Genomic DNA, 120,668 nt, shown 5'->3' on the forward strand with positions numbered 1-120,668 from the left:
AAGAGGGCTGGTGGCTGAGGGCGCGGTTGTCATTTTCAATCAGGAGGAAGTCTCAGACTCTGAGCTCCAGATCCAGGCGAGTCTCTAGGGACTCAGACTCAAACGGGAGAAGCGGGATTGTCTAGCATCAGTTGGAACGTGAGGGCAGCTTTCTCTCCGAGGTTTGCAGCTGTTGCCGGAGTTCTGAGAAGCAGAGCCTCTGGGAACGGGACTGAGAGTAGCCATAACTGCTCCCTCCGGCCCCCCGCCCCCCGGCCCTGTTGAGCCCGCCCCGCCCCGCCCAAGCCCTGCGCAGAGCCATTTGCCAGATAGCCTCAGGCAAAGGCTAGATTAGCACCTCCCCAGAGGACAGAAGTTTTCCCACAGCTGATTCCCACAGCCAGTCGGCCTGGTGGTCAAATCCCTCTAGTATTAACTGCAACAATCAAGGCTTAGCAAGAACAAGACTGCGCACAAAGACCACAAGGGGGTGCACCAAGAAAGCATAAAAAATGCGGAGACAAAAAAACATGACAGAAATGGAGGATATAGAGCTAAAAAACGCAATTTTGAGGGCTTGCAATAAACTTGAGGAGAGCCTCACGAAAACTAATGAGACCCTCGATGCTATGATAAAGCTAAAAATTAAGCATACACGGACTGAAATAAAGAATATTATACCCAATAGCAGACCAGAGGAGCGCAAGAATCAAGCCAAAGATTTGAAATGAGAAGAAGCAAAAAACACCCAACCGGAAAAGCAAAATGAAAAAAGAATCCGAAAATACGAAGATAGTGTAAGGAGCCTCTGGGACAGCTTCAAGCGCACTAATATCAGAATTATTGGGGTGCCAGAAGATGAGAGACAGCAAGATATTGAAAACCTACTTGAAGAAATAATGGCAGAAAATTTCCCCCACCTGGTGAAAGAAATGGACTTACAGGTCCAAGAAGTGCAGAGAACCCCAAACAAAAGGAATCCAAAGAGGACCACACCAAGACACATCATCATTAAAATGCCAAGAGCAAAAGACAAAGAGAGAATCTTAAAAGCAGCAAGAGAAAGAGACTCAATTACCTACAAGGGAACACCCATACGACTGTCAGCTGATTCCTCAACAGAAACTTTGCAGGCCAGAAGGGAATGGCAAGAAATATTCAAAGTGATGAATACCAAGAACCTACAACCAAGATTACTTTATCCAGCAAAGCTATCATTCAGAATTGAAGGTCAGATAAAGAGCTTCACAGATAAGGAAAAGCTAAAGGAATTCATCACCACTAAACCAGTATTATACGAAATGCTGAAAGGTATCCTTTAAGAAGAGGAAGAAGAAAAAGGTAAAGATACAAATTGTGAACAACAAACATGCATCTATCAACAAGTGAATCTAAGAATCAAGTGAATAAATAATCTGATGTACAGAATGAACTGGTGATTATAATGAGTCAGGGACATAGAAAGGGAATGGACTGACTATTCTTGGGGGGGGAAGGGGAATGGGAGATGCTGGAAGAGACTGGACAAAAATCGTGCACCTATGGATGAGGACAGTGGGTGGGGAGTGAGGGCGGAGGGTGGGGCAGGAACTGGGAGGAGGGGAGTTATGGGGGGTGGGGGAAGAGGAACAAAGGTAATCTGAACAATAAAGATTTAATTAAAAAAAAATAATTGGGCAACCCAGAAGCTTCCTATTATTAAGTAGACTCCAGATCTGAAGGCCTAAGTAAGTTACCTGAGCATATTGTTCATGTCTTTATATACTTCTCCTCTCCCCTGTTACATATGCTTTCACTTGCCCCATTGCTACTCATCCTCAGCACAAGCCCATGGCTGCATGGGAGAGCGTCCCCTATGATTAGTTAAACCAACGTTAAAATAAATCTCTGGCCAGATTTACAGATGTTCTGTGTAATATGCTGGTGCCACCCAACAGCGGGCTGGCTCATCATTATTCTATTAAAAGCCCATGGAAAGTTTTGTGGGGAGCCAATATAGGATTAAGCCTAGTCTGACCTGTTGGCAAAGTCACAAATAAGTGTCAGCTTAGAGGGCACAGTTCTCTTAAGCATAATTAGGCCTGACCTTATGATGCTCCCTAGATCTTATCTGGGAAGCTAATGGGCTGAGGGAAGTGCAGCAAGAACAAGAACAAAAACAAGTGAAACTCACAAGAACAAAAACAAGTGAAACTCACAAGAACTGTGTAACTATGGAAACCACTACCTTGTTTACCTCTGACTATAAAATAAAGGCTCAGTTTGTCTCGGGATCTTTCTCTGTGGCCTCAGCCAGGCACAGGAAGATCCACGGAGACTAAAGAGAGCTAGAGAGTTCTGAACGCTGTCTCGGTGTAAAACATTCTTCACCGACTCCGTCCACACCTTTGGGAACCGCTGGACCCCGGCAAAATTTCATGTTCAAGATGGTAGCATGAAGGCAGCATTTTCCTTTTACCTTCTTGCAACCATCTAAGAGCAGAGGGGAGAATAAGAAACAAAGATACAAACTCCAATTTCAGCAAAACAATGAACAATAAAGCTTTAAACAATGATTCAAATGGAAGGGCTGCCTAAAGTAACAGAATTCTAGCAAAGGTACATGTTGAAGGAAGGGTAGTAATGTCACTGCTATTGCAGATCTCAAGAGACAGTACAATACATTTCTCAAGGGTGAGGTATACACCACTTCAGGATCTGTCTTAGGGGTTTGAGATGGGGGTACTGAGTAGGCAGAAGCCTCCTAGACCTAGTTTAACTCTGTGAGGTGCGATGAATGACAATCAGACAGGCAAGCCAATGCATGAGAAAGTCTTTCTCTCTGGGGTGGCAATGAAAAACTCTACAAGTAAGTAAGAAGTTGGATGACTTCAATAATATGTTAATAAGGTAGATCTGATATTATCAACATGCCTTAGTTTCAGGTACCCAAAAATCTTCACAAAAGTTGGCTACCTATTAGGTTACAAAGAAAGCCTCATTAAGTTAGAAAAAAATAGAAATATATATACCATTATCTGATCACTATGTAATACAACTAGACATGAACATTAAAACTAAGGGTGAAAATGTCCCTATCACCTGACAATTTTATTGTTCTTTGTTGATGTTGTTGTTAATCCTCACTTGAGGGCAGTTTTTCCATTGCTTTTCAGAGACAGTAGAAGGAAGGCAGGGGGGAGAAATGGAGAGAGAGAGGGGGGAACATTAATGTGAGAGAGACATATCCACTGGCTGTCTCTGGTTGCCTCCCACATGCACCCTGGCAGGGGGCGGGGAGCAAACCCTGAAACCCAGGTACGTGTCCTTGACTGGGAATCGAACCCATGACCCTTTGGTTTGAGGGCCAACACTCTAACCACTGAACAACACTGGCCAGTGCTTTATTGTTCTCTTTTAAAAGAAACTCTTGAGTCAATAAAAAAAAAAAAAGAAAGAAAAATGCAGGATATTTAGAAAATAATAATAAACACCATAACATGTTAGAATCTGTGAGCTATAACTAAAACAGTGTTCATATAAAATGTTTTTGACCCTACTTAATAAAAAATTAAAATAAGTAAGCATCCAACTCAAGAAATTAGAAAAAGAATAACAAAATAAACCTAATAGAAGCAGAAGAAATAAATGGATACAATCAAATTAAGTCATGAAAAAACAATAAACAAAAAAACCAGTAGAACTGAACAATAAAATGGGAATAAATGGATGCTTCTTTAATATAATAAAATATATTTGCTAACCCAATAGTCAGCATCAAGACTTATGGGAAAACAAGGATATACTTTCATTAAGGGAAGGGATATTAAGATCTTTAATTTAAGATGTTAACTGGTGTGTGTCACTTTGGAGCTAGGCCTCACCACTGCCTGCTGGACTGTGTGTGCTTCCTCCGTCACTCTGCAACCTGCAGTCAGTATGCCCCCCACCTCACACGTTCTACCTCAGGCCCACCTGCCAGCTCCCAGCCCTCTCCACAGTACATCAAAGGACTCAGGCATTACTTTGTTAAGATTCCTTTAAAAGCTTTCATGCCTTGCTCCAGTTCATGCTAATCAGAACTCTACTTTAGCAAATGAGAAGTACCCAGGCAGACAGTCACAGTCAGGGAAACTACAGCTTTCTTATAGAGTTTCTTATTATATTTCTTTCCTTATAGAATAAGAAAAGATATCCACTATTAACTAAGTACTTCTAGATATTTAACAACTTAATTAGACAAGAGAAAGTAAGTAGAGATAGAAAAATCAAAAGAAGTTAAAACTGTCATTATTTGCGCCCTAACCGGTTTGGCTCAATGGATAGAGCATCGGCCTGCGGACTCAAGGGTCCCGGGTTCGATTCCGGTCAAGAGCATGTACTTTGGTTGCAGGCACATCCCCAGTGGGGAGTGTGCAGGAGGCAGCTGATTGATGTTTCTCTCTCATCGATGTTTATAACTCTCTATCCCTCTCCCTTCCTCTCTGTAAAAAATCAATTTAAAAAAACCTGTCATTATTTGAAGATAACGTGATCTCTACCTGGAAAATGAAGATAATCAGCTGGAAAAAGGTATTATAAACAGTCAGTGAACCCACTAGGAGACTGGTACAGTCCTGAGGCTGCACTAGAGCACCCAGCTTTGGGGGAACCTGTCAGGAATTTAGTGGCAGGTTCAACTCTCTCAGGTTCCTTCTCTCATAGAGGATGTGGTGATTTAAACACTCTGGGGGAAGAATGTTTATTCTGTATTTAGGTTTTCTTTCCCAGCAGGTCATGCCTCTGACTATTTCACCATCCCTGGAATTATTGACTTTGCATAACACAAATGTGGTCCAGACAAAATGGTTTCCAACCAAGAAACTCACTTCCCAGTGAAAGAAATAAGACAGTTGGCAAGCCATGGGCCATTATCATATTTCCCATCCACTAGAAGCAGCTGGCCTTCAGAACAATGAAATGTTGTTCTGAAAACAGATCTAGCAGTATCCAGGAGACTGCACCATGAGGCTAGGATGCTTTCTTACAGAAAGTGATATGTGATCTCAAACAGTGACTGAAATGCAGCGTCAGTTCTCCCTCAGCCAATATAGAAGTCCAGAAACAAAGAGTTGGGTGGGGATGGAGGGTGGCAGCTCTCACTATTACTTCTCTCTAAAAATGTTTGCTTTCCATCTCCTAAGGATGAGATGTTTTCAGCAGGTAACCCAATAAGGGTTCTACCTCTCCATTTTCAATTCCTCTTACCACTAGGGCAGCGATGGCGAACCTATGACACGCGTGTCAGAGGTGACACGCGAACTCATTTTTTTGGTTGATTTTTTCTTTGTTAAATGGCATTTAAATATATAAAATAAATATCAAAAATATAAGTCTTTGTTTTACTATTGTTGCAAAGATCAAGAAATTTCTATATGTGACAAAGCACCAGAGTTAAGTTAGGGTTTTTCAAAATGCTGACACGCCGAGCTCAAAAGGTTCGCCATCACTGCACTAGGGCAATGCAGAAGCGGATGTTCCTGTGCTAGTGTGCTCCCCCTGATTATGAAGGGTTATTACTCCCTGATAGGGCCTGGGAGAGTTAGAGGTGGCTGCTTCCTTGTACCGCTATACCCAGTGATACAAATTAATAGAAAGCTATCACAATCCATATTAGTTTTCTAATTTTCCTCCCCCACTATTGTATACATCAGGTTTGATGGCAGTTAAGTCTACCAATTTGTTCAGGTTTTAGGATGATAAGAAATAACCCTTGGCTAATGAGAAACCTTAGGAGGAATGGGCAGCACTTGGTAACTGTGAATTCTGAAATTTAGAAGAAATGTTTAAAGTGGTTTGAGATGTCACATCTGCATATCTGGATATGACTTGGTGTTGCCTCTGTTTAGGGACTTAAAGTGCATTTGTAGTTTTGATAAGTGGAAAAATGGAACAAAGTACACATTTTAGCTGTCAGTATCCCCTGATCTGCTCCTGCTACAGTACGCCCTTTTCCAATAAATGGAACCATAAGCTGCCCAGTTGCTCAAAACAAAATGTAGAGCTTCCCTGTCCAATATGGTTGCCATTAACCACATGTGGCTATTTAAACTTAAATTTGATTTAATTAACATTAAGTAAAATAAAATTTTCAGGGTCTCAGTTTTACTAGCCTCATTTCAAGTGCTCAGTAGCTACATGTGGCTAGTAGCTACCATATTAGATAGTCACAAATGGAACATTTCCACCATCAAAGAGAGTTCTATTGGATGGCACTTCTCTAAAGAGGTTGTCATTGATTCCTCTTTCCCTCACCTCCCACATGTAAACAAGTCCTATGGATTTTATATCCAAAACATTCTCTGAATCCATCCATTTCTTTCCAACCCACTCCTATCAGCATGGTTTATGCCACCATTACCTTTCTTGTACTGCTGAACTTACTTCCCAATTGCCCTACTTTCGATCTTACTTACCTATAACCATTTCCCCTATAGTGGACAGAATTATTATTATTACTATTTTAAAAATTTATGTTTTTATTGATTTCAGAGAGAAAGTGAGAGAGAGAGATAGCAGTAGAAACATCAATGAGAGAGAATCATTGATAGGCTGCCTCCTGCACGCCCCCTACTGGGGAGCAAGCCCACAAACCCGGCCATGTACCCTTGACTGGAATCAAACCCAGGACCCTTCACTCCGCAGGCTGATGCTCTAGCCACTGAGCCAAACAGCTAGGGCCAGAATTATTTTTTTTTTAAACTGAAAGTCAGCCCACATCTTGCCCTGGCTACAATCCTTCCAATGGCTTCTGTGGCTGAGATTGTGGTTTTACCCTAATATCCTTTCTCCCTTTCAACATCAGTAACAGAACCTCTGAAGTTTAGGTGAGCACATGGAGGCCCAAAATAAAGAATACATTTTTCAGCCCAGCCGGCATAGCTGAGTGGTTGAGCATTGACCTATGAACTAGGAGGTTCAATTCCTGGTTAGGGTACATGCCTGGGTTGCAGGCTGGATCCTTAGTAGGGGGCATGCAGGAGGCAGCTAATCAATGATTCTCTCTCATTTATGTTTCTATCTCTCTCTCCCTCTCCCTTTCTCTCTGAAATCAATAAAAAATATATATATTTTAAAAGAATACATTTTTCAGTCCCTCTTTGCACTTAGTTGTGTTCATGTGACTGAGTTCTGACCAATGTGGCTGTGTACAGTTTCATGGCATGTCCTTAAATAGAACAGGATCTCCCTGCTGCTGTAACAGACATGATGGCTGAAGCTAGGATAGATCAGGAGGTAAACTTGGGAGTGTAGGTAATGCATTATGGAGCAATAAGGTAGAAGGAGTCTGGGTCTCTGGCACAGTAGAGCAGCCCACTAGCCCTGGAATGCCTACAAGTCCATCTCACGAGAGAGAAATAAACTTCATCTGGCTTAAGCCCAAATTATTTTGGGTTTTCTGTCACAGTGGGACCTAATTCTAATGAATCCAGTCAGCTTCCCATCACACATAGAAGAAAATCCAAACTTCTAACTGAAGTCTGGAAGGTTCTGCATAATCTGGTTCCACTCCCACTTTTAATCCCTCCAGTATAATCCCTCCCACTTTTCACTCATTTCACCATGCTTCACCCAATCTGGCTTTCTTTTTTGCTGCTCCAATACACAAAAGTTCTTCATGCTTTAGGGCCTTTATACTTCCTTTTGCCTGGCTTGCTCCTCCTCAGGACTCCTCATGGCTGACTCCTTTTTGTTAATCAGGTTTCAGCTTAAATATTACTGCATTAGAGATAGTTTTACTGAACAGTCTAAGATACCCAACAAGTCATTTTTTTAAAAAAAAGTTTTTATTGATTTCAGAGAGAGGAAGGGAGAGAGAGAGAAAGAAAGAGAGAGAGAGAGAGAGAGAGAGACATCAACGATGAGAGAGAATCACTGATGGGCTGCCCACTGTACCCCTAGAGCCCAAAACCTGGTCATGTTCCCTGATGGGGATTCCATGACCTCCTGGTTCATGGGTCCACGCTCAACCACTGAGCAAGACGGGCTGGGCAAGTCACTCTCATTTACAATAGCTTATTTTAATTCTCTGCATAGAATGTATCATTAATTAATGATTCTGTAACTATTCATTGTGTGCCTTTCCCTACTAGAATGTAAGCTCCATGAAGCTAGGAATTTGATTGGTTGTCTAGAACAGTGCCTGAAACCTAGTAGGTAGTCAGTAAGCGTTTGTCAAATGAATGGTCAAATACTATTCCATGGATTGTGTGGTGATTAAAAGCAGGGTTTCTAAAGTAAGACGACCCAGACTTGCCCACTGGAGTGGCTCCTTGCTTGGGCATCAACCCAGGAACCAGTTGATTTCTGCTCAGGGCACGTGCCTGGGTTGCAGTCTCCACCCCCAGTAGGGGGCATGCAGGAGGCAGCCGATGGATGATTCTTTTCATTGATGTGTCTATCTCTCCTTCTCCCTTCCTCTCTCTGAAATAAAAACATATATATATATATATATATATATATATATATATATGACTCATATCAGAATTCTGGCTGGGCCACGTACCAGTTGTGTGACCTACTGTAAATTGTATAATCTAATACTATAAAATGAAATTTCCTGTGGCATCGGGTAGGATTAAATAAAATAGCATGTATAAAGCACTCTCTCTCCTCTCTCCCTCCCTCTGAGAGCTCTCTTCCCCTCTCCCCTCGGTCTCCTTATGGCCACGTCTCTTCTGCTTTGCGTGTTTCTCTGCACAGTCTAGCTAAGACTAGGACTTTGAAATTTGGCGGGAATTAATGTCATCAGTCGGGAGAACCAGAGCTGCGCATGCGCGGGACACCTACACTTCTGCGTGCTACCTTTGCAACCTTGACAGCCAATCAGAATAGGCGTCGGAGCCCAAGTTCCGAGAATGCACCCTTCTCGTCCGGGAGGCGGGCGCTTTGCAGGCTGTGGCGAGATGGGGAGGGAACGAGAAGGGGGCACGCACAGTCTTCGCGGCCAGGATCTCTGCGGGCCAATGGCAGAGGCCTAACGTCTCCAGGCAGTAGGGTGTGGCATTGGCGGCTACCGCAAGTAGAGGCCGTCTAATGTCGGGCCAATCAGAGTGAGGAGGTGGGAGGAGACTAGCCAATCAGTGTGCAGGATAGGCGAGGCTTGGGGCTGAGGAGTCTCGCGCGGTCGCCGCGGGCTCCCCAGCTTCTGTCAGGGGAGTCTGGAGTGCGGAGGCGACTGAGGAGGCGGGAAGGCGGTAGTGGTTGAAAGGGAAGGGGCGATCGCTGATTTGCTGGGAGGAAGTCCGAGGGAGTGGGCAGTCATGGTGATGGCGGCGAAGAAGGGCCCGGGGCCGGGCGGCGGGGTCGGCGGGGGAAAGACGGAGGCGGAGGCGGCTTCGGAGGTGTGGTGTCGCCGGGTGCGGGAGCTGGGCGGCTGCAGCCAGGCCGGGAACCGCCACTGCTTCGAGTGCGCCCAGCGCGGCGTCACCTACGTGGACATCACCGTGGGCAGCTTCGTCTGCACCACCTGCTCCGGCCTCCTGTGAGTGGACTGGCGCGGGGGGAAGGGGTGGCCGCGAAGGAGTGGCGGGGAGTCGGCGTGAAGGCCGGCGAAGGGACGGAGCCGAGGTGGGGGGGGTGGCGGGGAGGCATGGGGACGCGGCGGATGTGGTGAGAGAGCCCTCTGTGCAGAGGTGTCGTGGGGAAAGGGAAGGGGCAGCCGAGGCCAGACCCACGATTGGAGTCGCGGTGCGGGGGGAAGGAAGGACGCAGGCGAGGAAGGGAGACACTCCCTACGGGAGGCAAGGAGAACCGAAAGTGGGGATGGATGGTTGAAGAGAACTGAGGGGAGGCGGCTCCAGATGTAAAAGGCTGGAGAATGACATAACCCTTGAAAGGGAACTTCTTGTACCCGGAGGACAAAAAGGAAAGAGTAGGGCAAACTGGGCTCAAGATGAAGGAGCACCTGTCTTCCTTCTGGCTTGTGGCCGTCCTGGAGTGGGAGATGGAGAAACCGAGTTAAAGTAGGCTATTAACCCAGGGTGAGAGCACAGGGATAGTGGCAGGTAAGGGTCCAGTTCAAGTGTCCAGGTGCAGATCCTCATCTTGCAGGGCTTTGAAATGCCACCCAGAAGTAGGTATCTTACAGATCTAAGTGATGATGAGAGCTGATGGGTTGCCCTGTTAGAGAGCTCAGCTTTTCCAACTTTTCCAAAGGCTTGTAGATCTGGATGAGCCATCCTTATGTGTAATAATTTATGTCTTTAAGCTCCTTGTTGCCATGGCTTGATCCTAGTAGTAACATCTTGCACCTCTTTCTAGACCGAGGGAGAGAGGAGAATGGTTGTATAATCTGATTCGCTATCCTTGGCACTAGCACTGTATTTGGCCATGCCTGAGCTAATTTAGAACCACAGTTCTAGCCCAGATTTCTGGTTATATAGTAAGTTTCTCTCCACCCCCTCCCCCGCTTAGGGAATTGTTTGGTTAGATTAACATTTGATACCAAGACTGTATCTCTATTTTTTATCTAGGCATTTATTATTACTGTTTTTTAGTATTGTTTTAATACATTAGTTTGTTTGGTTATTGGTTTCATTTTTAACAAGGAGTGCTTTCCTTGTTTCTTCTTAACACCTTTAGGAGCCAAGGAGAGAGCAGTATTGTTCTTGCTTGACAGATGGGAAAACTGAAGCAAAGAGAGGCTTAGTAATTTATCCAATGCCGTGCGGGGCTTGCTGTTTTCAGCATTTGTTGTTTGATATTAGTTATGATCATGGCAGATCAGAAATAAGGATCCAGGTCTTCTAAGATACAGTTTAGGATAACTTCTATATTCAGTTTTTACCTCCTTTGCCAAACTGCTATGTTCTGATCAATCTCACTTGGGTGTTGTGAGAAAGGACTTGACTTTGGTCTAAGTAAAAGCCACTGTGGCTCTTAGGATAATGATTTAGAATCCAAATGGAAATGTGTCAAAAGCTGTGGTCGAAATGAAAGTGAAGCAAATGATAGAAACTAGAGATTAGGACAAGTACTCTGACGAGAGAAGGAGCAAAATTTAGAAATATTTATAGCATAAAGTAGAAAGAGAGCAGATTCCTGAAGACCTTGTTATGAAAAGGAAAATCTGATTATAGAGTCCGGAAAAAAGTAAAGAAAAGCAGAAGGTTAAAATTGTTGATATTAGGTCCTAGGAAGAAAATGCTAAGAAACGGTGTTAATTCATTCCCATGGTTAGCTGTGATGGAATGAAAGATAAAACCCTGGAAGTGCTGACATCGTTATCATAATTTTATAGATCTTGGTTTAAAGTGTCCCACAGACAACATTTCCCTTTTATAATGAATATCCTTCAATCAGGACAGAAGGAGGGGCAAGGGATCTGGGACACATTAAAAACCTGGTTTCTTTTGCTGGAAAAGTTAACTCCCTAAATATCAGTGCGAAATTTGCAAAACTTGACCACTTTCTCCAGTGGTCATTATTGTTGATCCCATTAATGAAAAGTCAAATGACTGATCTGGAGAGACACTGGGTGGAGGTGAGTATGGCATAAGGGTTGATTAATAGAAAAGTACCCCAAGAGGCCTGGCTCTGTCTAAGGCAGGGGTGGGGACTGTCCAGCCCTCAGGCCATATATAAGGCCCATGAAATAATTGGGTCTGATCCTGCCAAGGCATTAGAGGTTAGTTAATTAAATGTTTGACCAAATATAGCAGGCTAATTTTTAAGCTGATAATTTTGTATGGCCCTCGAATGATGTTATAAATATCCAAATGGCCCTTGGCAGAAAAAGGGTTCCCCACCCCCTTGGTCTAAGGTGTATATTCCTCAGACTAGGGCTTATCTATCTATCTATCTATCATCTTTTTTTTTTTTTTTTTTTTTTTTGAGGTCAGTCTCTATGTGGACTCCACTTTCCATCCTTGGTTATCAGGGTTCTCTCCCGCTACTCTTCAGTTGACTCTTCAGGATGGTTTTTCTGTATTTTAGTTGTAACTCCCATTTGGTCCTGGGAACATGTCAGTTAGCTTCCACTTATTCTGGCCCCATTTTGGAATCTCTAGGGCTTAGTTTTTTAGGAACTTAAGTTCCAATGGGAACAAATGGTAGGAATCTACTAGCTCTTTTTTTTTTTTTTTTTTAGGGTTTTTTTTTTTTTTTTTTTTTAGTTTTAAAATATTCTAGAAAGGACATTTTTGCCAAGTATTTTGGTAAAGCATTATGAGAATCACTCCGAGTGATTCTTGAAGTGGTAGACTTTAGGGAACATAAGCTAGGCCAACCCTATGTTAGCAGGAAGTCACAGTAGAGTGAAGGGTCAAAAAGGGGCTGGGTCACTAAATGAAACTGAACTGAAGACATGTTGAGGTTATAAAGAAAGATATATCAGATGAAATTCTATAAGAAAGCTTTAGTTTCCTTGACTGTGATTATCTGCCTGGGTTCCAGTGGTACTTCTCATTTGCTAATTGGAGTTCTAATTAGCATGGACTAGAGCAAGGCATATAAACCTTTTAAAGGTGTCTTAACAGACTACTACCTGTGCCCTCTGATGTGGGAAGGGCTGGGAGCTGGTGGTGGCCAGAGGCAGAATGTGTGAGATGGAGCATACTTATTGCATTCTGCAGAGTGAGGGATGGAGCACACACAATCCAGCAGGCAATGGAGAGGCATGGCTCCACAGTGACACATACACAAGTTAACACCATAAATCCACATGGTTGATTGCCCATAGATTAGGATTTTTGTGGTAGTGAAAATTGTGGACTGTAAATACATAATTAAATATATAATTGCAGGTAGTGATAAATGTTATGGAGTTAAATAAAGCTCAGCATGGGCCAGAGAGTGGTGGGAACTCATATTGACGTATGATGATAAAAAGAGATGAAATATTCTTTGTTAAAATGAAGAGGAACCCTGGCCAGTGTCACTCAGTGGTTAGAGTGTTGGTCCACGCAATGAAGTGTCGAGGATTTGATTCCCAATCCAGGGTACATATCTGGGTTGCAGCTTTGATCCCCACCCTGGTCTCAGGGCAGTTGGGGAAGCAACCAATCAATGTGTCCCTTTCACATCGATGTTTCTCTCTCTCCCTCTTCTTCCCTTCCACTCTCTCTAAAAAGCAGTGGAAAAAATATCCTCCGGTGAGGATTAACAACAACAAAAAATGAAGAGGATATTGAGGGCGAAATTGAAGTACCATACTCAACACCATCTCCAGAGAAAGGAGACAGCAGAATTGGCTTGGTATTTTGAAAGACAGTTTTCTGTTGAGGGTGTTACAAATATGTTTACCTCTTAGAGCAGCGGTTCTCAACCTGTGGGTCGAGACCCTTTTGGGGGTCGAACGACCCTTTCACAGGGGTTGCCTAAGACCATTGGAAAACATATATAATTACATATGGTTTTTGTGATTCATCACTATGCTTTAATTATGTTCAATTTGTAACAATGAAATTGGGGGTCACCACAACATGAGGAACTGTATTAAAGGGTCGTGGCATTAGGAAGGTTGAGAACCACTGTCTTAGAGGGATGGAGTATTCTGGGGGCAGTAAGAAGAATAACCAGTTACAAGCTGGCTGAATTGGCTGATGTAGCAAGGTTGACTGTTCCAGCCAAAGTTGAATTTCCCAAGATCTGAAGAAAAATTCAGATTTTAGTATTGGTGGGTGGGTGATGACTAAGCATTCATCTCTGCACATGTGAGCTCATTCTCACTATCTCTTGTTAATGAGAAATACTTTCTCAGCTGTAGCAAAAACCCACAGTGTTGGTGTGAGGGCCTGAGAGAGAGAGGCTGTTTCTGCTGTTTCTAAATTTACATACATACTACCACAATTGTAGGTCCCAAATTTGACCTAGTTTTTATTCATTGGTTTTATTCATTGGTTTTCTTCCAATACCTAATTTCCTTAACTTGGTATAGATCTTTTTAATTTGCCCATGTTTGTATGGAAATAATATAATAATTAATAAAAATACAAAAATAAGCTGTATTCTAAATCTACTTTTGCCCCACCCTGTACAGGTACATGTGTTAGTTTGTTTATTTTTCTGACTCTTCTACCAAAGGATGAACCTGCTATTTGAAGCTAGGTTGGGGTAAAAATCGCTGTTAAAAAGGATTTCTAAAGCAGAGCCTTCGATGTTCTTCCTTGTTCTGGTTTGCTTGCTTGCCTCGATGAATAAACCCCTTTTCTGTAAAAAGAAAGCATGGTGAGGCCTAAAATGTCATTGACATCAGGGATGGGCACTACCTTTGATACCCAGTTTTTCCAGCAAAGTATGTGACATGCTTCCCTGACATGACTGTTTGGGTCCATCGTTTAAGCCAGGGGTCCTCAAACTACGGCCCGCGGGCCACATGCAAATACAAATATTGTATTTGTTCCCATTTTGTTTTTTTACTTCAAAATAAGATATGTGCAGTGTGCATAGGAGTTTGTTCGTAGTTTTTTTTTAAACTATAGTCCGGCCCTTCAACGGTCTGAGGGACAGTGAACTGGCCCCCTGTTTAAAAAGTTTGAGGACCGCTGGTTTAAGCCATTGTCCTTCAAGTCTCAGTGGATACTTGTCTTTTCTACTTCTGCACAACTTTACTCTGATGATGGGATTGAGTCAGGATTAAGGTGGACAGAGCTCTGGGCTGGGTGTCAAGAGATGTGCTTGATAGCTCTTTATTTGTGACAAGTTTTACCCTCTGTCACGTATTTTCCCTGTCTGGTTTGTTAGTGGTGGCTCCTAGTTGAAGCACTTTTTATCTCCACGAAGGGAAAGGTGTTTGTTAATAATTCAATACGTTTCCATCGGTCCGGGTTGGAGAGATAGACACGCACCTTGCCCTTATTTTAGTCCCATTCCTCCATCCCCTCCCACCTCACCTTTCATATTCTCCTCTGCTGGGCGGAGGTGGACAGAGTTTCACTAAATTACAGACTTAAGCACTTTATCATATGAGGCCCTTGGACAACTTAAAAAACCCCTAAGAAAATAAGTTACCAAAAAAAGAGAAGAAAGGAAAAAATTGTAAAAGGATTAGCATTGAGCCTGAAGAGGAAGGCAGCTGATAATATCAGGATTCTAGTGACTACAAGAGAGGACAGCTGTTATCATTGTCACTGAGGAACAACAACAGGAAATGGCTTGAAGCAGGGGAATTTAGATTAGGAAGAAGTTTCCTAAAATTAGTGAATTTGACCCTGGAACAGTATAATAGGGATACTCCCTATTAGGGACTCTTCTTGATGATGTTTGGGTTCAAGGTAAGGATTAAACTGGTGCGCTAACCCCTGCTTAGGCTAAGAAATACAAACTGGGGTGTACAAATTTGAACACAAATATTCAGAGGTAAGGAATTCCCAAGTTCAGATTTGGCACAAATGAAAGCACTTGGGTGCTGGGTGTAACTGTTTTTTTCCATTGTTGACCTGGCAGAACCTTCTCATCTGAGCAGCTGAGCAGGTTTGAGGCTTTTATGAAGCAAGCTAGAAGCAAAATATGGGCCAGTTTGAGGGTGATGACCACAGAGAAACAAAAGGTGTGGTATCTAGAAACATTAGGGTGCTTAATAGAGGGAGGGGAGAGAAAGGCTAAGAGAGAGAATTGGGCAGACTTTAGTATCTCTGCAAATTGCTTCACTTGCAGAGTAATTCAGAGTACTTTAAAGATTGAGTACTTCAAATGTTACTTAGGTTCATTTTGGGGAAAAGGAAACTGAAGTGGAAAAAGACTTTATGATTGGGCTCAAGGCTTGCATCCTAATAATGTACTTGCTTTCAACTGGAAAAACCTGCACTATTCTGGGCAAATAAATTTATCTCTATATTTCTCCCAGCACCTCCTGGTTAGAAATAACAGAAGGGTACTTCCTTCTAGTTCTCACTTCTTTTGGGGAGAACCTGAGAGTTAATTTGGGGAGACTACATCCAAGTTGGAGAGTTGGGTCTGTTTAATTCTAGGTCAGTGACTCACATCTGACCCTCTGGATGACCCTGGTATGTACCCAAGGGAAAGCAATACTCCTAGACAACAGTGTCATCTACTGGGAGGGGAGGGGCTCTTTTTCTAAATTGCTTCTCTCAGCCAGCAATGGCTTCTATGATTCAGAAACAAATTCTGACTCATAGGCCATGGAACTAGTCCTTCTGGGCGGCAGAATGTTGTGTTACCTTATAGAGAACTCTCTCTGCCCCTATACTGTGGCTCTGGTTATAGTACATAAGCCAATGTATAGACATTTAGGTCAAAGCAATGGTTGTTATGCTTTGGAAACATCCTATTCCGTCAGATTCATTTGGCCCAACGAATCTAAATCAGTTTCTCTGCCTTCCCTTTATCCTGTCTCATCCTTCCTCCCCCTCAAAAAAAAAAAAAAAAAAAAACACCTCTAGTTCAAGCTTAGTCATAGAAAGTACTGTTGAGTTGGCATGGCTCAGTGGTTGAGGGTCAACCTATGAACTAGGAGGTCACAGTTAGATTTCCCGGTCAGGGCATGGGGCAGGGCAACATGCCCAAGTTACAGGCTCAATCCCCAATGAGGGTGTGCAAAAGGCAGCTAATCAATGAATCTCTCTCGTCATTGATGTTTCTATCTCTCCATCTTCCTATTTGAAATCAATCAAAAATAATTTTTTTAAAGAAAGTTTTGTTGTTCTAAGCATCTCCTCTAGATTGATACATGGGTCAAGTCCCTTCCCCTCCCCCTACAAGAAAGCACACCTCCCTGTTTATACTTTGCTAACAGTTCCTGATTCTTCTTTCCGGAATTGTCAGGGACCTTTGTGTGATAGGCTTAGAATCTGTTTTTCAAGTGTAAACATAATATATTTTTACTTTTCCCCTGATACCATTTATCTTCCTTCCTCCACTACCGCATCATGGTGCTAATTCTCCCTGATCCAGCTGTGTGCCTAAATTACACCCTACTGTGTTGAGAAGTACTCTTGTCCAGGCTCCTTGGTTCCTTCTTATAAGCCAGCAGTCCAGTGATTGAGGACCGGGGTCTATAATTTTTGTTTCCCTCAAAGTGCCTATCACAATGCCTTGTGTTTTGGCAAAGTAAATATTTGTTAGTGGGAGGTGAAGAAGAGGACCAGGATCACCAGGTCAGAGAGGTCTGCTCTGGCTAGACCTCAGAAAGGTTTGGTATTCTGAGAGGGAAGGGACTAGTTGTTAAGGTGAGAAAGGGCAAGGGAAGGAGTATAGAAGTAAGCTGTCTGAACTTCAAAACGAAACAAAACAAAACCATTAGTAAGAGAGGCTTCAGGAGAGAAAACTGGAATATCTCTGAAATGTGATCAGAAGAGAGACTTCAGGGCAGATCAAGTTTAAGAGCTATTGTTTGACATGTAGTAACAAAGCCTGGCTTCTGGTTCTCCCTGCTATTATCTTTCCTCATTGATATTGCTTGTTTTTTAAAGGAGTATTTTCAGACTCTACTGAAAAGTCTAGCAGCAGAATTACTGAAAGTGCCCTCAGTTGTAGCCTCCAATGTAGCCTCCAATGTCCTGTCCTTTGTTAGAATCCGCAATCAGGAATTGAGCATCCAAAAGGAGCCTACCCTTTACTGTTCATTCTGTACTGTGTCATCTGTCCTCCCTCCCTGCCCCCACCATCTTCACTTACACTAACCCAAACACTGCCGTTCTCCCAGCCTTGGCAGGAGCATCTTTATTCTGTGTGTGCACCTGTAAGCATGAATGTGTTGTCCCCACCTTTTTCTAGGATTTCCATTTGGTAAATTTTGTTACCTCTTCCTTCTCCCTTTGCTTCCCTGAGGGCATCAACCAGGACCCTATTCTAGAGTTACAGTGCTTTTATTTTCACATCTTGATTCACTCACTTTTTCCAGGAGAGTAAAAGTTTGAAGATTTCTCATCATTTAGACTGTCTTTCCTGAATGTGCCTGTGGTCTTTCATTCCTGATCCCAGGGTCTAGTTTATTTGTTTTGGTTTAGCCAGTTATGTTTTATTCTGATGAGGGCAGTAGGTCTAGACCAGAGTCAAGCTTAAGGTCTAAGGAACCTGCTTGGCTTAGCCTCAAGTTTCCCATTAGAACACTGGAGGCAGTTGGGTGTGGGGGGGTAGGGGGGAGGGGGCGGCTCCCAAGGAGTTAACCCAGAGCTTGCACAAAAGCATTCACATGCCAATCTCATATCTCATTGTTGAACCTGATTTCCTCCTGCTTCATTGAAAGATCTAGAAATGAGAAAATCCAGAATATTTCTTTTCCCAGAGATTTCTTCCTGAAAGAGAGGGACCCTCTCTGTTTCTACTACCATGCCAAACTTCTGTGTAGACACGAGGAGCAGCAGCTAGCCTAGGGACTCTGTTTTTTTGTCTTTAAATCTTATCTTTGTTAGTATTAATCAGGAATTATCATGGGCCTTTATTTTAGTCTTCCCTTGTTCTTGAGAAATATGTGGGCTCTGGGACCTTGAGGATGTGCTGTAGGTCTCGAACAACGATAAAACAGGAAATGGGAAGTGGTTGCACATCTGAGTTCCCAGAAGTACCCCCTCAGCTGAACACTGAACTGCTGGGGTCTGAGCCAAGATAGAGGAGGTCTCTGGAGGGGCAGTCTCTGCCTTCCTCACTCTGTCGTCCTTGTCTCTTATTAGAAGCCTCCAAAACATTCTTGCTTCCTTCCTTTCTTTGAATTAGGAAGTAGCTCAGGAAGGAAGTTCTACTTGAGGCTAATTTATGTGTTGTTTTATCCTTTCTCCCTTCCTCCCCTCCCATAAACAGACCTGCAGCGCTAACTGCATTATACTTCGCTTTCTTTCTATTTCTCTAGGAGAGGCCTGAACCCCCCTCATCGAGTCAAATCCATCTCCATGACAACTTTCACTGAGCCTGAAGTAGTATTCCTGCAATCCCGTGGAAACGAGGTAAGCAGTCACTGATGGAGTATTACAGGCTAATAGTTGCCCTATCTGCTGGAGAGCTTTGTCTTAAGATTATAGAAAAACCCTTCAGTTTTTTTCTAGTCGAGTTTTCTTATTTTTTAGAATATAAGATATCTTGCCTTATGTATATTTACAGATCTCAGTTATACAAATTGTGGTTTGTAGGCCCCTTGTTGGAGGAATCAGGGAAAGAAGCAAAATCTCTGCAGAAGGTTGTCCTTGGGCACTTGAGGGGGAAAATGGTTAGAGTTTCACCTTGATGAGCATTTAGAGTTGACTGGGCCTGCCCCTCTCATTAAGATCTCCTGGAGCTGACTTGAGCCTTAGCAACCCAGGTTTAAGTCCATGTCATTTACTTGAAAGTGAGTTAAACCCCTTCCTCAGCTAAATCTGCTGGTAGGAAGATGCCATTCTTGGTGTTAGCAGTACACCTAGCTTACAACTGATTGGCTTACTTGGAGGGTGCAAACAAGGGCCTCTGGAGGGTGTTCTAGAAACCACAGCTCTGAAAATTGCCCCTGACCTCACCCCCATCCAAATTTAGTTCCCATAATTCTCATGGCCCTCTAATCCTCCTAAATAATAAAAGCGTAATATGCAAATCGACTGAACTGCAGAACAACCCGTCGCTATGACGCGCACTGACCACCAGGGGCAGACGCTCAATGCAGGAGCTGCTCCCTGATGGTCAGTGCACTCCCACAGGGGGAGCACCGCTCAGCCAGAAAAGAAGCCAGGCTCACAGGTGGCGAGCGCAGCATCGGAGGTGGGAGTCTCTCCCGCCTCCACTGCAGGCGGATGATAAGGAGTGAGGGGTCCTGGACTGTGAGAGGGCACAGGCCGGGCTGAGGGACCCACCACCCCCAGTGCACAAATCTCATGCACCGGGCCTCTAGTTTCTTTTATAATATTTGTCACAGTATATAATTATAAGTTTATTTATTTATTTTTTATTTAAAGCATGACCTCCCCATTAGATGACAGCTCTGTGAGGACAGGGCATCATGTCTTCACACTGTGTCCATGCTCAGTAGATATTTATTGATGAATAAACTGGAAGTGGAATCATTCCCCTTTCATGCTTTCTGCCCCAACTCCTCTGTCACCTAACTCCATTCCTTTAGGTTTGCAGGAAGATTTGGCTGGGTCTCTTTGATGCTCGGACATCTTTAATACCAGATTCCAGGGATCCTCAGAAAGTGAAGGAGTTTCTCCAGGAAAAATATGAGAAGAAGAGATGGTAAGGAGGAAGAAAGAGATTGAAATGAAGACATGTGTCCAATACATACTTCATCTGATAGTCCAGATTCTAGAGTTGAATTGGGGCTTCTCTCAAAAGCTAGACTTGGGTTGAGTCTGTTTCACTCAGATTTGGTTAGGGCTAAATTCTGCCTTCAAAATAATAAAGCTACATGGAAAGATAACTTGTTCTTAGTCACTAACCTTGCAGCTTTGATGTCCCCTCTTTTGGGAAGATGGTAGACTAACTGGAGGGGGAGCTAGGCCTGTGGGAGTGGGGGTCAGTTTTTATAGCTCACCTGATTTTATATATGTCCTATAAAATTTTTTGCTTTTAGCCCATCATTTCATTCATGGTTTGTATGTTTGTTGTTTTCTGGAAGAGGAAAACAGCGTCTCTGTTCTCCCCTCCCTTTTCTTTCCCGAGGTGTCACTTCTTATTGTTTGATTTTTGGGCATGAGAATGTTGGGAGTAACTATAGGGTTGAGAAGAGAATGCAAGGAGATGGGTGTGGTACATAAAGCAGCACTTTGGATTCCCCCCTGGGGGTGTCCTCACAAGAAAGAAGATTCTTCCAGAATAGAGACCAAACACACTGTAGTGAGAGGGATTTTATAAAAAGTAACAGGACCTGGCAGGAGAGGTTTTGAGCTCTTAGAAGATGAGGTGGCAGAAAGTTTAAGTATGAAACTGAGAATCTGAAGAAATACCCAGAAATAAAAGGAGGGACCTTGAGTAGGAAGCTGGAAAATAGGATCACCTATTCATCAGCGTTATTGCAGATGTTATACTTGAAACCCAGATGGTTTGACGTCAGAAAGAGGAAGGAATAATAGGCATAAGCCAGAGGAAACTGAACGTCCTGCAGAAAAAAAAGAGCATCTGACAGTAAAGGGGAACCTCAAGATAGGCAGAACTTTGCTTTGTTGCTAAATTCCTTTCAGTTCAAAAAAGAAAATTAGGAGAAAATGAAAAAGGATTTTGGCTGCTATAACCTGTGTTTTTCCAAGCATCTAAGGCAGCTGTGGGCAAACTACGGCCTGCGGGCCGGATCCGGCCCGTTTGAAATGAATAAAACTAAAAAAAAAAAAAGACCGTACCCTTTTATGTAATGATGTTTACTTTGAATTTATATTAGTTCACACAAACACTCCATCCATGCTTTTGTTCCGGCCCTCCGGTCCAGTTTAAGAACCCATTGTGGCCCTCGAGTCAAAAAGTTTGCCCACCCCTGACCTAAGGTGAGCGTGGTCAAGGTTTTACCCCTCTCCTTTCAACCTAATATTCTTTCTCGAAGGTATGTCCCCCCAGATCAAGTCAAGGGGCCCACTTACACCAAAGGCAGTGCCTCCACCCCTATCCAGGGCTCCATCCCGGAAGGGAAGCCTCTGCGTACACTTCTGGGGGATCCTGTGTCGTCTCTTTCAGCTGATGCCTCCACCTCTAGCCAGGTAACTCTCAGATCTGCCCTTCACGGTTACTTTGGAATTTGGGAGACAGGAGTATCAGTTTCCTAAATCTCCTGGACTTAGTAGACAACAGTTCAGGAGCTGTGAGTTGGTTCTCAGCCCTGCTGTTACCTATGTCTTGCATCTGTCACCTTGGACTCATATCTTTTGGAAGAAAGAACCAACAGGAAGTGGTATTTAGGGAAGTCAGAGTATGAACTCCAAACCTGACCATTCCTCCAAGGAAACACAGAAGGGGCCGGGACTCAGCTTCAAGCACCTGGGAAAGATGAGGAGGTAACAGCTCCAGGGGCACTGTTGGGCAATATCCCTGTATATCTCAGAGTTACCGTGACTAGTATGCTCTAAAAATGTGTGGTTCTGGGAGCTGGTGTACTGAGAAGACAGAGGAATTAGGTATGAGAGAAGCTAAGGCAGTTTCTGCCCAGGAATCCTCTCAGTTGAGAGCAGTTTCTTGCTGTCCTTTCCCTCCACTTGCGTATCTGGGGGTCACCTGGGGAGCCCTGCAGGGGCTGGCATTTCTGGGATTCCAAGTGCTATATGTAATGTCTTCTCCAAGTCTGTTAGCCAGTCTCAGGCTCGGATATCTCAGCCCCGGAGCGCTCAGCCACCTCCCCACTCCTCGGTCAAGAAAGCCAGTACTGACCTGCTGGCTGACATTGGTGGAGACCCCTTTGCTGCTCCCCAGACAGTACCATCATTTGCTGCATTCCCAGCCTTTGGGGGTAAGTGGAACTTGGGATAAGAACCTTACTACAACATATGTACCCTTAACACAAAAAATTCACTTCCCCGTGGGGACCAGATTTTACTTGGCCCTAGCTGTCTTCAAATGAACAAACGTGATGGTAATTCCGAAGCCTCAAGGCTGGGAGGATTGGGGTCAGAGGGGTACCAGGGATTATGTTTGGGAGTTGGGGCTCCTGGCATGTTCTTTTAGAACACTGGAAATAGATTTTTTATTACTTTCACTCTATTAAAATGGGAGCAGGGGGACTATCGTGTTCCATATACCCTAACGTCTTCCCAAAGATCAGCAATAGCCAATAATAGAGTTGAATAAGGTGGTATCTAGTTCCCCTTTTTGCTTTTCAAGCCCCTTTCTCCCCCAGAAAATAATTTTCCCCACATGATTCTGCTCAAACTAGACCCTGACAAAAATGTTAATGCCTCATGGAGTAAGGATAAAAAGGTGATGGGAGTGAAGTTAGAGCCTCTGAGATCCCCTTTCCCTCACCTGTGTCTAGCTCTCTGCCAAAAGCCCCTGCATCTCCCCCTGAAAAGGATCCTGTGGAAAGGCAGATGCCCCATCGGGTGACCTTTGAAGGCCTTTAGAATTAGTGTATATTATTCTATTATTATTCCATTATTCTAGTTAGTGTATATTACTGTATATTAATATACATTTTATCTATATAACTTTTGTATTCCCTTAACCTATAGGCCAGACACCTTCCCATGGGGGCTTTGCCAACTTCGATGCCTTTGGCAGTAGCCCCAGCTCTTCTGCATTTGGAAGCATTCCTCTGGCTCGCCAAACCCCGTTTCAGGCCCAGCCAACAGCCACAGGTAAACTCGGCCTCACCGGTGGTTTCCTTTCTCCCAGCTGCATCCAGCTGTTCACATCCATACATCACCTTTCATTCACATCTGCACCAGCCTAAAGAATTGTGCAAAGGATATAAAGAGAAGCTCTAGGAAAGGCTGAGAGGATTCTGATGAGATAATTTTTGTGATGAAGAGGGGGCTCTATTGTTCTATTTTTATTTATTTTTTATTCAGAGAGGAAGGAAGAGGGAGAGAGAGAGAAACATCAATGATGAAAATCATTTATCAGCTGCCTCCTGCACACCCCCTACTGGGGATCAAGCCCAAAACCCAGGCATGTGCCCTTGACCGGAATTGAACCCAGGGCCCTTCAGTCCGAAGGCCAACGCTCTATACACTGAGCCAAACCAGCTAGGGTTATTGTTCTTTTTTGTTGTTGTTGTTCTATTTTTTAATGGAAGGGAAATGGCTAAAATTTCAGCAGGAGCTATGCAGGTTGTGCACTAGGAGATTTCTGACTGGGAAGTATGAGAGACCTGAGTCCTAGAAAAATTGAGAAAGGACATGACCTTTCCTCTAGAGTGCTCCATTGTCTGTGTTGCAAAATGCCCAAAGGGATGGGTCAAAGTCCAAGGCAGTCTCCAGAAGTCCTCACCCATCCCTCTTAGAGCAGAAGCCTGTAAACCCTATGTTGTGTAGTTTATGTGATACAATTGAAAGAGAGTCTAAAGATTGCCAGCGGTTCTCAACCTGTGGGTCGCGACCCCTGAAAATACATCCTGCATATCAGATATTTACATTACGATTCATAACAGTAGCAAAATTACAGTTATGAAGTAGCAATGAAAATAATTTTATGGTTGGGGGTCACCACAACATGTGGAACTCATGTATTCAAGGGTCTCGGCATTAGGAAGGTTGAGAACCATTGCAGCATTCAGCTTCTCCCTAAGTGCCCAGGCCTCGAGTCTACAGAGTGGACTCCCTTAGGACATCCTTGGATGCGGGAGGGCAGCTGGAGTGCTGTAAAGAGCAGATGCCTGAGGAAAGCCAGTGACTTACGCTCTTTTTCTTTCTCCCACCTTCCTACCCTTTCCCTCCTAAACCCTCATTGCCAGCCAGTGGGATGCTGACTGGAAGTTACAGCTTTGGTAAGTTACCCTGCCTACCCTATAGGCACCCAAGTTAGGAGCTTACCTCAGGTCCTCTGATCCTAGAGTTTTTAGGTCTGGAAGGAACTCTTCAAATTTAGCCATTCTCCAGATGAGACAGTTCAATAGTTTCCCTATTCGTGCAACCCACAGAATGGCAGGCCTCGACCCTGGGCCCAGGCTTCCTGACTCTTGTTCTGCCCAAAGCCTTCCCACTGTGACACTGAACTGGCCACTTGCTTTTGTTTTTATTTTATTTTCATACTTTTGAATGGGACAAGAAGAGACATTTTTATATTGATAAAAGTTTTAAAAAGTAAGTTTAACTGACAGGGTAACCTTGAAATTCATAAAGCAATAACTATTAAATAATTAAAATTTAATAAACCAACAGAGAGGGAGGCTATAACAGACTCTCACAAATTAATAGATAAAGTAGACAGACAGTTAAGGAAGGAAGCCAACCATTTGAGTAACACTTTAACAAGTTTGACCTAATAAATATAAATAGAATTTTGTAAACAAAAGGCAGAATATATAGTATTTGCAAACATAGAACTATTTTACAATTTGGGAAATTTGTAGGGGGCAACAAAATCTCCATAAATACTAACAAATAGAGATTACACAGGTCACATTCTATATGATAAAAGATGTCCTAAATAAAACTTAAAGGCATGGAACAGGGAGGAGATACTTACAACCTGGAAGATAGACAGAAAGCTAATAGCCATAATGTGTTTTATAAAACACCTATAAATAAGAAAGAATAGGATAATGGACAAAGGATATAAGCAGATAATACCCAGAAAAAATATGAAAATGTCTTTGACCTAACTAATCAGATGCAAATTAGGATAAAATATTCATTTTTGACATTATATTAGCAAAAATTTTAAAGATTGATAATGGCCAATATTTTGTGGGGAAATGGGCCCTTTCTTTAAAAAATTGATTTCAGAAAGAGGAAGGAGAGGGAGAGAGGAATAGAAACTTCAGTAATGAGAGAGAATCATTGATCGGCTGTCTCCTGCACATTCCCTGTTGGGGGTCAAGTTTGTGCCCTGTCCGGGAATCAAACCATGACCTCCTGGTTCATAGGCCGACACTCAACCACTGAGCCACACCAGCCAGGCAAATGGGCCCTTTTGTGAGCTGTTGGTAAGAATGTAAATTGGTACAGGAGTATTCAGGTTAGCAAGAGGAAAGTGTTCTTGGGATTTAGAGCTCTAAAGGAAACAGTCTATACAAGGTTATTATAAATTGGTCTGTTCAGAAATGCATTCCTAGCACAGTTGATTGTTTTAAATATTTTAAAGGAGAAAAAGAAGGTATTAGCCCTGGAACCATTCCTGGCTGAAACAGGAATGAAACTTTTGTTCAGTGTCTGACCATCTCAAAATGCAGAGTCTGCAGCCATATCCAGAGCCAACCAGCATTTATGACGCTCTTGTCATTGCCAGAAGCATCCTCAGATTATCTCCAGGAGGAATGAAAGATTTCCCCATTTTGCAGGAGAGAAAACTGGCTCAACTTGATTAGTGACTTGGCCAAAATTGAATAGCTGATAAGTGGCAGATTCCATTCACTTTGTACCACATCATGATCATGAGGTTGCTTCTGTGAGTGTGATATAAAAGAACTATTGGGCCCAGCTGGTGTGTCTCAGTAGTTGAGTGTCAACCTATGAACCAGGAAGGAGGTCAAGGTTTGATTCCCAGTCAGGGCACGTGTCCCATTCCGGGCTTGATTCCCCAGTAGGGGGCGAGCAAGAAGCAGCCAATCAATGATTCTCTCCCATCATTGATGAATCAGTCTCTTTCTCCATCTCCCTTTCTCTCTGAAATCAATAAAAAAAATATTTTTAAAAGAACTATTGGACCCTAGCTGGTTTGGTTCAGTGGATAGAGCGTTGGCCTGTGAGCTGAAGAGTCCCGGGTTCGATTCTGGTCAAGGGCACATGCCCAGGTTGCAGGCTCGATCCCCATTAGGGGGCATGTAGGAAGCCCCCAACCGATGATTCTCTCTCATCATTGATGTTTCTCTCTCTCTCTCTCTCTCTCTCTCTCTCTCTCTCTCTCTCTGTCTTCCTCTCTGAAATCAATTTAAAAAAAAACCACAACTATTGGGTATGAAGTAGGAAGATGTTGGTGAGAGGTGGGTATTTCTTCTGACAAGCCTTGTTGTATTTTTATATTTCTAAGAGGGAGTATGGAGAGGGGAGGTTTCTAAAACTGCAGTTTTCCCTGAAACTGCTCCAGAAGTGAGGCTCTGGAAGTATATTAGAAGCAAACCCAAGCACAGATACCCTAGCTGTGGCCTCCTTTCTGAGAATGTGCTCTTTTTAAGGTGTTCACTTCAAGTAAGGGCCAGTTCTGCCCTCTGCTGTCCACCAGGAGACACACAACACTGCTTGCAGATGGAACCACAGCCCTTCTCCCAGCCCGGGAGGACAGAGGACCTGGTCCTCACTGAGGGGAGTTCCCTGACATGAAGGCCCAGAGCAGGACTGAAGAGTCTGATCTAAGGGAGCTGTGTTCGCTCAGAAATTCCATGTACCCTGAGTCAATCAGGCAAGGGAAGGACCTGGGGCTGGAAAATCAGAAGGTCCAACACCACCCTGCTGGGTTTCCAGCCTTCTTCATGGCTTATGGAGTGGAGAGGATTGAAGCCCAAGAATGTGCAGTGGCCTTACAGCCTAGCACTTGTTCCTGTAGGAAGTCCGGGGGTTGGGGGAGAAGAGTGGCCAGGAGAGCACTGTCTGTTAAGTGCTGGCACCCTCGAAGCAGCCCGTCTTTGCAGTAGCAGGCACTGGGCACCTGTCTTACCTGCTAGATTCTCAGCTTCTCCAGGTTAGAGCCTGGTCACCATCAGTTAAGCTCATGCCTAGTACAGTGAAGATACCCTTAAACAAGCTTTTGGAGGAATACAGCTAAACCTTTAGAAAAGAAAAAGCATGGAGATTTAAATTACAGTTCTGGGCATTCAGGAAAAAAACAAAACTTGATTGACAAAACAGGATGAGGTTTGAAGGAGCCAGGGAGCAACACAGATTGGAGAACCAGCTTGGCTTTGCCATTTCCTTCCTTGTATCCTTTCTTTATTTTTTCCTTTCCCTTCTTTTTCCTCTCGTCTCTGAGAGGAAAAGTATCTTCCATTGTGAAGGATCCCTCTCACCGTTTCCCACTTTCTGCAGGGCTTTGTCACATCAGCTTTATCTGAATAACACTTCTACTTCATTTCCCTGTGCTGGCCTATTCCCTTTTCCCCACAATATGCTTAAAGTTTCCCATTCTACAGAATGTTTCCACAGCCTTACCCATGCTAGTCTCTTGTCACAACTCCTCTCCACAGCCATATCTCTGGGAAGAGAAGCAGATGGCCTTCATTTACTCATTTTTTACTGTCCTGCTTCTCTCTCTCTTTTTTTTTTTTTTACAGATTTTATGGCATAATATATATACTGTTGTGCACCTTGATTTTTTAAACTTTATTAGATCTTTTTTTATCCATACATTAACAGCTTCCTCATTTTTTATATGTATATATCATAATTTATTTAATCAGCCCCCTGTTGGTGAATATTTAGGATGATTCAGTCTTTTGCTGTTAAACAGTGCTGCAGTTAACCCTGTATGTCATGTTTGTGCGTGCAAGTTATATCTGTAAGAAAATTCCTGGCAGTGGAATTGATTCTAGTAGTATTTTTATTTATTACTATAAATATGTCAAGTGCTCTGAAGGAAAAGAACAAGGTGCTCTGAGGAAAATCAGGATCGAATTCACATTAGTGCATCAGGAAAGGCTAAAGACATGGTTTTGTTAAGCCCAAAGGGTGAGTAGGAGTTCGCAGGCCAAGGTCATGGGAAGGGCCTCTTGTTCAAGGCAGAGGCAGAGCATGTAAAAAGGCTGGAGCTGAGGGTCTAGGGAGGGTCTTCTTCACTTGTGTTCCTGTTCTGAGCCAGCCATTGTATGTTTCCTTTAAGACTCTGTCTTGCTTCTCTGACCCTACAGATCATTTCTTAAATCATATGTTATAATACCTCACATTTGTGTTATATTTTAGATTTTAAAACACTTAGAGGGTCTTTACAGCTACCCTGTGAGATGGTGAGAAAAAAATGGAGAATGAAATAGTTTGCTATAATCACAATGGTAGCAAGTGGTACAGCCACAAGTAGAATCCAGTTCTTCTTACTTTACCTATTCAAATAGTCATTGTTTGTTTGTTTGTTTATTTGAGAGAGAGAGACATCCAGTTGTTGCTTCACCCATCTGCACATTCATTGATTGATTCCTATATGTGCCCTAACATGGGTTTGCCTTAGGGAATCGAACCCATGGTGTTTGGGGACCATGCTCTAACCAATAAACACACTTTGCAGATACTATGCAAAGTGTGTTTCCCTTCAGGAATGAGTCTTCCAGCACTCATAAAAATAAAACTTTTTTCATTTGTAGCCTTTTTATACCCTCACAACAGCCCAGAATGGATGACAGATGATATGTAGACACATAGATAAAGAGGCTTTCAGAAAATGACAGGGCCTTAGACCTCTTCCTGTGAGACGAGATTGCTCGGGATTTCCAGGACTCTTACTCTGCAGGCTGTTTTGTAAAACTCCCACATGGGGCTTGTCCTCTGCTTTTTCTTTTTATTTACTTATTTATTTTTAAATATATTTTATTGATTTTTTACAGAGAGGAAGGGAGAGGAATAGAGAGTTAGAAACATCGATCAGCTGCCTCCTGCACACTCCCCACTGGGGACGTGCCCGCAACCAAGGTACATGCCCTTGACACCGGAATCAAACCTGGGACCCTTAAGTCCGCAGGCTGACGCTCTATCCACTGAGCCAAACCGGTCAGGGCTGCTTTTTCTTTTTAGATGTGAACCCCAGGGAGGGCAGGAGAACCCTGCAGTTGGCTCTGCCCAGTGAGCAGTGTCTCTAAGCCCTAATCTAAGCTCATAGCATCAGGGTGGCTTCCCAAAAAAACAAGTGGCTCCGATGGGAGTGCTGATGGCTGGAGATTTATGCTCATCACCTCCAGTGCCATCTCATGAGATTCTCCCAAGTGTCCTTGGACCTTTCACAGCTCTTCCCCCACCCTCTCTACCTGCCCTTCATATGATTTATCCATAAGTGGAAATGCTGGTTTGAGTAAATTACAGTCTCTTGGGAAAAATGGAAAGTGTAAGTCAAGTCACCATCCCTCCCGCTCTAGGAGAAAGCTGCTTTTCTCTCAGCGGTGGCGGCTTTGAGCACTAGGAAGATTGAGAGCCTAGTATCACATGGCCTGGAATTCTCAGTGGGAGACAAGTCCTCCTGAACTGGGTGATTGTGGGAGGACTGGGCTGGCTCAGAGAACCCAGGTGGTGCCTCTCATGTGATCACTCCACTCCTCCACTGAACCCCATCTTCTCCTGCCCTTTCCATCTTGTCTCCAGCCCAACACTCCCTGTTTTATTTCCTATGACTTACCAGGGAGCAGCCAGGTGACTCCATTTGGTGCCGCCTCTCTTGCACCTGCCAGTCAGCCCAACAGCCTCACAGATATGGGCGGCCTCCTGGGACCTGGGGCATCAGCTGGAGGTATCCCTAGCAGGTAGGCGCAGACATGGGTTTGCCTTAGGGCAGGAGAGTGGGCCAAGAAACCCTGGCCTTGCTTTTCCCAGCCCACTCAACTCCTCCTGTCTGGCAGTACTGGGTGTGCCATCTCCTAGTCCAGCGGTTCTCAACCTGTGGGTCACGACCCCTTTGGCGATCGAACGACCTTTCACAGGGGTCGCCTAAGACCATCCTGCATATCAGATATTTACATTACGATTCATAACAGTAGCAACATTACAGTTAAGAAGTAGCAACGAAAATAATTTTATGGTTGGGTCACAACATGAGGAACTGTACTTAAAGGGCCAGAAGGTTGAGAACCACTGTCCTAGTCCCTTGCCCAACTTATCGCCTTGGTCCTGGAAGCTGTGCATGCTGACCTCTCTCCCCGCATTGCAGCATCTTTGGGATGACCAGCCAGGTCCCCACATTCCAGTCGGCCACCACTGGCGGAGGTGGCAGCACAGGGCTTGCCTTTGGAGGTGAGTCTTGCCGGTGAAGACCCAGGGAGGGGATCCAAGTCCTAGAGGGAATTGGGAACTCTGGACAGGGGTGGGTGGAATGGAGAGAAGAGTTAAAGGAGTGCTAATTGTCACAATATTAAGCAAATGGGGGAAAAAAATAACCATCTTTTTTTCTCATCTCTACTCCATTCCACCCTGAGCAGCCTTCACCAACCCTTTCACAGCATCTGCCGCTCACCCTCAGCTGCCTTCCACAAACCCATTCCAGCCCAATGGCTTGGCCACAGGTAAGCCTTCCAGACTGTCCCCTGTCTCCGTATCTCACAGCACCAATTTCTCTCCCCTCACCCCTCCTCGCACACTGTTAGGAGCAGCAGGCAGCCTCAGCTGGCAGTTGTGGTTTCCCAAACTAGTCCCCCTGACCACCCTGCCCCAGCCCAGGCCAGACCCATTTTAGTGGGCAAAAAGTAGAAGCACCCAGGTTACAGAATCAGAATTTCAGAATTAGAGACATAGACTGCTGTTTACCTGCATCAGTTCTAAGGTTGTTTTAGTGTTGACTGATAATGGCAGTGATTCCTCTTTCTCCAACCCTCTGTGTCCGAAGGTGAGCCACCTGAAATCATGACCCTATTCCCTGCCCTCATCAGCCAGAGTGGTATGGTCTCCTCTCACCCTGCTCCTCCTCAGCCTCTGCTTTCTTTCTTCATGCACTACCATCCCTTTTTTTGTTCTTAAAAACCTTGAGGCACGAAGAGAGAATAATAACAACAGCTTCCAGTGGTGTGGCATGTGGCAGGCCCAGCGCTAAGTGCTTTACATCTGTTATTTCATTTTCACAGTGGCCCCAGGAGATAGGTACTGCCCCATTTTAGAAATGAGATAACTGAGGCACGGAAAGGGCTGATCATTAGCTCTTTATTTATGCAGTTTAATAGGTAGCCTACAGCTGCCCCCAGTTCTGTGTAGTGTTCATGTTCTCCATGCCACAAGCCATGTGGGCAGGACGCAGGCAGGTTTGATATCTTGCATGGAAGCTGAAGAGTTCTCTGGCTCATTCAGGGTACTTCTGCTGGGTACCTCTGGTTAGGGAAAAACTCCATTCTATTTTCCCATCTTGGAAGGATTTAGGAAGAACTGTTCTCCAGCCTATGTTCCAGACATTCACCTGAGCCTCATGTCCCTCACTCCACAGGACCTGGCTTTGGGATGAGCAGTGCTGGACCTGGCTTCTCCCAGACAGTGCCACCCACCGGGGCCTTTGCCACCACCTTCCCACCACCAGTGTTCTCCCTGCAGACCTCGATGCCTCAGCACCAGAATGGTAAAGGATTCAGACCTCACCCTCCTTCCTCACCCCCCATTACCCACCCCCAGCGACTGTGTGTGTGTGTGTGTGTGTGTACGCACGTGCGCAAATGCGTATGCACACGTGTTACACACGCCCACAGGTATATTAGGGAGCCAGACGTGCAAGCTAATTCCATTTGGGACTATAGGGGAGGAATCAGGGCAGCACCAGACCTGCCTGTGTACTCTGACTGCTCCATACGTTTATTCCCGTCTTTAGCAAGGCCCCCTCTCACTGCGCACCTGGGAGATAGCTGTGCCTGCCCTGCAGGGAGGGAGACAGCGCAGGTCAGCACCAGCATGAGGGCCAGGGTTCATGTCTGCTGAGTTTTTGCTCTTGCTTCCCAGGATCTTCCTTCAGTGACTTAGGACCAGCCAAGCTGGAGCAGAGGCCACTCAGCCAGCCAGGGGGCATCTCCACCAATCCCTTCATGGTGAGTGCCCCAGTCCATGGTGTGGGGCATGGCCTCTCACTCTGGGTCTTGGGGACAGAATCCTTCTAGAAGAGGGTGATGTGGGGTGGAACTTAGACCCCTTCCTCATAAAGTTCTGCCTTGTCCAAGCCAGGGATGAGGGGGGTAGTTGATGGGCCTCAGTTCTTCTCTGCCCTGTCATCTCCCCCCAACACCCACCCCCTCCACTTGGCTCTTAGCTCCTTCGAGTTCCCACTCTCCTCAGCGCAGTCATGTTAAGGGAGGAAGGAAGCCTGCCCTGCATTTCTTCTGTGGCCTCCAGCTTTTCTTCTTTAATCTAACAATTTGTTGTTGTTTCTTTCCAGACTGGATCTTCATCAAGCCCATTTGCCTCCAAACCTCCCACCACCAACCCTTTCTTGTAGCACTGTGTCCTGGGAGCGGGGGGGCCTCTTCCCTGCTCTCTGGGGCCCTTCTACTCCCTGCAGCTCTGGTGACCACTTGCCTGTGGCATTTCTGTGGGTCCGGGACCAGAGTGGGCCTTGTTGTGCAGGGTAGGGGTCTTGGAGATGGAGGTGCTAATGCTTTGCTTGGAGCTTGCATATAAAAGGGCAGCTTCCTCCCTTCTTCCGTCCAGCCCCCACCCAGGCAGGAGGCCCAGGAGAGAAGGCAGGGCCTGGCTTAGAGGAGCAATAGTGTTTTATTTCTCAAATGATTAATTACAATGACAGTAACCCCCCTCCTCTCCTGCCCTCAGCATACACAGTGCTCCCTTTGTCCCCAACCCCATGGGCAGAGGAAGCTGTGGGCAAAGGCTGACCAGGTTGCCCTGGGGGAACCCTTCCCCATGTCCAGCTTTCCAACACTGTTCTCGTGGACAGAAGCACAGTGGGAAGAGTACCGGCAAGGTGGGCTGAGGTGCAGTGTTAACGTGGGACAGTGACCAGACAGGCTGAGAGGCGCTGCGGGACCAGAGTGCCCTTGTGCCCTGGCTTGGGCCAGCACACCCTTTTCTCCATGGATTTTGCTTCCCCAGCTCTCTCCCTCATCCTGGACACTCAGAATGACTAGTTTTACCTACATACTTAGACATGTCCAACTCCTGTCAAGCACTTTAGTTAGTTGTGGTGTCATGTTTGGATACCAGTGTTTTATATTTATATAGAGAGAATTTTCTAATATAGCCTATTATATATATACACAGAGAGAAAGAGAGATAGAGATACAAGCAGCCATTCTCCCTCTCCCAGACAGCTCTTGTACATGGGGAATGGGATGTATCCCCATCTGTGCCTCAACCAGCAAAGCCAGAGCCCCAGAGTGTAGGGGGAGGGCAGCCACATGTTCTGAGCACCCCAGAGCCTGGGCTTTTCCAGGGAAAGGCTTTGTGCAATTGGCTACTTTTTTTCCTTTCTTTTTTCCATGTACCTCCCTGGCCCCCAAATCTCTGCACCAAAGCTGTTAATAGGCAATGTTGGAAAAGAACTGCATTTGAAAGAAAAAGAAAATGGCACTCGGTCTTGTTTGGGGCCAGCTTGAGTGCCCTCACATCACTCAACATGACTGCCTGGGTTGGTGTTCATGTCGCCTGCGTTTCTCCGATGCTGCCTGCTGTTGGCCAAGGACAGCTGGCCCAGGACAGGACTCCTTGCCCACAGAGCCAGCTCCTGTCTGATCTGGAGTCCCCTGTTAGCAATGGGAGGGAGCAAGGCAGGAGAAGGGCTGCCTCTACTAGGGACAGGAGAGAGGTGGCTGTCAACCACTCCCAGGTGCATTCCAGCCCCTCCCCAGACTGTTTCCCCCTGAGGGTGTGTGGCAACAGCCTTGGTGTCTGTCTGTGTGGTGACAAGACAGACAGCTTGGGTTAAACACTGACGGAGGCCAGGCACAGCACTCAGCCTTGCCGTCAGAAGAGGCTCCTCCCTTTTCCAGGTTGCCCAGGAACTCTTGGCCCTTTAGCTGTTCGTTCTTGGGATTTCTCTGGGTTTTTCTACCCAGTTACCTTTAACATTGTAACAGCAAGAAGAAACGGGTTGGGTTATCACTTTATTTACTTGGAAGATTTTTATGAAAGTACCTCCAGCTGCTGCCATTTGCCCAGCCAGGATGGCTTCCCAACCTTCCCACCCATCCTGTCTTGTGTCTATTTTCATTCTCCCAGCCTCCCCTCCTTCCATCTCCTGGTGGGATCTCCCAGGGTGGGCCACCATCCTTTCCCCCCTGGATTTATCATCTTCTGTCTGTTTCCTTTTAGTATTTTTCTGTTACCCTTGATTATCTCTCTGCCCTTCCTCCTGTCTCTTTAGCATTCCCTTTGCTTAGAGCCAGGGAAGGGCGCCAGGAGGCTGGTATCTGTTGCCGTGTAGGAGGGAAAGGAGCCTTTCTTACTTTTCCCCAGCTCCCCCACCCCTCCTTTCCTAAGCAAAAATACTGCGGTTTGGAGGTGAGATTTAAAGAACCAGGAGCTGCAGTGATTCTTACTGCATGTTGCAGTCACACGCCTGCTGTTCCCCAGGGATCTCCTTACTGCGTGGCGCCTGGGCCCAGGACCTCCCTGCAGTACCTTCTCCCTGCCTCCCAGTCACTCTGTCCAGTAAGGACTCCAGCCAGCTCACTGGCCAGAGCTGGTTGACCAGTCAGAAGTTATACTGGGTCAGCCTCAGACCCCAGGGCAGAAAAGTCAAGAGTTCCCCAGGCACAAGCCAAGACTAGGACTGCAGCTGCCTCTCTTGGCAGCTTGGCTTCCTCTCTCCAGGTGAGTGGCAAAGAATAGAAAAATCCCTCGCCTGATAGAAAATGTCTAAATGACTGAGCTGTTTGTCCTGCCCTAACCCCTGGGGCAATCCTGCATGGCTCTGCCTAGGTAGTTGCAAATCTGAACCCCAGTGCGCACACACCGTGGGGCTGGAGGGACTCAGAATGTGGCAATCCCATCCCTCCATCCCATGGCTGTCCTGCACCTGGCAGAGGGATGCACAGGTGGACCCCTGTGGTTGGGAGAAGTGTTCTCACCCAGCAGAGCTGAGGTTCTGCCATTTCCTGTCCCCAGGGAGCAACTCAAGTTACCAGGGCAACAGGCTAGAATAAGTCTTGTCTGGGTAAGGACAAGGGCAGTGTTGCTAGGGCAACTGATTAGGCCAGTTTGACTCCAGGCTCTTTCTGTACCCAGCAGGCTAAATCACCTGGCATTGATAACCAACCCATCTACCACCACTACTTGCCCAGAACCCAGGCACTGAGATCCCTGCTGCTTCCTGCTTTATCTTTACCCACCATTTAAGGTGATCTAGAGCTGCTCTCTGACAGCAGCTGTGATTTCCCAGGACCGGGGTGTTGCAGGGTGGCTTGGTTGATGGGGAGTGGAAAGGAGTAGGTATGACGAGACTCTCCTGTGGGTAGTTTCAAGTCAGACCTGTGGGAAAAGGCTCCAGGCCAGGGGCACAGCGGGTAGGCCCCATGGGTGCCCTCCTCTTTAGCAGCACCCAGACTGGGAAAGGGAGGGCCGGAACAAAAGCCATCTCCAAGGACAATTGGATGATCACAGGAGGGGGAGGGGAAGAAGGGAGGGGAGGAGTGTGTTGGAGTCACTGTGCTCTGAAAACTGATAAAGTGTAAATGCTTAATGTTTGACCTTGATTTCGGTGACCTAGGGCAGGGAGAGGCTATGGGTAGACCAAATCCATGACTATGACCCTGGCCCCCATATTCTCTCCGCCCACCCCGAACTTGGGCCTCACTGCGGTGCTGCAGGCACCTCGAGGGAGGTGCCCTATCACAGTGTAACCCATTGTTCCTGCAGATGGCTTTTTTGTCCCTGCCACTTTGCACATTGGCATCTGGCACATAGATGAAGGCCACACTAGGGACTATGGCCTTGAACATACTGTTTTGGTGGCGACTTACAGACCCACATACCTGCCTCTCCCTGTCCCCAGTGCACAGCCTGAGCTGCCAGCACCTCTCCTGCGTATTGATGGGGCTTTGCTGAGGGGGGAGGGGCACTTGGAAGTGGGCCTGGGCACCACCTGCCTGCTGGCTGGATGCCCACCCTCAGGATGCTGCTTGGCTCCCATATCCCACTCCCAGTATCACCCTTAAAAGGTGTTTAGGGTACCAGCTAGCTTCCATGCGTCCTGCACCTTTGGCTCTTCTAGTACTCCAGTCCCTCTTTCCAGGCCGGGGAAATGGAAACGCTCTACTCTCCCTGCTCAGGCTGTCCGGGCCCTTGGACTAGTCAGAAAAAGAATCAGGTTCCCTTGCTCAGTACTCTTGTTACATCTTTTCCTGACTGTGCTCCTCCCCAAACACCATCTTTAATGGAGGCTACACTTGCCCTCTTCCCCCCCCCCTCCCCTCAGCTCCTCGATTTAGGTATCTTACGTTCCATGAGAGTGATATCATGAGGTCTTCTAAGGCCCCCATTGGTGTCAACTGCTGGTTTGTCCTGTAGAGTGTGCACTGACCAGTGCCGTCTTTCCCCAAGATAGCTGGTCCATGGAAGATCAGAAGTGAGTTGTAAAAATGTTTGAATTCCAGTGCTGGCCTGGTAGCTCAGTTGGTTAGCGCATCCTCTGATCCGAAGTTGCGGGTTTGATCCCCAATCAGGGTACATATAAGAATCAACCAATGAATGCATGAATAAGTGGGACAACAAATCGATGTTTTTCTCCCTCTCTCTAAAATCAATTACAAAATTAAATGTCTGAATTCCAACCCCATCTCAAACCTCTCAGGAAACAAAGGGCAAAGGATACCCCCACCAGAGAGTCTGTACTGTGATCAGAGATTTTAGCTGGCCCGTGGTGGCATTTTTGGACTGTGGTGGGGAGAAGGGGCTGAGGTGATGGGGCAGCATGACGGAAATGCCCCTGAGATGGCCTTTTCCTCTATGGAACCTCCTTCCATGGTCTCGACCTGAATTCTGGTGGGTAGGGGCCAATCCACATGTTTATTTATCCCAAGACACCTATCACCCCAAATCCACAGAGAACCTCCAGCTCCTTGAAAGTCAGCACAACCCAGTGCTAGGTGGTCTGGTTCCTAGAATTACCTGAGAAGGAAGCGTACAAAACCAGTCCTGAGGGGAAGGATGTTGGACGGCTAGGACCAGAAGAGGTGCTGCTGTAAGGGTGGCGGGGCTCAGCTGCAGGTGACTCAGGACTGCGGATCGCGCAGCCAGCACAGTCACCGCTGACACAGTTCCATGCCGCATTCACATTCGCCTCACCTGGTCACTTTCTCAGCAGTCAGCGCAAATCAATGGAGATGCCCCCACGCTCCCTACGCCTGCCAGAGCCCAGTCCGAGCGGGTGGGGTGGAGACCGTCCCGACTGGAACTCCACTTCCACCACTGGGCTGGCGTCCAGCTCCCGGGGCGCGCGAGGGTGGGGAGTGATGAGCTGTTGGTGGAGGGAGGGGGAGGAGAGGAGGCGCGGGGAGCCTGCCAGGATCGATCTCCGGAGACCAGGGTGTCCTAGTCATTGGGCAGTAACCCGGCACACGCTGCAGGCAGCGAGGGGCCACTGCCGAACCCCTGCCATAAGCTTCAAGTCGGGAGCTGGAGAGAGACGCTGGGCATCAGGACGGGTAGCAGCCACCTCTACCCACTCCGGCCTTTCCTCAGCCGTCTCACCCCCTCCGCCGGCCACTTTACTGCCTGTGGCCGGCAGGAATCTCGGAGGCGGTCACCCCACGGGGACACCAGAGTCCAAGTCGCTCGCCGTGCATCTGAGTCCACCGCGGCGTCGCAGCCACTTGCGGAAGCAGAAGTCCCAGCACCGCTGTGTCTCCTGCCCCGGGCAGAGCCGCCAAGCCTCGAGCGTTACCAGAACGAGACGTTTGCTGGTGGAGCACCGCCCAAACTCAGCGTGAGCCTGGCGGGTGCCTGCACCAGCAGCCAGCGCGTGGACGCGCACCAGGGCCGCCTGATTATTCTCCACACGTGACCGCAGCCTGGGCGTGGCGGGGACCAGCGAGGCGGAGCAGCAGGTGTGATAGGGCACCTCCCTCGAGGTGCCTGCAGCACCGCAGTGAGGCCCAAGTTCGGGGTGGGCGGAGAGAATATGGGGGCCAGGGTCATAGTCATGGATTTGGTCTACCCATAGCCTCTCCCTGCCCTAGGTCACCGAAATCAAGGTCAAACATTAAGCATTTACACTTTATCAGTTTTCAGAGCACAGTGACTCCAACACACTCCTCCCCTCCCTTCTCCCCCTCCCCCTTCCTGTGATCATCCAATTGTCCTTCCAAGGTCTCAGTTCCCATGAGGACCCCAGGACCTGAATCCTCACTCCATTTCAGGGTGTCTGGCCGGTGACACTGTGGCCCAAGGGGCTGAGGTGGACACAAGGCCTGGGCAAGTGTCTACCACCTGTGCCTGGGTTTGGGGGTACTGAGCCTGCTGCAGAAGCCCAAGGGCAGAGGTTCCAAGGACGCCCTGGCATCATTATCTGGGGCCCCTGCTCCTGTCCCTGCTCAGTGTGTGCTGCTGTGGCCATGCAGACTCCTCCTTCCTGAAACTCAGCCACTTGGGTGCCCACATGGGCGCTGTGGCTACAAACAATAGATGTCATGGCGCCCGAAGCATTCATGAGACTGTCCTGGCCGCCATGAAGCGACTTAGGGACGCTGGTGCCGGTGGTAGGACTGAGCCACTGCCAAGGGATCCTCTGATGAGCGCCTCCAGACACTCTGTCCCCCAACCTCATGAAATCCAAGTCACCTGGGCCCAATCAAGGGGCCTGGGCTATAGCGGGTGCCTGGGTGAGAGGAGCAAGCAAGCCACCCTCCAGACCCTGGGATGCTGGGGCATCAGCCTCATACCCCATACCCGGAGGGTTAGAGAGGGGAGGGAGCCATTACTCAAGGGAGCTGGGAGTGACTATGAGTCAGTGGGAGCCCATGAGGGGTGGGGGTGGCTACTTTATGATAGCACCTCCCCCCTCACCTTCCTTCTGCTGCCAATGCTGCTCCCTACCAGTTGCTCTAGGATTGGGAGGGCACTGAGTTAAGTGCCCATGAGCTGTTTTCCACAGGGTCCTCTTCCCCAAGCTCCCTGCCCCTTTTCCTACAAGCCAGGGCCAGGGAGCTGGGGCACAGGCTCCAAGGCCCCCATCCCAGCATTGGGGAGAGCTGGAGAGCAGCAGGGTATCAGCCCAGTCCAAATAGCCCAGGGGTAGGTGTGCACTGAGTACATGGCCCCAGACTACTTAGAAATGGACACTGCCATACTGGACCCCCTCAGCCAGCCACCTCAGCTAGTTGGCCTGGACCTGGTCCCTCCTCTGGAAGCACGAGGCAATCCCCCCAAGACTATCACACACTGCCCCCACAGCTACCCCAAATCAAGGCCCAGAACCAACTCTGGAAGCAAGGGTAAGAGTCTGCCAGGTCTATCTGACAGATGGAAAGTGAGATGAGGGAGAGAAAATGGCAAAGTTAGAATGTATTCTCATGTGTTCCCACAACTGAGGGGTTCTAAGGCACAGGCACCCCCTAGGATGGGTGACCTACAGAGGCGCTGAGCTACCCCTTCGGGCCCGCTGCCCACTCTGCCCCTTCCAGCAATGGGAAGTCTTCAGGAGGAAGTTCCCCAAGAAGTTGGATTCTTTAAAGGGAGAAAATTCTAGATCACCATCCTCCCTCCAAAAAAATCCTACAAATTTCTGGGCTTTCTCAGCCAAAGCTCTGATCCTCTGTTTCCCTGCAAAGTTATGCAGCATCAGTTCAGAGCAGCCGTGGGCAAACTACGGCCCGCAGGCCAGATCCGGCCCGTTTGAAATGAATAAAACTAAAAAAAAAAAAAAAAAGACCGTACCCTTTTATGTAATGATGTTTACTTTGAATTTATATTAGTTCACACAAACACTCCATCCATGCTTTTGTTCCGGCCCTCCGGTCCAGTTTAAGAACCCATTGTGGCCCTTGAGTCAAAAAGTTTGCCCACCCCTGGTTCAGCGTCACGGGGGAACCGTGGCTGCCACCCTTCCTCTGATGAGGACTCCCACAAGGACTTTCCCTGTCCCCCGCACGCACACACCTGCAGTGCCTGCCTGTGTCTCCAACAAACCAAAAAACTAACCCTCAGCTCCAAGGCTGCACTTCTGGGACCTCAGCGCAAGAAGGATGAAAGCACCAGGTATCTTTCCTTTGGTGTCCCCCAAAAGTGATGTGCCACCCCCTTACTCCCTAGATTGCCTCTCCCAATATCAGCCACATGCTTACACAATCCTCCCTTTCCTGGGCCTGGCAGAGCTGATGGAATCCTTGTTTCTTATATACTCAGCCTGGGGAACTGTACTGTGGGGCCCCTCATTAAAGGTGCCTTTCTTGGTCAGCCTGAAAAGGTCTTAGGCCCATGTATTCCCTCACCCCACTGTAGGGGGTGGCCAATGAGTAACAAGAATTTTAGGGGAGGACAGCCAAAGCTGCCATGGAGGAAGAGACCCCTATCCCTGCCTGAATGCCCATTCTGCTACTTACCACAAGGAGCCTGTTTGCAAACCAACACATTTATTGTCAACAGAACCGCCTAAAAGAGTAGAGGGCCCATGATGCCCCCAGAGGTGCTATGGACAATTGGTTTCTGGGGTCTGTGGGAGAGATGGGTCAGTGCCGTGAGAACCACTGGGGCCTGCGTGATCAGAAACAGGGTCTAGGGGACCAGAAGGGGGGGTGGGAGCTGCCGAGGAACCCGTGGAGCTAGGTCTTGGCTCCCCCTGGCTCATCTGCAGGAGGCCAGTGAGGGCGATCAGCTCAGGCCCACTGAGCCAGGCGGTGCAGCAGCCAGGGGACGGGGTGGGGCAGACCTGGGGGGACATGATAGGGGGTGGGAGCAGCAGCTTCAGAGAGCCCATCACCTGAGGAGAGAAGAGAGGGAAGTGTCTCCTCCCAAGCCCTGCAGGGAGGCTGCGATAAGGCCAGGGCAGGAAAGTACCCACTTGCTGAGGGGCTTCAGGCAGGTTCAAGGGAACACGCTGGCCAGGGGGCAGCAGAGGGTCTGAAAGAAAGACATCTTCACAGCACATCACCGGGAATCCTAGGGAGAAAAGCTGTTAGGGTGACAGGCTGGGTTTCCCATCCCACGGACCTCTGCACGGGTTCCCTAAGGAGCTCACGAAGCATTAGTCCTGAGTCTGAGGGGACCAAGGGGTGTTACCTGCATCCCTGGGTGCCTGCTCGCCACTCTGATGTACTGCTGCAGAAGTCAGGGGTCTGCGGGCCCTGCCTGAGGCTGCCTCGTACAGCGGCCAGAAGGAGGGGTGACACAAAGTCCGGCTTGAGAAAGAGGCACCGGAAGCACAGCTGGGTCCCTGTGGAGGGTCAGCAAAGATCACTGGAGTATCCCTGCCCCACCCCGAGCCCAGAGCCATAGGCACCCCCTACTCACCCACACCAGCTGCGAACCAGCTTTAGCCTCATAGTTGGGGTCCCATGGTGCCAGCAGGGTCATTCTTGAAGGGGCCACCCCCCAGGCCATCTGGGGAAAAAGGGGAACTGGGGGGGAGGGTAACGTGAGATTAAAACAGGCTCAGGAGCGGGTAAAGGGGTACTGAGGAGTAGAGGGGGCAAGGCCCAGCACCTACCTGGGGTTCCCGGGTGCTGCTGGGCTACCAGGCCTGCGCGGGGCGGGGCCCGCCGCTGTCCTCTCCGGGTCCAGGGAGGCCTTGGGGCCGGGAACTGAGGGCTGGAGGTGGGAAGGCACTGAGACGCCCCAGTCCGGGCTTCCCCGCCTTCCCCTCCGAGTCTGAACACTCCACGGCCAGGCCACAGGTGCCCGGTGCGGGAGGCCGAACATAACCACTGTTCGCACGGACCATGAGCGTCTGCACCCGCGGGACCCTCCAGCCCACGCGGACTCCCCGCAAGTGCCTCCAGCGGGCCGCGCCCCTCACCTGTCCTGTGGGGGTGCACCTGGCTCCCCCAGGGCTTTTCCTCCAGAGTTCCACACCTTGCCGGGGTCCCCGAACGGTGCGGGGCCCTGTTCCTCCGGCGCCTGCTCCGCGCCGGCGTCCCACCGTGGAAAGGGCCAGGGCAACATGCCGCGTCTGGGGGAGGGAAGGGCAGGCCCGCACCTCTGTGCCCGGCCCCTCGCTGCCCGGCCTCCCACCCGTCGGCCTCGCCCCTCCGTGGCGCCCACTCGGTCCCAGCCTCCCTCCGTGGTGGGCACCACCCTGTCTGTCCGGGTGAGTCCAGGCTGCCCGCCCACCGCACCCACCGCACCCACCTCACCCGGCCTCGCAGCGACGCCGACACGCAGTGCGTTTCCGGCCACGTGGCACGCGCTCCGCTGGGTCCCGGGGCGACCCCTGTTGGCGGGGGCGGGGGTTGCGCAGCCCGGCCTGCTTCCCAGGGAGCGCTGAGCACAGGTCACTTTAGACCCCCTTTCCCACAATGCATTGCTTTCACCATTTCCTTCGCCGAGACACAGAGACTAGCGGCAACTTAGAGACTTTCCAGCTTCTTTATTGCACTTGACACAACATCCGATGCCCCATCTTCCATCCCAGACCCTCAGTCACACTCAGAGGAACCCAGGCGCCTGGCCGGGCAGGCCGGCTTCCAGCCCAACGGGGTGCCCGAGGAACAGGGCCCGGCGAGGCGCCCTCACCAGCCCTCGCTAGAGCAGAGCCCAGACGTGGCTGTCTTCTGTTCCGGGATCCCAGGCCGGTCGCGGCCCTGTGCCCCTACCTCAACCCCTAAGACTGCTCCAGCAGTGCGTGGACCACAGCAGCGATGTAGGGGAGGCCCCTTCCTGGGGCCCCCTCCTCTTCCAGGATGTGGTGGGGCTGGCACAGGGACTCCTGGGGGGAGGGGCCCAGATGAAATCCCCGTGTATCTTTTCCTCTGGGCTTCCCAGCCCTTGGCAGAGGGCAGGGGGAGACACCCTAAAGGAGCCTGGTCAAAGGAAGCTGACAGGATGGCCCTTAAAAATGTAGGTGAGGTCAGGGGCACCCTGGACATGGTTTGGGACAAATGAGATGCAAAGAAGCTGCCAGCAGATATCAGAAGGGAGATGACACAGGGGCCAAGGCTCATAGGGGAGGAAAGACCTGTCATTTCCAGAGGAAAACGCTGGAGTAGGCAGGCTGGCACATAGAGCCCAACGGGTACTGCCAGGACTGGGCCTGGCCACAGTAGGAGCAGACGCAAACACACACACACACAGGCAGCCACAGTCTGTACAATTTATACATGAGATGGGGACCCAGACTGGGCCTTGCATCTCCTACAAATATAGAGTTCTCTCTACAAAATATAGATAATTTAGCCCCCAATATTGGGGGTGGGAAGTAGGGGGTGGAGAGAGAGTGAAAACAGGAAGGTTAAGATCCACCCCCTCTGGGGGAGCAGAGGGCAGGGCTGGGTGGGAGAAGGTATGAAGGCACCATCAGCACTGAGATGGGAGGGGCCAGAGGCTGGGTGCCCAGGATCTGGGAGTACCAGAGTGGGGCCTCTGAGGTCAGTGTTTGTGAGGGGAGGAGGGTTCACTAGTGTCTTTGGTAGGGGCTGAAGGCACCACTGGTGGGCATGGGGGTTGCACAGGAGTCTTATAAATAGAAATAGGGCAAGGTGGTGGGGGAAGGGGTGACTTCAGGTCCTAGGAACCCAGGAGTTGAGTGTAGACGACATAGAGCAGCAGCATGAGGACCACGTAGAAGAGGATGAAGCCGCCCAGACCAGAGGGGGGCCAGAGCGGTGGGGGGGCCCTGCCCCCCACCCGCTTCACGGCCTCCAGGGTGGTCCACAGCCCCTGGGCGGTGCCCTGGAGGAGATCCGAGGGCGAGCACAGGTCAGCCTGGGAAGGGAGAGGACAGATGGACAAGGACAAAGGGCAGACGTCATCAGCAGCAGCAAGACAATTCTTTCCACCCCCTGCCCTCGCATGCCAGGGCCAGAGCCATGCCAACATGCAGAGTGCAGGGAAGAGGCATGCAGGGAAGGGAGACATGCAGGACAGGGACTTCCTTCTGGGGACCACATACTCCCTGTGAATGGAACCCTGCCATCCATGCAAAGGGTTCAGCTAAGCCCAGAATGCTACCACTCTTTATAGTAGACCAGCCCCAGGATTCTGAGATCAACCCTCCATACCTCAGGCACCCCCATTTTTCGACAGGCTTCTAAGAAACTCTCCACATTCTTCCGAGACTTGAGGGTACTGAGTTTTGGCTGGGGATGTGTGAGAAAGGAAAAAAGATAAGAGATTAAGGGAGGGGCCACAGGAGTCCCCTGTCCCCTTCCCTTCTTCCCACCCTGGGCCCCAACTAACCACAGCAGGTGAGGGCACATGAATGAAGGGCACAGAGCGGGGCCTCAGCTGGTTGGCCAGCTGACAGAGGATGACGCCGTTGGCCAGAGCTTCTGCCAGGTCCTCAGGCAGGGGCCGCTGCAGCCGCGACTCAAGGACCTGAAAGGCAGGGAAAGGAGGTGGATGGGGGATGAGAACGTCAGAGTCAGCGGGGAGCGCCAGCCTGCATCTCCCGTCCTCAGCCAAAGCACCAGGTGGACAAAGAGGACATTGAGGGAGGCCAGGAAACCAGGAGGTGCCATGCTGAGCCCAGGCCCCACTCATGCAGATCCCTCCTCTCTGACCTGGCGCAATTGAGCCATCAGCTCCTTCTCGTCCAGAAGCTGAGGGGATCGCCGAGGTCTCAAGACAGAGTCTGGTGAGGAAGGACCTGGAAAAGGAGGGTGTGGGGCTGTCTCCACTACCACTGTAGACTTTGTAGCTGGATTACAGTGTCTGGCACACACATCTCCTGTCTCTGTGTTTGTGGGATTTTCAACACAAAGAGACAATTGACCAGAGAACTCCCAGGCCAGCGGGTGACTGCAGCCTGGGGGTTAGTGCTGCATTAGCACCGGGTTAGTTCTGGGGAGGGGAGACCCACCTGAGCCACTCTGAGAGGAAGAACGGAAGAGGAAGCTATTTGGTCTCTGGATGGAGCCGAGCGGCCGAGGAGCAGGTGCTGTCACTGGGGAACAGAGGCAGGGGACAGGGGCAGGTGAGAGACATCCCCTCGGTGTCCCACTCTTCCCTCAGGCTACCCTCACATACACAAGCCCCCATCCCCTTCCCAAAGCCCCTGTCACACCTGGTCCACCTATAGGAAGGGACTCCTGAGAGGTGGGGGCTGAGACAGGAGCTCCCTGTCCCCCTGAAGCTCCCAGTTGGGTGGCACTGGACTTGGGCATGCCGCTGAGGAGACAGAATGGGAATTAGAAGGGATGGTGAGGGGGAAGGAGTGCAAGGAGAGGGCTCAGGGAGGTGCAGTCTGGGAGGACACATACTTGTAAGTGGCCTGAGTGGGCAAGGCTGTAGCACCTCCACCAGGAGCCCTGACCCCCAGCTTCAGAAAACTAGAAAGTGAAGGAAGAGATGTGGGGTCAGCAGCGTTAGGCAGGGGGCTGCCAACCCTGAGAGGCAGAGTAGCTCAGGAGGGCTCATTTCCACTCATTTCCAGGGCCCACCACCTGCCAGTAGCTCCTGTGCCCACACCTGTCCTTCCTGAGGGCCCCACACACTCCACTCTGTTGCTGCTGCTGCTGCTGCCTCCGCTCACGCTCCTGCCACAGCTGCAAAGTGTCCGGGCGGCGCCGTTCCTCTCCAGACAGTTCCTCCCGCCTGAAGAGGCAAAGGCGGGATGAGAGGGATAGAGGTCAGGGAAGAGAGATGGTGCGAGGAGACTGAGCAAAGAAAGGAGGTGCCAGCTCAAGTGGCTCTGGTACCTGCTGCTTGGTGCCCTCTCCTTTTCCCCTGCTACAGGGCTTAATACTGGTGGCTGCTGCTCCTGAAGAAAGAACAGCAGAAGGAGGAACTGAGGGAGACCTGATCTCCAAGCCTGCACTGGCCCCTCCCTCCAGCTCTCCTCTCACAGCAGATGGGCAGTGGACAAGGGCTAGCCCCTCACCTTGACAGCACCTCGCTCTTCATCCTCCCCAGGCACGTGGCTGTCAATGAAGTCAATCTGCTCAGGGTCTCCATCAGCTGGAGAGGCAGGACATGTCAGCAAGCAGATGGGGGCCTTCAGGCTTGTCCATTCCCCTCAGTCCCAGGGCCCCCGACACCACCACTCACCACAGCCATCCTCCTTCCGCTCCCTGGGCCCCCGAGGCTCCCGGGCCAGCTCCGATATCCGGAACGACAACTCCGAAAAGTCATCAGTTGACTATAAATGCAGAAACGCAGAGATGGAAGACAGCTGGGGACTCATGGGGTTCAGGGCCTTGGGGTCCGCTGCTAAGCCAGCCATTCCCCAGGATACTTGGGCAAGGGAAGGAAGAAGACAGCTCCAGGCGCCATCTGTCACTCTGAGATTTAGAGGTAAAAGGCAAAGGGTCCTGGCTCAGAGGTTCTCCTCCAGGACTGAGATCACCAATGTCCCTTGGAAAGGAGGCACTTACCTCATTTCCAGACCACCTCTTGCTGCCACTGTCAACACTGTGGAAGCCTGAGTCCAGCCCGCCATCGTACCGACGTCCCGGAAATAAGTCCTCAGCTGGGCTGGGGCCAGCCAGGAAGAGCTGGTCAGTCCTATACTGGGCAGCAACCCCCTGCCCATCCTCCCTCTGGAAACCATGGGGACACTGGTGCCAGGAAGGGGTATTAGGGATCCAGGCTTCCTTCCCCACCCTTATTTACCAGGGGCTGAAACTCGGGGGGCGGGAAGGGGCCAGGTCCCCCAGTGCAGCGCCCCCACGCCGCCCAGCCTCTGTTGACAAGTACTTGAAGATGTGAAGTTTCCCCTTCAGGCAGATCTGAGTGTGAAGATGAGCATGAAAGGAGTTAGGGAAAAGCAGGGGGCATTCCAGATCCTACTTGGCTACCAAAGGGACCCACCCACACTCCCGCCCAATCTCAACCCTGTCTCCAATGTCCGCCCCAGGCCCACCTCTTACCTGGGCAGGTGGGCTTTGCAGGGGGTTGCTGTCCAGAAGAATGACCTGCAGGTGCCTGAGGCGGCAGAAGGAGACCGGGATGCGGGAGATGCGGTTACAGGAAAAATCCAGGCGGACAAGAGGAAGGTCCCCCAGCTCTGAGGGTGGGTGAAGATAGAGTCAGGAGTAGGCCCAAGGGCTCACTTCCTCTACTCTCTGCTGTGGCCTGGCTGGCTGAGGGCACTATCTAAGAACAGTCTCCCTGTTCCTCTTCCTGCTCAAATTTGGCCTACCTTCATGCCTCCCTCCCCCATCAACTACAGCTCATGCCCATCCCAGGTGCTTCCTCCATTTCTCCTCCCTGCCCACTCCCCAGTCCAACCACTCCTTCTTTCTCAAGTGACCGTCACAAGCCCCAAATCAAACCAACGTTGATACCGTGTTGCTCAAATACTTTCCATGACTTGCAGCTGGGGTTGCTGAGAGTAAGTGAGTTGTGCCCCACACAAAGGTACCCGGGCAGGAGGGGCTGCAATCCCACCTGCACTTCACTAGCCAAGCCCTGCCCCCTGGGTGAGACTGTGCTTGCCCACAGGTAGGGGTACCTTTGTCTGATCTGGCTCAGCCCATGTTTCCCATCTCACTGCCCATCTCATACCACATCAGATAACCCTCCAGCTCCTTGACTTCTGGGCCTTTCCACATGCTGTTTTGCTCAACTAGGAGAATGCCACTGTTCTGTCCACACATCTTTCAAGGTTCAGCTCGTCACCTTCTCCATGCAATCTTTCCAACATTAAGTTGGAACTCATTGCTCCTTCCTCTGTGTCCCCAGGACATTTTGCTGGGGTCTCTTTTATGGCCCAGATAGAGTTTATTTGAACCCCTACTGACTTAGAAGAGGGCCAGCACAGCAGTAAGGGGAAGCCCAGAGGAAATGGATGACCACCTGACTCCTGTCTCTTGTTCTTCAAAACCAGGGTTAGCATGGCACAGGTCCTTTCTGCTGAGCACTTTCTAACCGCATCCATGCTGGGCCAGGTTTACTCCCACCCACATGCTTTGCACATGGGGTTCCCTCTGCCGAGGCTGCAGAGGGTGGAGAACTCTCCTTCAATGGTCAATTCCTACTGCGCCTCTGGAGCAAAACCTTCCTCAAGTTCCCCAGTAGAGCCAGTGCCTCCCTGTGTAGCTCCTGTAGCTCTCTAAGTATCCTGTTCTAGAACTTCCTCCTGCTTCTCTCCCATTAAATTAAGATTTAATTAAGCCATTACATTTTAAGAGATGACCCCAGATCTGAGTGACGTCACTCACATTTACCTGGTCCCCACCTAAAGCACAGGGAACACATATACAAAACAATGCTGGCTGAATAAAAGAAGGTGTGGCTGCTTTGGAGCAGAAGCTATCAAATGTTGGGGTGTATCACAATTAGCTCATTAAAATGGAGCTGCTTGGGCTCCAGCATGTGGCCCCCACTGATTCAGACTCTCTGGGGAGGAGGTGCAGAGCATCATCTGACTCAGGTGTGAGAACTCCCGCTGGGGTGAGTGGTGACACAGGATAACCTTAAAGGCCCTCTGACCTTGAGATTCTACAGGTACCGACGCACTCACCTACTCCCCTTGCTGCATCTTTTCCCACATTTGTAAAATAGAGCAAATAACCCATGTCTTGCCAGCTTCAGAGGGATGCTGGTCAAGAACAAATAAAATAATGTAGTTTGTTTGATACAATGCAAAACCCTGGTCAACTAAGCATTATTTTTCTGTGGAAGATTCCCTTTCTCTAACTTTTCTATAACTTCTGTCTGTCTCTCTCTCTTTCTCCACCCCGCACCTCCGATTCTTCATTTTCCTTACCATCAGGCAGGGTGCTGAGCTGGTTCCTCCGAACATTGAGATCCCGCAAGGAAGGGAGGCTGCACAGCTCTGTGGGGAGGGACTGCAACTCATTGCTGCTCACATCCTGGAATGAGGAAAAAACTAGGAAGAAGCCACAAGACCAGGAGCTGTCTCCTGTCTCTGGTCACCTCCTTTAGTCTGGGCCTCACCCCTAGGGCGCATCCTGCCTTTCCTTAATTTCTCCCCCCAAAAGGTCCCTGGTGCCTGGCTCTACAGTCCCTCTTCTCGCCCTGCTCCCCATTCTCACAAGCTGCCGAAGACTTCCCAAGGTGCTGATGTCGGGAGGCAGGGCTCCCAGTTTGTTGTTGCTGACAATGAGGACCCGCAGGGGCAGCTGGCAGATGTAGGACGGCAGCGATGACAGCTGGTTTCGGCTGTGGAAGGAAGAAAGGCAGTGGGTTCGCTCCCCAGGCAGAGCATCCCAGTGTGGCCCTCCTCTAAAGGTCACCAGGAGGGTCACCCAGGGCACGTACACTGGTGCTTGGGGCTGAGAAGGATAAGCTGCACCCTCCCCCGGCCCTGCCCCCTTACCTGAGGTTGAGGTAGGTGAGGGCTGTGAGATTCCCCAAAGCTGGGTTCAGGCATCTCAGGCAATTGTGGTAGAGGCTCAGGCCCTCCAGGGACACCAGCTGGCACGCTGCCTCTGGCACCTCGGGGAACCGGTTCCGGGACAGGTCTAGGGGAAACAAGTGTCGGGAGAGCTGTGGAGAGGCCCAGCCTGGACAGGAGGACCTCGAACTTCTCCAGAGCCAGATGCCCAGCCTTCTACCTTCCCAACAGACCTGAAGAATCAGGCCTATAAACCTGGGCTACCTGGAGAGAGAACAAAGCCTTCTGCAAACTGGAGCGCATTCCAAGAACGGCCAGAATGGCAAAGGGAAGGCAAAGGCCTTAGGGTCACTGGACTGGAGAAACTCAGACTAGGGGTGTGGGGACAAGCCATGGATGCTGTTTTCAAACAAACACATGAAGGGTTATACTGGATTGGTCGCTGGATTCTATAACTCTTGTGGTTTCCTGTTGCTCTGTGATGCCAGGAGAGGTGGAAGGCAAAGATCATAGCAGAGTGCTAGTACTCCAAAGAAAATAGCAATGTGATGAACTGGGAGGCTCAAGATAAGAATATGGACAATCTCTGGGAGAGACCACTGAGAAAGCCCATCCTTTATCAGGGGTCCTAACTCCCAACCTCAACCTGTGTTCAGTCCGGGGAAAAACCAAGGGTCATCAAAGCCTGGCTCTAGAATTAAGGCTCCCGACTCTGGACAACGGTTTCTCACCAGCCCCTGGGAACAGCAAACCAGGTCCAAGGATCTATGAAGTCACAGACTCCCAAGGACCAGGAAGGGCAATCAACCAAGCTGGAGGTGGGAGCTAGAGTCCTCTGGTCCCTCCCAGCCAGACGCACGTTCTTCAGGGCTCGCTCATTCCCACCCTCTTATAGCCCTACCAACCTTCTCCTACTTCCTCTCTTATTGCCCAGACTTCAAGCAAGCACCCCCTTTGCCTGTGTCTTGAACACAGAGACTAGTGTGTCACCTTCTCCATGCAATCTTTCCAACACTAGTCTCACCCAGGGGGCAGGGCTTGGCTAGTGAAGTTCTTTTACTGCCACTTTAACTCAAGAGGTGGCCTGCCAGTGCAATGCAAGGAATCAGGCATTTTGGGTTCCCATCAATATGGAGACACTCACTGCTTAAACCTCTATGCCTGGCCTGTATCGGGAGGGGCCCAGGGCCTGCTGGGGGAAGTCCTGAGCAGCAGTACTTGGGTGAACTTCTTAAATGGCCTTCCCCAGGGACGAGTGAGCAAAAGCTGAGGGGAGGAGAATCTGGGATATAGCCCCCAAGGAAATGGGTCTTGTGACAGGAAATGAATCTGTCCGGTTCTGTCTCTGGTGGGCCTTGTGTTTGCCTGAGCGGACGACAGCCTAATGCCCCAGGAATCCTTCTCTCTCCCTCTCTGCTCCCAACCTCGGTGCACACAGGCCCGTCACAGGAAAAGACAGTTCCAGACAGAGGGGAGGACCAAATGCTGTCCTCCCACTCTCACCCTCCACCTGCCTGCTTTCTCTGCATCCACCAATGTGTGCGCACACACGTATGGATGAAGGGAGAGAACAATTTATGATGGGTAGGCAGGTGGCAGGGCCAAACGCTGGGAGCGGAAGGGAGCCCAGGCAGGAGGAGGGAGGGCACAGCAGGCACAGGATGTGGTCTGTGAGAGAATGAGCTGCACTTCTCCTTTGTGAAAGTGGCCCCTCCTCCCATCTCAGGAGTCATCCTGCTATCAGGCACCAGGAATGAAGTCCAGGGGATATCAGGGGCCTATGCCATAGGTAACATGCATGGAAAGTACTGTTTCAGAAAGAGCTGGGAAAGAGGGGAAGTTCAAACTTACTCCGGCATGAGTGGTGAAGCTTTTAGCCTGGGTTGGAGGGCAAGGAGGTGTGGAGGGCAGGGTATGGGCAATACTATGTTTTTGTCACTTCCCCTTTCCACCCCAAGCGACAGGCACCCTGCTTGAGAAGAGGGGACAGAAAAGAGAGTTCTGAACAAGATAGACCCGCCTGGCCTAGAATCTGGGCCCTGAAAGTTCTGAGAAAACTGCCTGGAGAGCAGGCAGAGAGGGGTTCTCAGGAAGCTGAGATTTCCCCGCTTCACCACACAGGCTCACTCACAAGGGAACTGGCTGCACCCTGAGCCAGAATGCCGGGGGAGGAGACTGGGAGGGGGGAGAGCTAGGAGGATCAGGGAGTTCTTGGTAGTTTTCCCCAGGAGTCCACTCACTGAGACAGAGCCCTAAGGAAGTAAAGAATAACATTTGGTCTTTGTCAAAACACAAGCAAGGGGGAGGGGCAAGAGAACAGACATTGAGTGTCGCACAGCTGCTGAGGTCAATCTGGAGCTTGGGGGTTAGGAGACTCGGGGAGACAGAGAGGACGGCTCCTGGGGCTCACCCATTCCCTGAACTCACTCACTGCAAAGTGGGCAAGTTCGTTTACCCAGCAACCCAAGAAAGGTGGAAAGGTTTAAACTGGTTCTCCCCGGGACAGTGGGAAAGAGAGTATGTCCGTGCCCACTTGAGTGCTTGCAGGTGAGCAGGCACCTGCTAGGGGAGAAATGCAGTCCAAGGGCAGTGTCAACAGGAGGACACTCTCATCCAATCCCAAGTCCCACCCTGGGCTAGGCTGGGGTGTGGCTCCGGGAATGCAGTCCTCCTCCCTCGTTCCAACACACACACACACACACACACACACACACACACACACTCACACAGCTGTCAGCCCAAGGTCGTCTCCAGAGCAGCTGAGGCCTGACTCACCTGTCACAGTGGCGTCCCCCAAACCCCACCATCAATAGACACCAGGGAAACATGATTAGAGGGATCCTGCAATGGGGAGTGGAAGGATAGTCAGACAGTCTCTAGGTTTCCAGCACACCTAGCAAGGAGATAAGAGTTCCTTCCTTTTAGCAAATGCCTCAAGTCTCTCCCCCTGGGGAAAGCAGAAACAGAAATGGGAATTCTAGAGTCCCTGTGAGGTCACGGGCTCCATAGTGACCTCACACACGCAGGAAGGAAAAGGACTCAGGTAAGGGGGTCAGGAATAAGGAGGAAGAATTGGGGAGCAGAGGGGAGACGAAAGATTTGCTTCTTTCCCACAGGCGGGCTGGGTGAAGAGTGGAGAGGGCCTGGGACCTTAGAGGGCGGGACTGCTAGCAAAGCAAGCAGAAACATTGCGTCGTTAGGGACAGATCCATGGGAAGGAGGTCCTAAGTCTGCTCGGATCTCGGTGGCACGGGGACAGAGTTGCAGACGATGTGGAGGAAGAGAAAGGAGTCACTAGAGGGGTTCATGGGGGCTCCTTTATGGAACGATCAGAACTGAAGTTGGGGGAAAAAAACAAAAACAGGCAAATAAGCCAACCAGGTAAGAGGAGGGACCATTCTACAGGTGCGCCAATATGCAAATAAAGAGAAGCGGAGGGGGTGGGGTGGAAAGGGGATCACAACATTCGGCCAGGAACGCTGGGCTTTCCAAGAAAACGAGAAACGCGCTCATGGTCTGGTGGTTCTTAAGGCGGGAGGGGTGATCGCAGACTTATGCCCATCGGCGGGTCGAGAACGCGGACGGCCGAGAGGAGTGCCAGCCTCCTCGGCCCCGGAGCAGCGAGCAGGGGGGCGGGGCAATGCAAATGAGGGTCCCGGCCGGGCGCTCGGCCGGGTGCACTCACCAGCCTGGGTGATGTCTGACAGGTCGTAGCTGCGGGCCGCGCCCCGGGGGAAGTGCTTCAAGCGCCGGTTGGACAGGTTCAGGGTCCCGGTAGCCACGGCCTCCTCGAGGGCCCGCTCTGCACTGCGGCTCCCCGGCAGACCCAGAGACCCTGGAACGGAGGTCGTGGCCGCCGCCTCCTCACCCCCGGCGGCAAATGAGGCCGCGATCGCCGCCGCCATCCGCTCCGGGCGGCTACCGTTGCCTGACTGACGGGACCGGCCGTCCCTTCCCCCCCCTCCCCTCCTTGGAGCCGCCGTAGTTACTTCAAGGGGGAGAAAGTGGGACCAGAGACCCGGTGGACCAATCGCGGTCCCGAGCATCGGAAGTGGCTAATCAGAACCCGCCGGGGGCGTGGAGACTCCGGCGCTGGAGTGAGGCGAGCGAAGGGAGGAGGACTAGAATGCAACTCTTGCCAACGGCTGACGCTTCAGCCGGGCTCACCCCGTTCAGCAGCATCCAATCACACTGCTTAGGCTGGAGGTAAAGCCAATCAGATTCAACCAGGAGGCGGGACGCCGGCGCTCAACTAAAAGGGATAGGGGCCGAGAGACCGCCAACCCCAGTCCTCTTCTAATGAAGACCAATCGTAAGCCAGAAACAGGCGAGTGACTGTCGAGAAGGCCAATTAGATTCTCTGGAGGGACCCTGGTCCCTCCTCTTTTCTGAGGGACGGCTCTACCTACCAGTATCATGGGCGAGAAGGCGGTCCCTTCGCTAAGGAGGCGGGTGAGCTAGAACTTTAGAACGGAGGTAAAAAAATGTGAGCGCTGCGCGCGGGTTGGACGGGGAGCATTTCAGGGGCAGGAGTAGTGCGTGCGAGCTGTAGGTGCTACGGAGCGAGCCGCTATCAGGCCGTGAGGTAGACCGGAGAGTGCTGGGCGCCCCGTGCGCAGACGGTCGTCGCGGCCTGAACGACTGTGAAGGCCATTCCGGCTGGGGCGGCTGAGGCCCTGCGACCGTCTGTGTGGAGCCCGGGGGGCGGCTTCCCAGAGCCTGAACTTGCCCAGCCCAGCTCCTGGAGGGAGGGTTCCAGGAGCCGGGAAAGCCTCGAGAGCTGCCGCCCGGCCTGCCCGCCCAGCCAGAGGAGCGCGCCGGGACAGGAACCGTGATGACAGGACCGGGGGGTTAGGCTGGAAGGGGCCGTCTCTCATCCAGAAGTCCTCCACTTTACAAATGTGGAAACTGAGGCGGAGGGAAGTGGACGAGCTGGCAGGAGCAAACGGCAACGTGCCGGCAGCTTGCACCAGAGCCCCACCTCCCCACCGCGTCAGCTTTGACGGTGGGCTTTTTCTGTCCTCACCCTCCTTGCCGCCTGGGGTGAAGTGGAGTGAATAAAGGGGATCCGGAAATGAGAGCAAGCTGACTGTGCTGCTGTCTGCCGAGAGACCTAACTTCCTTTTAGATGCCTTGGGGGCCGAAGGAGCCCACCTTAGGATGTTAATAGTTGCCTAACCACTCACAAGTCACTTCTCAGACGCTGACATTCCTAAACAATGATTGAATTATTAAAATCTCATCTTAGATAACCCAGACCAGCTGTTTCCTAAGTCACCGTGAGTATGGGAGCTTGATTGGGTGGGTGACAGGCTGTTCGCCCAGTGAACCAAGTCTGTAATCCCGAGCGGCTCAAGGCTGGCCGGCCAGGACTGGGTTCCCGTGAGCCCCTGCGAGAGCCAGCTACTGCTTGGATTTATTGGTGCAGGTCTGTCCCACCTGTGCAGACACAACCCCGATTCCTGTTTCTCATAGATATCACTCCCCACCCCAAGACTAAGTCTTAGAGTCTGGGAAATATCCTAAGCTTTCAGAGTAAATCTCACCCTTTCTTCCGCCGTAATAGGCCGCCCTTCCTACATGCAGTCATGTTACTGACCCGGGAAAGCAGTCTGCTTTTGGATCCGTATTTTTCATGAGACTTTAAAGTCTGTGCTGAATTGCACTGACTTTCATCTGGTGCATGCTTTTGTGAGATAGATGGTCATTAGCAGGGTCACCCTCCCCCTCACCTGGCAAACAGAGTCTCTACTTTTTTTTTGGGGGGGGGGGGGCGGGGAATATACTTTTGAGCTACAAATCCTCTGGAGGCCCTGGCCTGCAGAGATAGGAAGCATTCACCAGTATTTCTCTATAGTAGTTAGTGCTAAAAGGGCCTCAAGTGGAAAAAAGCTCCTACTACTCCCTGAAAGTAAAGGCATCATCTACCAGTAGTTCACACTGTGTTTCTCCTGTAAAATGCATATCCCATGAGCCATTGGGTGGCTAGAGCTGAGCTAGAACTGAGGAGCTAAGACAGAAAATCCCTGCCAAGGTTGGGGAAAACAGGTCACAGTGGCCAGGCAGTGAGGTCACAGAGAGGTTTGTTTGCCCCAGACTCCATGGGGGAGGGGCCTAGGAGGCAGAGGGGCCCTAGAGGTCCCCCAAGCCCAGGCAGGGGACATGGTGTGGGAAAGGCAGCAGGGGCAGGGCCCAAGACGAGTGCCAAGGGGCCTGGAGACATGAGGACAGGAGCAGGGAGAGGGCAGTCAAGATGGTGAGGAGAAGCCAGAGACAGAAGCTGCAAAAATTCACGGGGCTGTGAGGAATAAGAGGAGAGGCTTGGGTGGGGGAAGTGTCAAGAGAAGGGCAAGAAGAGGTCAGCAAGAGATTTGGGGAGGGGTTACTTGGAAAAATTGGAATAAAGAACAAGGACAGGGATCTAGAGAGAAAGATGGGAGGATTTGACAGCACAGAGCTGGAAGATAGAGCTATGAACCCCCAAAATAGTAGTTAATGAAAGACAGGCTGAGGGAAGGAAAAAAAAAAGGCATGATCCTCATGGAACCCCTGTGCTCCCCTTTTTTCTTGGGTAGGTGAAGCGGAGCTGCCCTTCATGTGGCCCAGAGCTTGGGGGTGAAGAGAAGAAAGGAAGAGGGAACCCTATTTCTGTTCAGTTGTTCCCCCCAGAGCTGGTGAGTCCTTGAGGAGGGGGAAGTATTAAGAATAAAGGACTGGGAGGGGCCCCCAATGACCCCTGCTTTCTCCCTCCTGCCCCTCAGGTGGAACATATCATCTCATTTCTCCCAGTCAGAGATGTAGTTGCCCTAGGCCAGACCTGCCACTACTTCCATGAAGTGTGCGATGCTGAGGGCGTGTGGAGACGCATCTGTCGCAAGCTCAGTCCTCGCCTACGAGAGCAGGGTTCTGGAGTCCGTCCCTGGAAGAGAGCTGCCATTCTTAACTGTACACCTACCTTCCCCAGAACCTGTACTTCTCTTTGCCTCTGACCTACCTTATTCTGGGATTTCTCCTGCTCCGTAGAGTTTCCTGATGACCTCAGCATTCCCAGCCAATCTTCCAGGGCCCCTTTCTGTGGAAGAAAAATGTTAGAGTCAAACATGCCATTGAGTACTTCAAGTCTCTAGAACCACCTTCTGATAGATGTCCCACCCAGAGCCCCCATAACTAGTATCCCTACCATGTCTCCTTCCATATTCAAACTCTTCCAAATCTTACCCCAGAGACATCTTCTACTCCCCAAACCGCAAGCTTCCCCTCCTGTAAACCAGGGTTTCTCAACCTTGTCACTACTGAGGTTTTGAACCAAATAATTATTATTTTTTTAAATATGTTTTTATTGATTTTTTAGAAAGAGAGGATGGGAGAGGGAGAGAGGAAAACATTGATGAGAGAGAAATATTGATGGCTGCCTCCTGCACACCCCCACTGTGGATTGAGCCTGCAATCTGGGCATGTGCTCTGACCTGGAATCCAACCGTGACTGAGTGCTTGGGATGACACTCAACCAACCAAGCAACACTGGCCAGGGCCCAAATAATTCTTCCATGTGGGGAACTATCCTGTGCATTAAAGAATGTTTAACAGCGCCCTTGGGCTCTACCCACTAGATGCCAGTAGCACCTCCCTCAGTTGTGATAACCAATGTCCCCTGAGGGATAAATTCTCCCTCAGACTGAGAAACATGCTTTAAACCCCCTTTCCTTTCCAGGGAGTCCCTATCCACTTCATCTCACTTAGTAGAGATTAAGAGAGATCTGGATAGCAGATCCAGAGCTAGGGGTGAGGGAGAGTTACTGGTCTTTCTGAGTCATTCTTTTTCACTCCTATTTCTTCCTCACTCTGATTCTTTTCTGTGTATTTATTATATGTCCCTTGATGTCTCCTGTTTCTCATAAATATCCTCCTCCCACACCAAGACTAAGTCTTAGACTCTGGGAAATATCCTAAGCTTTCAGAGTAAATCTTCTTAATGCTATGCAAGTTTGGATCAAAGAAGTGCTCATTTAGAAGCATGTTTATGGCCCTGGGCTGAGGTGGGCCAGAAAACTAACCTTCAGTCATTGGGTAGAATTAAGGATATCCTCTAAGCTCTGCGTGTGTCCTTTGGAAGGGGTACGTTTCCCAGTCCTGGGGATGGAGAGGAGCTAAATAGCAGGATATCTGAGAAATCTGGTTTGCCCAAGCTCTGATTCACCTCCCTTGTGTCATCCCAACCCCTTGAACCTTCCATATCCTTCCCTTCTCTAGACACGAAAGGCCTGTATTTCCAGGCATTTGGGGGCCGCCGCCGCTGTCTCAGCAAGAGTGTAGCCCCTCTGCTAGCCCATGGCTACCGCCGTTTCTTGCCCACCAAGGATCACATCTTCATTCTTGACTATGCGGGGACCCTCTTCTTCCTCAAAAATGCCCTGGTCTCCTCCACTCTTGGCCAGATCCAGTGGAAGCGAGCCTGCCGCTATGTTGTTTTGTGTCGAGGAGCCAAGGATGTGAGTAGCAGAACTTTGGCAGCTAAGAACCCACCCAACCTCCAGGGACCCAGGGCCCACATCAGAACTGAGGTGTCCTCCTCAGGACAGCTGCCTTCCCATACCAGGAACTGGAAAACAAGTCCCCATTTCCTAGCTCCATACCCAAGTATCTCATCTCCTACCCCAGCCTCATTCCACTTCAAGCTCTAGATCCCAGACACCTGTCTTTTCCTACAGTTTGCCTCTGACCCAAGATGTGACACAGTTTACCGTAAATACCTCTATGTGTTGGCCACTCGGGAGCAGCTGGAAGTGGTAGGCACCACCAGCAGCCGGGCCTGCGACTGTGTTGAGGTCTATCTGCAGTCTAGTGGGCAGCGGGTCTTCAAAATGACTTTCCACCACTCCATGAGCTTCAAACAGATTGTGCTGGTCGGTCAGGAGACTCAGCGGGCTCTACTGCTACTCACAGGTGTGGCTTTGAGCAGTAGTTTACAAATTGTTTTCTGAAGATTCTTCAAGACCTGCTGCAGGGGATGGGGAGGGAGGCCTCTCACACAGGGTTCTGAATGCCATCTCAAACCAAATAGCTCTGCTTTTGTCTGTCTCCTACTCTAAGATTTTGCATATTTCACATATGCAAAGGGCCCTGCTTTAAATTCTAATCTCCCCAACCTCCATACCAGGCACCTCACTTTATACCCTATACTGCCTCCCTATACCTAACCACACTCCAGACTTCTTAATGCTATGTAAGGCCCTAAATCCCCAAACATCATTCCCAACATTCAGACTGTATTCTGCCAAATCTACTAGGTTTTCTCTCCATTCATTTCTCACACTGAAAAGGACTTCCCTGATTTATTTTTGGTGTAAGAGGCTGGAATCTGGGAAACATGAGACCACTCTTTCCTTATTTCATCTCTACCCTTTTTCTTAAACCCCACTCTAAAATAGTCATGTTTCATCCTGTATGGCTTAGGGCAGTGGTTCTCAACCTTCCTAATGCTGCGACCCTTTAATACAGTTCCTCATGTTGTGGTGACCCCCAACCATAAAATTATTTTCGTTGCTACTTCATAACTGTAATTTTGCTACTGTTATGAATCGTAATGTAAATATCTGCTATGCAGGATGTATTTAGGCGACCTCTGTGAAAGGGTCGTTCGACCCCCAAAGGGGTCGCGACCCACAGGTTGAGAACCGCTGGCTTAGGGGGTCTATTGGGAAGTTAATGTGGATATTGGAGGATTCCTTCTCCCACATAATTGTCTGCTTCATCCAATCTCCAGAGGAAGGAAAGATCTACTCTTTGGTAGTGAATGAAACCCAGCTAGACCAGCCACGCTCCTACACAGTTCAGCTGGCCCTGAGGAAGGTGTCCCGTTGCCTGCCTCACCTGCGTGTGGCCTGCATGGCTTCCAACCAGAGCAGTACTCTATACATTACGGGTAAAGAACCACCTCCCTTTTGCTCTAGGACCTAGCCTTGGACAGATCTTCCAGATACCCGCAATCATTATCCCAGCTCCTGTGGTGGACCCCTAGGGCATCCTAGTAAAAAGATGTTGTTTAGATTTCCAGACATCATAGCTGGTGAATTCTAGTGGGTGTGAGACTCCCCAGATCTTGTAGTTTTCACCCCAGGTGGGGCCTTATCCCTAGGAAATGGGTGCCCAAAGCTGCTGAGCTGAGGGCACCCGACCCCCCAGATGAGGGGGGAGTGTATTTTGAGGTGCATACCCCAGGGGTGTATCGTGATCTCTTTGGGACCCTTCAAGCCTTTGACCCCCTGGACCAGCAGATGCCACTTGCTCTCTCACTGCCTGCCAAGGTAGGATCCTGGTGGGATGGGGCAGATCATTACAGGAGGGACTTGAGGGGTTGAAAGGTTCTGAAGGTCTGAAATATGAGCAGGAATCAAATGATTGATCAGGGAGGGACCGGGGACCCAGAGAGATGGGTGACATAGAGGGCAAGACCAAAAGAGAGCCAGGTTAGTGGCTGGGAGGTTTTGGAGTTCAGAGTTCCTCTGGAGGGAACTGAATGCCCACCTCCCCTTTCTGTCTTCCCCCCTAGATCCTATTCTGTGCTCTTGGCTACAATCACCTTGGCTTGGTGGATGAATTTGGCCGAATCTTTATGCAGGGAAATAACAGATATGGGCAGCTGGGAACAGGGGACAAAATGGACCGAGGGGAACCCACACAGGTGAGACTTTCCCAGCAATTCTAATCCTGACCCCGTTCTTTCAATTCCCTGACCTCTCTGGATCTCTCCACTTCTTTAATTTCCATAGAATCCACTTTCTGTGCCCTAGGAGGTTAAGCCAACCAGTGTGTAATGCCCATCATATTTTGCACGTCTTATCCAGGGTTGACACTATGAAGTTTGTTCTGTGCAGCGCATGCTGTAAGTGTAAGAGGAATTTAGTGAAGCAGGGAGACCTGGGTGGGCTGAAGTAACAAGAAAAGGTGAGATGTGAGCAGGGCCTAGTGGGTTAGAAAGGATTCAGGTGGGACTAGGGAAAGGTGCCTGTGTAATAGGGATGAGGACAAAGCTTACACATAACTGGGACAGTGAAAAGGCTGGCCTGACTAAAGGAGGGAGGGTATTTTGTAAACAGTTGGATATGAGGTGGTATATAAGTGGGTGTGAGCTTGGAGAGGTATGGATGTGGGAAAGAGTCATTTCGGGTTCCAGAGCAACCACACGGGTGATTGAGAACAGGTCACCTGGCCAGAGTGCCCAGGAGACTGAGAGTGAGAGGCCCACTGGGAGGCTGTTGAGTGACAGGAGCATTTAAGACAAGGGTCTGGGGCTGGTACACTGAGAATAGAAAGGAGATATTGAGGTATAGGAAATATTTTTTTTAAAAAATGAACAGGCCCTGGGAACTAATTAGATGTAAACAGAAGAGTGTAGGACAAAGGTAGCTCTGGCAATAGTTCCCTTGAAGAAAAATGGTATCAGCAACAAACATGTGAATTGGAAGGGGATGCTGCTTTGAATAAAGAACATAAATTTGGACTTTCTTGCAGTGAGAGTAGGACAGTAAAGTGGAAATATCTCACTGGTAATTTGGTTCCAAATTGGAAAAAAAGTTGAAATGACAAAAGTAAAGATAGAGGAGTAAACCTGGGAAGGAGCCACCAGTATAGGCAGAGGGAATGAAAAAGGGAATGACACAGGAGGCATGCCCTGTTCCAGAAGCCATGGGCACAGGAAGTTTCGAACAGGAAGAAGTGATTAATGTTGACAGTGATGATGTAGGAATATATTTTACTGACATGGAAAGATGGTCATGCCATATTTTTAAGTAAAAAAAAAAATGTGTGAAATGGTTTACATAGTAAGATCCTATTTTTGTTTAAAAAGATAATTTACACGTACAGTTGACCTTTGAAGAACACAGGGTTTAGAGATACCACCCACCATGCAGTCAAAAATCCTCATGTAACTTGTTGGCCCTCCACATATTTAGATTCCCAATTAAAAATACAGTAGACCCTGGATGGTGTTACTCAGTGGTTAAGCATGGACCTATGAACCAGGAGGTCACAGTTAGATTCCCAGTCTACACATGCCCGGGTGGTGGGGCCTGCAGGAGGCAGCCGATTAATGATTCTCATCATTGATGTTTCTATCACTCTATCCCTCTCCCTTCCTCTCTGAAATAAATTTTAAAAAATATTTTAGCCGAAACCGGTTTGGCTCAGTGGATAGAGTGTCGGCCTGCGGACTGAAGGGTCCCGGGTTCGATTCCGGTCAAGGGCACGTACCTGGGTTGCGGGCACATCCCCAGTGGGAGATGTGCAGGAGGCAGCTGATCGATGTTTCTCTCTCATCGATGTTTCTAACTCTCTATCTCTCTCCCTTCCTCTCTGTAAAAAATCAATAAAATATATTTAAAAAATATATATTTTAAAACTTTAAAAAATACAGTAGACCCTCACACAACACAGATTTGATCTGTACAGGCCTATGCATAAGTGGCCTACACTTTAAATCTGGGTAAAAGTGGACCTGTGCAGTTTAAACCTGTGTCGTTCAAGGGCCAACTGCATACATTTGTATAGGGAGCAGTGAAGAAGATCCAGCAAGAGATTAATAGTGGGTTGTGGGATTTCCAGTGATCTTTAAATTAATTTTTGCTTGCCAATATCTTATAGTGTTTCTATAATGACCATAAATTACTTATCCATGCCTTCAAAATAAAAACGCTCACATTGTCAAGAGAAAACATGCAGGAGAGGCCCTGGGATTTGGCAGCCAGCAGGTCAAGTGCATTTGGAAAACATGTCAGTAGCATAGTAGGGAGAAAAGCCAGATCACAAAAAGGTTCAGGAAAGACTAGCTGTAGTGAGAACCTCAGACTGGTCATGTAACCAGTTCTTCTGCCTAAAAATCAGAGATAGGAAGCAGCAGAAATCAGGAGGAAATATTTTTAAATAGCCATTTGAAAAGATAATATGAAAAACTGAAAATATTAGAGGGAGAAGGTAGGACTACAAGGAAGGAAATTCCTTTCTGAGGGCTAACCTAGAATTGCAAAGGAGAGGTTGGGTCTTTAAGCCTTGGAAAGATATTCCTCACCCTGACGCTAGAAAGCTGGATGAGAGGTTGGACTGACTGAGGTATGTGGTGTCAGAATGAGAGAACAGACAGCAGGCCCTGGCCTCAGGCAAATAACCTGTTTTCTGGGAAGCAAAGATGAGGAACCAAGAGAAGTGCCAGAGCCCATTGGTCAGTCTGGGGGCTTTAAGAGAACCAAGGAGGGAGAGATTGCTGCTGGTCTTCATTCAGCAGGAAGACCTCCTGGGGAAGGTGTGCTGGGTCCCATTTCTTCCCTCTCCTAGTGTCCCTAGATTCTGCCCTGAGCCTTCTCTGACCTTGGCCCCCAGTCCCTTGGTGTATCCCCCTTAGGGATCCTGGCCCTGTATCCTCAGGTGTATTATCTGCAACACCCCATTGCCCTGTGGTGTGGCCTCAACCACTCCCTGGTGCTGAGCCAGGGCTTGGACTTCAGCAAGGAGCTGCTGGGCTGTGGCTGTGGGGCTGGAGGCCGCCTCCCTGGCTGGCCTAAGGGGAGCGCCTCCTTCGTCAAACTCCATGTCAAGGTCAGAGCAGGGTCAGGCGAATGGGCAACCAGGGAGGGCAGGTAGCCCACAGGATTCTGGCTGTGGCTACTGTGGGGCCCCAAGGGCCCCGTTTCCCCAATACCACCCACCTCCCTTTTCTGCCGGGCACCATGGCTCCTGGCTCTCTCCCTTAGCAGATCCTGCTGGTGCTCTCTAACCTCACACAACCTTGGGGTTCAGCCAGCCAGCTCATTTGCTGGCTCAGGGCTGGTCTGAGGGGGAGGGACACAACCCCTCAGTAAAGGCCCCACTCAGCCATGCCCCTTCTCTCTGCCAAGGTCCCTTTGTGTGCCTGCTCCCTCTGCTCTACCAGAGAGTGTCTCTACATGCTGTCCAGCCACGACATTGAGCAGCATCCCGCCTACCGAGATCTACCAGCCAGCAAGGTGGTGGGGACCCCTGAACCCAATCCAGGGTCCGGAGTACTCCAGGACCCTGGGGGGACAGCTTGGGCCTGTAAGGAGTACCTCAGCCAGATCTACAGTTGCTCCACGTTGCAGGACCGCATGGAAAAGATGAAGGAGATCGTGGGCTGGATGCCCTTGCTGGCTGCACAGAAGGATTTCTTTTGGGAGGCTCTGGACATGCTACAGAAGGCTGCTGGAGGGGTTGGACAAGGCCCCCCAACACCTGAGAGCTGACCCCCGTCTCCTAGTCTTACCCCTGGAGGGAGAGTCTGGCTCTGGGCCAAAGGCTAAGGAGAGATGGAGTGGTAGCAATGAACACTGTGCCATGGGAAGGGGGACACAGTGGGGTGGGGACTGCTGGACATGCCAGGGTGGGGAGGGAACTGTTTTGTAAAATGTTCGGGGGCTGCCCAGGAGGGGCCTCCAATCTTACTATCATGGACAAGAGATTTGATGGACAAATAGAATAAAAGGCTGAAGTGAGGCCTAGTTTGGGACCCTGGAGCCTGGGAGGACAATGGGGCACGGAATGGGGGACCCGATGCCTAGCTCAGTGGGTAAGGGAGGGCAGGAGCATAGACAGGGGCAGGCAGAGCAGCAGCTGCTCAAGCACCTTCAGCTTGCTTTCCCCTTCCACGCCCAAGACCTGACCCAATCTTCTTGACAGGAAATCCTAGCCCTGCCTTCTGGAACAACGTATGCCAGCGGTCGCCAACCTTTCGGACCTCACAGACCACCAGTGGTCATATGCTATTTGGTGCCCCCCACTGGATCCTCTTATTCCCATTCTGAAGAAGTCATTTCTGACTTGTGACAGTTTTCTATCCCTTTTCCTTCATCGCTGTGAAGTCAACCTCCCTCCTCTCTGCTTTCTGTTTACCTCCAGATCTGATCTTACATGTCCTTTTCCCCTACTTTTTACTCTATCCTCCTCTTCCTGCAGAAGGGAGACCCCTTTATCCACATGCCATGCCTCCCTGCCCCATTCCTGTACCTCCAGATAATTTGGGAGAAAATGGGTGAGCAGAATTCTTTTCTTCTTGGCCTAGTCTGGCCTGGAGATAGAAGATAGTGGAAATTTGAAGCGGAAAGTAAGTTGGAGCAGGTGGTGGTCAGGAAGGGGGTGAATGCTTAAAGGTTGGGAGTCCAGGAAAGGACTTTCTCTGGGTGCTAAGGAAGCAGCAATGGAGAGGATCGTGAGTGGGCTGGAGAGTCCTGGGGAAGGACCAGAGGCTCTGTTCACAAGATGCTTGGGCACTGGACAGAACAGGCTTCCAGATGACATTACTTGATGCCTAGGTTATGGCTGAGGTCCTGATGCTCCCTCAGCCCTTCATTGCTCCTCCCACTACTTAGGTCAATATTTATGTGTCCTCTACCTCGAGAGGCCTCTGGACTCACCACTGTCCCGGTTCCTCTCTCCCTGTCCCGCCTTCCCCACCGCCCTCCCCACTGGCCAGTCCCCACGCCCACACATCCGAGGCTGCCTCATCTGGCACCAATTATCCCTGCTGCCGCTGCCGTTGCTGCTGCTGCTGCTGCTGCTTCTGCTGCTAAACTCGGCTGCTGCCTCTGTCTTGAGGACCCCAGCGCCTCTCCCCTCAGCCATGCAGCCTGCTGCCACAGCCTCCCTCTTGGGGCTCCTCCTCCCTGCCTGGACCCTGCTGCCTTTTGCCCAGGGCCAGACTCCCAACTATACCAGGTAGGTCTCTTGGCACCTTCTAGTTAGCTTAAGTGGGCTTCAAAAGCCAATTCCTGAAGGATTATGCCTGTGGATCTTGTGGATTCTTTTTCTAACACATTACCCCCAAGAGCTCCCAGTTTCTACTCTTCTCTGGTCCCCAAGTCTATCCTCCCTGCTACAAGACCACTGTCTCCTGTAGGTCACCACTGCTCCCCATTTCCTCAACCTCTGTTCTCTTCCTTCTGAGCCTCCCCATTCACTCCATGGGACCTGAGAAAGCCAAGACCTTGAACTTGCTTGATACCTGGACATCTGGATCCCAGGAAGGCAATTAAAAATTATGGGGGAAAGCGGGGCAGCAAGTGGGAGACTTGAGTTCAGATACTCAAGTAGTTTAGCTGCAACAGAAGCAAAGAAAAGGTTGAGAAGTCAGGGAGCCTGGTCTCCAGGTTCAATTTGAGGGCCATCGCTGCTGCTTCTCACTCAACTCCCCGCCCCCTCCCCCGCACAGCCTCGTGGCGTGGCTGTGTCTACATCTGGAAGTAGTTAGGCAGCTGCTGTGGACTGCCTGGCAGTGCAAAGGGGGGAGAGTAAGAAGGGGGGCTGAGGAGGATTCCGGGAATTCCTGTTGTGTTGGGGGTGGGGATTGGGAGTTGGAGGCATAGCTAAGTTGCTGGCCCTACTTTTTCCTGATCCTCTACTATAGTATTTCCCACCTCAATTTCATCTTGGCTGGCTGATGCCATCCCAGATCCCTTAGGCCTTTCTCCCTCATCCTCAGGCTTTCCTATCCTCATTACCCCATCCCAGTCTGTCCACTACTCCCCCACCCATGGCTGACCCCTCTTCTGTCCTCCAGACCTGTGTTCCTGTGTGGAGGGGATGTGACTGGGGAATCAGGTTACGTGGCAAGTGAGAGTTTTCCCAACCTCTACCCGCCGAATAAGGAGTGCATCTGGACAATAACGGTGAGAAGGCCCCTCTGGTCACTACCCCTTGTCAAAGTCTCCAAGGCTTGGGTCCAGGCAGTCAAAGGCCCTCCCCCAGCACTATTACTCCCTAAGGAAGTCCAAGACCCCTCCCCTCTGGTCATGGATCCATCAGTGTTCACAATAATACGTGGCAAGTGTCCTCACTCAGCCCTTAATTCAAAGCCTGCTGCTCCGTTCCTAACTCCATTCCTGCCCCTGTAAATCTCTCCATAGACCTCAAGTCTTGTCCCCTGCATAAGCCACAAGCCTGATGCAGAGCCCAGGCCCTCTGCTCCGCACCCTGTTGGGGTTCCTTCATGTTCAGGCCCAAGTTTCTCTAGGAAATGCTTGGGGAAAGGGAAGTACCCTCTGCCTAGGTTGTGTATGACCTGACTTTGTAGGTCCCCACCCCTGTCTCTGCAATCAGGTCCCTGAAGGCCAGACTGTGTCCCTCTCCTTCCGAGTTTTTGACCTGGAGCTACACCCTGCCTGCCGTTATGATGCTCTGGAGGTCTTTGCTGGGTCTGGAACCTCGGGCCAGCGGCTCGGACGCTTCTGTGGGACCTTCCGGCCAGCACCCATAGTGGCCCCGGGCAACCAGGTGACCCTGAAGATGACAGCGGATGAGGGTACAGGAGGACGAGGCTTCCTGCTCTGGTACAGCGGGCGGGCCACCTCGAGCACTGGTGAGACGTCCCTCACCTTCTCCTTCCCCTTCTCCTGGTCCCACCCTGGCAAGGCCCTGCCCTCAGCCTTAACCTTCACCCCAAGATCCTAGGTCCCCATTGCCTCCCTTTCCCTTTTTCCTCACTAACTGCCCCTCCAGTCCCTCCTCCCCATCTTCTCTCCCCTCTCCCGCTCCCGCCACCCCCCTCTTCCAGGCCCCACCCCAGGCGCGAGGCGGAAATGGGTCACCGACCCGCGGGTGGAATGGGCGGCCTGGGGTTACTGGGACGGTGAGTAACTGCCCGCCCCCGTCCGCAATCGGGCTCCCTCTGACGGGCGTGAGGGGGTCCCCCTGGGAAGGGGGACCAGGTTCCTCCCACCCAGAGCCCCCTACACCCAGCCCGGGGCTCCCGATTGCGGTCCCATCACCTCCTCCTGGCGGCAGAAGTCTCCCCTAAAATATTTAAGGCCTCCCAAAGGGGCTTATGCCCCAATTTGAAGGGACCCTCACAGCGTGGGGACTCTCGAGCCTGCAAAGGGGACTTCTCTGCCGGGTAGAGGAGATGGGATCTAACAGGGGAAGAGGAACGGTGCGGCAGCGGGTCAGGGGGAGGGGCGATAAGGGGCGTGTCCAACCAATTCCTCCTCCCCCTTCCACCACCTGCCTGGGTGCCCGGAGGTCCTGCGCCTTGCTCTTCCTCTGCTAACCTACCCACCGTTTCCTTCCCCTCTTCTCGCCCCTCATCCCGAGACCCCGACATCCGACCTTCCTGCACGAGCCCCCAGCCTAGAGCTTTTCCCAAGCTGACCGAGGGTCTCCACTACTCCCACTCCACTCCTCTCTCCCCTCCCCAGAGCACCAATTTTGTGGGGGGCGACTGGAAAAGGCCCAGGGAACACTGACCACGCCCAACTGGCCCGAGTCTGATTACCCCCCGGGTATCAGCTGTTCCTGGCACATCATCGCGCCCCCAAACCAGGTACCGACCCCCTTTCCAGGGAGCGGGGGGCTGCCCTCCGGACCTGAGCAGTGTCCTCCAGCATGCAGCTAGCAAAGACTTATTGAACATCTACTATGTCCTAAGCACTGCGCTTGCGCTGCTGGGAAGCAAAACAGACCCAACCTGCTTGCATGCAAACAAAAATGTAAAATTATACCTGTGATCAGTGAGGTATCTGATGCTGATAAACTTGGGGTGTGTGTGTGTGGGGGGGGGGTGATGGTGAGGTGGTGGAGATGGGGGAGGTGGTGGGGGAAGTGGAGGAGGTGGGTTTTGGGTCTATTCTTGAGAATGAGCCTGGACTTGACCTTGCCCACCATGGCGGAGGACACCACTTCAGGATTCCTGTGTATGTAATCCTCTGAGCTGTGGTATGAATACATTAAGAGGAGGGTGCAAGGGGACACGGGAGGTGAGAGGAGGCTGCTGTAAACATCCCCAGAGGAAGTGAGAGGTGCCAAGCAGCCTCTGCCCTGTGCCCTGCCATCAGGTGATCTCTCTGACCTTCGGGAAGTTTGACGTGGAGCCGGACACCTACTGCCGCTATGACTCGGTCAGTGTGTTCAATGGAGCCGTGAGTGACGACTCCAAGAGGCTGGGGAAGTTCTGCGGAGACACCGCCCCGGGGTGAGAGGACAGGACCTGGGTGGGTGCAGGTCAGGGTTTCTCCGCCTCCCCAGGAGTCTGACCGCTGGCTGCTGTTGAGATGGGAGGGGCTTAGCTGAAGAGGCGGGATCTGAAACCATGAGCTCCAAACCGGTGGGTGGAGCAAGTAGGGTACTAGTCCCTGCATCAGTCCTGTGGACTTCGGATACAGAGGCGATTGGGGCCTAAGAAGTCGAGAAGCTAATGTAGCCAACTTGGGGGTGGGCGCCTGGGTAAAGGCGGGGTGCAGCCCCTCTTGACACCTCCCACAATGCCCTGCTGCCGCCTGCAGTCCCATCTCCTCCGAAGGAAATGAGCTCCTCGTCCAGTTCGTCTCGGACCTTAGCGTCACTGCCGATGGATTCTCAGCCTCCTACAGGACCTTGCCGCGGGGTGCTGCCAAAGAAGGGCCAGCTCAGAGCCCGGGAGAGGATGCCCGGCCAGGGCCCCCGCTCCTTGGCCCGGGCCCCAAGCCAGGAACCCCGCCCAAAGTCAAGCCGGAACCCCCACCTGCGGAGAAACCAAAAGCCACGCCTGAAGTCCAGGCAACTCCCGTGGGCCCTAGTGAGTCTGAGAAGGGGGAGGAAGAGGATGTAGATTGAGTTCATTCCTGGGCTTGCTCATTCATTCATTCATACAACACTCACTGGTGCCACCTCTGTGCTAATAATGGTTGGCACTGGGTACTGAGACCCAAAGCTGGATAGAACTTTGAACAAGTTCAAATCAATGAGGCTGTTATGGGGAAAATAGTCCTTTCCACCTGCTAGGTAGGTCACCTTCCACAAAAAATGTCCCCCTCCTCCTCCTAGATGCACCCAGTGTCACCTGCCCAAAACAGTGTCGGCGGACAGGCACCTTGCAGAGCAACTTCTGTACCAGCAATCTGGGTAAGAAGCCTCATTCACATGCTCTGCTCTTCCAGATCTTCTAACTTTCCCGCCTATCCCCAAAGTACCCTCCCCCTCTTGGTTCTAGCCTTGCCCTAGCCTCCTGTCTCCGCACCTCTCACCCTCACTCTCCCACAGTGGTGACGGCAACAGTGAAGTCCATGGTTCGGGGCCCAGGAGAGGGCCTTACTGTCACTGTCAGTCTCATTGGTGTTTACAAAACTGGAGGCCTGGACCTGCCCTCTGCACCCACTGATACCTCCTTGAAGTTTTACGTGCCTTGCAAGCAGTGTCCCCCCATGAAGAAAGGTAATAGGGATGTGGGGTAGAGGAGAAGGGTACTTGGCTTCATGGAAATGATAGAGGTAGTAGAATATAAGGGGCTCAGACGAGGAGGCACATCTTTAAGGTATATAACATGAGCTCTCAATCTCTCCCTTCCCTCTCCCAGGAGCCAGTTATCTGCTGATGGGCCAGGTGGAAGAGAACAGAGGTCCTATCCTTCCTCCAGATAGCTTTGTGGTCCTCTACCGGCCCAACCAGGATCAGATCCTCACCAATCTCAGCAAGAGGAGGTGCCCCTCCCAGCCTGTTCGGGCTGCTAGGTCCCAGGCCTGAAATCCAGGACAGCCTTGGCCATTGGCCCTAGGGATTCATTTCTTATCCAAATAAATATTCCTTGACTGAGGAAGGGATCACATATCCATTTTTATGGTTTTGGTGCCCATCTTGGGGATTTCTTTTCATTCATTCAATAAACTCAACAGACATTTATGTTACAGAATCTTTTAAGAAACCAAGTTGGATCTTGTCACCCCTTTGCTAAAAACTCCCCATATTCTCCACACACATACAAACACACACACAATGGTAACCATAGTGTGTCTCCCCTTAAATGTATATACACACTTTGAATAATTATAAAGGCAGTGTTTATTAAAATACATTTCATTTTTAAAACTGAGCTATCAGCTTATAAAGTGTGTATACATTTTTAGGGACACCCTGTCTTTAGAGATGATGGATATATTAATGAGTTTGATTGTGGTAATCTTTTCACAATGTATACAAACCATCAAGTTGTAGACAAATATATACAGTTTTATGTCAAAGATATCTCAAGGCTGTTAAAAAGAACATTTAAATACTCTCCTACAGTTTTCCATCAGTCTCAAAATAAAATCCAAAATCCTACTGTGGACTCAAAGGCTCTGGATGTTCTGCATCCTTCATCCCCCTTACTCTCATCTTCAATTATTGTCTTCCTTAAGATCACTTCCAGTCACACTGGCTCTATGACTATTTCTAGTACATTGGCTTTGCCTGTGTTATTCCCTCTACCTGGAATTCTCAATTAGATCTCAGCTCAAAGTTCATTCTAGTCAGTCATTTGTTCATTCCAAATGGCAGGCATTAGCCTTGGCCGGGTGACAGTTGGTTAGAACGTCCTCCCAGTATGCCAAGGTTGCGGGTTTGATCCCCAGTCAGGGCACATATAAGAATCAACCACTGAATGCATAAATAAGTGTCTATCAAAAAATCGATGTTTCTCTCTCTCAAATCAATAAATAAAAACAAAATAAATGGCAGGCACTGTTTTAGGCACCAACGGTACAACAAAACAAAGTCCCTGCTTTTGTGGAACAGAGATAAATGAGGTAGTAGAATATAAGGGGCTTAAGGACCAGTAGCTCTATGCGTGCTATGAGGAAAACATGATTAAGAGGACAGACGGGGATTCTACATTATATGGAGTGCTCAGGGAAGGCTTTTGGATAAGATCCACTGTTTTTGCTCCACTGCTAACTGGGTGGCCTGGGAAAGACTGTTCACCTTGCTGAGCTTTCCTTGTTTGTAAGAGGTGAATATATGGAATGGTAATGGATGTGGCAATAATAATAATGTAAGTGGCAGGGTTGGTAAATCTTAATTCCTATGTAAATGTGATTTCCGAATCCCGTGCAGAAAGGAGAGAATCAGGAGCGGAACGCAGGGCTGAGACTTGAGTCCAACTGGGAGCAACCTCCAACTGCAGGAAACGGCTGTGGTTGCCGCAGAGGCTTCTGGGAGAGCCTGGGATTGACGTGGAGAAAGAGGGCTTCTTTGTGGGATGGGATTCTAGCGATCTGACGATCTCAGAGTGCGGAGGCAGGAACAAAGGCCGGCCGGGTCTCCCAGAGTAACTGCAGGGCTAGTATTCCAGACAGAGACGTAATTTTCCGTCACCGGGACCTAGTCAATCCCCTCTGTAAGCGCACCAATCGGCGTGTACGTATGGCGGAAACGAACCCGCCCTGGCCAATGACAGAAGCCGTGTGGCGGAAGTACCCAAACGGCCTCGGGGGCAAGTGGCAGCCACGGTCGGCTCACACATTGATTGACAGGTGCTGTGACCAGAAGGTGAGCATCGTAGCGAAGCCCAAAGAAGCGCGGCCCGGTCTCAGGGAGGGGTCGGAGGCACAGGTACCACAGATACAGGTCTCTGCGGGGCAGGCGGGAAGAGCAGCTCCGAAGGAGAACCCGGGGCAGGCGGAATCTGGCCATAGCCGGGGCGGAATCCTGGACGCCCGGAAGGGGCGGGGCCTGGTGGAGCAGGGCTTCGGGAGGTCTGGAGACCCGGCCCGGGCTTGGGAGCCGCAAGGGGCCGGGTTTACCGGGTGGGCGTGACCATCGAGGTGGGGCTTGGAGGCGGGGCCTAGAGGGACCCGGCAGAGCTGGAAAAGCCGAGGGTTCGGAAGCTGGTTCTGGTCTGCGGGGCCCTCATCTCGTCGAGTTCCGAGGCGGGGGTGGCGCTGGCCTCAGTGCAGGCCGGCCCCACAATCTCGTCCGTTCCCTTTTGCCCCTCTCGTTCCCCAGCTCTAGATTCCAGGCCCTGTCCCCCGAGCTCAGCCCTCGGATGTCCCACTGCCTAGAGCCTGCATGCGCCGCGGGGCGCCCCAGGACCAGGAGCTGGTGGGTCCCGGGGCGCCGGGGCGGGGGTCCCGGGGTGCCCCTCCTCCCTCGGGACCTGTCGTCCCGGTCCTCGTCTTTCCCCCTGATTTAGTGTTCAGGGCGGACCAACGGAGCGGACCCAGGCAGCTGCTGACCCTCTATAACCCCACGGGAGCCGCGCTTCGCTTCCGAGGTGAAAGGATGGGCGCCTCCTGCTAGGGGGCTGGGGGCTGGTGGCAGGACATTGGGGGGGGGGGGGGGGGGCGGGTCAAAGTAAGGAACATGCACACCTATAGAGGATTTTTGTGAGTTTATTTGAGCCAAACTGTGGACAATTGCTGGGAAACAACAATCTCAACGGATTGAGATAATGCTCTAGAAAATGGCAGTTTTGCATCTTATTTTATACGTTATAATTTAAAGAGAAGACGCTAGTGGGTTACATGATATCCATTGGTGATAGATTAGGGAGGTGGGAGAAAGCAAATCGGGGAAACCTCTGGGATTGGATGAAAAGTAAAATGATAGATACATAGATATTTTTTTTTTTTCCAGAACTATTTATTTATTTATTTATTTTTGCTAAAAGTATTACAAAGGGTATTACAACACACATAGATCTTTTACATAGGTGGGTACAGGATAGTTAACAGTGAATATTTAACATGTTAAAAATAACAATGAGGATTTATGGTCTCAACCCTGGTATATTGGTTCTGCCCTGAGGGATCTGGAAAAAGGGGAGTTATCCTGATACTCCAAAGGAATGTTATCTTAGATGCAAAAGACAATAGACAAGCTTAGTTAAGGTAAAGATTGACTTTTGTCAGGGAAGATTTTAACCTCACACATGACTTCCTGCCCTAACGGCTTTTAGTTAAAAAGTTTTAACTTCAAACCTAACTTACTTTAGGTTTCTGAATTTGCAAGGCCGCTAAGTAGGCCTTCCCTGATCTTGGCAGGTTAGTTTGTGGCCCCTTTTCATCCACACGGTCAGATGTCCAGCCTTGGTGGACTAGAAGAGTCATGTCTAGTCCTGGGGGTAGAAGGCCAGGGGGACTCTATTGTCCCTTAGTGGGACAGGTTTGTGTAGGGTCTCAGAGGTAAGAGTCAGTTTCTCTGTGCTTGTATCCCCAGTCCTGTGCACAGCACCTGACAAGTACACAGTGTTTGACGCAGAAGGATATGTGAAGCCTCATTCCTGCATTGACATGTAAGTTGGGAGGGTGGAGAAGCCAGAGGTTGCTGCTACCTTTCTCTGAGTAACTGAGCCATGGTCTGAGGCTGGGGTGGGAAGTGTCCAGCCCGAGGGCAGTATAAGAGCTGCAAAATCATTTGGTCTGTCCCTGCCAAGGCAACTACAGGCGGGACTCAAAATTCAATAAATCTAGGAGCTTTTTTCACAGCAACATAAATTTATATTAAGTGAATTATATTAAGCTAATGATGTTGTAAATATCCAAATGGCCCGTAGCAGAAGAATGATTCCCAATCCCTGGTCTGAGGTCTCAGACCTGGTCCTTTTCAACTTTTTTCCCAACCCTCTGCCCGTAACCCAATGGGAAAGTTTCCTGGGAGGGTGGGGCCTGGATCCACTTGCATCATTGCCTGTCACTCACTTCCTCTCAATGAGCCTCTCTTCCATCCTGGGACCAGTGTGATTCGCCACGTGGCCCCCATTGCCAGCCATTATGATGTCCAGGACCGCTTCCGCATTGAGCTGTTTGAGGAGGGAGCTGAGGGCCGAGTGTTGGGGCGCAAGGACATCACCTCGGTTTTGAGGGCCCCAGCCTACCCCCTTGAACTTCAGGGACAGCCTGACTCAACGCCACACCCAGGGCCTCCTTCCTGGACAGCACCACCCACGACAAGACACCTCCCTGAACGTGAGTTGGAGGATGGGAATTTTTGGGTTCTGTAGGGAGGGAAGACCTAGCATTACTCTAGAGATGAGCTTGGTTGGAGTTGCAGAGGTCTTCAGGTTTAGTTTATTGGCTTTTTGTGAAAATGTTCCTAGGAGTTGAGATTTTATATTACACTATAGGCGCGGTGCATGAATTTGTGCACCAGTGGGGTCCCTCAGCCTGATCCCTGCAGGATCGGGCCGAAACTGGCTCTCTGACATTGCCCGAGCGGTCCTGGATTGCAAGAGGGCGCAGGCCAGGCTGAGGGACCCCACCGGTGCACAATTGGGGCCGGGGATCAGGGCCAGGGAGGGACGCGGGAGGTTGGCCAGCTGGGGTGTGACCACAGGAGGGCTCCAGGGCATGTCCTGCCCATCTTGCTCAATCCCAATCCCAATGGACCGGACCCCAGCAGCAAGCTAACCTACAGGTCGGAACGTCTGCCCCCTGGTGGTCAGTGTATATCATAATGAGCAGTTGAGCGGCCTTAGCATATCATTAGCATATTACACTTTGATTGGTTGAAGGGCTGACCAGACACTTAGCATATTAGGCTTTTATTATATAGGATTAGGGAATAAACCTATTTTGCAGTTTACCTGGTTTCTGGCTTCCATACTTAGATGGGAAAATTCTTCCTTAACTTTAACTTCAATACTTTCTATTATATGCCAGCTCAGTTCGGTTCCATAAGAAACCTGTACTGAGCAATTATGCCACACCAAGTTGTATGCTGGGTCTGGGAAAAGGAGTTCCCTGACTAACAGACAGGTACACAGAAACCAGTAATCAGGCAGAGTGAAGAGAGAAGAAGAAAACTGCTGAGGGACCAGAGGAGAGAGGGTTTCTTATGACTGTGGGGACAGAGGCTTTAGGGAGGAGAGGACACTTGCATTGTGTGCTTCTGAAGGGCAATAAAAGTGGATACACCTTCTGTCTTCAGCCTCCTCCCAGGAGGACCTTGGGTTGGGGAGGAGTTGGGTCTGGAGCTTCTGACAAGCCTTGTTTCCCAGAATCCCACCCACAACTGGCCACCAGCTCCTTCCTCCTGTTCTTGCTGACCGGCATAGTCTCGGTGGCCTTCCTGCTGCTCCCACTCCAGGATGAACTTGGTAGCCAGCTGCCCCAAATCCTGCATGTCTCCCTGGGACAAAAGTTGGTGGCAGCCTACATCTTGGGTGAGCACAGTAGTGGTGAGGGGATGTGAGCCCCAGAGAAAGAGGGGTAAGGGTTGGGAAGAGGGCTCCCAGAGCTCCAGGGCTACTCATTATTTCTTGCTCTTTATTTCTCCCCTCTCCAGGCCTCCTTACCATGGTCTTTATCCGGACCTGAGCCCCCTGCTCAACCTCCACCCCCCTTCCTGGGCAAGGATGTGGACATGAGATGGCCACTGTGATGCTCATACCTGGCTTCGACTCCTACTCTCCTCTTCCTGCCACTCCCTCCACCCCTGACAAAAAATACCCAGGGATTTGTATTCATTTTCCAAGTTGAATTTTAAAAATTTGCAAAATTAAACAGAGATGTAGGGAACATGCCCCTTTCTCCGTACTTCTTTTTCTCCAGTGCCTCCTGCTCCCATTCCTAGGGACCCAGGTACCTGGGCCAGTGAAGATGCCCAGTGAGGATTAAGTCCTGCTTTCTGGTTCTGGAGCACTGAAAACACTATGACCTTGAGCAAGTCCTTTCATTTCTGTGAGCTTCAGTTTCTCTCTCCTAAATGAGGACATTGAGAAAGTCGGTTCTTCCCCCCCCCCCCGCCCCCACCCCTGTCCCTTTCTCTATATCTAATGGGTCTATTTTGTTTATTCATTTGTTTTGATTTTTATATTCCACATATGAAATACAGTGTTTGTCTTTGACTTATTCACTTAGCACAATGCCTTCTGTGTCTATCCATGTTGTCACAAATGGAAGGTTTCATTCTGTTATGGTGGAGTAATATCCCATTTTGTATATAGTATATGTCACATCTTTTATCCATTCATCTATTGATGGATACCTAGGTTATTTCCATATCTTGGCTATGGTAAAGAATGCCACAATGAACATAGGGATACATATATCTTTTCAAATTGTTGTTTTCGTTTTCTCCAGATAAATACCCAGAAGTGGTATTGCTGGGCTGTATGGGAGCTCTATTTTTTAGGAATCTTCATACTCTTTGCATAGTGGCTGCACCAAGTTATAATCTGTGGGAAAGTTGATTTTTAAATAAATATTATTTTAGAGAGGAAGGGAGAAGCGGGGGAGAGAGAGAGCAATGAGAGAAACATCAGTCAGCTGCCTCCTGTATGCCCCCTATTGGGCATCAAGCCTGCAACTCTGGCATGTGCCCTGACCAGGAATCAAACCCACAACCTCTTGGTGCATGGGACAATACTCAACTGTGCCAGGCCAGCTCAGCCAAGGGTTCGGTGAGCCGGCGGGGGGAGGGGAGGGGGGTGCGGGGTCGGCAGCAAAGGATGTAGAAAAGACAGACAAAGAGAATAAGCTGGGTCTAGGTTCATCTTCCTCCTGTGCCTGGCTGAGGCCACAGAGAGAGATCCAGACAGCAAGCTGAGCCTTTATTTTACAGCCAGAGGTAAACAAGGTAGTGGTCACCATAGTTATAATGTTCTTGTGAGTTTCACTTGTTTTGACAGCACTTGCTGCACCTCCCACAGCCCATTAGTTACCCAGATAAGATCTAGGGAGTGTCATTAGGTCAAACCTAATTATGCTAAGAGGGCTGTGCCCTCTAAACTGGGACTTGTTTGTGGCTTTGCTAGCAGGTCAGTCCAAGGCTTAACCCTGTAGCCGCTCCCTACACTCAACCAACTGAGCCACACCAGCCCTGGTGAAAGTTGAGTCTTAAGAGCCCCTTTAGTCCTTTAAAATAGGATCCTGTCCCTATGCCAACGTACCTAAGCTAAAAAGAAACAATAAAAAATACCACCTGCTTTAGAGCTCTAGTCTCACTATCTTGAGCCATTGGGGCCTCTTGCCAGGGCTGCCTGTATACTTCCAATCCCCCAAATCATCTGCCTTTTTGTCCCTTTATCTTCTTTTATTTTGTCTCTTCCTTTGATTTCAGCTTCTGTGGGTCAGAAACACTAAGGTTACTGAAGATGTTAGAAATAGCATTGCCTGATATAACCTCAAGTGAGCCACTCAAGAGACATGAAGGCATGGTGAAAAAATAGGATCCTTTAAAGGCAGGCTTTAAGCCCTCCTTAAGATGCATGGTGAGGGGGTGACAGGGAAAGGGGCATCCAGCATCACTGGCAGATTGTTGATTAGGGACAAAAATCAGCAAGATAATGTTGAGACTCAGTCTGTTCTGCTGCTGGAAGATTATCAGTTGTTCTAGCTTTACTTTCAGGGCCTTGGAAGCTGCCCGACTTCCCAGGAAGTCTTGTTCCTCCCATACCCAGAACTGGCTCCAGTAGGGTGTGGCCCCACTAGTGTATAGAGAATGGCTCTATAGCTGTGTCAGGAAGTATGGGAGGGCTCTTGCCATGGCCCAGCAAATCCCTCAACAAATTACCTGTGATAACCATTCATATGGGCTGCCTATCCCAGGTCCCCAAAATGCATTTTAGGTATTACATACTAATGATCCTGCTGGTATGTGATGTGAAAAGGCCTTGTTGCCAGTGGGGTCAGGAAGACTTTCTGGGATACAGCTATGAAGCAGCAGCTGTAGGAATGGGAGGAACTTGGGAAATAGACTTTTTAATTTAAGCAAATTTTTTTTTTAGAAAACAGTACTTGCAGAAGTTGTAGTGTGTGTGCATTAGTTTTCTGTAGCTGCTCTAAGAATTTATCACTAATTTAGTGGCTTAAAACAATGCAAATTGCCCTGGCTGGTGTGGCTCAGTAAGTTGAGCGTCATCCCGTGAACCGAAAGGTCACAGGTTCATTTTCCAGTCAGGGCACATGCCTGGGTTTAGGCAGTCGATCAGTGTTTCTCTCCCTCTCCTTTCCTCTCTCTCTAAAATAAATAAATAATAAGTAACCACATTGAAAAAACAACACAAATTAATTTTACAGTTCTGGGAATCTGAAATCCAAAATGCGTTTTCTGGTGATAAAATCAAGATATCATCAGGGCTGCCTTCCTTCTGGAGGCACCAGAGGAAGATGTCTTCTTGCCTTTTCTAGCTTTTAGAGGCTATCTCCATTCCTTGGCCTGTGGCCCCTTTCTCCATCTTTCAAGCCAGTTATGGAAATAACAAATAATCATTGTTTTAAACCACTTTTTAAAAAAAAAGCCAGGAGTGTAGTATTTTCAACTCTCTCTGACTCTGATCCCTGTCTGTTACATCTCTATCTGTGATCTTTCTGCCTCCTTTTATAAGGACCCTAGTGATTACATTGTTCCCTGCCCCAGTCCAGGATAACCTCCCTGTGTGTTAGTTTGCCAGGGATGCCATAGTCTGGGTGGCTTAAACAACAGAAATTTATTCTTCACAGTTGAGGCTGGAAGCCCAAGATCAAGGGGTTGGCAGGTTTAGTTTCCTCTGAAGCCTCTTTCCTTAACTTTCAGACAACCGCCCTTCTTCCTCCTCCTCCTCCTCCTCCTCTTCCTCCTCCTTCTTCTTTCTCCTCCTCCCCCTCCTCCTTCTTCTTTCTCCTCCTCCCCCTCCTCCTCCTTCCCCTCTTCCTCTTCCTCCTCCTTCTCCTCCTTCTTCTTTCTCCTCCTACTCCTCCCCCTCCTCCTCCCCCCCTTCCTCCTCCTCCTCCTTTTCCTTCGCCTCTTCTCCTCTTCCTCCTCCTCTTTGACATCCGCCTCCTTGCCGTGCCCTCCGACAGTCTTCCCTATGTGTGTCCATCTCTGGTGTCTCTATGTGTGCAGTTCCCTCCTCTTACAAGGACACGGTCCGATTGGAGCGGGCCCGCCTTTTTGGCCTCATTTTAACGTAATCACCTCTTTAAAGGCCCTATTTCCAAATATAAACACAGTCTGAGGCGCTGGGTGTTAGGTTTGGGGGGCACATAATTCAGCCATAACACTCCCCATCTCAAGATCCTCAATTTAATTACATCTGCAAAATCCTCTTTGTTGTGTAAGGTAACATTCATTTAGTTTTGGTGGGTTAGGACATGGACCTCTTTACCCAGACCATTATTCTGTCTACTACTGGGAGCAAATGGACAAGATGAAGAATGGTTGAGAAGCCACTTGAAAGATATTTTTCTGAACTGTGTCAGGGAAGCAAATAGTCAAGGAGGGTTCTGATCCCAGTTCAGTCTCCTGAGATCCCACCAAGTTAGTTCAAGGGGGAAGGGGGGACAGTTTCATCCTGGAGCCCAAGCCATAGACTAAGGCTTTCATGTCCTGCATCCTGAGGAGCCGGGTAAGACCTCTCACGCCATACTGGGAGTAAGAGAGGACTAAGGATCCTGAGAGGTGGCCCCTGGGATTCTGCAGCTGCCCTGAGGGTGAGGACCAGGGCCACAGCCTGCTGAAACCAAGATGAAAGGTAAAGTGGTGCCAGCAAGCCTTGTAATTCCCTACCCTCCTACAGCTTCCAGTTCACAGGACAAAGATTGACCAAAGGGGACCTTGACAGGAGAGAGGTCCCCGGCTGGGCCAACCTAATGGGTGTTTGATGCTGCAGTCTATCATGACCCCCTGAGGGGGTCCTGTGTTTGGGGTTAATGCTCTGTGGTTGTCTTGAAATTCTTAATGATTCTACCTTTGCATTTATGTTTTGGAAGTGCTGGAGTCCTGCCTCCCCTAAATGGGTTCTTGACTGCTAGCTTCCTGCCCCTACCTGGTGATAGCTGCCACCCTCCTTCCCCAGCAGGAACCTGGGTGCAGGCACAGGGAGGGTCTAGGTCAGGGTCAGGTTTGGGTACATTTGTACTAAGTTGTGGGGTAGAACCCAGAGTGCCTATGGGCATCTGCCCCAGGGTATTTCCCTGTCTGAGGGTTCTGGACAGTAAACAGCAAATAACCACCATGACAGATTGACAGTAGAAGAAAGAAAATGGCTTTGTTCTCGTGTTTTGAACAAGAGGTCCTGCATTTTTGTTTTGCACCAGACCTTACAAAATATGTAGCTGTCCCTGGTCCCCAGAGAAGGTACAGAGCCAGCCCCCCACTCCATGGTGGTCTTTGGAGAAGACACCTTATTTCCGTAGGCGGTTTCCTTCTTTACATAATGAGACATCTGAGTTTTCCCCATGGAGACAGCATTCCCAGTTGCATCCTCTCTGTCCCCTTCTTCTCAAGCCTTTCCTAGGTCTTAGATAAGGGATGACTGGGTGGGTGAGAGTGAGGAAGCATAAAGGTGCTTACAAACAACAGATGCCCAGGTGGTTTATTGAAGTTCACACCTCAGCCCCTTCTACCACAGCCACATGTTAGCCATAGGCATGGTCCCAGCCATCTCTCCCATCAAGAAAGCTGGCCAGGTCCCCCAGAAACCTTCCAGAGTGGTCTCTTGGTATGGGACACCTGGCTCTTGAAGGGGAAGGGGCTGTGATTGATGGAACAGATGCTGCTATCTGATTAGCTGACAGCATGACCCTCCCTTTTGGAAGGCACTGCTCACCTAATCCTACACTGTAGGGCCAAGGGCCTATGGGTATTTTACACCGGGCCCCTAAGGAAACAGGAAGGGCTAATGAGAAATCCGTCAGCAATGAGAGGTGTTGCACAGTCACCCAGAAATCGCTCAAGTGAGAAGAGCAGGAGCTCTTGGCTGGGGGCAAGAGCTTGTATCCCCACTCCTCAGAAGTTGTTATCTATGTTCCAGACATCCCCGCTGAGTGCGTTGGCAGCCCCCTGCAGCGTCCAGGTGAGCAGGGCCAGTTGGCGCCGAAATCGGCTTTCCTGGAAGCCCAGGCCAGGCGCCGCCCCGGAGGCGGCAGCCCCTGGGGTCTCAGAACTGCTGGAGCGGAGCAGCCGCACGTGGTTGAGCAGGGCGCCCAGCGTGTGATCTCCACGGCCCAGGAAGATGTGTCGGAATGGGGAGTCAGCCGGCGACACATACTGGGACAGGAAGTAGTACTCCACCTGAACAGAGAGGGGGGCCAGGTCGAGGTTGGGGCTTGCTCCCCGCTTCCCCAACCCCCACTTCCCCAGTACACCCCCACCCGACTCCCAGCGAGCTAAAACCTGAACAATTCCAAACCAAAATTGGGACTAGTACTGGCTTAATAAACACTATTGAGCAGCTTAAGTCCCACCTCCCTTTGGCTACCCAATCAGGAATGGCCACTCTGTGATGTCACCAATAGCCGGGTAGGATGTTCTCCAGTTCTGGGTTGAATTCCTTTCTTTTTATCCCTTGAACCTCCAAGTCTGCATCTAGGTCTCCCCATTCACTTTCCTGCCCAGGGCCCCCGAGAACAGTCTATCATCCTGCTGTTTCTCACTTTCTCATACCCCAGTCATATTGCCTCACCTCTGCCAATGCCCATAGCCCAGAGTCAAAGGTCAAGGGGACAGCCCCCTAATGAAGTGCCTGACTCTGCCTCCTCACCCTCTGGCTCGGATACTGTTGGTCCTTCCTGAGATGGCCTTGCTCCTACCCCAGTTCTCCTCCCACCTCGCTGCTAGCTTCTCTGGTTCCTTCTGCTCCCACCTGTGAGCTGGCCCAAGGTTTGACCTCTACCTTCTGCTCTTCTCTTTACCTACAATCTAGTGTTGTTTTTTCAATCCTGGCTGCATATTCAAATCACTAGGGGAAGATATTTAAATTACCATTACCTGGGCGCCACCCTAGCAAAATCAGAATCTCACACACTCATATCTTTCAAAGGCCTCATTCATTCAAAGAGCTCATCCATGCCCTTAAACTTCAACCAGGACCTGGTGGGGACAGTGGCAATCCTGGCCTCTAGCCTTCTGGGCCTCCTCACTGGGGTAGGGGGCACCTGGACACAGCCTCACACACATGTGGACACCAACTTCTTCCAAAACCTGACCCTTGCACCCATATTCCTTCGTGAGCACCATGGTCTTCCCCAGGTGCCAGGCTCTCAGCCTTGAAGGTGAGTGGGAGTGGGGTGAGCAGACTGCTTGGAGTCAGACTGCTTGGTTTCTAATTTCAGCTCTACCACTTACTGAGATCCTGGATACATTACTTAGCCCATCTGAGCCTGTTTCTGTGTGCGATACTAGCAACCTCACAGATTTGAGGGAGTCCTGAGAAAGTAAAGCTGTAGCATTTGGTAGCCCGCAATAAATGGCAGCTGCTATGATGATTCTCCTACTCAACACTCAGTCTCTCCATTTTACTTCCAAATGTCTCACATCAGTCCAGTCCCCTCACACTTAGGTGGCATGCGTTGCCCTCTGCCACCCTCACCCAGAGCTCAGTCATCATTAATATCATTCTCTTTTCAGGCCATTTACATTCTGGCCAAATCCTTTCTAAAATTCCACTTTGCTCACATCACCTTCCTGCTCAAACACCTTCCTAGTTTCCTTGATGCCCAGACCCTAAACATTCAAAGTTCTTACTTTGGTATTCAAGGTTCCCCATAGTTGGTTCCTAACTCATTGCTTGGTGCTCCTCTCCCCTCAGATTCTCCGTGGAGCCTCTATTCACACTCTGCTGGTCCACACACTGCTCACAAGGAGCGCCAGGCCCCATTTCACTGCCTCATCCTTACCCTGAAACTCCTTTTTGCACCAACTCAAGTTCTGTCTGTTATTCAAGACCCATGTCACAGTCTAAAGCCTGGGGTCAGCAAACTTTTTATGCAAAAAGCAAGATAGTAAACATTTTAGGCTTCTCAGGCCATTCTGTTTCTGCAGCTACTCAACTTTGCTGCTATAGCACAAAAGCAGCTGTAGACCAATGAGCATGGCTGCATTGCAATAAAACTTAATTTATAAAAAGAAAGGCAAGGCCAAATTTGGCCTGTTGGCTGTAGTTTACCAACCCCTGGTCTAGAGCCACAAAGTTCTCTGGGCTTGGCCTAGCCCTGTATTGCAGGTTCTGAAGTCCTTTTCCTCTTCAGCGTGAGTCTGAATCCTTTGATCCCTTACACACAGATGCTTTTAGACCTTGGGAGGAGCCTTTGGGAGTGGGATAAGGGGGGTGTCTTTTTGTGTTCCTGGAGTCTGGCACATCAGGGGTTAAAGCAAGCTCTGCCCAATCTCTTGTCTTATCAAGGGTCACATGTCTAGTGGAGGGGACAAAGGGAAGGGGAGAAGGAGAAATGAGGAAGGGGAAAGGAAGAAGAGGATACTGAGGAGAGAGGAGAATGAGAGAAAGACCAGGAAAAGGAGCAAGTATGAACGAGCAAGAGGGATGAATGTGTGAGCAAAGAAGAAATGAGTGATGCCAAGGGAAACGAGCAGGAACCCAAGCAGGAAAAATGGGGAGAAAAAACACAAACCTGCAAGGGGCAGACATGTTCTCCCAAAACTGCCGGTGAACACTGGGTTCCCTGCTCATCCCACACTCAGTGAGGATAGTCCTGCTTATGATTTTGCCCTATAGACTTTCCCCACTCTCACAGTCTCTACACATCCATTTCCTGAGACAAAGAATTGCCAGGTTGAATTCTTGGGGTGAAGAAATGGAAGGAAGAGGAGGGGTTAGAAATGGGGATGGAGTGTGGGTTGCAAAGTATTAAAGCTACGCAGGAGGGATTGCAGAGGGAATACAATCTAATATAACTTTCACATGACACCTCCTCCAAGCAGCCTTTCTGAGTTTCATGCATCTCATTGCCAGAAGGAAGAGAGCTCTCCATGCTCTGGATTTCTTAAGCTTTTTGTACCTCCAGGGCCAGAACCCTTTGCCTCTTGTATTGTGGACCATTATGGACATGCTTTTCTCTCCGGGGGGGTTGGTGAGATGGGGGGAGGGGAGGTGCTGTGGGTGGTGGGGGTGGTGGAGTGTCCCCGTCCGGCCATGTTGGCCAGGCGATTGTAGCCAAGGGACTGGCCCTCTCTGTCCATTTCAATTCTAAGCGGGGCCTGCCTCAGTGGTCACTCCAGCCTGTCTGTTGGCAATGTGTGTCCAGGACTTGAAGAGTTCTGAGGACAGGGATTGAGGGGAGGTAGAGAGAGGGGTAAGGAGTACATCAGTGGAGGAGCTAAGCAGAGGGAGGAGGGGGCACAGGGCGAGGGAGCAGGCCCTCACCCGCATGATGCGCACGTTGTACATGCGTGTCAGCCTCTCATCGCTCTCCTCAGAACTGTAGATCTCTTTCCGAAGCTTCTCTGCTGCCCGGATGTAGTCCCCTCGCGCAGAGTACACCCACTGGAGGGTCAGCCCGCGCGCCTAAGGGTGGAGGGGCGGGCTGGGGCCGGTAGCAGGAGCCAGGTCCCGGCCTAGGATGGAGGTCAAGGGGCTGGGGGACAGGCCGGGCCTGGCAGGGTTGGGGCGGTATAATAGGGGGACAGGATGCTGAGGCATAAGAAGGGAGAGGGAAGACCTGTGTGGTTGGGGGTGTGTGTGTGTGTGCAAATCCTGGGGGCCTGGGAGGGGCTTAGGTGCCTGGGGCAGGAGTAAAGGGGCCAAGATGGAGGGTGGGGGAAGAAGCGACAAGACTCCCTGGCCTGGTCAGTACTTTAAGGGGATGTAGTGCCCTCCACCCCCAGAAGCCGTGAGAGGGACTGGCATCTTGGACCTTGAGGTCCCCAGAGAACTCGTTGAGGCTGCCGATGTGCCTGAGGACCACGTCCCCGTAGCGGCCGAAGTCCAGGGGCAGCAGGTGATCGTGGCTGAGCCGGATGAGGAGCTGCCCTGCAAACTGGGCCACAGCCTGGGCCACAGCTGGCAGCCGGCCCCGCAGCACCTTGTGCAGGTTCTCATATGTGTCGTCCTTCGTGTGCAGGAACGGGTACACCTGGCCGTCCTGCGGGGACAGGGATTGCTGGCGCAGGCGCATGGTGCAGACAGGCCCAGAGGGCTGCTGCCCCGGGGCGGCCGGGAGTCTCACCTCCACGAAGGAGAACTCGATGGCAGGAACCCCCGCAAAGGCAGTGAAGGAATAGGCACTGCTATCCATGGGCAGTGGCTGGATTCTGGGGTTGGGGGGCAGGTTAGAATGCTCTGTGGGTTCATGCTCCTCCCACACCAACCCCAGCTTTCCTCCCTGCCACCTTGCCCTGACGTACACCTCTGCATCCCAGCTGTGATTGCTGAACGCTACTTGCTCATAAAGGGTCTGCCCGCTGTGGTTAGGAGACTCCACCTGGGGGCAGGGTGGGGACAAGGTCAGGCTCCCCTCCCACCCCCCCGCCCACCCAAGCTCCCCTCCATTCCCTGCTCCCGGCTAGACTCTTGCCTGCTTCAGGATGTTCTCGATGAGGCTAATCAGAAGGGGGCTGGTCTTGGCGTGGAACTTGTCGTCCCCTGCAGAGAAGCAGGCCAAGCTCAGGGCTTGGTCCCAAGGGCAGGGGTGCACCTGAGGGGGTCCAGATGGTGGCATTGCCCCTGCTCACCCAGCACCGCATTGTCCAGGCTCACATAGACCACGGCTTTGAGATGCAGCAGGCTAAGGTAGCCCTGTGGGGGAGGGGGATGGAGTATGAAGCCTCTCCCTACTTGTCCCCACTGCCTGGCTACCTGCCCAGGGCCCCACCTTACCTCCAGCCACTCTGTGGAGCCCACACTCCCGAAGTCACCTCCATCCCAGCTGATGAAGAGAAGACTTCTTCGAGGCTGGAAGCCTGGGACCGAGTGGGGAGGGAGGGTGGGCTCAACTGGGGTCCAAGCAAAGACACCCCCGCCCCTTTGTCTTCCTCTGTCCCCATCCCCTGGGGTCTCTCCTTCCCTCTCATCAAGTCCCCAACCCAGCCCTGGGTCTGCTCTGACTCAACTCTAACAGCGATGGAGAGGGTTTACATATGGAATATCCGCTTTAATCTGCACTCAGACCCTGGACTGCTACTGCTTTTATGTTTAGATGAGGAAATGGAGATGTAGTCACTTGCCCAGGGCCACGCAGGACATGAGTGGTTAGGTTTGGAGCCAGGTCTGAGTGGCCACCCTCCAGCCTGTGCTGCTAATTGCCTCTCTGCCCGTCCTGACTCAGGTCACAGCCCTGGCCGCCCGGCCCAGGCCCAGACCCTGACCTTACCGTTGCTCACCATGGAGGAAAAGGTCCGCACCAGCTCCAGCAAGATGGCAGTCCCCACAGCAGACCTGGCTGCCCCGGGGCCCCACGCATCCCTCTGGGCCCCGATGACAACATAGTGATCTGTGGGAGGAGATGCTTAGAGTCCACCTCCTACCCTGGCCGCACCCAGAGGCTTCTCCCTCCACCTCGGCAAGACAGGTGCTCACAAGGCCTCACCATTTTCCAGGCCCCCAACTAGTCGATCTCGGCCCCTCAGATTTCTGCAACCCCTGCTGTCATTAAGAGAGTGCCCCTCCTCCCCTGGCCCTGGCTGGGTGGCCTGCTCCGTCAGTGAGATGCCTAGGTCATTCCTGACTCCATTACCTCCCAGGTCAGCCACGTCCTGCTGTTCACCAGGTTTTCCCTGTTACTCTCTGCCCCAGTGGTTCTCAACCTTGGCTGCACATTAGAATCACCTGGGAATCTTTTTAAAATCCTGATTTCTGGGCCCCATCCTCCGGAAATTCTGTTTCTTTGTTACTAATGTTGTGGCCTCACCCCATAACAAAGAAACAGAATTTCCAGAGGATGAGGCCCAGAAATCAGGATTTTGAAAAGATTCCCAGGTGATTCTAATGTGCAGCCAAGGTTGAGAACCACTGCTCTGCCCCTTCTCCGCCCACTACAGCATCCTCATCTGAGCCTCATCACAGGCCGCCCTGTGTCACTCCCTCAGTGTTTATAGGTACCAAACTCTTCTTCCCAAGTTGCTCTGGTGACCCCAGTCTTCAGCTCAAGAACCCACTTTGATTCCCCACTGCTCTCCATATCTAGTTATGCTTCCAAGGCTCATCTCCCAGATCTGACCTCCCTTTCATGCTATAACATCACCCAACTGATGCTTGTTCATCGCCAGTGTAAGACAACTCACTACTACACAAGATGGCCCATTCTGTCTATGGGCATGTTGGACCTTGAAGTCTCACTACTACCCTCCACGGTCCCAGTTCAGCTGCAACTTGCCAGACTGCCTCCCTGCACCCTTGCTGCACCCTCCACTTCAGCCAAGGCCGCCTCCCTCCTCTGGACACCAGTCTGGCCCACTCTCCCGTGCCTCCTGCTCCAGCCCCATCTCTGGTCAGGATTTAAAGCAGCTCCCCTCCCAAAGGCTGGGCAAGCAAGCACACCTGGCTCTGATCGGCCCTCGATGCAGCCAAAGATGTTGCTGATGGGGGTGGAAGCCCTGCGGTTGTTGACCCCTAGGTGCAGGCCTGGCCCAGGACCCAGGCGATAAGGGGAGCCGGAGAGCTGCCCCTGCCATTCTTGTGGGGCCTCAGGACCTGCAAGCTTCCTGGAGAGGGGTGGGGCAGAAAGGGTGGGGAGTAGCAGAGAGGCTCAGGCTATAAAAGAGCCTAAATCCTAGTCTTCACTCTTTCTCTCCCTTCCATCTTCTGGCCTCTGCTCTCTGCCTCTGCACCCTGACTGAGCGGGCATCCAGCCAGGGCTGCCTGGGACAGCTGTGCAGGCTGTGTCCTGCTCAAGGGTGCCCCGTGGAGGTGGGTGTGATATCAGCAGGAGCTCCTCTCACCAAACGGTGGGCCCTGGCAAGAGGCAGTGCCCTCCCAGAAGAGCCATCTTTTTCTAGTTCACCCACAGGCACCTATTGGCCAGCGGCAGCCTACCTCTCCCTGCCTCCTCTCCTGGTTCCCGCAGGCCCCTCACCTCAGCAGGAGGGAGGCAACGTCCGCACTGATGGGCTGGGCTGGGATGCTTGGAAGGCCTGAGGACTGCACTGGAGGGAACTGGGTTTGATTGAAGGAAGGGAAGCCAGGCGTGTAGGGGTCCCCAGTCCCCAGGTGCACCTGTGGGGTGAGGGGTGCCCACTCTGAAACTGTGAGCTAGGCTCCCAAAAAGTGTGCCAGCTTCATCCTGGGCAAGAAGGTGCAGCCCTGGAGCCCTAGGAAAGCACTGGTAACTTCCCCCAATACTTACGTGTCCATACACAGCCCGGTTGCTGGACAGGCCTGGCTTGTGTGGGCCCTGGGGGAAGTCGGCTGGGTCGGGATATATGAGTACTCCTCCTGCCCCAAAGTCCTGGGCACTGGCCACCTAGGGAAGAGGGTAGGGGGCACCAAACAAAGCACTTTCTCACAGAGGAAACAGAGTTATAAGCAAGTAAAAGTGAAGTGACACAGCCTTTGATCTGCGATTGTAGACCCACAGAGAGGCTGTGGGCCCCACGTGGCCCTCATCTTTGCGCCCTCCCACCGCGCCTTGGCAGCCTCAGACCCCACAGCACCCCACCTCCTTCCGCGTTTCTGATCCCCATTCCGAACCTCCTGATTTTGTTCCTCTCCGGCATTTTCTTACAACCCACTTGGTTCTTTCTTTTCTCCCTTTAGTAGCCTCCCAGACGCTTCCCATGTGCCGCTACCCGATCCTGGGGTTCCCCAGCCCGCACCCTCCCCGCTGCGCTCCATTCCACCACCACCCGCCCCCATCCGGGGACCCTCACCTTCTGGGCAAAACTGATCACCCCCAAGCGCACCAGCAGGAGGCGCCCCGCCGGCTCCACGCCCCTGGTCCGCAGGTGCTGCAGGTCCTCCGGCCGCCCGTAGTGGGCGTACACCAGTTCTCCCTGGGGAGCGGGGGGGGGGGGGGGGGGAGCGGGGGGGGGCGGGGGGGGGCTGTCAGGCGCGCGCTCACCGCCCCCGCCGCCGCCGGGAGCGAAAGGGGGCAGGGCAGGGCCGCTCACCGTGGCGTTGCCGGTGGCGCTGTAGGGACAGTAGACGTCCGGGTCCTCTAGCGGCAGCTGTTCCCCGAGCCTCCCGGCTGCATCGACCCAGTGCAGGGTGTTGGGGTGAGCCCTGAGGAGTGGGGGTGGTGAGCGTCCCCCATCCCACACCCCCCGCCCCTCACTGCCGCGCGCCCCGACCTCCACGCACTCACCGGTCTGGGTACTGCAGCCCCACGTAGTGCGTGTCTGTCCACACGTGGTCCAGCTTCTGGCGCGAAAGTGCAGCGTGGATGTCCCGAGCAAGGGCGGCCATCCCAGCTGAGCCGGCAACCCTGTCCCTCAGGCTGGTTTGTCTGAGTGGGGAGAGGTGGGGTTGGGGCGCGGGAGGGGAGAAGGGCGCGGACTTCTGGGCGCCTGGAAGCAAGGCGAGGGGTGGCACTCCAGACTGTCCACTTTTTCTAAGCCTGTCATCAGCTCCTGGTTTCCCTTCCCTTCCCCGTCCAACCTAAAGTCACTTCAATGCTTGCTACCCTCTTGCCTCCCTGCCCTTTGATGCCATCCACAGCGTGACACCCCACCCCAAGACCTGGTAAACCATCCATCTACTCAGCCTATACCTCACCTGCCAAGTGTTGCTCAAGAAGATAAAAAAGCCCTGCATGTTGTTGATGCCACAGATTTTTTAAACTATATTTTTATTGATTTCAGAGAGGAAGGGAGAGGGAGAGAGAGAGAAACATCAATTATGAGAGGGAATCATTGATTGGCTGCCTCTTGCACACACCACACTGCGAGATCGAGATCGAGCCCACAACCTGGGCTTGTGCCCTTGACCGAAATCAAATCCGGGACCTTTCAGTCTGCAGGCCGATGCACTCACTATCCACTGAGCCAAACTGGCTAGAGCAGTGGTCGGCAAACTGTGGCTCTCGAGCCACATGCGGCTCTTTGGCCCCTTGAGTGTGGCTCTTCCACAAAATACCACATGCGGGCGTGCATGTACAGTACAATTGAAACTTTGTGGCCCATGCGCAGAAGTCGGTATTTTGTGGAAGAGCCACACTCAAGGGGCCAAAGAGCCGCATGTGGCTCGAGAGCCACAGTTTGCCGACCACTGGGCTAGGGCAATGCCACATATTTAAGGTTTTCAGCAAGGCAGATTCAATGCTATCAAAAGTGATCAAGTTTAGTGTTGCTCTCATGAAGAAAAGGAAATACATTAATACAAATTATCACATAAGCATGATAAGAACAATTAAATGGTCATCTCAGTTTATTCTGAAAAAATATTTGAAAAATTTCCGTCACTGTGTCTCCTTTCTGATCATAAAAAAAAAAAAAAATCCCAGTAAGCTACGAGTAGAAGGAAACTTTCTTAATTTTCTTTTAAAAAGCTTCTCAGAGTCTGCAGCAAAGTTCACATTCAATGACAAAGTATTATAAAAACATTCCTGCCCTGTCTGGGTAGCTCGGTTGGTTGGAGTATTGTCCTGATACACTAAGGTGTGGGTTCAATCCCTGGTCAGGGCACATACAAGAATCAACCAATGAATGTATAAATAAGTGGAACAACAAATAGATATTTCTCTCTCAAATCAATTTTTAAATATTTAAAAAAGAAAAAGAATTATACACACACACACACACACACACACACATTCCTATGAAAGTCAGGAAATAGGTAAGGATATCTACGGTCACCGATACCTCATGTCCTCTCCAATGCAATAAGAAATGAAAGAGAAATAAAAAGTATCAATATTGGTGCCCTAACTGGTTTGGCTCAGTAGATAGAGCGTCAGCCTGAGGACTGAAGGGTCCCAGGTTCGATTCCAGTCAAGGGCACATGCCAGGGTTGTAAGCTTGATCCCCAGTAGGGGACATGCAGGAGGCAGCCAATCAATGATTCTCTCTCATCATTGATGTTTCTATCTTTCCCTTTCCCTTTCTCTCTGAAATCAATAAAGATATACTTATTTTAAAAAGTATCAATATTGGAAAAGAAGCTATAGGTCTTTCACTATGTACAGTTTATATGACTTGGTACTTAGAAAACCCAGGAGAATCCATTGAAAAACAATTCCTGACCTAAAAGAGGGCTCTTGGTGGCCTGACCTCTTCTATGGTCCGACCTGGCAGCTCCTTCCCAGCAGGGAAAGTGACTTCAGCAGGACAAAAAGAACACCGGCCTACTGTGCTGTGCTGCAGGCCTGCACTCTGTGTCCGGGTCGTTTCTGTCATCATGTAGATGGGGGGATGGGCTGCTCCCACAAATGCATTTCCTTTCTTGTTTTTCTGATTCGCTAAAACATCCCTTCTCAGATCCGCCAGAGCTCCTCGGTGTGGCATTCAAGACTTTTTGGAGGTCTGTCCCACCTCATATCTGGACCCTTCTGTTCTTGTTCAGACAGTCAGCTCCAGCATCTCCCAAGTGTGCCACCCTGAGCCCTCCCTCCGCAGGTTCAACTCGGGCACTGCCCGCCCTCCTCTCAGCTCCAATGCCTGCCGTCCTTCCCAGGACCACTGAACAGGGAGGCCAGAGAGGCAGGTGGAAGGACTCAGAAGGGAGGCTGTGACACCAGGGCCCTGGGAGAGGAGGAGAAGAGGAGACTGAGTGGACGAGGGCTTTGAGGGCCAGGATGCTCCTTACCTGATGGTGCTCTCCAGGCTCCCCTCCCCCAGGTGCCGTAGGAACAGGGCCTGGAGGTCACTCCAGTACAATGTGCCTTGGTGGGAGTTCGGGCCCGGCTCATAGTTCACATCCTCGCTGACCACCATCACGTCGTTCCCGCAGGCCTGGCAGGACCCTCGGAAGGCCACATAGCCCAGAAGAAAGGCTGGCAAGTGGCAAGATGGAGATTCTCCTTGTGCTCCCTCTGGACCCCAGAAATTTCCCCCAGCCCAGGCCCTTCACTGCGGGGGCAGAATGATTCTCACCCCCAGTGAAGATCAGCAGGGCTGTCAGGACCAGGTAGGGAGCAGCCCTTCGTCCTGCTGCTGCCCAGAGTCCGAGGTTTTGCCGCCCTGCTGGAGAGCCCAGGGGCTCGGGGCCCCTCAGCTCCATGGGACAGAAGTGGCCTGGTGGCTTGGCCGCCTCCTCCTCTTCTTCCTCTTCCTCCTCTGGGCACCCCTGCTGGGTGCCTTCCACATGCTTGTAGATGGTCTGAGAGGGTCGTGGGGACAACCTTTTCTGTGGGGGTCACGTGGGCATGAGATTGGGAAAGGAAGTGTGGGGGGCAGGGAGGGACCGGCAAAAATAGGGTCAGGGACTTTGGGGTGCCACATGAACACAGGGCAAGGAAGAGAGTCCTGAGAGTCAGGCTGGAGGGGAGAGATTGAAGTGGGAAGGGGAGGGGCTGGCCTTGGGGTTTGAGAGGGGGCTGGGGCCTAGACAGAGGCCTAAGGTGTCCCCGGACCCCAATCAGTCTTACCGCTCCCTGGAGTAGACCCCAAAGCCGCTCCATGCTTGTGCCCCCTCCTGAGTCCTGCAGGCTGATCCCACCCCCAATGATAAACCGTTTGTGGGAGCCCTGTGAGGGCCCCTTATCAGCCCTAGCAGGTGGCCTGAGCTCTGGTATTTCTTGGCGCCCCCCCCTCCCCCAAGGAAGGGGCACAGCCCTGGCCTCAATCCAATCTTCCAGACATGGCCCCCCAGCCCAGGCTAGAGGAGGAGGGGTTGTACCCTCTCCTGCCAAATCCTCCCACAGTCCCTGACTAGTCCTCTTCCTACAAACAACCAATTGTTGACCTTGGGCAGACTTTGGCCTCCCAGTTCCCATCAGGGGTGGGGGAGGGGTACTGATGACTGGGGAGGGCGGAGCTATGGATGCCCCGCCCCCTTCTGCTCCTCCCAGGGTCCTGGGGACCCCTTCCTAGGTCCCCACCTTGAAAATCTCTGCCCTTCCTCATCCGGCTTGCAGGCCCAATGCCCAGCCCTGTATCCTATTAGTTGCCCTCTCTGTCTGATGCCCCAGTGGGGTGACATTGGGGTTTGGTTTGGCTGGGTGGGTGTCTTGTCTCATGGGAATCAGGCTGAAATGCGGGTCTCGGCTCCTACTGGTGCCGGGGAGGGAGGGGCATGAATGGAAGCACATGGTCAGGCAGGACCAGGGAGTGCTCCAGGTTGGGGGTCCCGGAGTCAGGGACCTGTGGGTCAAGGCCCACCAGGCATTGGTGGGAAGAGTCCTGGCCAAAGTGTGGGCAGAGCTAGGTGACCTTTGATAATTCATGGTGCTCTTTGGCACGTCCGCCTGTTTGGTGACTAGAGCACTGGGACCACACAGATTTTTACCTCTTTTGGATCTGGACACCCCAGGAATGCATCAGGGCACAAACCGCTGAGCTTTACCCACCATTTCAGGCAGGGGGCGCAGATCCCCAAGCCGTGCTGAGGACCCCAGGACCAGCTGCTCGGGACCAGTAGGGCTCAGGGACCTCGTGTGGGGATCACCCTTGGGAACCCTCAATCACTACCCAAGTTGGAAGAGAAGTTCTGAGCTGCTGGGGCGCAGCCTGGCTCACCTCGGCCGCAGGTCCGGGGGTGCGTGGGCACAGCCTCCTCCGAGCGCCGACGCCCGGCCCACTCCTGCCCCTCCTCCGCCCGCCCAGCAGGCCCGACCTCTGGCCCTGCCCTGGCCTCGGCCCTGCCCTGGCCGCAGATCTTCTCTCCAGCAGCCCCTTCCTACCCCCGCTCGGCTCTTACTGCGAGGCCTCCGGGGCTCCTGCGGCTCTGCCCGGCCCGGCCCGCATACCTGGCCCCGGTATCCGCCGCGGGGTCGGGAACAGAGGTAGGTGTGCCCCTCCCTCGCCAACCCCCAGACCCCCGCGTCCACTCCCCACCGCCAAGGAGGCCAACATTTATTTTTCTTAAAACATTTTTACTCCTTTAAACCCAGAAACATCACAATCTATGAGGACAAGAGGGGCGGGGACGGAAGGGGGCGACAGGGCGGGGGCGGAGTTGGGGGGTTAGGGGTCTTCTCTGCACTTGGGGAGGCCTCAGGGGCACTTCCGCTCCACGCACTGCTTCCCGCCTTCTTCGTATTCCTGCTTGGAGATCCACATCTGCTGGAAAGTGCCCTGGGTGCGGGGGACGACATCGGCGGTCAGGGGGGCCCTGAAGGAACGGGGGCGGCGGGGAACCTTCCCCACATTCCCCCAGTGCAGGCTCAGCCCCTCGAAACCCTCTTCCTGGCCTCCCCTCCGTCCCACCTCCCTCCGGCAACGGCCTCCCTAACCCCTACCCGCGCCATCATCCCGCCAACCCCTTCATGTTCTGGGGGCGAATACCCTCCTTCATGCCGGTCAACCATAGTGTTGATTCATTCATTCAACAAGTATGAATTTCGCACCGTCTGCCCTGGGCCAGGCGCTGTTTTTGAGCTGGGTGGTGGAACTTACAGCCCCAGGCCAACCAACCAGCACCCAGCACGCCCCCACCTCCCACCCCCACCCCACACACGTTTATGCACACATTCCATCTCCACCAGGCATCCTATCACTCCATCAGGCCTTACAAACTGGTCAAGTCTTCCCTCATTCCCAATAAAAATCTTTCACCCACCATTCCTGCACCTCCTGACTTGAGATGGAATTGTCTCCACTCTGGTGCCCCACCCCTACTGAAACTTGCCCCTCAGGGTCTCCTGCCCTGGGCATTTCAGACTGTCTCTTCTCTTTGATGGTTGCTTTGTCTCTGCCTGAAAGTTGATGCCTGTGTCCATGGTTCTGTCCCTTTTTCTCTCCTTGGCTCACAGAACAAGGCTTCCTGGACCAGCTCATGCACTCCCTTGCTTCTCATGAGCTAAAACCCACCCCTCCCCCAATATTCCATTTCCCTTCCAGATTTCCACGCTGAGTAACAGAGCCAAATGCTTAGCTGTCTTTTGGGTACCTTTTCTTGAGTGTCCCTCAGAACTTCAAACTCAGCGTGTCCACCACTGAGTTTATTATCTTCCCCCAGGTCTGGCCCAAACTTGTTTCTATGGTCTTTCTGGCTTCCTAGCACTGTCCAATAGAGCGGTCACTAGCCACTGTGGCTATTGAGCACTTGAAGTGTGGCTGGACTGAACTGAAATGTGCTCTATGTAAAATACACACCGGATATGGAAGACAAAGTCCAGAAAAAAAAGAATGTAAAATAGCTCAATCATTCTTATATTGATCATGCATTGGAATTATATCTGGATATACTGGGTTAAATAAAATATATATTCTTTAAACTTAATTTCACCTATTCTTTGGACTCTTAAATATGGCTGTTAGAAATGTTTAAATTGCATATGTGACTCACATTACAGTCCTTTTGGGCCTCATCCTAGACCCCCTTCCCTCTTGCTTCTTGTATCGAAATAGTGTCCACATTCTGTCAGTCGGACCTCTGATAAGCTCCCAAATCCACCCCTTAATACCTACTCCTTTCTCAAACTCCAATCATAGTAGAGACCACTGGGCCCAAGTGAGCTTCGTAAATTATAATTCGACTGTCTACTGTGTCTGCTCACTGCCTTTGGCCTTGCCTGCCTCTGTCCATGGTCCAAGCACCCTCTCTCTCTCTTTACCTCATGAGTTCTTACTCAGTCTTCCCATCTCAGTTTGAATGCTCCTTACAGGCCCTTCATGATCCCTGAACGGATCAGGTCCTTCCTTAAAGGAATACCCTCACACTTTGTGAGGACTTCCTGTTTAATGGTCTTGGCCTCTAGACTGTCCCTGCTCATGGAGGCAGGGACTGTGTCAAGCTGTCTGTACACTTCCGGCACACAGGAAGCCCACAATAACGGTGTGGGGCTGACATGCTCAGCCCTGCCTTTCTGACCCTTGTTTCTGTCTCTCCGGGGGCTCCCCCTCCATCGATGTCCCCTCTGTATGGCTGACACTCTCCAGCTCCCTGCTCAGTATCTTGCTTCTGCTCCAGCAGCAGGTCCAAGCTGAACTCATCACCTGCTGCCCCAGACCAACCTGCTTGCCTCCTTCTCTAACTGCCCCTTGTTCTTCACCCCATCCCCAATACAACCCATGACTCCAGGACAATATAGCCTCCTTCCAAGTTTCCCTTGGGTCCAGCTCACACTGGATTCTTAAAGACACAGTCTTCTCCAACATGCCTGTGCCTGTCACCTAAGCTTCCCCCAAACCTTCAGTGTCTCCTGTCTGCTGACTACAGAGGGTGCCTCACCCTGGCACACAAGGCCACAGCAATCTCATCCCAACCAACCACTCTAGCTTCATGGCATCTGCTCCCTGATTTGTGTCCTGTGGAACATTAACCCTTCTGGGACCATGCCTGCCCTTTCTCAAAAGTAAATGTTCGTTGAATGAATAAATGAGGAGGCAGGCAAGACACTGGGCTTGTCCCTTTCCCACAGTCAGAGCCAGGCCAGACCCCTTCCCACTTACGAGTGAGGCCAAGATGGAGCCTCCAATCCAGGGGCTGAATTTGCGCTCCATGGTGCTGTTGCTGGCAATGAGTTTCAGTCGCATGCTCTGGGGGAGAACAAGGGCTTGGGGAAGCGGACGCCTGGGTTCTGGGAAAGGACAGGGCTGGGGTTGGGGAAGACTGGGGAGCCACAGGGGGAAGGGTCTGCTCTGGTGGCCAGAACACTAGAGGTTTGGGAAGGAGGACGGACTTGGTCCTGAAGAACTAAACCAGGACTGGAGTCAAGGCCCTAGTTGGGGGTCGGTTCCTACCGGTGGGGTCTTCTGGGAAAGCTCTCGATTGAGCCTGTCAGTGAAGCCCTGAAGCAGTGTGTTCCCACCAGTGACAATGACACTGCCGTATAGGCCCTGAGAGCAGTGAGGAGGAGTGAGCAGACAGGGAACAGCCCGTCCCTGTCTCCCCACTTCTCCAGGGCCCCTTTGCCCAGCTGAAGGCTTGGGCCTCACCGGGCGAATGTCGATGTCACACATGCCGATGCTGGTGGTCACCACATGGCCCACGCCTAACATGGTGTTCCCCGAGAGGCCCTGCAGAGAAAGGTGACCTGGGCTTTGGGCCTTCTGCCCCTTCTCCCCAGACTCCTGTGACCCTTCCCAGCCTCCCCCACACCGCGGCATCGGGGGACCCCAGCCAGCCCCACCACAGTGCCCTCCAGCCAGCCCAACCTTGACATTGGAGGGATCGAACAGGCCCTCAGGGATGCGGAGCCGCTCAGCACCGTAGTCTGTGTTGTAGCCATTGGGCATCTCATAATGCACAGTGGGCATCTGTGCAGCCACCCTGCCCAGAAAGGAGCAAGACTTTGTTTTCGATCATCGCAAAGGACCCTAGGAGCCCCCTGAGCTCCAGGCCTGCCCTCTTTCCCACCCCCAGCTGTGGGCCCCACTCACTGCTCATCGTAGGGAGAGTCTGAGACCTGCAGCACAGAGGCCTGGAAGTCCTGGATCACCTCCTGAGAACCCAGGGAGGTAGTGAGGGCTGGCCACGCTCCTCATACCTCCACAACCCCATCCCACCTGCAGGGCCCCTGTCCCTTCCTGTCTACGCATGCAGGGGACAAGCAGCTAGGGAAGGGGTGTTTTGGGGGGTCGTCTCCAGGGTCTCACATTGCACATGTAGTTATGCCAAGACTTGGAAACCTGGGGTAGCTTCTCCTTCTTCTTCCAGTTTGGTGGGGCGCCCTCCCGCACGGGCTCCTGTGGGGGTACAGCCTATGAGCACCCTTCCTCATCCCATACTTGCCCAGCCCACCCTGACCACACCTACATTCCCAGCACTCATTGGCTCTGCAGCTAACAGGCACTGGGCTCTCTGCTCTGAGGCCCACAAAAGGTGTTTCCATCCCTGTTAGAGGAGGGATAGTGGGGAGAGCCTGTTCCCACAAATTCCACCCATGCAATTGGTACAGCTGATCTGAAAGACCCGGGTCAGAGAAAGCTGAGGGAATAGGGAATGCAGTGGGAGACCAGAACCTTAAGGAAACAGCCTTTACTGAGCCATGTTCCATGGGGTGGTCCAGGCAGACCCTTGCATGTAGTATGTCCTTTGACACAGCAGCCTTATGTAGTGTTTCACGTTTCAGGGGAAGAAAATGAGGTTCGGGGAACTTCAGTCTCATGCTCTAGGTCACACATGGTAGACACAGACCTTGAAACTGACCCCAGAACTCATCACACTGGCCCTTCACTTCGTGCTATCAGCTGGCTGTGTGACCGAGGCCACGGCCCTCAGCCTGTCTGAATCTCTGATGCTTTGATTGTAAATTGAGAAATTGGACCCAGGGTCCTATGAGGACCCCTGCTGCTCCCCGCTCTTATATCTAATGAGATAATGGGTCGACAGACATAAAGTGAGGGCCCAGGGTGCCACAGAGGCCCCACCTTGGCAGCAATCATATAAGGTGGGATGATGTCAATGGCCATTTCTTGAAAGAGCTCCCGGCACTGCATGGAGATGAAGTCCCCTGCCAGGGGTGACTTGACGATGCCTAGGAAGGGAGAGGTGTCAGAGCCTGGCCTCCCAAGGCACTCCCAACCTCTGCTGAGACCCCACCTTGCTGCAGGACGTAGCCATCATGCACTGGAATGGCCGTGGTGTGGGTGGCCCCACTGTCCAGTACCAGGCCGGTGGAGCGTCCGTTCGCAAAGCTGGCATAGGACAGGCAGGTCAAAGAGATAGCAGCAGCAAATGAGGGGGCAGGGACCCAGGTCTGACCTCTGCTATGCTGAGATACAGCCCATTCCCAGTCTGCAAATTTCTCCTTGTTTGCGACCCATCTGCTGGAGGAAGGCTCCTGAGACCTGTCACTTTTCCCCTCTCTGACTCACAACATCTTCCTCTTGTCCTTCTTTCTGAGCTCCCAGCCTGTCTTTAGTCTTGGTTTTATGTCCTATGGGCTCCTTGAAATTAGGGGCCATATTGCCCCAGTGCATGGCACAGGGTTCCATGCAAGGCAGATCCTTAAAAAAGTAAATGTTGATTAGCTGTTTGGGAAGGAAACGCCTGTGTCTTATACGCCTTCTCTCCAGCCCCAGCCCCTACTTGGCCCAACTTTCTCTCTGCCCAACCTGATCCAGGAAATGGAAGTGGCTGCTGACTGACCACCCCAGGGTCCAAGGCATTAGTCCACTGGGGCCTTCTGTACTAATGGGGTTCATGGGGGTGTCTGCCCCTCCAGGACCTTATCTCCATAGAATCAAGCCTAACCCCTAGCTCAGCAGGCTACACTCCCTCTCTGGCCCTCCACCCAAGCAGAGCAGCTCCGCCCAGAGGATACGCGGTGAGCACAGCTGTCTTGCATAAGAAGAAGGCAGGAATGTTGTACTGTTCAAACATCAGCTCAGTCAGCTTCTCCCGCTTGGCCCGTGTATTCCACTGGGGAGAAAGTGCAGGAGGGGACTCAGGAATGGAGAGGCACAGACCATGCACGTACACACACACACGAGGTCGGCCCTTTAACCCACATTGACCTTTACAATGTGAGAACTATAAAGAAGTGTAAAGACCACTATCCAAACTCAGGTGAAGAAGACAAAACTCAGAGAGAGATAGTGATTTGCCAAAGGTTACATGGTAGAGCTGGGACTCAAGTCATAGTTTCTTGACTCCTGGCCCGTGTTCTTTATTGTACAATATACACACTTCAGGCTCCTCCTAGCCCCCAATACATCTCTCTTCTTCCCCATTCTAATCATTTCAGAGGTAAGAAAGCTGGAGCTATTTCTGGGTAAAATGGTGGATTGAATACAAACATCTAATTTTATTCCCTTCCAGGATCCCAGCAAAACTATAATCAAGGGGCAATTTAAGAAGACATAAACCCACAAAAACCAACAAACACAAGAAAATATACTCAATGCCGATGGCCATTAGGGAAAGGCAGATCAAAAGCACAATAAGATACCACTTCACACCCACTAGGATGGTAATAATAATTTGAAGGAAAAAACCAATAACAGAAAACAACACATGTTGGAAAGGATGTGCAGAAATTGAAACCATTGTAAGTTGCTGGTGGAAAGGTAAAATGGTTCAGCCACTGTGGAAAACAACTGGCAGTTCTTCCAAAAGTTAAACATTAAATTACCATATGACCCAACAGTTCCACTCCTAGTTATAGACCCCAAAGAACTGAAAACAGGTACTCAAACAAATCTTGAACACAACTATTCATAGCAGCACTATCAGCAATAGCCAAAATGGAAACAACCCAAATGTTCATCAGTGAATGAATAGGAAAACCAATTGTGGTATATCCATACAATGGAATATCACTCAGCCACAATAAAAATCAAAGTGCTGATATATACTGCAACATGAATGAATCTCAAAAACATTATGCTATGTGAAAAAATACAGACATAAAATATCACATATTGTATGATTCCATTCTATGAAAAACAAAAAATAGATATATCCATAGACACAAAAATCAGATTGATGGTTGCCAAGGGTTGGGGCAGGAGGAGTGGAGATGGCTTTATGAAAATGGATTATTTTTGGGGGTGATGAAAATGTTTTGGAACTAGATAGAAATGATGGTTGTACAACATTGTGAATGTATTAAATTGTTAACATCAAAAAGGTTAATGTTAGCTGAGAGAGGGAGAGAAAGAGAGAGAGAGATGTCCTCAAAGGTTGGGAAAAATAAGAAAGGAGAAAACAGCACCATATTTTCTAAGATTGGAGATCGGATAGGTGAGTGGTAACTGACTTCACAGATCCAAGAATGCTGACTCAGGAAGTAGTGGAAAAAATCAGAAACAACCTGTGTTAAACTGCAGAATCCTCACAGGGCTCAGGAATGGGTCATTTCAGGTATCTCTGGAAGTGGAAGTGAAGGGAAAGCTAAAATAAGATTGTTTAAAGCTCTTCAAGTAACAGATCCTAAACTCTTTCCCCAATTCCATATTACTGGGCTATTGCTCACCCTAACTCAGGAGAAAAGTGGAAGAATATGGTGAACATCAGTCCTATTCTCTCACTTGGCTCTTAGAATGCTGGTGCCAGGCCTATCTTTAGGATGGAAATCTTTCCTGTGAGTTACATCAAAGATATCAAGATTCCATATATCAGAGGCTGCCTAACAGACATCCCAGTCAGAGCAACCTATAGCAAAGGTCATAGCCCCCACCCCACACAGCTTTCTATCAGCTTCTTTTATTTTTTGGGTCAATCTTCACTGGAGGATATTTTTTCTCTTGATTTTTAGAGAGAGTGGAAGGGAAGGGGAGAGACACAGAGAGAGAGAAACATCAATGTGAAACAGACACAATACTTGGTTGCCTCTGGAAGGGTCCTGACCAGGGCGGGGGATTGAACCTGCAATTGAGGTTCATGCCCTTGATCAGAATGGAATGCTCTATCCACTGAGCCAAACCAGCTAGGGCTCTATCAGCATTTTAGTCACTCATCTTTTCTTTTTCTTTTTTAAAATATAGTTTTATTGATTTCAGAGAGGAAAGGAGAGGAAGAGAGAGAGAAACATCAATGATGAGAGAGAATCATTGATCAGCTGCCTCTTGCACGCCCCTTACTGGGGATCTAGCCCACTACCCAGAAATGTGCCTCGGGACCCTTCAGTCCGCAGTCCTTCGCTCTATTGGCTGAGCCAAACCGGCAAGGGCTTAGTCCACGATCTTAATCATAAGCAGACAAACAAGAATTTGCATAAATCTAAAAAAAAAAAAAAAAAAAAGAGGTCATGGTTCAATTCCCGGTCAGGGCACATGCCTCGGTTGCGGGTCTGGATCCCCAGTGTGGGGCATGCAGGAGGCAGCTGATCAATGATTCTCTCTCATCATTGATGTTTCTATTTCTCTCTCTCTCTCCCTTCCTTTTTGAAATCAATGAAAATATATATATTAAAAACATTAAAAATTAAAAATAAAATAAATTGAGATAGAGAACCCAAAAAAAGGGCAGGCGGGGGGGGGGGGGGGAGGGAAACAGCTTAGGAGAACCAAAATTATGCAGGGACACAAAAACTTTCAAAAGCAAAATTTATAATATCCTTTATGAGTTAACAGATGATATTGCACCCATAACACAAGAATAGGATGCTCTAAAAAGTAGCATTTGTGTAGCAAAAAAAGAACTCCTGAAAATTAAAAATACAGGAGCAGATATGAAAAAATCAATAGAAGGGTTAAAAAATAAAGCTGAGCCTGGCCTGTGTGGCTCAGTGGTTGAGGGTCAACCTATGAACCAGGAGAACATGGTTCAAATCCCTGTCAGGCACCCAGGTTGCAGGCTCGATCCCCAGTAGGGGGCGTGCAGGAGGCAGCCAATCAATGATTCTCTCACATCGTTGATATTTTAATCCCTCTCTCCCTCTCTGGAAGCAATAAAAATTTTAAAAATCTGCCCCCACTTTGTGTACCCATGTACTTATTAAAAAATAATAAAGCTGAGGGAATATCTTGGAAATTAGAGGGGAAAATGAAAAGGTGGGAAAAAATACAAAAATTAGAGAACCAGTTCAAGAGGTGTAGAATCCAAATAATAAGACTTCCCAAAAGGGAGAACAGAGAAAATTGAGATAAATAAGTAATTTAAATTACTGAATTAAATAATTACTGAATTATTTTTTTCACTGATTGAAAGACACAGGTTTCTAGATTGAAATGACATACTGAGTGTCTAGAGCAGTGATTTTCAACCTTTTTCACTTCACAGCACACATAAGCTAATTACTAAAATTCTGAAGCACACCCAAAAATATATTTTTTGCCAATATGACAAAAAAAGTGTAATTTTGATTCATTCACATTGAATGAGTGTTGGCTGTTGTAATTTTTTAAAGATATTTTTTATTGATTTTTTACAGAGAGGAAAGGAGAGGGATAGAGAGTTAGAAACATCGATGCGAGAGAACATCGATCAGCTGCCTCCTGCACACTCCCTAGTGGGTATGTGCCCGCAACCAAGGTACATGCCCTTGACCAGAATTGAACCTGGGACCCTTGAGTCCGCAGGCCGACACTCTATCCACTGAGCCAAACTGGTTAGGGCTGTTGTAATTTTTTTTAAAAATTTATTTGACAATCTAAGGGAAAAGAGGTCAGTGACTCTGACTAAATACTTAGGTATTATATGTTTTTAAAATTCTTGTGGCAACATTGATTGAAAATCACTGGTTTAGAGCAATTAATGAAAATAAACCAATATAATAGTGTGAAATTATAAAACACTGAGGACAAAGTGAAAATTCTATAACTTTCAGAAAGGAAAAAAAATTACATCAAAGGATCAGAAATTAGATATTTTCAGCCTTCTGGGTGGCAACAATAGAAGCTGGACAACAATGGAGAAGTACCTTCAAGATTATGAAGATAAATGATTTCCAATTTGGAGTGTTATGCCTAGCTAAGCTATCAATACAAGATCAGACACGCAAGGTCTCAGAAAGTTTACTTCCTGTGAGTTTTCTAAGGCAATTACTGGAGGATGTGTTCCATGAAAATAATAAAGCATGTTTTAAAAAGTAGTCATGAGATGCAGGAAACAGGATTTTTAACATAGGAGAGAAGCAAAGGGATTCCCTAAAATGATGGTGAAGGGAGATATCAGGATGATAGCTGTGTTCTCTGTGTAGAAGGCAACCAGTCCAAAGTGGAGCAAATCAGTGGATTCTTGAAGAGATTTCTTCAAGAAGATGAAACTGACACAATGCCAAAGTAATTAATTTTTTTAAAAGTATGTGTTGTCTAACTTTGTTCTCTTAAGATTTTTTGACTATTCTGAGTCCCTTGATTTCCATATGAATTTTATTTTTTAAAATATATTTTTATTGATTTTAGAGAGGAAAGGAGAGGGAGAGATAGAAACATCAATGATGAGAGAGAATCATTGATCGGCTGCCTCCTGCATGCCCCCTACTGGGGATCGAGCCTCCAACATGGGCATGTGTCCTTGACTGGAATCGAACCTGGGACCTTTCAATCTGCAGGCCGACGCTCTATCCACTGAGCCAAACTAGCTAGGGCAAGGAATTAATTTATTGAGAAAAGTATAAATAAATGATGAATAATTTAGGTTCACACTTTTTTTTAAATCCTCACTCAAGAATATTTTTTCCCATTGATTTCTAGAGAGAGTGGAAGGGAGGGTGAGAAAGAGAGAGAGAGAAACATCCACGTGAGAGAGACACGTCACTTAGTTGCTTCCCACAGGTGTCCCACACGTCCCTACTAGGGCTAGGGAACCTGCAACTGAAGTACATGTCCTTGACCAGGAATCGAATCCGTGACACTTCAGTCCCCAGGCTGACGCTCTAACCACTACTGAGCAACCGACCGGGGCTAGAGTCACACTATTAAGTAGATAGGAAACTATGCAAAATAAACATCAAGACAATTTCAGTTCTAGGAAAAACAAAAGGTTGTGCAGGAAAGGAAAAGTAACCATAGTTTATTGCCTGGCTCAGCCCTGATTAGTATACATAATAATAACAGTGTAAATACTGAATATTGATCTTAGAAAAACCTAAAATACAACTGTACATAAAGGTGGGAGTGCTGGGCCAGCATCGACCTATGAACCAGGCAGTCATGTTTCATTACTGACTTCGGGCTCGACCGCAGTAGGGGTCATGCAGGAGGCAGCCAATCAATGATTCTCTCTCATCATTGATCTCTCTCTTTCTCTCTCTATCTCTCTCTCCCCCCTTCCTGTCTGAAATCAATAAAAGTATATACTTTTTAAAAGGTGGGAGTGCCCTAAGCTGGTTTGGCTCAGTGGATGAAGTGTCGGCCTGCGGACTGAAGGGTCCCTGCTTTGATTCCAGTCAAGGGCACATACCCAGGTTGCAGGCTCAATCCCCAGAAGGGGGCGTACAGGAGGCAGCCAATCAATGATTCTCTCTCATCATTGATATTTCTATCTCTCCCTCCCTCTCCCTTCCTCTCTGAAATCAATTAAAAAAAAATTTTTTTTAAAGGCGGGAGTAACAAATATGTGTGATGTGGGCTGGGGGAGGAAAGGAGCTAAATGCTCATTTTCTATAGTTGGAAATCCATGGATAATGCCTAAAACTAAAACATCCACAAGTAGCATTTTAAGTATGTTAGTGATTTGAAAGAAAATGACAAAATTAGCTAAAAGAGAGAAAAGCAGCTGCCTCTGGAAAAGGTAAATGGGAGAAAGAGAGTATAAATGGCAATTTTTTCCCTTAACATACTTTATAAAGAAAATTGATTATTTATGTGCATATATAGCATTGACAAAATTTTAAGTTAAAAGTTCAAAAAAGGACTTTACAAGAAAAAAAAAAAAGTGGATAAGGCTGGCTGGGGGAAGGGTGAGTGGATAGAGTAGGAGGAGAGAGCGGGATGGAGACCAAACCAGGGAAGAAGGAAGAAGATGTGGTTGGAGGGAAAGTCTGAAAATTGAGATGGGTGATTGATGACAGAGGCTTGAGGAGAGAGATGAATGATGGGCCCAGGGTTGGACTAGTGCTGGAGGAGGCACTTACCGGCGCCTCAGACATGAGCACTGGGTGCAGGTTTGGCTCGGACTTGACGTGTTTGCTGTAGGTGTGATCCAGGATGGCGCGGAAGCACTCCCAGTCCTCAACTGGGGCCAGGATGCCAGCAGGAAGAGATGAGGTTGGGCAGGCAAGGGTGCAGAGACAGGAAGGAAAGGAAGGGGAAAGACCAAGTCCAGGGGAGGGGAAGTGGGATCAGCTCCGGTGGCAATCCCCCCTTCCCAGGTGTCTGGGAACTGGGCTGGGAACTGGGCAGCTGTGGGAAGCAGTGAGGGGATCCCTGGGACTTGGGTGGCTGCAAGGAAGACTCCATGGGTGTGGGGTGCTGTGTCCCGGATTGAGGGGTGGACTTCAGGTCTGTGTCAGGAGGCGGTGGATGGGGGTCCCTTACTCATGCCATTTTTGAGGGGTGACATGACCTCCGCTCCATCCCGAGGCACATGCAGGGCGTTGGTGTCGATGTGAAAGATCTTCCCTTTCTTCTCTTTCTCCCCCTCCAACTCCAGCCCGCACCCCTCCTCCGCGGCCAGCAGCCCCACTGTGGTAGGGAAGTCAGCCTGGAGGCGTGAACCGGCGGGGAGAGGGATCAGCCTCCTGCCCCAGTCCCCGCCCTCGGCAGGACCTCAGCCCGCCCTGGGTTGACTCCCACATTCCCGCTCAGCAAAGCTGCTCTCTGGGCCGAGAGCCCGGGGTTCCTGGGGAGCCTGGAGAGGCGTCCGGAGGCCCTAGGGTTTGGGAAGGGGCTGGAAGGCTCACCTTGGGACAGTCCTCCCCAGCGTATCCAGCGCGGACTGAGAAGGAGCCAATGTCAAAGACCAGCGCGCCCACCTCATCTGTGTCAGGAGACAGGTGTGTGAGGGGGTCACCCCGACTCTCTCCCCTTGGATCGTTCCGAGGAGAAGTCATGACAGAGCCACCTTCAATACTGGCCGAGACGCGTGGGAGCTTGGCTTGGAGTCCGGAGTCAAGCTTCCCGAGTCCCCTCTTGCCCAGTGGCCTTGTTCAGGCCAGTGTCTTTGCTGGCAAGGAAGGGGTCGGGGCCGGGCGGTGGTGGGCTGAAGGGTGCAGAGGTTGGGCCAGGTGCGCGCGCGAGTCTGGGGAAGACCGAAGGTAGGAGGGGCGCAGGACCCCAACCCAGAGCTGGACCCGCTCGAGCACCGAGGCGACAGGCCCCGGGGTGCCCAGAGCTTGAGTCGCGCCGGTCGGGGCGCAGGGCTGCAGGTGGGGCCCCACCAGGCTTGAGAGGACGAAGCCGGAGGCTCGCTCACCTCCGCCGTAGACGCCCCCGCTCATAGTGCCCGCTTTAGCTCCGCTCGCGGCCCGTGGGCGGCGGCGGGATCAGCACCGAGGCGGCCGGACAGCTCCCGGGATCCCGGGTGGGGCGGGGCGCGGGGCGGCCAATCGCGAGGCCGGATCCCCCACCCCCAACAGCACTGCGGATTGGGTACGAAGAGAGACAATAACCCAGCCGGGGTCCGCTGCTTTAAAGGGCTAGACACCACTGCCTTCGGTTAGCTTGTGGTTAGCAAGAACGGTGAGACGGGCCCCGAAGGATAGGCAGGCAGAGAGCAGGAGTACCCAAGAGATGGCGACCATGGCCATCCGGAGACCAGGATTCTGCAAGGTGACTGCTGCTGGGGCCCCTCCTCCCTTACCTTTTTTTTTTTTTTTTTTTTTTTAATTGATTTTGAGGGAGAGAGAGGAAGGGAGAGGGAGAGAAAGAGAAACATGATGTGAGAGCGGAAGACTGCCTCCTGCACGCCCCCTACCGGGGATTGAGCCCGGAATCTGAGCGTGTGCCCTGACTGGGAATCAACCACCAGCCTTTTGGTGCACTGGATGGTGCCCAACCCGCTGAGCCACACCAGCCAGGGCTGCTCCCTTACTTTTTAAATTGGGACCAAGGAGAGGGTGCCATAGGCTGGGAGAGTCACCCACCCTCAGGCTCCTGAGAAAGGTTCTGCCATACCCAGGCCTGAATGAGATAAGGAGGGGGGGAGAAGTGGGGTGGAGGGAGGAGAGTGAAATGTAGGGGAGTGGGGGTGTCTAACCTCTGTCTTTCTGATGGCCCCTCTTTTCCTTGTCTGTCCCTTGGTGCCTGAGCACACTTATGTATGCATTCATACATGGTGCTCAGCTAACCTGGCTTCAGCTTCCTTTCCCTATTCTATCTTCATCTGTTCTTCTCAGAAAATCTTTATCAAGTAAACAACTAGAAGGCTCCTAGATTCTTCTGGGCTCCTGGCATGAAGCCACCTCCACAGCAGTTTTGATAGCAAAGGTGAAGGTGAAGGTGCCTGCATTGTTTCAGCTGTGAGACTCTTATGTGAGTATGTGTATAGGTGTGTGCTTGTATGCATGTGTGTGTATGTGTCTGTATGTGAATGCATCTGTGTGTTGGAGGCACTTCCACCTACTTGTTTTGGGTTGGGGGAGCATTAAGTTTAGAGGAAGAGGGTACTATGTGATGGAAGAATGCCCCTGAAGGTTCTCTGCTCACCAGATGCCCGCTCTGGAAGGACAGATGGCTTGAGTTGGTTCATAGATAAACCCCTGGCAACTTGGGTATTTCACATGCTGAGGGTTGGTTCCACGTCTAGGCCTGGCTCCCCAGATTGGAGGAGTCCAGGCTTCAGTGGGAGGGATGAGCTATAAGGGAGATAGATTACTCAAAAGCTGGGAAATTGAAATATTCTTGAGTGACCTTTGGTCAGTCATTGGCCGCTATAAATTGAGGTCCAGATGAATTGGATGAGCCCCTTAACTTCCTAGCGCCTGCATTGTTTTCATCTTTCAAAATGCTGAAGTGATAACTAAAGGGACACTGAAGGGGAAAATAATTTTATTTAGGGCCTTCATGTCTCCTTTTGTTGATATTTAATGATGTTTCTTCACTTCTTCTGTAAATTCACCTGTGAGTTCCTACTACCCCCTCTCCCACCCCAGTCTGGATCTCACATTCAGAAACTTGCCCAGTTGAGAGAAACCTTAGTGATCCAACTCTAGATTTTACATGGATGTAGAGGCAGACCCCTGTTTTGGGTCACATAGCCAACTGGGAAAGAGCCAGGACTAGAAATCACATCTCTTATCAGCCAGTTGACAGATGACTTTGTATCATAACACCTTTCTGTGCCTCTCCAAGCTTCACTCTTCCCATCTGTAGGACAGCTGTAGGACTTAATCTGATGCCAGAATCAAGTGCCTAGCTAAGAGCTGGGCATGTAAGACTACTCAGTAAATGTTGGGTCCCAAGAATGTCCCTGGGGAATTTTTGAGGCTTCAATGTTATTATTCATAAGTTAGAAATCTAGCACATCTCTATCTGGTAATGATAAGTGAATTTTCCTGTGATGGTTGGTGGAAAAGCTAATTGAAAAGCTAGTTGGCTAACTATAGGACTAGACTTGGCCAAGTCAACTGTGGCCAATCTTCATTTGTCATTGGATCCGACATGCTATTCTATTGTATTGTGGAAGTAGTTAAGGTAAAGGTTATTAATATATTCCATTCATCCATTCATTGATTTAACAAGCATCTTTTATGTCTACCATGTGGCAGACATTGTGCATGGCATGGGAATGCTGCAGTGCATACTATATATCCCAGCTCTCAGGAAGTTTGAGTGTAGCAGGGAGCTCAGACATACATGAAAATAGGATGAAATGGAGGCCTAAAGGAGGGAGGGGCCTCCCGTCTTTGAGAGTCCAGGGAGGCTTCTAGAAGTGAAGTCTGAACTGAATTGTGAAGGATGAATAGGGGTTCACTAGTGAACAAAGTGGGAAAGGTCTTCCTCATAGAGAATAGCATGTGCAGAGGTCTAGAGACATGAACATTTCTGGCATATGTGGAGCTCAGTGTAGGATGAGGGTTGGATATGAGCTGGTGGCAGAGACCACTGTCAGGGAGAGATGAGACTGGAAAAGTAGCAAAAGATAAGTTCTTTCGTGCCTGAATTCTATTTTTTAAAAAAATATTTTTGATTTCAGAGAGGAAGAAAGATAGATTGATAGCTGGATAGACAGATCAATGATGAGAGAGAATCATTGATCAGTTGCCTCCTGCATACCCTGGGGATTGAGCCAGGGCATGTGCCCTGACAAGGAACTGAACTGTAACCTCCTGGTTCATAGGTTGATACTCAACCACTGAGCCACGCCGGCCAGGCCTGAACTCTATTTTTATTTAGTAAACACAAAGCATCTACTATGTGCCAGGCACTGTTATAAATGTTTTACAAATATTGAGTAATTTAGTCTTCATAATGACCCAATTATTACCTGCATTTTGCAGGGGAAACAGGCATAGAGAGATTAAGTGACTTGCCCCAGGTCACTCAGCTGGTAAGTGACAGCTGAGATTTGAACTGTGAAAAGTATTGCTCCTGGGGGAAATGTTGCCATGCTTCTATTCATTTCATAGATGTTCTCTAGGTGCTTGATAGACACTGGGAATAGAATGGCTTATATAACTTATGCAACTCTTCCGGGTTTAATGTCTATCCTGGAAGATGGATGATTAAACGATTAATTCAATAAAGCCAACTGGAAGTTCTCACATTACAGGCCCACATTCAGGAAAGCCAAATCTGAGCACCTGGTAATGACATCAAAGATGGTAGGACCAGGACCCTCAGACCCCACACCTTGGAAATGATTTGGCTCTTATGAGGGTCTGCTCATTGCTTGGTGAGCTCTCCTTCAGCTCTCTACCAGATAAACCAAGTGCCTTGGCTTCATAGGGAGCTCCTAGCCAGGGGTGGCAGGTGGCCAGAAATAAACAGTCCAGTAATGCTGAAATAGGAATGCAGCCAGCATTGCAGTGGGGCACAAACAACAGTGTGGTCAGGGAGACAATACTGAAACTAAGCCTGAGAAAATTACCTGCATTTTTCCAGCTGACAAGGAAATAGAGTTGGAATGGGGATGGAAGGCATTCTGATCGAGTAGAGGGTACAAGACCCAGCCTACGTGTCATGCAAAGAAGTTCGGTCTTTCCCATGAAATCGATGGGGAACTGTCACATGGTTTTCAACAGCAACATTATATGATCCAATTTGCATTTTAGAAAGATATCTCTGGCAGTTATTTGGTTGTTTGATTAGAGAGGGACTATCCTAGAGGCCAGGAAATAGGCAAAAATCAAGGGAATAGCAGTTGGCATACAGCAGGAGAGATGGATTTAAGAAATATACAAGAAGCAGCATTGACAAGATGTATCCACCAGTGTGTAGACTGCTAGCCTTACATCAATAGTCATCTCCCCTTTTTCTTTTTTAATAATGTTTTAGCTAAGTATATGGCTAGAGACTACATTTCCCAGCCTTCCTTCATTCTGGCCAACTTCTGAGCAGAAGTTAGTGGTGTCCTTAAATAGGAAAGCACTTGTGCTTCCCATCCCCCACCCCAATCTCATCTCAATGCTAGTGGAAGCTGCCTGGGCCACACTGGTCACAGAGATGGATGCTAAGTGTTGATGATGGCAGAGGTGTCCCCACAGTCCTGAAGTCTCTGTTATAGCAGTTTGGACTGTACTAACCAGTTGGGCATACTTTGGATATGTGCAGTAAGGAAGTGAGAAGCTCCTGGGTGGATGGTGTTAACTGGGCCAAGAGATTCAAAGACAGGGTAGAGTTGGGTAGACTGGGGTGGGGTAGAAGAAGATAAACTTAGTTTTGAATATATTGAATGTGAGATGTCTGAGAACAGTGGTGTGTAGCAAATGTTTTAACAATAAGCTCTTTGAGAAAGAGGAGCCCTGCTCTGAAACATTTGCTGATTTCCATGGTGTAAATATGTCCACCGTGATGATTATAAGTTACTACAATACATATGATTTCACTGAGCAAGGAGGAGTGGGGAAGAGAGGTACACAATGGGACCTTGTTAGCTGGTCCGAGCTGGCACAAGTTGACGCTAGCACATCTCTATCCATAAGCATTCAGATGGAGATATTCAGTCTGCAGTCAGACATACACCAAGTCATGAAGAAAGATATCTGGGCTGCAGACAGAGGTTTGAGAATTATGAGCAATTAGTGGGTAGTTAAAATCACAGTAATATATAAAATCACCAGTGAATAGCACAGACAGTGAGAAGAGGAGGCTGAAGTCAGGATCCTGGGAAAAAAACCCCACACAAACAAGGTTTACAGAATGCCCTGAGGAGGGGAAGAAGGTAAAGAAGCCCGAGAAAGAACAGTTAGAGGAAGGAGGAAGTGCTTCATTACTTGTCAGAGCCAGGTTCTCCACATGTGCTCCAGCGCTTCTGCCTCCTCAGAGATACTGGTCACTCATTGGTCATCCCCTACCTCTCTGAATCCTTCACCTCCCTCATCCACCTTCACCCACCCATCCTTTCCATTATCATTTAAACAAGCTCTAGTACAGTGGTTCTCAACCTTCCTAATGCCGCGACCCTTTAATACAGTTCCTCATGTTGTGGTGACCCCCAACCATAAAATTATTTTCGTTGCTACTTCATAACTGTAATTTTGCTACTGTTATGAATCCTAATGTAAATATCTGATATGCAGGATGTATTTTCATTGTTACAAATTGAACATGATTAAAGCATAGTGATTAATCACAAAAACAATATGTAATTATATATGTGTTTTCCGATGGTCTTAGGCGACCCCTGTGAAAGGGTCGTTCGATGCCCAAAGGGATCGCGACCCACAGGTTGAGAACCGCTGCTCTAGTAGCTCCCATCAAAACACAAATATCTGGACCCCACATTCTCTTTCCACTGACATTCCACTTTTCTACACCCTCCAAGTGAAGATTCCCAAAGCCGTGGTCAGTTTGGTTGTCTCCACTGTCTCATTTCTCACTCACCCTCAGCCCACTGCAAGCAGAACATCCTTTGCAAATGCTCCGGCAAAGTCACCAGTGGCCTCTGCTTTACTCAATCCCATGTGCACTTCCCAGTCCAGTCTTGCTTCATCTCTCTGCAGCATTCAACACCGTTCATCATTCTCTTTTTGGAACACTCTCTTCTTTTGGTTTCCAAAACTCACATTCTCCTGATTTTCTTCTTAGCTCTCTGGCTTCTCCTTTGGCAATCTGTGCTCCTCTGCCTGACCTCGGGCCATCTTGTCTTTCCCCCGAACCTCTTTATGACTTCATATGCTCTAAAACGTCACTCTGAAGGATCTAATTCAACCCAGACTCTTCTGCTGAGCCTCAGACCTGTTTGGACAGCCACCTACTGAACATTCTTCCTTGCACCCCTCCGAGATACCTCAAACCTAATACATCCCAACTTAAAACTCTTGCCCTGGCCAGTATGGGTCAATTGGTTGGAGGGCCTTCCCGTACACCAAAAGGTCTCGGGTTCAATTCCCTGTCAGGGCACATACCCAGTGTTGCAGGTTTGATTCCCAGCTGGGGTGCATTTAGGAGGCGACCAATCCATGTTCCTCTCTCACATCGATGTTTCTCCCTCTCTAAAGTCAATAAAACATATCCTTGGGTGAGGATTAAAGACAACAACAACAACAAAAAACCACTTGATCGTTCTTCTCAAATGTGGCCCTTCTCAAATGTTCTGCTCTTAGTAAGTGGTACTTCCAGGATTATTGTTATTTAAATAATTATCTACCATCTGTTCCCTTTATAAACTGCAAGCTCTCTGCACACAGAGAGGGGTGCATGTGTTCCCAGTTGTAATCTCAGTGCCCAGGACAGTGCCTGATAGATCATTTGGATTCGATAAATATTTGCTAAATGAGTTAAAATAGAGAAGCATATTAGCACAGAAACTAAAGTGAGGAGAAGCAGTTTCAGATGCCCCAGAGAGATGAACAAAATTGGGTTCTAGTCTTAGGCTGCTAGTTTTCTAAGTGACTTTAGGGAAGTCACTTTGCCCATCTGTAGATTGAGAGAAAATTGAAGTAAATTACCTGTAAGGTCCCTTCCAAGTTCTAACATTAAATTGACATCTATTACCTATTGCTAATATATCACTAAATTGGTAGATTCACATAAATGGAATTTGTGCATAACTAAGAATGTGACTTTCTTCTTATTTTCTTTAAAAATTTGTGCTTTGAAAACTATTTTAATGCCTATAATAGAGGCTAAATAAAAATTGTCTGTTTTGATACTTTACTTTTAAATTACATGAGGATTCAATGAAGGCTATTCATGTACTTGAACTTTCCAAAGCCTTTTCAAAATCCATGGGGATCTCATAACAATCCAAGGTGACTTGCAGGGCAGGTAGTTGTAAACACTCTCATTTTACAGAGGTGGAAACAGGCCTATACTTACAGTCTCATCCCTTTCAGGGGGATTCATGGAGAGACTAGTGTTACCATTACATGTAAAGTCACTAAAGCTGTCTTGGTTCATATCTCTACGCTGCAGTCCTAGGAATCACTTCCACTACTATAAAATGGAAACAATGCTAGTACTTAACGTCATAGTATTTTCGTGAGAAGTAAGTTAGTATGGAACTCAATAAATATGAGTTGTTAATACAGTGTCATGCAGACCTGTAAAAAGTTCTACAAAAGCCCACTTTGGTGAGAAACTGCCTCAGCAAGACCCTTCCCACGGCATTCCCAGCTCCCAAGGGCCCACAGCAGGCCCATTCCTTCCTGCTCGGGGATTTTCAGAACTGCTGCCCCTTCCCTCTGCCTCCAGGAGGCCCAGTCCTGGGCTGGTAGGATCTCCCAGCTCCGACTCCTGGTGAGGGGCGTGGCCTCATCGGTCGGGGGCGTGGTCAAACAGAGAAGCGGGGCGTGGCGCTTCCCTTCCCAGTCTGGAGCCACCCAATCCGGGAGTGCAGGTCACGTGACCAGAGAGCGGTTTCCCCCCTCCCCTATGCCGATACCACCTCTTTCAGCCCCCGGGGGGATATCTTACTCCTTTTCGGAAAGCCAAGCATTAATTTGGGTCCGTTTTGCGTTGAAATAGTGTGAAGCAGTAGCTTCGTTTTGACGGAGTCAATCTTTGCCCCTTCAATGGTGTTTTCCGTTCCGGCCTCCCCCCACTAAGTAGTTGGTCTCGCCCAGCCGGGCCCTGGGCGCGGCGGCGACGGCCGCGTCACTGGCAGGCGGGATCCCTCCGCTCTGGGGAGCACAGCGCTGGGCGGTTGAGTTGGGGTGATTGAGGAAATCCATCCGCGTCGCCGCCGCTGCCGCCTCCGCCGCGGAGGAAGACAGGACCTCCCGCGCTTCTCCAGCGACCCTTGGCAGAGTCCCACCGCCACAGGTACCCGCGCTGACAGAAGGAGTCCTCACAACCCCCAGCCCCAAATTCCCATGGGGGTGGGGTGGGGACCTTTCTTCCTTCCGTCTCCCGGACCTGGCCTCTTGGGAGCGGACGTAACTCCCCAGACCTCCCCTCCCTTCCTCTGGCCCTGTCGCTCCTAAACCCGGAAGGGGAACTGGGGACCCTCGCTCCAATAATGCACGCCCTCCCTGCACCATTAGGCCCCTTTTGCCTGACCCCAGGTCCCATCCGGGCTCCGCTTGCCTCTTGCTCCCTGAGAAGTTGGGGCCAAAATCGGAGCTTCCTCTAGGCCCCGTTCCGCCCCCTTCCCTCTCCCCTCCCCCAGTTTGCCCCTGGGTAGCACCCCTCGTGCCCTCCCGTTTCGTACCCCCGGCAGCATTCATCTTGCAAAACTCCAGAACCCTCAGAGAGGCAGGCAAGGCCGCGAGGCCACCCTTCGCTTCGCCACGATCCTACCCTCGATTTGGGTTCTGTCTGTTTTCTGGCCCCATTAACTGGAAGGGAGTCCTCGGCACCCCGCTCCCTTTACCAGTCCTCACCCCGAGCCTAGCTCCCGGGAGCCCCCGCCCCCTGCCCAGATTTCTTTTGGGCAAAATGGAGGTCGTGGGAGCCGGAGGGCCAGGCCAACGGCGCTTCGCAGCGCGGTGCCGGCCTGCGCCTTTGAGCTGCAAGATCCGGGACCCTCCCTGTCCCCTTCCCTTCGCCTGGCCAGACTTGCGGGGGCGGGGGCACCACAGTTCCTCCTTGCGACCCCGGCTGCTGTGTGCCCAGAATTCGGGGGACCCTGAGGGGGCCTGGAGGTTGCTGGGACTGAGGCCCGGGAGCATCGCCCCCGCCCCCGCCCCCAGCGGCTTCCTCCGGGCCGGCTTCCTTCTGCCCTGGCCTCTGGCGCTGCCATCCGGCCCGGGCTCCTGGCCGCTGGAAGGAAGGGGCTCTGTCAGGAGCTTGGGGGGGGGGGGGGCTCTGCTCCCTCCCCGCTTTCCTGGGGGCACCCCTGGCACTGGCGTAGAAAGCTGAACTGGCCGAGGGGAAATGTCAGGGGGAAGAGGAACGCCCGGTCTGGGGGAAGTGGGAGCAGGGCGGGGGACGCAGGGCCGTCCGAGCGCAGGGTGCTGGGCAGATCACACAGGTGCCCAAAGGGGGGGCAGGACTCTGGGCCCTGGAGCGGAGCCAGCCGGGCCCCTGGGGCCCCAGTGATGAGCCCGCGGACTGGGATCTGGGGTGTCGAGGGCGCAGGGCTAGGCCGCCCTGGGGCCGCCGCTCGCGGCGCCGGGGAGAGAGCAGCTCCGCCTCAGGGCGGGAGCCCTCTCTTCGGAGCCCTAATTACTGGTGAGCGGCTCCCGCGGGCTTTCCGCAGCGCGCCGGGCGGGCGGCCTCGGCTCTGGCGGGAGCCGCGGCTGGAGGCTGCCCTCCCCGCCACCCTCGCCGCCACCTGCCGCGGGCGGGCAGCTAATCGGGTGCAGCCGGCCCCGGGATGATCCGGGGTGAGCCGTCCGGAACCTATTAGCGCCCAATCGGCTTTTCCCAAATCCTGTCAACAGCCACCCTGGCCGGTTCTGGGGAGGAGCAGGAGGCTGGGTCGGGCGGGGGCGATGGGGTCGGGGGTGGGGTCACCCACCCTACAGGTCTCTGCCTGGGATGCGGTTGTCTTGGCAACCAGGCTAGGGTGGGGACACTTCACCAATGAGATGCTCTCATTCCGGGTGACGGTTGCCTAGGCAACCCCACGAACAGCCCAGCTGACCCCTCTCGTCTTCCCCCCTCCCCAGTCTAAGCTTGGGGGGTGTGTGCGGAGGGTGTGCGTCTTGTGGGGATGAATTTAAAGAGGCACCGCCCCTTTTAAAATGAGGTGCTAGTTGGGTGGTGCCTGTGTGGGCGGGGCGGACGCCTGGTCTGTTTTGAAGGGACTCTCCACCCCCTTCACCTCCCTTCCTCCCCCAGTTCCTGTCTCAGGAACCCGCCCGGGCTTCTGCCGAGGGAGGGGTTTCCCCTGCGCTTCCTCTTGCACTTCCCGCTTCGTTTCCGGGGGGCGGGAGGAAGATTGGGGAAGTCAGCTATTCCTAGGCCACATCTCCTGCGGCAGAGGCCCGGGTTCTGCTGGAGAGACCGAGGCCACCACCGCCGCCCTCTTTCCGCCCCGCGTTCACTCCTTCCTGTGGTCGTCAACTCTGCCTTTCCCCCCTTTCCCGTGGCCTCGGGCCTGACGTCTGCCCTGCATCCCCCAGGCCTCGGGCCAGCGGCGAGGAGCTGCCTCCCCCAGCCCCCTTCCCGCGGCCCCCAGCCGCCCCCAACCCCGCCCCACGGGCCCGGCGCCATGAGTGAGCTGGAGCAACTGAGACAGGAGGCTGAGCAGCTCCGGAACCAGATCCGGGTGAGGGCCTGGCCGGCTGAGCTGCGGGTGGGGGACTGAATGAGCATGGCCAGGCGGCTGTGTGTGTGTGTGTGTGTGTGTGTGTGTGTGTGTGCGCGCGCGCGCGTGCGCTGGATGGGGAGGGGGTGTTCTTTATGTGTGGGGGTGTACCCTAGCCCTTTACTGTCTTATCGTCTCCACTCCCCTGTCTCATGTGTTCTTTCCTTCCCCTTCCCCCTCATCTTCTGCCTCTCTCTGACTGGTTCTGCTATATATTACAGGATGCCCGAAAAGCATGTGGGGATTCAACACTGACCCAGGTGAGATGAACCCGGTGCTGGGCTTGGGGTTATGGGAAGGAGCAGGGGTTTGAGCCATGCTGCTTAGTGGGCTCTGCCTTCTGACCCTGGCTGCCTCCACCTCCAGATCACAGCTGGGCTGGACCCAGTGGGGAGAATCCAGATGAGGACACGGAGGACCCTCCGTGGGCACCTGGCAAAAATCTATGCGATGCACTGGGGGACAGACTCAAGGTGTGTGCGTGGTTGGGACTGAGCTTTTGTGTTTGCCCTTGGGCTGAGTTTATAGCAGGCAGTTGGAGTAGTGAGGGGCAGCCTTGCAGATCTAGGGAGATGAACAGGATGCCCATGTTGTATGTTTGGGAAGACTGTGACTCCCAGATATGTTGAGGGGATTGGAAAGAGGACCAAACTGACAGGAACTTCTGGACTGTTGCTGGGAGTTGTCTCAGAAGGGCCTCCCACCAGATGGGACGCTGGTAAGACTGTCCTTCCAGAGGGGGCTTCACACCCTGACCCGTCTCTCCCTTGCCACTTTCCAACAGGCTGCTGGTCAGCGCCTCCCAGGATGGGAAGCTCATCATTTGGGACAGCTATACCACCAACAAGGTAGAGGTGATCCTGAGGCTGGACGGGGCTGGGCTGCAGGCCCTGCCTGGTTTCTGACCCTGGGCATTGCCCCTTCTCCCTAGGTCCATGCCATCCCGCTACGTTCCTCCTGGGTTATGACCTGTGCCTACGCGCCCTCAGGGAACTTTGTAGCCTGTGGGGGGTTGGACAACATCTGCTCCATCTACAGCCTCAAGACCCGTGAGGGCAATGTCAGGGTCAGCCGGGAGCTGCCTGGCCATACTGGTAAGGGGGGCCTGGTAGGACATAGGTGCTGTTGGTGGGGTAGGGGCTGTGCTGCTCTCCCTTAGAGACCTGGCTGACCAGCCTTTTCCCCCAGGGTACCTGTCCTGCTGCCGCTTCCTGGATGACAACCAAATCATCACCAGCTCTGGGGATACCACCTGGTGAGGCCCTGTCATCCACACTTCCTGCCTGGGGGAACACTGCCCCAGTGCTTAGCATGTAGCACACACAGCCTGAGCAAGTGAGGGCAGAGCTCTTATTCTGAACATCTGGGCTCCTCCTGTGGTGGGAAGGAGACAAGAGTAGGCTTCTGTGAGTCAGTGGCTCCTGATGCCCCTTCCTTGGAAGCTGTCAGGGCTGGGCTCACATGGTGGAGGGGTAGGGAGGCAAGAGTCCTCTCTGCCCTCCTCTCTGATCCCTTCCTTCTTACTGTCCTCTCGCTAGTGCCCTGTGGGACATTGAGACAGGCCAGCAGACAGTGGCTTTTGCTGGACACAGTGGGGATGTGATGTCCTTGTCACTGGCCCCCGATGGCCGCACCTTTGTGTCAGGTGCCTGTGATGCCTCTATCAAGCTGTGGGATGTTCGGGATTCAATGTGCCGACAGACCTTCATTGGCCATGAATCCGACATCAATGCTGTGGCTGTAAGTTCTGGGCAGGCTGGCTGGCCCCTCTGCCAGGCTTCTGGCCCTGCTCTGTGCCCTTATTCCACTCTGGTTGTGTCCTGTAGTTCTTCCCCAACGGCTATGCCTTCACCACTGGCTCTGACGACGCCACGTGCCGCCTCTTCGACCTGCGGGCGGACCAGGAGCTCCTCATGTATTCCCATGACAACATCATTTGCGGCATCACCTCTGTTGCCTTCTCTCGCAGTGGCCGGCTGTTGCTTGCTGGCTATGATGACTTCAACTGCAACATCTGGGATGCCATGAAGGGCGACCGTGCAGGTGAGAGCTGGGTGCTGGGCTGAGATAGGCTAGGACAGGGAACCAGGCCAGATGAGTTCTGATGTACCCCTCCCTCACAGGTGTCCTCGCCGGCCATGACAACCGTGTGAGCTGCCTCGGGGTCACAGATGATGGCATGGCTGTGGCCACAGGCTCCTGGGACTCCTTCCTCAAGATCTGGAACTAATAGCCCCAACCCCAACTGGGCCCGGCCAGGAGGGGCCTTGCCCACGCCCACACTACAGGCCGGGAGCTTTGGGGCTGGGGCACATGAGCCTCCCTCCCCTGGCCATAGGGCCTTGGGTCCCTGCTCCCCTACCCAGGTTTGGTTCCTCCCGGGGCCCCCACTGTGGAAATAAAGATGGGAATAGAATGGGGGAAGAGAGGCAGAAAGCCCTCCTTCTTTAGCTGCCCTGGGGTCAGGGCCTCATCCCCCTGGAGGGTCAGAGGCAGGAGGTAGAAACTCCAGGGGCTGGCTTTTTTAAAACTGGTTTTATTTTAATTTTTATTATATTTTCAGTTTTTCCATAAAGGAACCAATTCCAACTCTGTACCTGGTCTCTCCTCTTGCTTGTGTCTTCCTTACTTTGGGTAGGGCATATCAGCTTGGGGGTAGGGCAGTGATGGCGAACCTATAACACGCGTGTCAGAGGTGACATGCGAACTCATCTTTTTGGTTGATTTTCCTTTGTTAAATGACATTTAAATATATACAATAAATATCAAAGATATAAATCTATGTCTTACTATGGTTGCAAAGATCAAAAAATTTCTATATGTGACACGGCACCAGAGTTAAGTTAGGGTTTTTCAAAATGCTGACACGCCAAGCTCAAAAGGTTCGCCATCACTGGGGTAGGGGGCCCAAGAGGAAATTGCACTTTTCCTCGGACCAAAGCTGGAGTTGTAGGCAGGAATTTTTCCCCAGCAGGGTTGTATGTATTTATTCCACCTAAACATACACAGCCCTCCATTCAGACTGACCAACCATACCATGTCCGCAGTTCTTTTGAATTCCCAGTTCTGACTCTCCTCCTACACTCTTTCCCCAAGAAAAGATGCAGAAGCTGAAGGGAACACACACCAAGTTTTATTGGGGGTAGTATTTACAGGGGCAGGGAGAAGAGGGAGGAGTAACAGGGTGGGGAGATTTCGGGTACAAGGCAGACAAGGGGATACAGAAGGCCCCTGCACCTCACCCCAACCCCAGGAAGGGCAGGAGAGCAGCCAGGGCCCAGGAAGATGGGCTGGGAAAGGATATCAGTGGGGGAATGAGTCCCTGGGCTTTGGAGGGCTCAGGGGCTTGTAAACATTGACCACTCTCAGAAGGGGATAGGGTGGGAGAGGGTTCCCCCTACACTTCCTCACAGGGTTAAGGCCTCTCCAGGCTCAAAGTCTCTTTAGCTAGGGGGGAGGGGAAGGAAGAGAGGGGAAGAGTGTTATCCCCCCTCCCCCTGCATTGGCTGCGGCAGGGGTGGGGGCAGTTACATTCAGTCACAACAGTACTCCCCCCCACACCTCTAATGCCGCCAAATACTGGCGCAAGGAAAAGGGGAGCTGGGGGGCCAGCAGCAGCAAGACACTTCACCCTGGCCCATCACCCCCTTATTGCTTTAGAGAGAATATTGTCTTTTCACGGACGCTA

At 50.6% G+C, this 120,668-nt stretch overlaps 9 protein-coding genes across 17 annotated transcripts; 5 read left to right on the forward strand and 4 right to left on the reverse strand.

Moving 5' to 3' along the window:
* Positions 1-9,034: 9,034 nt before the first annotated feature.
* Positions 9,035-36,817, forward strand: AGFG2 (ArfGAP with FG repeats 2). 3 transcript variants are annotated; one of them, XM_070412677.1, is made up of 13 exons: positions 9,036-9,481; positions 18,746-18,839; positions 19,982-20,097; positions 21,395-21,548; positions 22,126-22,291; positions 23,010-23,135; positions 24,233-24,265; positions 29,752-29,872; positions 30,277-30,359; positions 30,545-30,628; positions 31,537-31,665; positions 32,040-32,125; positions 32,470-36,817. In XM_070412677.1, the coding sequence occupies exons 1-13, from the start codon at positions 9,261-9,263 to the stop codon at positions 32,527-32,529; spliced, it is 1,473 nt and encodes a 490-aa protein (XP_070268778.1). In that variant the 5' UTR covers positions 9,036-9,260; the 3' UTR covers positions 32,530-36,817. The 3 variants fall into 3 exon arrangements, with proteins under 3 accessions (XP_070268780.1, XP_070268778.1, XP_070268781.1); XM_070412680.1 differs by lacking the exon at positions 9,036-9,481 and adding an exon at positions 12,658-13,194; XM_070412679.1 differs by lacking the exon at positions 24,233-24,265 and having other exon boundaries at positions 9,035-9,481.
* A 3,819-nt stretch (positions 36,818-40,636) lies between these two features.
* Positions 40,637-42,246, reverse strand: SAP25 (Sin3A associated protein 25). Of its 3 annotated transcripts, XM_070412688.1 has the most exons (6): positions 41,998-42,246; positions 41,689-41,789; positions 41,493-41,599; positions 41,262-41,415; positions 41,044-41,141; positions 40,637-40,962 (listed from the first exon to the last, which is right to left on the reverse strand). In XM_070412688.1, the coding sequence occupies exons 1-6, from the start codon at positions 42,141-42,143 to the stop codon at positions 40,672-40,674; spliced, it is 897 nt and encodes a 298-aa protein (XP_070268789.1). In that variant the 5' UTR covers positions 42,144-42,246; the 3' UTR covers positions 40,637-40,671. The 3 variants fall into 3 exon arrangements, with proteins under 3 accessions (XP_070268789.1, XP_070268787.1, XP_070268786.1); XM_070412686.1 differs by having other exon boundaries at positions 40,637-41,102; XM_070412685.1 differs by having other exon boundaries at positions 40,637-41,141.
* A 306-nt stretch (positions 42,247-42,552) lies between these two features.
* On the reverse strand, positions 42,553-53,507 carry LRCH4 (leucine rich repeats and calponin homology domain containing 4). Of its 3 annotated transcripts, none has more exons than XM_070412683.1 (18): positions 53,123-53,506; positions 49,420-49,564; positions 49,136-49,262; positions 48,847-48,952; positions 47,006-47,142; positions 46,749-46,864; positions 46,511-46,610; positions 46,185-46,275; positions 46,018-46,094; positions 45,836-45,897; positions 45,606-45,731; positions 45,398-45,466; positions 45,202-45,305; positions 44,998-45,081; positions 44,699-44,784; positions 44,376-44,513; positions 44,198-44,275; positions 42,553-42,906 (listed from the first exon to the last, which is right to left on the reverse strand). In XM_070412683.1, the coding sequence occupies exons 1-18, from the start codon at positions 53,481-53,483 to the stop codon at positions 42,802-42,804; spliced, it is 2,112 nt and encodes a 703-aa protein (XP_070268784.1). In that variant the 5' UTR covers positions 53,484-53,506; the 3' UTR covers positions 42,553-42,801. The 3 variants fall into 3 exon arrangements, with proteins under 3 accessions (XP_070268784.1, XP_070268782.1, XP_070268783.1); XM_070412681.1 differs by lacking the exon at positions 42,553-42,906 and adding an exon at positions 43,277-43,901 and having other exon boundaries at positions 53,123-53,507; XM_070412682.1 differs by lacking the exons at positions 42,553-42,906; positions 45,398-45,466 and adding an exon at positions 43,277-43,901 and having other exon boundaries at positions 53,123-53,507.
* A 346-nt stretch (positions 53,508-53,853) lies between these two features.
* On the forward strand, positions 53,854-66,022 carry FBXO24 (F-box protein 24). Its single transcript, XM_070413750.1, has 11 exons — positions 53,854-53,889; positions 56,013-56,111; positions 56,199-56,382; positions 57,688-57,926; positions 58,146-58,380; positions 59,201-59,359; positions 59,620-59,741; positions 59,987-60,118; positions 62,857-63,027; positions 63,327-63,934; positions 65,999-66,022. Exons 1-10 carry the CDS (start codon positions 53,854-53,856, stop codon positions 63,687-63,689), a joined length of 1,740 nt encoding a protein of 579 aa, XP_070269851.1. The 3' UTR covers positions 63,690-63,934; positions 65,999-66,022.
* PCOLCE (procollagen C-endopeptidase enhancer) lies at positions 63,967-70,086 on the forward strand. The gene is made up of 9 exons (XM_070412684.1): positions 63,967-65,157; positions 65,999-66,107; positions 66,538-66,796; positions 67,632-67,756; positions 68,268-68,404; positions 68,715-68,986; positions 69,235-69,312; positions 69,451-69,621; positions 69,764-70,086. Exons 1-9 carry the CDS (start codon positions 65,063-65,065, stop codon positions 69,928-69,930), a joined length of 1,413 nt encoding a protein of 470 aa, XP_070268785.1. The 5' UTR covers positions 63,967-65,062; the 3' UTR covers positions 69,931-70,086.
* Positions 70,087-71,641: 1,555 nt separating this feature from the next.
* MOSPD3 (motile sperm domain containing 3) lies at positions 71,642-76,021 on the forward strand. Of its 3 annotated transcripts, none has more exons than XM_070412691.1 (6): positions 71,642-71,712; positions 72,169-72,436; positions 73,381-73,456; positions 73,900-74,129; positions 75,161-75,325; positions 75,448-76,021. In XM_070412691.1, exons 2-6 carry the CDS (start codon positions 72,232-72,234, stop codon positions 75,477-75,479), a joined length of 708 nt encoding a protein of 235 aa, XP_070268792.1. In that variant the 5' UTR covers positions 71,642-71,712; positions 72,169-72,231; the 3' UTR covers positions 75,480-76,021. The 3 variants fall into 3 exon arrangements, with proteins under 3 accessions (XP_070268792.1, XP_070268790.1, XP_070268791.1); XM_070412689.1 differs by having other exon boundaries at positions 71,670-71,775; XM_070412690.1 differs by lacking the exon at positions 71,642-71,712 and having other exon boundaries at positions 71,975-72,436.
* Positions 76,022-80,113: 4,092 nt separating this feature from the next.
* Positions 80,114-92,369, reverse strand: TFR2 (transferrin receptor 2). The gene is made up of 18 exons (XM_070411509.1): positions 92,337-92,369; positions 91,843-92,095; positions 91,556-91,742; positions 89,118-89,258; positions 88,924-89,035; positions 88,684-88,806; positions 88,161-88,277; positions 87,891-88,030; positions 87,356-87,519; positions 86,190-86,309; positions 85,697-85,779; positions 85,552-85,615; positions 85,395-85,462; positions 85,225-85,301; positions 85,047-85,131; positions 84,735-84,962; positions 84,245-84,385; positions 80,114-81,156 (listed from the first exon to the last, which is right to left on the reverse strand). The coding sequence occupies exons 1-18, from the start codon at positions 92,367-92,369 to the stop codon at positions 80,872-80,874; spliced, it is 2,421 nt and encodes an 806-aa protein (XP_070267610.1). The 3' UTR covers positions 80,114-80,871.
* A 1,416-nt stretch (positions 92,370-93,785) lies between these two features.
* ACTL6B (actin like 6B) lies at positions 93,786-106,691 on the reverse strand. Its single transcript, XM_070411510.1, has 14 exons — positions 106,598-106,691; positions 106,086-106,162; positions 105,721-105,886; positions 105,318-105,418; positions 99,120-99,217; positions 98,396-98,490; positions 98,224-98,330; positions 97,450-97,539; positions 97,234-97,295; positions 97,009-97,123; positions 96,790-96,870; positions 96,595-96,690; positions 96,304-96,390; positions 93,786-93,984 (listed from the first exon to the last, which is right to left on the reverse strand). The coding sequence occupies exons 1-14, from the start codon at positions 106,620-106,622 to the stop codon at positions 93,904-93,906; spliced, it is 1,281 nt and encodes a 426-aa protein (XP_070267611.1). The 5' UTR covers positions 106,623-106,691; the 3' UTR covers positions 93,786-93,903.
* Positions 106,692-114,402: 7,711 nt separating this feature from the next.
* On the forward strand, positions 114,403-119,576 carry GNB2 (G protein subunit beta 2). Its single transcript, XM_070412694.1, has 10 exons — positions 114,403-114,549; positions 116,796-116,941; positions 117,202-117,240; positions 117,347-117,453; positions 117,765-117,828; positions 117,912-118,074; positions 118,169-118,235; positions 118,519-118,720; positions 118,807-119,023; positions 119,104-119,576. The coding sequence occupies exons 2-10, from the start codon at positions 116,885-116,887 to the stop codon at positions 119,208-119,210; spliced, it is 1,023 nt and encodes a 340-aa protein (XP_070268795.1). The 5' UTR covers positions 114,403-114,549; positions 116,796-116,884; the 3' UTR covers positions 119,211-119,576.
* The last annotated feature ends 1,092 nt before the right edge of the window (positions 119,577-120,668 follow it).

This window comes from Myotis yumanensis, unplaced genomic scaffold (assembly GCF_028538775.1).
Source record: "Myotis yumanensis isolate MYYU_CA2020_CCGP unplaced genomic scaffold, mMyoYum1.0.hap1 SCAF_4, whole genome shotgun sequence".
Classification (NCBI taxonomy): Eukaryota; Metazoa; Chordata; class Mammalia; order Chiroptera; family Vespertilionidae; genus Myotis; species Myotis yumanensis.

Coding starts and splice junctions, on each gene's coding strand:
- AGFG2 (XM_070412677.1), top strand. CDS start 9,261: ATGGTGATGGCGGCGAAGAAGGGCCCGGGGCCGGGCGGCGGGGTCGGC. Junction 9,482..18,745: donor ACCACCTGCTCCGGCCTCCT/GTGAGTGGACTG, acceptor CTATTTCTCTAG/GAGAGGCCTGAACCCCCCTC. Junction 31,666..32,039: donor GATGCCTCAGCACCAGAATG/GTAAAGGATTCA, acceptor CTTGCTTCCCAG/GATCTTCCTTCAGTGACTTA.
- SAP25 (XM_070412685.1), bottom strand. CDS start 42,143: ATGTTGCCCTGGCCCTTTCCACGGTGGGACGCCGGCGCGGAGCAGGCG. Junction 41,790..41,997: donor GGTGCACCCCCACAGGACAG/GTGAGGGGCGCG, acceptor TCCCACCTCCAG/CCCTCAGTTCCCGGCCCCAA. Junction 41,416..41,492: donor CTGGTTCGCAGCTGGTGTGG/GTGAGTAGGGGG, acceptor GACCCTCCACAG/GGACCCAGCTGTGCTTCCGG.
- LRCH4 (XM_070412681.1), bottom strand. CDS start 53,483: ATGCTCGGGACCGCGATTGGTCCACCGGGTCTCTGGTCCCACTTTCTC. Junction 49,263..49,419: donor CTCACCTACCTCAACCTCAG/GTAAGGGGGCAG, acceptor TTCCTTCCACAG/CCGAAACCAGCTGTCATCGC. Junction 45,306..45,397: donor CCCACTCAGGCCACTTACAA/GTATGTGTCCTC, acceptor CTGTCTCCTCAG/CGGCATGCCCAAGTCCAGTG.
- FBXO24 (XM_070413750.1), top strand. CDS start 53,854: ATGGGCGAGAAGGCGGTCCCTTCGCTAAGGAGGCGG. Junction 59,360..59,619: donor CAGTACTCTATACATTACGG/GTAAAGAACCAC, acceptor CCGACCCCCCAG/ATGAGGGGGGAGTGTATTTT. Junction 60,119..62,856: donor ACCGAGGGGAACCCACACAG/GTGAGACTTTCC, acceptor CTGTATCCTCAG/GTGTATTATCTGCAACACCC.
- PCOLCE (XM_070412684.1), top strand. CDS start 65,063: ATGCAGCCTGCTGCCACAGCCTCCCTCTTGGGGCTCCTCCTCCCTGCC. Junction 68,405..68,714: donor TGCGGAGACACCGCCCCGGG/GTGAGAGGACAG, acceptor TGCCGCCTGCAG/TCCCATCTCCTCCGAAGGAA. Junction 69,622..69,763: donor GTGTCCCCCCATGAAGAAAG/GTAATAGGGATG, acceptor TCCCTCTCCCAG/GAGCCAGTTATCTGCTGATG.
- MOSPD3 (XM_070412691.1), top strand. CDS start 72,232: ATGCGCCGCGGGGCGCCCCAGGACCAGGAGCTGGTGGGTCCCGGGGCG. Junction 73,457..73,899: donor CCTCATTCCTGCATTGACAT/GTAAGTTGGGAG, acceptor TCCTGGGACCAG/TGTGATTCGCCACGTGGCCC. Junction 74,130..75,160: donor GACAAGACACCTCCCTGAAC/GTGAGTTGGAGG, acceptor CTTGTTTCCCAG/AATCCCACCCACAACTGGCC.
- TFR2 (XM_070411509.1), bottom strand. CDS start 92,369: ATGGAGCGGCTTTGGGGTCTACTCCAGGGAGCG. Junction 89,036..89,117: donor GGGCTGCAGTACCCAGACCG/GTGAGTGCGTGG, acceptor CCCACTCCTCAG/GGCTCACCCCAACACCCTGC. Junction 84,386..84,734: donor AGTTCTCTGGGGACCTCAAG/GTCCAAGATGCC, acceptor CTCCACCCTTAG/GCGCGCGGGCTGACCCTCCA.
- ACTL6B (XM_070411510.1), bottom strand. CDS start 106,622: ATGAGCGGGGGCGTCTACGGCGGAG. Junction 98,491..99,119: donor AAGACAGCTGTGCTCACCGC/GTATCCTCTGGG, acceptor GTCCTATGCCAG/CTTTGCGAACGGACGCTCCA. Junction 93,985..96,303: donor GCTCCATCTTGGCCTCACTC/GTAAGTGGGAAG, acceptor CCCCGCACCCAG/GGCACTTTCCAGCAGATGTG.
- GNB2 (XM_070412694.1), top strand. CDS start 116,885: ATGAGTGAGCTGGAGCAACTGAGACAGGAGGCTGAGCAGCTCCGGAAC. Junction 117,241..117,346: donor GGGATTCAACACTGACCCAG/GTGAGATGAACC, acceptor CTCCACCTCCAG/ATCACAGCTGGGCTGGACCC. Junction 118,721..118,806: donor CCGACATCAATGCTGTGGCT/GTAAGTTCTGGG, acceptor TGTGTCCTGTAG/TTCTTCCCCAACGGCTATGC.